A 134307-nucleotide genomic window follows, 5' to 3' on the forward strand; every position below is an offset into this window, starting at 1 on the left:
CTTGATAGCTAAATTATTTAAACTACAGTGCATTGGGAGAGTTTGGGGTGTTATTAATAAAGAGACTGATCCCACCCCAAGAAACATACTTGTTTTGTGCTTATATGATGGCTAATGAATGACACATGCTTACTATCTCCACTTACAATGGTACAGGCCTGCTACATGGTCTTAGCCACTAATTAGCACCCTTGACATAGACACAATCCACAGAGTAAAGAGAATGACAAAGTAGCCATTGGCTGATGAACCCCACAGAGGTAGGAGTGAACTAGATCTGCATTCTGCACCCACGAGCAACACAGCTTCCCCTGGGTCCTATAAGGTAATTCCAAGACTGTTTCCTTCCTTCGTGAGGTCCTGAGCTCTTACAAAATAGAGTAACAGATGAAGAGACTTGGGTTTCTATCATGCTTTATTATATTCTTTCAAGAAGACACTGTAATGTCTTTCAGAAAAATGGACACACTTCAGAAATGCATCTATTAAGAATTAAAACATGGATAGCCAGGGCTACACAGAGAAATTTTGTCCAAAATACAAAACCAAACAAAACCACTTTGGGACTGACTATGTAGCTTAATGATAGGCTGCTTGCCTAGCATGTGCAAGATAGGTTCAAATTCCAGGAATACACATACATACACACCCAGAAAAAAGCTCATTAGCACTTGGGTTCCTTTTTAGCACGAGGACAGAGAGTTATTTTACTTTTAACTACCTAAGTGTGTTACGAGCAGTTTTCCCGCCAGCCTGGTCCCACAGCCGCATCAGCCCCAAATCACACACATAGACACTGTATTAGATATAAAGCTGTTGGCTAGCTCTGTCTTAAATATTAACCCATTTCTATTAATATAAGTGTTTCCACATGGTCTTATCTTACTGGAGAGAGGGTCCAGACCTCTTCCCTCAAGTCTCTACATCTTGAATCTTCCCTACTACATCTCCTATAATCCTCCTTGTCTCCTAATCCCGCCTATCTTTCCTTCCTATTTGCCAACTGTGCTTTAAGCATTAACCAAGAGAAACACATTTACAGAATGACATCTCCCATCACGAAATGCTTTACTCCAGAAGCATTTTTTAATTAAAAAAAAAAAAAAACAAACACCAAACAGGGTTTCATGTATTCTAACCATTTGCTTCAGAAATTTTAAAACAGAATATAGACAAATAAATAAGTTATACTATGTTAATGATCTGAGTATAAGCAATATCAAGAACTAGAAATTACCAGGAGGGGGGGAAACAGAAAAGAGCTTGGCAGTGGTGGCACATGCCTTTAATCCCAGCACTCAGGAAGCAGAGGCAGGTGGATCTCTGTATGAGGCCAGCCTGGTCTACAGTTCCAGAACAGCCAAGGCTACACAGAGACACCCTGTCTAAAAAAAAAAAAAACAAAAAACCAAAAACATCAACAACAACAAAAAGAAATTGACTTAATTTTTGCAGCACTGGGGAATCAAACCCAAGGCGTTGTCCATGTTAGACAAACAGTCTACCACTGAGCTACATCTTCATCCCCAAAATGATTAATTTCAGATCTTTAATGTAAATATACTTGGGCTCAATTTATATTATCTAGTTTCACAATATATATTTCCCACTGGGAAAAACAAAAGCATCTGAGGAAACAGCAAAAGAGTCCTTTCTGCCTGTCCTTATACTATTTTATCCTTTACTGGCCCTCTGTATCTGAAAACATCTAATAACACCTCATTAAATCTATACCACAAATATAGTTGATTCCACCCACAGTGGATGAATGCTTTCTAGTCTATTTCTCAAGGCAATAATATGGATTGCAAGTCATACAAATATACTGGGGGATAAACAACAATAGATGCAGACATCTAATTAATAAAGAGCATGTGCAGAACAGGAAAATTCGAAATCCACCTGGGTTAGAGGTAAAGGGTGAATGAACTTCTCTTGCTGAGGCTCAGGTTTCTCTTGATGGGTCTTTAGCGGTCCACTTGAATTCAAGTGAAGAAACATCTTTTCTCTTCCTTAACCAAACATGCCCAGATACAGTTGTTTCTCTTTCCTATGATAGCTGCTGAGTTCTGACTGTGTCAACTGGAGATACCGCCGGACATTGGCATCTTCAAAGAAAATGCAGAAGGCAATTACAAACAGATCATAATGTCCCAATGGGCCAGAGAGCACCTTTACATTCCCAGTTACTTTAGTTCTCTCCAAAATCTGAATGTATCACAATTATTCCATGCAATAAGAAGTTATTACTTAATATGTCACTGTGAATTACTTTGGGGGAGGCAGGGTTCCAGATAGGGCTTCTTGGCTGTCCTGAAACTCACTCTGTAGACGAGGCTGGCCTTGAACTCAGAGATCTGCCTGCCTCTGTCTCCTGAGTGCTGTGATCAAAGGTGTACCCCCACTACTGCCATGCTTATTTTGTTTTTTTGTTTTTTGCTTTGGAGAGTCTTGTATCATAGGCTGGCTTTGAATTTGATTTGTACCTGAGCACCTGATTCACCCAGCTTAAAACTATGAGTTAAACAAACAACATCTCTATAGGTTAGAGCTGGGTTTTGTTTGTACCTAGCCTCAAATTCATGGTCCTCCTGTCTCCACCTCCCTAGTGCTAGGATTATAGGCATGCTTTATTCAGTGATGGGGATCCAGGCAAGATACATCCCCAGTCTTTTTAAAATTGTTTGTTTTGATTTTTTCCACACAGGGTTTCTCTGTGTAGGCCTGGCTGTCCTGGAACTCTCTATAGACAAAGCTGGCTTCAAACTCAACAGGGATCCGGGCCTACCTGTGAGAGTGCCGGGACTAAAGGTGTGTGTCACCTCCAATCCACTGTTTTTTATTTCTATGTAGTCTGCTGTATTGCCCAGACTGGTCTTGCACTTGCAGTCTAAGCAACCCTCCTACCTCAGCCTTTCATAATAGTTGGGACTAGAGTTAGGAGCATTTCATCTGTATATCTGAAGTCAAAAAACAAAAACAAATGGCTCATATACCTTCATTAGCTCATAGTGGCATTTACATTCATTTAAATTAGTGAAATTTTTTGTTGTTTTGTTTTTTTAAGACAGTTTCCTCTATGTAACAGCCCTGGCTGTCCTGGAACTGGATTTGTAGACCTTGGTGGCTTCGAACTCAGAGTGCTGGTATTAAAGGAGTGTGCCATCACAGCCTGTTGAAAAATTTTATTGCACAATTATGTTTGGAGTTCCTCTGCAACTATCCTGCAATAGTTGCTTCAAGAATGAAAAAAGGGCTGGGGGTGGCACACACCTTTAATCCCAGCACTTGGGAGGCTGAGGCAGGTGGATCTCTGTGAGTTTGAAACCAGCCAGGTATACAAGAGCTAGTTCCAGCACAGGCTCCAAAGCTACACAGAGAAAACCTGTGTCTCAAAACACCAACCCCCAACACCCCCCACCCCCTGCCAAAATTAATAATAAATAAATAAATGAGAGAAAAGGATGAAACATAGGAAGCTAGATACAGCGGCCTTTAATCCCAGCACTTGGAGGCAAAGGCAGGCAGATCTCTGTGTTCAAGGCCAACCTGGTCTACAGAGTGAGTTCCAGGACAGCCAGAACCATGTAGAGCGACCCTGTCAAAAATAAAGAGAAAAAAAAAAAAAAAAAAAAAAAAAAAAAAAAAAAAAAAGACAGGCAGGGAGGCAGAGGTAGTGAGTTCAAAGCCAGCTTGGTCTACAGAGCAAGTTTCAGGACACCTAAATTTACATAGATAAACCCTGTTTTGAAAAATAAAAACAATAAGTAAACAAATAAATAAAAGAATAAGAGGGAGACACAATATTCAGTGCTAAACCAAACAACACAGAAACGAATCAGCCATCTGCTACATAGTTTCTTTTCTGTCCTGAAAACCCAGTGCCAAATCTGAAATTCTCCCAGTCAGTGGCTTCTTTTTCTAGGTCACACCTGGAGTTAGTTGAGCTAAAAAATTATAGCTAAAGCAAAGGCCAGCTCCTATTTGGAGAGCAGGCTGAACAACCATGATGGAGTTCATTTACTGGGATCCACTAACATACTCTTTACATGGTTCCTAAGCTGGGTATGTGGCACATACCCATAAACATCAACACTTGGGAAATAGAGGGGAGGGGACCAGAAGTTAAGGCCAGCCAGTTCTAGAAACTGAGTTTGAGATGAACCTGAGCTACACGAGACACTGTCTCCAAAAATCTAAAGAAAGCAAGGCAGGTGAATTACAAGTTCAATGGCAGCTTGGGCAATAGATAGAACTCCAAGCTGGCCAGTGCTATATAGTGTAATTCTGCCCATAAAACCCCAAAATAAATAACTTAATTAATTTAATAAGGACATGGGTATGTTGCAGAATGTCTATGCAAAGATGTGTTGCATTTTGTTTAACATTGTAATGATATGTTACATTTGCTTATGTTGCAGATTATTTATGTATTTATTGTTTTATTTTGTTTTGTTTTTCCAGACAGGGTTTCTCTGTATTGCTTTGGAGCCTGTCCTGGAACCACTTCTATAGACTAGGCTGGCCTCGAATTCACAGAGATTTACTTGCCTCTGCCTCCCAAGTGCTGGAACTAAAGGTATACGCCACCAACACTTGGCATAGAATATTTATTTAACTATGTAAAGATGTGTTGCATTTGTTTGTATTGCAGAGTATTTGTTTAACTATATAAAGATATACTGCTGTTTTACCTTGCCTGCTTAAGGCATCTGATTGGTCTAATAAAATGTAGAACTGTCAATAGTGAGGGAGGAAGTATATGCAGACTGTCTGGGGAAGAAGAGATGCCAGGGGCCCGCCAGCCAGACATGAGGAAGCAGGAAAATAGCACAAAAGCCCCAAGGCAAAATGTCAATGAATAGAAGCAGGTTAAGTTAAAAGAGCCAGTGGGACAGGTCTAAGCTAAGCTAATTCATAATTAACAATAAATCTCTATGTCCTTATTTGGGAGATGGTTGGTGGTCCAATGAAAATTCCAATTACATGAGCACAGCACCTAGTAGATAAAATGTTGAGTATGTTTCCTAGCAGTAAAACAAAAAAGCAGGGAGGGTGACTTTTTATATATACAGAATAAACCAGCTGGGATTTTGCTGGGATGTCACAGGGTTAGAACATCTTCAGGGCAGGCACAGGCTCTGAGTTTGATCTACAGCACAGCAATATAACAGAAACAGGCATAGATATGCCACTGACTTACAGAGCTGGTACAGGGAGTATGAATACCTATGCCTGTTTGAGCATAAATACTCCCAAGGATACAAACAGAACTAATAGTTGCTTTCTGGAGTATTATGGATGAGGTGGTAAACTCCTATCCATTTATTCCTCAGGGAGGTTGGCACTAGGGATGCAGACACAGGCCACCCTGGGTTACGAAGGAGAATCCTGTCTCAAAAGAACAAAACTACAGACCAGCAAAATGTTCCAGTAGGTAAAGATACTTGCTATCCAGCCAGGCAGGCAAGCAGAGGGAGTCTATTCCCAGAACCCACATGGTGGGATGAGAGGCTTCTACAGGCTGTCCTCTGGACTCTATATGGGCTGTGGCCTGCAAATATCCCAACCCCACCACACACACCATAAGTAAACAAAAACAAAGCCCTCAAAAAATGCCACAGGAGTGGAAAACTCGTTCATGTGCATAGTTTTGTGTATATCTTTTTTCCCCCCTCTAAAGACAGGGTTTCTCTTAACAGTCTGGCTGTCCTGGAACTCACCTTGTGAGCCTTGAGCTCACAGAGATCCACCTGCCTCTGCCTCCTGATTGCCAGAATTAAAGGTGGGAGGGTAGCCACCACCACCCAGCTCACTTTCTTAAATATATGAAAGGTCTGCTTTTTAAAATAATATTTTATTAAATCTTTGAGAATTTTACAATGCATTTTAGCCATATTTACCTCCTCTCCAACTCCCCTCATATTCACCCTATTCTTTCCACCCTCCCCTCTCTTCATACCCAGATTTAAATTTTTTCACCTTCTCCCAACCAACCCCATCTAATCTAATTTGTGTTGCTCAGCTACCATTCAGAACATGGCCTGCGCTAGAGTGTAGGTGACCACCTACCAGGGGGTCACATCATTAAAGAATACTGAATCTCCCTCTCCTAACAGCTATCAAATGCCAATAGCTCCTTAACCAGGAGTTTCTTTTCACTCTGTAGACCAGACTCACAGAGATCCACCTGTCTCTGCCCCCTGAGTACTGAAATTAAAGGCGTGCGCCACCATTACCCGGCTTAAAGTATCTATTTTTTTAAAAGTTAAAAATGGGTTGAAGTTAAAAATGGCTCAGCTGTTAAGAACACTTGCTACTCTTGCAGAGGACATGGCTTCAGTTCTGCACCCACACCGGGCCTTGCTACAGGCTGTAATTCTAATTTCAGAGTATCTAATGGCTGCCTCTTTAGACCCAAAGGCACCAGGCAGATGTGTGGTGTACAAGTTCTATCGGAACATAGTCCAAGAACAGGGATTTCTGAGTGCTTGTGAGGAAACTCCAACAAGAAAACAAGGGTCTTGTGATCTCAATTTCTTCTAAAACATGGAATTGTTTTTGGAATGTGCTTTCTTGCCCCTCACAGGTATGAGTTTACTTCAGTTAATTCATTATAGCCGGCTCTTGTTACTTCTTCATATGCCTCTATAGAAAAACATGTTTTTGATTCTTCCTGTGAATGAGTACTTTACTCATGTGATTCTTCTTATCCCTCAGAGTATAAATTGTCTGATGTTATGAATAAAGTTGGCTGTTGGATGAGACCAGTCTACCTCATTTGTAGGCCCCACTCTCCCAGGTTCAAACCATCAAGAGGTAAGCCATATACATGTAAATCACTGGTATATTAAAAACAAAAAGGTCTTCAAAAAAGTAAACTGAAGGTGGGTGGCGGTGGCGCATGCCTTTAATCCCAGCACTTGGGAGGCAAAGACAGGTGGATCTCTGTGAGTTCGAAACCAGCCTGGTCTACAGTAGCTAGTTCTAGGACAGGCTCCAAAGTTACACAGAGAAACCCTGTCTTGAAAGACCAAAGGGGAGGGGGGGAGAGTAAACTGAAAACACTAACTCAACTAAAACTTCCTTTCCATGGGAACCACTTCAATGGGACAGGTTTTTTTTTTATTTGTTCTTCAAGACAGTTTCTCTGTGTAGCCCTGGCTATCCTGGAACTTGCTCTGTAGATTAGGCTGGCCTTGAACTCATAGAGATCCACTTGCCTCTGCCACCTGAGCTCAGAGATTAAAGGTGTGCTCAAACCACTGCCCAGCATGAAAACAGTTTTGTTTTCAGATAGGATCTCATGTAGCTCCCCCCCCCATCATCTTCAGACACTATGTAACTAAAGATAACCTTGAACTCTGACCCTCCTGCTTCTACCTCCCACATGCTGAGATTATAAGCATGTGCACCATTACATATGCTTTTATGCAATGCTAGGGATTGAAGCCAGAGCTTTGTGAGTATTTTTCTGTTGATTTGTAATAGCTGTAAATATTAACAGGCATAGGGCATATAATTCAATACATGATATATATAGTGTGTAATGTCACCACAGCAATTATTGCTGTCAATCCTTCAAGCCTGATCATTTCTTTATATTAACAACAGAACAATTTTATATATGCTCACCATCTTAATGCACCTCTTACTCACCTTTAGGTTGCCTACTGACAGCAGCTAGCAGGTAGTGCCGAGCCTGGTCATAGTCCTGCAGATGGAAGAAGGCAACTCCAGCCCGATACAAGGCCTTGGCATTATCAGGTTGTCGTTCTAGGACTTTCTGACTGTATTCCCTCACTCGTTCGTAGTTCACTGGCTCCATCTGGAGGAGACAGGCTAATGGATCAAGTTAAAGGGAGAGAGAAGGAGGGCTTATAGGCGATTACACTGGCCAGCTCAAGGCATTCCCCAATATTCATTTATTCAATTAATGCTGAAGTGTCTCCCATATTCATACCCTCATCTAGAAACCAGAGATATAAAACTTTTGATTGACAAGCTGTATGAGTGGGTAAACGCTCTTGCCACCAAACGTAAAGACTTGTGTTTGATTCCTGGGAAGGAAAGAACTGACTCCCTTAAGTGTTCCTCTGACATTCTCAACATGTGTACAATGTCATGCTTGAGCACACATAATACACAAAGTTTATTTATTTCATTGTGTGGTGTGTGTGTGTGTGTATCATATGCATGCAGGTGCCCAAGGTGGTCATAAGAGGCATCAGATGCCCTGGAACTAGAGTTACAGCTGATATGAGCTGCCATATGGGTCCTGAACCAAACCTAAGTCCTCTACAAGAGCAGTAAGCACTTCTAACTGGGAAGCCATCTCTTCAGTTTCCATACTTTAAATTTTTTATTCAAAACTCTCAAGCATGGCATGGTAATGCAGCTCTATAATCCCAACATTTGGAAGGCAGAGGCAGGAGAGGGAAGAGGAACCCAAGGTCATCCCCAGTGTGGTGGTTTGACTACAAGTGGCATTTACAGGCCATATATGTGAATGCTTAGTCACCAGAGAGTGGCACTATTTGAGAAGGATTAAGACGGTGTGGCCTTGTGGGAGGAAGTATGTCACTGAGGGTGAACGTTGAGGTTTCAAAAACTCATGCCCACTTCTCACTTTTCCTGCAGCCCGTGGATCGGGATATAGCCCTCAGCTAGCGCTTCAATGCCATGCAGGCCACCATGCTCCCTGCTATGATGATAATGGACTAAGCCTCTGACTGTAAGTAAGCCTCCAATTAGATGCTCTCCTTTCTAAAAATGACCTTGTCACAATGGGCTGTGGTGGCACATGCCTTTAATCTCAGTACTCAGGAGGAAGAAAACAGGTGGATCTCTGTTAGAGGCTAGCCTGGTCTACAAAGCAAGTTCCAGGACAGCCAGGGCTGTTACACAGAGAAACCCCGTTCTTGAACAAAAAAAAAAAAAAAAAAATTACAAGAATTACCTTGGTCATGATATTACCTTGGTCATGATGTCTTTTCACAGCAATAGAACAGTGACTAACACTTGACTAGGTAGGGAATTCAAGGCCAGTCTAGGTTACTATACGAGACTGTCTCTCACAGTCTCCCCTACCTTCTTCCTCCCCTCTCTTTGGTGCTGGGGAGCAAATAAAAGTCACTGTACCTTTTCTGCCCAGTGCTCTGCCCTCACTCCTTGGTCTCATCATAGTTCTTATGCTGCAGCATTATGTGAGGAAGGAACAAGCTATGTTGAATATATTCTATCTTTTCAGCCATAGTACAAAATTAGTGTTAGTCTCCAATTAATGGATGGGGGGGGGGGGGGAATCCAGGCTCAGATAATAAGCAAAACTTCCCCAGGATTTCAGAGCTTGTAACGGAAGGAACATGAAATCTGAACCAAGTCCTGTCATTTGAATTTTTTGTTTCTCACTGTTCTGACATGCATTGGGGTGAGGTGGATCTCATATAGCTTCAGCTGGCTCTGAATTCATTACATACTGAAAGGTGATGATCTTCTTGTTTCTACATACCCACCCAGTAGAATTATAGGCATGCATCAACACACCCAGGGTTTGTTTTGTTTTGAGGCAGTGGGTGGTTTGAAGACGCCTCCACAGTCGTCTATTTCAATGCTTAGGGAGTGTCACTATTTCAAAGGATTAGGAGGTATGGCCTGCTGTGGGACAATGCTTTTGTACACTGTAAAGATTTGTCACTCATATGGGTTTAATAAAATGCTGAGTGGCCAGTAGCCAGGCAGGACGTATAGGTGGGGTGACCAGACCAGGAGAATTCTGGGAAGAGGGAGAGCAGACACATAGTCACCAGCCAGAACCAGAGAAAGCAAGATAAGAATGCCTTACTGAGAAAAGGCACCAAACCATGTGGCTAAGCATAAATAAGAATTATGGCTTAGTTTACATTGCAAGAGCTGGTTATTAAGAAGCCTGAGCATCAGGCCAAACAGTTTATAATCAACAAAAGCCTCTGTGTGTTTATTTGGGACTAATTGGCTATAGGACTGGGTAGAACAGAAACTTCCATCTACAGTGGCCTTGTTGGAGGGAGTGTGTTACTGGGGGTGGGGTTGAGGATTCCAAAGCCCAAATTAGGCCCACTGGCTCCCTCTCTTCCTTCTGCCTTCGGATCCAAAAGTAGAACTCTCAGCTACTTCCCAGCACCCGTCTGCCTGTACGTCACCATGCACCCTATCACGATGAAACTATAAGACAGCCCCCAATAAAATGCTTTCCTTGGTAAGAGTTGTGGTGGTCATGGTGTCTCTTCACAGCAATAGAACACTAAAACAGTCAAGTTCTCACTTTGTAGCTCAGGCAGTTCTGAAACAGTCTGTAGCCCAGGATGGCCTCAAACTATAGTTGCTTCTCCTGCCTCAGGCTTCCAAGTACTGTGATTACAGTTGTGTCACCATGGCAACCTCATTTCCAAAGACATATTAATTCATTATTCTCTTGACTGACTAATGGAACCCAGAATAATCTTGGTTAGGAAGCAATGTTCAAGACAGTGTTCTGCCTTAAAGAAGAGCTCAGTAGACTGATTGACTGCCTGGCACACTTGAGACTCTTGAATTCAATCCCCAGCACCATCAAAAATAAAAGTAAAGGAAGTGGAGTGATGGCTCGGTAGTTAAGAGTACATATTACTCTTGCAGAGAACCCAAGTTTGGTTTTAAGCACTCACACTGGATGGATCACAGCCACCTGTAACTACAGGCCCAGGGAATTTGATGCCTCCTTCTGAACATTAAAGGCATCTGCCTTGACATATGTACAGACCCATATATACACATACACAAAGACACATAATTGAAAGTAAAATAAATAGCCTAGTGTGGTGGTGCACGCTTTTAGTCCCAGCACTCAGGAGGCAAAGGCAGGCAGATCTCTAAATTTGACGCCAGCTTGGTCTACAGAGTGAGTTCTAGGATAGCCAGGGCTACAGAGAAACCAAGTCTTGAAACCCCACCCCCAATATAAATAAATATTTTTTAAGTAAAAAAAGGGAAAGCTATATCCTATTTCACAGCTATTGGAATTAAATATGTTAAAATTAAATCATGCTCAGGTGGCCAAGATTCAGGTACAATGGATAACAATAACAAGCTTGGACTATGCTTGCATCCCTGATACAATACCAGCACACCAAGCAGGCTTTACATGAGGTATTCTGCACAGGTCAATTAATCCAGCATTTTAGCTTCGATATTTTAACTGATAATTATTTACCTAGCACTAATTATTCTCAAATATTAGACTAAGGAGTAAAAAGAACAAGGAAGGCATTTTGGTGATTATTTAAAAATATATATATAGATACATAATATATATATATACATATACAAATATATATATTCTTATGTGTATGAGTATTTTGCCTCTATTTATGTGTGTGAATCATCTGTGTGCCTGGTGCCCAAGAGGTAAGAAGGGGGTGCTGTATTCCTTGGGACTGAGTTACAGATGGTTGTAAATTACTATGTGGGTACTGGGAATGAAACTCTGATCCTCTGCTGCAGTAGCCATTGTTCCTAACTACTGCGTCATCTATTCTAAATAATCCCCCTCTCTCTGTTTGATGGGTGATGTGCTGAAAGATTTCAAGAAAAATACCTTTCAGTAATGCTGGTGTTTGGTTGAGGTACGAGACCCAGCCAACAACACACAAAACAGAAGATTTTTTTTGGGGGGGGAGGGGTTTGAGACAGGGCTTTTCTGTGTAACAGCCCTGTCTGTCCTGGAACTCGATCAGTAGACCAGGCTAGCCTGGAACTCAGAGATCCAACCGCCTCTCAGCCTCCCAAGTGCTGGGATTAAAGGTGTGTACCACCACCGTCAGGAGGAAACTCCTTTTATAGACTTAGAAGTCAGATCTTTGAGCTTAGAGAAGGATCTGAGTTTAACAGCTTAGTAAATGATACAGATATAAGCACTAAATCCTATTGTCATACTCTACCTTGGGGCCCCAGCTATGAGGTAGGATTTTAGCAGCTCAGGGAAAGTACTCTAGGATATAAGGCTTGACTGATCTCCACTGGGGTGGCAACTGAGATCAAGCAATGATTAAATAATGCCAGGGTGTGCCTAAGTGGGAGGAATATACAAACAAACAAAACTTTAAATAGCCTTTGAAGAAAACCAAACTGCTTGAGAATGAAGTTAAACTGTTGCTTGATTACTGAAGGCTTCTCTAAGAAAGTAAATTTTATTTATTTTTAATTTTCGAGACAAGGTTTCTCTGTATAGCCCCAGTGGTACTGGATTCACTCTGTAGACCAGGCTGGCCTTGAACTCACAAAGATCCGCCTGCCTCTGACTCCTAAGTACTGAGATTAAAGGCATGTGCCATCCATTACACCCAACTGGAGGTCTACCTAAGCCACAGAGTGCTTGCAGCTGGCTTGCCAGTAGGATAGAACATTCTAACTCAGAGTCTTTAAGGTGGAAATGTGCTGAGAGAGATGAGTATTTGGAGGAGTCAGAACATGTTAGGTGCTCCAGGCAATATCAGAGTGGATTTCCTCTTAAATGTGCCAAGCAGACAGAGAGTTTGGGTAGGGACATTATTTGACTTCTTTATCTGTAGAAGTGAGATTATGAAGTATCTATCAAAATTAAAGCTTGTAAAGATGAGGAAGGTTGTAAATAAACTGTCAAATACATCATGGGTATTTAATAAATGAGCCCTGTCAATTCAGTTAAAAAATTGTTTTTTTGAGATTAGGGAGATAAGGTCTTACTATATAGCCCTATGCTGGCCTCAACTCCTGATTCTCCCTCCTGAAGAATGGCTGAGAGTGTACACAGGTGTCACCACACAGTTTCTCAAAGCGTCTTTATGAGGCATCTGTGAAGCATTCCCAGAGCTTCTAGACAGTGCTAAGAAGCAGTGCCTCTCTTTGCTCCAGCCAGGAAGTAAAAACATTTATTATAACCACCCATCTCCGAAACTCCAGTGTCTTTGATTTTGGCCAATTCCTTAGTACATTTTCATTTTCTGTTTTAATAGAGCACAGTGTCTTGCAATAAGAATGTATGCTCTAGGAATTAAGACTGTCTGGGTATAATTTTAAATCCACTTGTTGCTAGATTCCTTAGACTAGTTTCCTTAGACTAATCTGGGAAAACTGTGTGACACTTAACATAGATCAATGTGTATTGACCTAAGCAGCACCTGTCACTACATGTCATAATTGTCACATCTATGAATCCTATGTAACCACACTTTCTCAAATGGAACATTCCAGGACTCTACCTATTTCCATTTTCCAATTTATCCTTACTTGTTTGAGGCAGTGTCTTACCATACATTCCAGGCTAGCCTGGAACTCAGACTCAAAATGTTTAGTGCTGATATTGTAGGTTAGTGGCACAGCTTTTGAAGCCACTCTTCTACTTGGACTTACCCAGTGCTGGAATTACAGGTGTAAAGCACCAAGCCATCTCACTTAATCTTCTTTGTAGTACTTACTGTCTGGTATACTGTGTTATTTCCTTTGTTTCATGAATATAGGGTTGTTATCTGTAGTGTTATATTGCTAATCCTCAGCACTTAATAACTGTCAATCAGAGTTAAGTTAAAACAGCTGCTGTGAGGGGATGGGCTATGCATGCCTTTAGTTCCAGCACTCTGTAGGCAGAGGCAGGCATATTTGAGGCTATCTAAGCTGGCCAGGGCTATACAGACTTTGTTACAAAATAAACAAAACTATCATAATTACTATTATTTCAGTCTAAAAGTATTGCTGGATACACTGGAAAAAATACCGTTACTTTTTATCATAACTAATGAGTATTGTAATTTCAAAAATTCTTAATGCTGATATTGTAGGTTAGTGACACAGCTTTTGGTTAGCATGTACAAGGTCCTCCCTGAGTTGCACAGTTCCACTCCAACACCATATGTATGTGTACATGCAATATGTGTGTGTAGGTATATACATATTTAAGTTTATACATATAAATTTAAAGAGTATTCTATAACATATATACGTATATATATCGTATATATCATATATACGATATATATATGTATATATATATATATATGAGTATATGCTTGTTTGTTTATTTGAGACAGGGTCTTTCTATGAAGCTCTGGCTATTCTAGTTCTTGCTATGTAGACCAGGCTGGCCTCAAACTCATAGAGATCACAAAAATATTTTAAAATAAGCAGCCAGATGCAGTGGCTGGCACTTATAATATCAGCACTTGGTAGCCAGAGGCATTAAGACCGCCAGGAGTTTGGAGCCAGCTTGGTCTACAAAGTTACTTTCAGGCCAGATTGGGCCACATACTGCATCTGAAGAAAAGAAAAATGTTAAAAAGCAACCAGCACGAAATAAAAAGCTCCTGATAATATATATAGCCTCAGTTTGCACTGTTAAAATGTCTTTACTATACTGTAAATTGAGTTAATTAGTTCAAAGTTTGATTTGTCTATCACAGAGAATAATAAAAGTTCTCTTATCAATTAGGTTAATTCTAGCAGAAATGTGAAATGTTCTATCTTCATACAAAGTCATCTGGAAATGGACCCTACTAGTTATCCAATGTCCTTGATTTCTAAAAAAAAAAAAAAAAAATTATACAGTCAAGCACAAGTGATCTACACTATTTAGAGCCAGTAACTTGTTTCCCAAATGTTAAATTTCCTTTAGACAAAGGCACAAGGCACTTTTTTTCTACAAAAGACAAAATGTTCTAAAGTTAGCAACATTCCTCCAGATAAATCCACTGCTAGTTCCGCCCTAGATCCACTAGATCAAAGTTTCGGGTATTAGTGCCAAGGAAGTAGTACTTTTACAAACTCCAAGTGAGGTTTGAAAAATCCTGCCTGCTTAAGAGTTCTCTTCAGATTGGAAACAGATTTCAGTTCATTGCCGAATATCAGATGACAGCAAAGATCGTATTTTTCTTCTAGTGTTCACAGGGACCGATAGTGCTGTCTTTTCTGTTTGTTTCGCCTTATTTATTGAGACAGGGTTTCTCTGTGTAGCCCTGGCTGTCCTGTAACTCACTTAGACCAGGCTGGTCACGAACTCACAAGTTCCACCTGCCTCTGCCTTCGGAGTGCTGTGACTGAAGGCGTGCGCCACCTCTGCCTCGCTCTACCCACCCTCCAGCCGCCGCTCTTACCCGCTAGGTTGTTGTAGCAGTCTGTCTGGGTGGTGTGCAGTATGTTTTCTTGCTCTGGCGTGAGAGCTGGGCCCTCGGGTCCTAGATTGGGTATCGGAGAAGGCAGACTTGGATCCAGACCCCGCAGCTGAAGAAGAGCTCGATGGTACCGACTCACAGCTTCACGGTACTTCCCTTCCCGGTAGCGCTGGTTCCCTTCCTCCTTGAATAGCTGAGCCTCCTGCAAGCGCTTCTCCATGACTGTTAGAATTGCTAAATGAAAGATCAAAAAAGGCCGTGGTGTTGAGATAAAAAAAAATTATTGGTCTGGAAAGTCTACGTTGTAAGCAAAAAAAAAAAAAAAAAACACTCTCCTTTAAGACGATTTGAGCTTTGATGTTTTTACTACAGTCCTATCTATCCTGTTTTCGATTTCCAGAAGTTCCGCAACAAAAGAAATAATGTGGATGGAGGTAGTGAAGCCATAGACCAAATTATTTCCAAAAGAAGAGATCCTGGCGTGTGTATAGTCACTAGGAAGATTTAAAGGCCCAACTAAACGTCCCAAATGTTGACCGTCCGCAAAATTCGTTTCCTTTTCTCTGAGACACACCCCCTGACCTGGAAGAAGATGGAGAGTAGGCGGGAACAACTGAAACAAGTCAAAAAGGCTTCGCTCCTTCCCAAGCTCTTTATTTGTCCTTATTCAACAAGCATTTGTCAATGTCTCTGCTGTTAATTAAGGGACAGAAGTGAATGAGGCCTGAGCCTCCAGCCTGAAGGCGAGACAGAAAATGATGTATGCACTGGCAAGCACAACAACCACACGACCGCAGTGGCCCAAGCCCGGAAGTTTCCTCCCGGGATTCAGTTTAAGAGCCGGAGCACTGAGAGGAAAAGACCCGGCTGGCCAGCAGTTTAGCATCTAATGGGGCGCGCGCATTGCGTCACACCACCCAATCAAAAACGAGTCCAGAAAAGTAATCCCGCAGAAATAACCCCGCCTTCCCAGCGGACCAACCCGGAAAAAAAAAATTCCCGGCCCCTTCTCCAATAGGAAAAAAAGCCGCACGACATCAGATGACCAATCAGAACAACAGCCTGCGATTCAAGATGGCCAATGAGAGAGGCTAAAGGCGGGGCTGGATCCTCTGTTGCTGGGTAGAAGTTAAACAGAAAAAGGCCCGGGCATTGCTCGTTCTTGCTGAAAAAAACCTTTGCCTACGAGCTACGAAAACAATTGCTCTGCACCAGCCAGAACCCCGGCTTGTCTTCGTTTATTACTTTTAGAAGATGTAGTGAAAGGATAATTGAAGAGAGGACATCAAAATAAACCTAGTATGCCTCGGCAACTGGGAGCGAGCAGGAAGTAAGAGTATTGACAGGGTGGGCGGGGCTCTGGTGCGATTGCGCAGAGCCTGCAACTGAAGTACGGAAAGAAGGGCGGACACACGCTTCCGTGCTACGAGGCACTTGAGCTGCAGCCAGCCTTGCCGGCGCAGGTCTCCTTGCGGCTGCGCAGTTGTGACGCCTCCGCTGATTGGTCCGGATCTCTGAGGGAGGGAGGGAGAAGTAAGGAAACTCCGTCGTCCTCGGCCGCGGTCGAGAGCCGAGTTTCAATCAGGCTGCTTGTCGCTGCCTTGTTTTGGGCTCAGTGAGCCGAAAGGGGCAGGGCAGAAGGAAGGCGATACAAACACGCCGCCGGAACAGCGCGGCTTCTGCCGCTGCCTTCGTGCGCCTTACTAGCGCGAGTTCAGTGCTGGCGCGGGAGGCGGAGGCGGGCGGCGGCGGCGCCTGCGCGGTCGGGCTCGGTCGACAGTTCGCAGGGGAGGAGGCGGCGGGAGGCGGAGGAGGCGGCGGCGGCGATGGAGGTGAAGCGGCTGAAAGTGACCGAGCTGCGGTCGGAGCTGCAGCGGCGGGGCCTGGATTCGCGCGGCCTCAAGATGGATCTGGCGCAGCGGCTTCAGGAGGCGCTAGATGCTGAGATGCTGGAGGACGAGGCCGGCGTTGGCGGGGCCGGGCCCGGCGGGGCCTGCAAGGCGGAGCCTCGGCCTGTGGCCGCGTCGGGCGGAGGCCCGGGCGGGGACGACGAAGAGGAGGACGAAGAGGAGGAGGAGGACGAGGAGGCGCTGCTTGAGGACGAAGACGAGGAGCCACCTCCTGTTCAGGCCTTGGGCCAGGCCGCGCAGCCACCTCCGGAACCCCCAGAGGCGTCAGCCATGGAGGCCGAGCCCGAATCTTCCGACACACCGGCGGAGGCCACGGCCGGGTCAGGTGGGGTAAACGGTGGTGAAGAGCATGACACCAGCAAGGGGGAGGAAGACGGGCCGGAGGAACGAAGCGGGGATGAGACGCCGGGATCCGAGGCACCGGGTGACAAGGCCACAGACGAACAAGGTGAGGAACTTGAAGCAGAGCCAGGCTCCAACCTGCCTGGTGCGTGTCTGATCCAGTACCCCACCCTGCACCGCGCGATATGATTCCTTGTTTTCACTTACCTGAAAGTGCACGTTTTCCGTGCCTGTTTGATGGGATTCCCCAGGAAACGCGGGTTTTCATCCACTGCTCATCGTTTTGAGGGTTTGGGTGCCTTGTGGCTCTACTGTTTGCAGGAGGGAGGTTCCTGCCTAACGTGGTTCACGTTAGGCAGGATGGAATGGAAGTGTATGGTATCGCGTGTGTGTGTGTGTGTGTCTGTCTGTCTGTCTATACTTTCCAGTTACCTGTGGATCAATCTTCTGGTGCTCCCTCTTTAGCTAGATACTTATAGCAGAAAATATACTGAAACATTGGCGATCTGTAGGTACCAGTTAGAGGCTTAGGACTTCAACCTACCTGACAGTTAATTTCTTACAGTGAAAACGTTAAGCAATAAACAGTTTGTGATCTGTTGCTCTATCAAACTCCGGTTAGAGCTTAAACCGTAAAGAGACTGGATAGCTAACCTTGCGCCTTACTACTTGAGCAGTAGTACAGTGTCTAGTGTGAACCTGTTGTTGGGTTTAGTAACTTTTAGTAGCATGTTATTTGCTTGAATGTGACTTTTTGCTTTGTCCTTATTGTCTTTATATCTTCTCCTTCCGAATCAGTAAAAGAGCATATATTTAAACTTACTTTACACTGGTGCTTTTAAGACTCAACTTCCTGAGCTGAAATGATTGAGGGGGTTCTAGTTGGTCAGTTGAGTAACCTTGTGGTAGAAAATGTGTAGAGTTAATGACCTTTGTCCTTTCTTTTGAAATGCTTGCCTGGTTAGAGCTAATAATCCATAGTGACTGACTGTTAGAGGGAGGAGAGCTGTTCGAGTCTTACTTCCAAATGGATTGCCCTAAATTTTTTATTTGTTTTTTTGTACCTTTTGTTTTTTTAAGCTGTTAGTGTCATGTAGTTGGAATCTGTTTTACAGTGATTGAATACAAAGTACAGGGTTCGGGGGTTGTTGTGTCTTATGTCCTGGAACAAAATTCTTATTACATAACCTTTGTGTGTATCCTAAATAGCAGATAAAAAGCATTGACAGATAAGAGTACTTTAGAGGAATTGTCAAGACTTTTAAGCCTTAAAACAAAAGCCTAAGGGGGGGGGGAAACGCTATATGTTACTTCTTGTAAAGAATGTTGCTGTCAGGCTTAGGGTCCCACAAATTCAGTTCCAGAACTTGGGAAGCAGAAGCAGGCAGATCTCTGAGTTGAGGCCATCATGGTCTACATTGTGAGTTCTAGGACAGCCAGAGGTATATAGTAAGATCCTGTCTAGAAAACAAAAAACAAAAAATGAATTTTGCTAAATGTCCACCACCACCTTCCTGCCCCAAATTCCATGCAGTGAAGCTGGGGTGTTATTTGTGGTTCACTTGTGACTTACTGATTTGCACTGTTAGCTTTCAGTTCGAATACTGTTAAAAATACAGCTGCCATTGTGTGAATACTGTTAAAAATACAGCTGCCATTGTGTGTGTGGCTGTGCATTTTAATGCAAAAAAGTAGTCTCTTAAAGAAAATGTAAGGTTTCTGTGACATGTAGCTGTTGAGAGGCATTAGAAAATAATCATTAAGTACTTGCCATAAATCCATAAATGATGAGAATTGAAATTCACTGAAGGTTTTTAAACAACATCAGGGATATTTTCCCTTCCTATTAGTGGGGAGATCTGCCATGTTGGCTTGAATGAAATAGATAAATTTAGAATGGAAAAATTGCCCAACTTTTTCTATTTCTTAACTGTATTTAGCTCACAGTGCCCCTCATCTTAACCAATGAAAAGATAATTGGAAATAAAACATGGATATAATAGGAACACTTTCAATCAGACATCCTCAGTTTCCCATATTGGTTAACTCAGATTCTCTTAGTTCTGAGCTTATTCTACCCTCCAGTATAAAAACTGCTGATTTTCTTTCCCTCCCTTTTGTAGGAGATGACCAGGATAGTGAAAAGTCAAAACCAGCAGGCTCAGATGGTGAGCGGCGGGGGGTAAAGAGACAGCGGGATGAGAAGGATGAACATGGCCGAGCTTACTATGAATTCCGAGAGGAGGCTTACCACAGCCGGTGAGGGAAACACTCCCTTGATGGGAATGTCTGCTCTGCTTTTGGTATTCCTGGTGTTGATTGGACAGTCTGGAAGGAGGGGTGGATTGAAAAATGGAATAGGTCTTTGTAGGCATAAGTTTTAGAGTAAATAAGTCTGTGATGGAAACTCCTATTTCCTTTCCTCATTGAATGAAAGATGCTGTCTGCTGGAATTTGATAATTCACTGATACTTTAAAATGGGCAGTGCCGCACAGATAACCTCAAAGAAAGTAGCTTTGGTTATATTGTATTTGCTCTCCTCTCCTTACCTGTAGCTCAAAGTCCCCACCACCTCCAGAAGAGGAAGCAAAAGATGAAGAGGAGGATCAGACACTTGTGAACCTTGACACGTGTATGTATAAAGCAAATGATTTGTTGTTTTGAGAATAGGGCCTTGCTGTATATCTGAGGCCAGCTTCCAACTTGTGATCCTCCTGCCTTAGTCTCTGGAGGGATCTAAAAATGACTTTAGAGAGTAAAACCTAATGGCCTGAGTATTTGGACAGTTTTTATATCCATTCATGATAACTGGGCATAATGGTGTTCTCAGCACTTGACAAGTGTTGAACACTTCATTAAATTAGTCACATCCTTCTTTCTTAACAGATACCTCGGATCTCCATTTCCAAATAAACAAAGACCGATATGGAGGGCAGCCACTTTTCTCAGAAAAATTTCCTACCCTTTGGTCTGGAGCAAGAAGTACTTATGGAGTAACAAAGGGAAAAGTATGCTTTGAGGCCAAGGTAAGGGACTCTTTAAAACCATTTATTAATTTAAACTGCATTGGACTCCAGGCCAGTACTTTATTAGTTCAGAAAAGACACCCTAGTTAACATACTCCTAACTCTGAGCAACAAATTAACCCTTATGACTTTGTTTTGCTGTTTGTTTTATGTGCTGGGGATTGAACTCAGGGCCTTGTACATATTAGGCACTTTATTTCTGAGCTACATCCCCAGGTCTACAACTTTGGTCTTTGGCTCAGGTTTAGTGAAAGTTGTTTTTCTGATATTGAACTGTGATTACCCACCCCCCCCCCAGTTTGTATACAAATCTTATCTTTGTAACTCAGACTTTGTACCTGCATTGGTCAAAGTGCCTGAGACTTCCTTTTCTTACTTGACCAGGTAACACAGAATCTCCCAATGAAAGAAGGCTGTACAGAAGTTTCTCTCCTTAGAGTTGGGTGGTCTGTTGATTTTTCCTGCCCACAGCTTGGTGAGGTTATTTTTTAACTTCTTGCTTGTGTTTAACATATTGCTGACTCTGTGGAAACTTTTCAGATAGATTATTATTGTCTATCCTAGGTGAAGATGAGTTCTCTTATGGTTTTGATGGAAGAGGACTTAAGGCAGAGAATGGGCAGTTTGAGGAATTTGGCCAGACTTTTGGGGAGAATGATGTCATTGGCTGTTTTGCTGTAAGTATTTCTGAAAATTTATGGATTTGTAGCAAGAGGTAGATAGAAGGCTGAGAGGATTCAGTCAGCTATACTTCCTACTGGCTTTTATGCATTTGATGCATTGCTTGGTTATTGAGTTGTGCAGTAGCCCTAGTATTCATTTATTTGCTTATTTCCACATGTATTGGGGAGGTATATCAAAATGCATATGTGAAATTCAGAAGACAGTTTGTCCTTTTACCATTTGCATTCTAGGGACCAAAGTCTTGTCCGTCATGTGCCTTTACCCAGTTACACATCTCACCGTTCTCCAAACTTAAACAAAGAAAAAGGGGAAAAAAGGGAGCTGTAAGACTTCATTTTCCTTAAACCCTGCCAACCTGTAAGTGCTGTTGTGCCTTTGTCCTTGCAGAATTTTGAGACAGAAGAAGTAGAGCTTTCCTTCTCCAGGAATGGAGAAGACCTGGGCGTGGCATTCCGGATCAGCAAGGAATCTCTAGCAGATCGGGCCCTTCTACCCCATGTCCTCTGTAAGAATTGTGTCATAGAGTTAAACTTTGGTCAGAAGGAGGAGCCCTTTTTCCCACCACCAGAAGAGTTTGTGTTCCTCCATGCTGTGCCTATTGAGGACCGTGTGCGGACTGCAGTTCCTCCCAAGACCATAGAGGAGTGTGAGGTAAGCCAAATGCCAGAAGTACAGTGTGTATTAGAATAGGGGAGGATATGTCCTTTCAGGTGTATTCTGAAAATACCATCATACTTGGATAGGGAAAATGTAAGAATTACAAGAATACTTTCTTTTTGTTTGTTTGATTGAACTTGATTATCAAGATAGGGTTTCATTTGTGTATCTCTGTCCTGAAACTCACTCTTTAGATGAGAGTAGCCTCAAACTCAGAGATCTACCTTTCTGCATGCACCACCACTGCTAGGCTAAGAATTTCTAAAGAAAGTTGGATTTTATAAAAATCAATTTTTTTTAAAATCACATTCCTTTTTCTTTTTTACTTGCAGGTGATTCTAATGGTGGGACTTCCTGGATCTGGAAAGACACAGTGGGCACTAAAATATGCAAAAGAAAACCCTGAGAAAAGATACAATGTCCTGGGAGCTGAAACTGTGCTCAGTCAAATGAGGGTCAGTTGCTAAGACTGGGAGATGGGGAGGGATAGTTAGCCAGCTATGGTGTTTGCTCTGGAGATGTTTGGAATCTTTGGTGACCTGTCCTTAGTTGGGGGTGGAAGGTGCCTTTGAAGTGTCTGAGTACAAGGACCCCACACCATAGAAATTTAACTTTCTGTCGTGTGTTAATATATGGTCCACACCTGCTGGATTGTCAAATTTCTGGAAATGTGTATATATATTTAATGTGTATATATATATATGTATATATATATATTTATATGTATATTCAGGTTAAGAATGGAAATGACTACTACAGGAAATTAAAATATGATGAGTTGGTCTTATACTTGTAGCATTTAAAGCAGGTGACTTTTGGGCTCTTGACCTTGCTGTGTAACTCCTTGTTTTCCTCCTGTCTTCTTATACTCATCAGATGAAGGGACCAGAGGAACCAGAGATGGACCCCAAGAGCCGAGACCTCTTAGTTCAGCAAGCCTCCCAGTGCCTTAGTAAGCTGGTCCAGATTGCTTCGCGATCAAAGAGGAACTTCATTCTTGATCAGGTATTCAGACATTCAAGAGAAACCTGGTTTTAAAGGAGATCAAGAGATGAAAGTTTGCATCTTTTTAAAGAGTCAGGCTAAGAGACAAATGTAGGACTGAATAAGAAATAGACTCAGGTCACCTAATGACCATGTGCTCTGAGTTATGTAATGTACTGGAACTTACACTCTAATTGAGAGCATGAGCCCGATGATAGAGGAATAGAAGGAGACTTGGAGTCATTTATTTCATTTGAAATCCTGAATCTATCATGATCTACCTACTTTTACAATTTTAGACAAGTCTTTTACATCTCTAACTTCAGTTTTCCTGATGTGTGAAACAATAATATTTATCAAGTAGGGCCTCAAAAATCAAAGGAGAAGCCAAGTGGTGATATTACATGCCTTTAATGCCAGCACTCAGGATGCAGAGGCAGGCAAATGTCCATGAGTTTCAAAACCAGCCCAATCTACAGAGTTAGTTGCAGGATACCCAGTACAACACAAAGACTCAACCCTGTCTCAAATAAAAGAAATAAATGAAATAAAAAATAAAGGAGACTGAGGTTATTATAGCAGTGGTAGAACAGTTTTTTAGCATGTGCAAAGCCCTAGGCTTGATCCTGACTACTACAAAACAACAGTAATTATAATAGTGGTTATTAAAGGAGGTTGCTTCAACTGTAGAAGATAGAGTTTTCTTTGGTAAGTTGAGTGGTGACTTTTATTCTTAAACATGTTATTACTCCTATTGCTAGTGTAATGTGTACAACTCTGGCCAACGAAGGAAGTTATTGCTGTTCAAGACCTTCTCCAGGAAAGTGGTGGTAGTTGTCCCTAATGAGGAAGATTGGAAGAAGAGGCTGGAGTTAAGGAAAGAAGTGGAGGGAGATGATGTGCCTGAGTCTATAATGCTGGAGATGAAAGGTGGGCTAAAATTACATGGATTAGAGAATCTTGTCCCTGGTTAGTGCAACCACACTGCAACCTCTTAGCACCAAGAGAGACTCTCCACATCTAAAGTATAAATTTAAGAACAATTTAATGGAGGCAAGCACTTGTGAATAAACTAATGGGTAGAGTGGAAGGAGAAACAGGAAACCCCTGACTCATAGATAAAATACAAAATATGTAAATATCTGGGCATGGTAGGTACCACATGCCTTAATTCCAGCACTTGATAAGCTCAGGAACGACAATCACGAATTATAGGGAACCAGCCTGGATTACATAATAGGACCATGTCTTGGGTAGGAAGGAAAAGCAGGGTGGTGTATGCTTATAATCTCAGCACTTAGAAGTTGAAGGTTGGAGGCTAGTCTGAGCTAATGATGCTGTCTCAAGAAATGAAAGAATGAGAAATAAGATGTTTAAATCCAAACAAGATGCTTAGAAGTGATGGAAGGGGTTTGAGTCAAATATCTAAATAAATAAATTATAGTGTTTACTCTTTGTGTCTCATTTCCCTAGTTAGTCATAGGAAAATATCATCATATGAAATAAAACTTCAGGGTCATAAATAACATTTTAAAATTAATATTTATATTCCATAAAAATGGCAAGGATGAAAAAAAATGACAAGGATGAATGTTAGGGTTCAAATTAAAATATAGTAGTTGTAGAAAATTCTCTTTACTATGTTTTGATTTCTGGTATGATAATAGTTTTATGTTTTGTTTTCCTTTTTGCTTATTTTCTTGATTTGGTATTTGCCTAAGTATAGTGTCCTCTCAAGGCGGTGTTAACATGTGTTGATTGGTCTTGCTTCATGCTGGTCCCTTGGATCATATTTTCGTCATGTTTCCTTTCACTTATGCCTTATGCCATCCCACTTACCCTCTCAGCTTCTGGCACTGGAAACTTTCATGCCCCCTGGCTATGGGAATCACTTTCAACATCTATGAGCTGGAGTATCTGAATTTGTACAGAATGAATTATCCCGGCCCATACCAACTTTTCAGGCACTTGGAGGAATTTAATGCAGTTTTATAAAATAGGGATAACTAGATTCATCTGAGAATCATAATTGAAATAAAAGTCACTGGGACACAGTCTATGAACTTGATGTCCAGAAAATAACAGATGTACTAGGCTATCTTGTATAGCTATTAAATGACAGGCCTTGCAGTAGAGATGTATAGATGCTTTTAGTGTGTGCATGCGTGTTTGAGGTGTGCTGGGAATTGAAACCCAGGACCTTGTATATGCCAGGCAGTACCCCTCATCTATATTCTCAGTCCCTGCTTGAAGCTCTGAAAATGCACCAGGCATGGTGGTGCATATTTTTAATCCCAGGAGATCAGAGACAAGTGGCTCCCTAAATTTGAAACCTGACTGATCTAAACAACAAATTACAGACCTGGCAGGTTATATAATTAGACCAACTACTTCTTCTCCTTCTCCTTCTTCTTTCTTCTTTCTTCTTGAGACAATGATTGTGTATCTTGGGCTGTCCTGGAACTCACTCTGTGGACCAGGCTGGCCTCAAACTAACAGAGAGCCACCTTCAGAGTGCTGGGATTAAAGATGTGAGCCACCACCACCTGGCTATTTGATTTCTATGAATGTTTTGCCTACATGTGAATGTGTATATCAGATGTATGCATGGTGCCCTTGGAGGTCAGAAGGGGGCATCAGAGTCCCTGAACTACAGTTAGAGAAGTTGTGAGCGATCATGTGGATGCTGGTCAATGAGTTCAGGTCCTCTGCAAGGGCAGTGAGATGCTTTTAACTATGGAGTCATCTTTCCAGCTCCAAGACCACGTTTTTATCTAAGCAACACCAATACTTTCTCAGTTACGTTTAGCCTGTTCTTTCTGTCCTGATAACTTACTGCTGATTTATTATGTACCACTTGAGAACTTGTAAACCTGTCTTGCATATAGTCTTTTGTCTAGCACTCAGAAGCTAAGGCAAGAAGATTGCTATGAGTTCTAGGTCATCCTGGACTATATATACAGATCCTGCCTTTCAAAAGAAAAAAGCCATGGTTGGTTATGTTTGCCTGTAATCTCGCTTATGAGATTGGAAGTAGAAGGAACAAGGTCATCCTCAACTATATATGGAGTTGCAACCCTTCCTGAACTACATAAGACTATGTCTCAAAAAAGAAGTTAGTTTGATTATCTAAGGGTGCATTACTAAGTTAAGCTTTGAAAAGTGTTAGGCTTGGCTTGCTGTGGTGCTCATACCTATTATTCTATCACTTGGGACCTTTAGGCAGGATCTTGAGTTTGAAGCTGGCACAGACTGCATAGCAAGCTAAAGTCCAGCCTGAGCTTCATAACAAAACTATCTCAAAGGATTAAAAAGGTAAATTAAAATAAGAGAAGCTAAGTGCAGTAGCAACAACTCTTAATTGTAACCCCAGTTTTCAGAGGGCAAGGGGCAGGAAGATTTGGACCAGCCTGGGATACACGAGGGCCTGTATGTAAAAGAAACCAACAAGAGCTAGATGGCTTAGCCTTTAAAGGATGGTGAGCTCTTGATTCTGAGAAGGACCATGTCTCCAAAGGAATAAAGTATGATAGAGAACACTTCACATTCTCCACTAGCCTTCTTACACTAATACATACTCATTTAGACATATACTAGTAACAAAACTGGGCATGTTGGTGCTTGACTTTTATCCCATCAGACAGTTGAATCTCTGAGTTCAAGGCCAGTCTGGTCTACATAGTGAGTTCCAGGACAGCCAGGGCTATGTAGAGATCTCCTGTCTCGATCAATAATAGCAAACTGAGTGTTGACTTGTAACTATAATTCCAGCACTCGAGGCAAGAGGCTAAGGTACCTCAGTATTGCATTATGAAACTGAAGAGGAGGAGGAGCCTAAAGCTATTAGAAAACCAACCTTAATTTATCCAGTTTACCATATAAGAATGACCACCAGATAATCTGATAGACTTCCCCAAGACTATGCAGAAGTTAATTTGGATCCTATGGAAAGGTTAGATTTGGGGAGACCTGGAAGAAGCAGGAAAGCAGTATGAACATTATGTAGATGAGGTAAGCAAGCCTCATGGCAGCACATATATTAATAGAAATAAGTTAAGTTGTAAGAGCTAGCTAAAAACAAGCCTAAGCTATTGGCCGAGCTTTCACAATTAATAAGTCTCCGTGTAGTGATTTAGGAGCTGGATGGTGGGATAGAGAAAGACTTGCACATAGAACTTAAATCTCAAAAAGAGAAATAAACAACCCTTGAATATAGGTCAGTGTGAGAACACCTGATTAGCATTTGCAAAGCCACCAAAAACTAAAAGTATATTTCCTATAAGTAGATTTTCATGCATTCTTAACCTTGTCTACACTTTCTAGGCCCACAAGCTTCTCTCTTATTCTTATAGCCAACTTCTCTCTGCCTGAGAAATGTGACTATATGGATGAGGTGACATACGGGGAGCTGGAAAAAGAGGAAGCCCAGCCCATTGTTACTAAATACAAGGAAGAAGCAAGGAAGTTGCTGCCCCCCTCCGAGAAGCGGACAAACCGTCGGAACAACCGAAACAAGAGAAACCGCCAGAACCGGAGCCGAGGCCAGGGCTATGGTAAGTCCTAGAGACCTGGCTGCCCACAATGAGCAGCTTTCCTAATGAAGCTTTATTTCTTCCTGTGTCCTTTACCCCCTGCTTCTTACATTTTCCCCATGATCCTTCAGCCAGAAGAGACTTACTGTGGGGCAAAAATACATTTCTGTGAAACAGTCTTGTGCCTCATTATATGTGTAGCTTCCATGTGAGCAAGTGGATTCCCTACTTCACTGCAGGCTTAGGATATGTGCAGTGAAAGCTGATTGTCCCCATAAGATTTCTTGGTGCTTTAACAAATCAACCCAATTGCACAGACAAGAGTGAATGCATTCTTCTGTCATTTTAGAGCATTGCAAAGCAAGTTAGCTATTAGTGGAATTCATTTTTCCTCTGAATGTCTAGTTTACCAGCTAAATCCCCAGTATGTATTTATTGCTCTTTTAAAAAGTGTGTGTTTATGTGTGTACAACTGTAAATCAACAGGTGGTTAGACACAGGAATAATAACAATTCCTAGCCTTTAAGTATTGTGTAGATTTTGTTTTCTTTGTGCACATTAAGGGAAGGGTATAGGCTACATGACACCTCAGATCATCCCTTTCTGGCCTGAGAATCCTGTGAATGGCAGTTTTTATTCATGTTTCTAATTCTGCCAAGTATCCTTTTGTCATCTAAAATGTTTTGCAGGGTTGGGGAGCTTCACAAGCAGGGTGGCTTTGTTATCTTGTGTCTATTCTTCTGCCCTCCCCTCTCAGACTCTTAATAAAAGATCTTGGCTGGTGCTTTACTTAACATTGTGCGAGCCTGGCCAGAGCAAGCCTCCTCCTCCCATAGAATTGCCTTTGGCTCCAACTTTTTGATTTCCACTCAGATGTGGAGCCAGGACCCCATGCCAGCTGTCTGAGCGCCCTCTCCATTTCTCTTCCAGTGGGCGGGCAGCGCCGAGGCTACGACAACCGGGCCTACGGGCAGCAGTACTGGGGGCAGTCTGGAAACAGAGGGGTGAGTGCAGCTCTCCTTCTGCTCCTCCCTCTAGGCTGTGAAGCCATTCCTATTTACTTGGGGAGCAGAGGGGTCTGGGCTCTTTTCTTAGGGCTTTAGGGTTTTGCCCACTTAATATATGTTCATCTGGAAGAATTTAACCTGGGGAAAAAAGTTTATCCTGCTTACAGTATCAAGATGAAACATGTCTTACTCAGTAATGGGAAACTGGGTTGTGCTTCTAGAGACCCATATATCACCACCACTCCTTTCTCTCCTTCCTCAGGGCTACCGTAATTTCTATGATCGATACAGGGGTGACTATGACCGATTCTATGGACGAGATTATGAGTACAACAGATACAGAGACTATTACAGACAATACAACCGGGATGTGAGTATTATCTTGGGGTAGATTGAGGGTGAAGGGGGCAGGACCAGCTGGATGAGTGTCTTGCCTCTTCATCCTCAGCCTGCTCTGGCTCTAAGTGATGGGTTTCCCTCTTTTCTAGTGGCAGAATTACTACTACCACCACCAACAGGACAGAGACCGATACTACAGGAACTACTACGGTTACCAAGGGTATCGGTGAAGCCCCTGCTGTTTTCACCTGTCAGCCATGAAGCTGAGTCTCTGGGGGTGCCAGGCACCCCCCAAAACACAACCAAGGAAAACGGGCTGTCGGGGTGGGGCTGAGCTGCTGGGGAGGGGTGGTTGGGGGGAGGGTGTGCAAGCAGGGGTGGGGGAGGGGGAGTGGAAACAACAAAACTGTACATTTTTTTTTAAAGTTTGTGGAAAAGAATATTGTCTTATTCTATAAAACATTTCAAACCTAGTTAGGTTATTTGTAATCAAAAAAAAAAAAAAAAAACACATTTGCACAGAAAGCAGCACTTAGGGCTGCCTGTTCTGTACCCTGCAGCTGGATAGGAAAAGAACGAAAAATGACTCCCTCCAGCATTCTAAGACAACTGGAACGGTAGCCCAGGAAGGGAGAGCATTGTGGAGAGAAGAGGACACCATGGGGGAACTCTGCGTAGTAGGCAGGAGTAGGAACAGAGGTGGTAGGAGTTGGGACAGGGAACACCTGTGACCAGGGCAGTAAAAATAAACGATTGGCTCTTATCAATCACTTGTACCAACTTACCGTTTCTATTTTCTTTACCAACCTTTCCCCTCTTGGGATATCTGGTCTATTAGTCTGGGAGGCCCAGATGTCCCATTATCCACTTTGTTGTGCCTTTGTGTTGTCTGCCTAAGGCACAGAGACTGCTAGTTGGGTGGTTCTATTATATAGGATTCCCAGGCCATGGGGACTGTTGGGTAACTGCATATCAGAATAGTTTGTCCTCATCCATGTTGTACTCAATGAATTCCCATAAAGTCTGGAGGAGAATGGGAACACAGCCCTCAGTCTAAAGATGGCGATTTGCCAGGCCCTAGTCTTGGTATTCTGAGTTGATAGAGACAAGAGATCTCTAGAATCATTTACTAAGATTGCCTGCCTCTTAACTGTGAGGGAAAGAATGATTCTCAGGGTTTCAGCTCACAGAAACGCAGCAAGACAATGTTCACTGTGTCAGGATATGTATATAGGTAAATCCTGTGGTGTAGGCTGTCAGGCCCAGGTGCTGAGAATAGCTACTTATTTTATACAGTGTGGGGACTCTGCCCTGCTGCTGACTTTTTGTTTTTGTTTTGATACACAAGTAGAGAGTTGAGTGGGGGGGGGGGAGGCAGCTCAGTGGGGCTGCAGAAACTTGGGAAGACTGTGAATGTGTGTGTGGGTGCATGCAGGGGAGCACCTTTTCCCAACTTTTTGAAACAGGATTCCTTCTGGGGTGCTTCTTTGTGAGTCCCAAAGAGGCCTCTCATGAAGAGACTTCATTTGAGATCATTTAGTTTGTAACTTTACTGACACCCTCCCAGTTCTTGACAGAACAAGTACAGGTTGCTGGGTTCAAGAATGTGGGCAGGAAATGGCAATGCTTTAATATTGAGCTTCAGTTTAAATCATTATCTTGCTTAGCTAAAACTTAGTCAGCAACAGCATCTACAGCACTTTCTGGTGAGAAAACCTCTGGGCTGTGCTATTAGAACATATTCACTTCCACTTCCTCACCTGAGCAGTCCCTTCTCTTGTTTAAACTTGTGCTAAGATTTGGATCTTCCCTGTTCTGATGTCCTTGCTGTGCAGTGCTTCTCCGGGTGTTGAGACCCTCATTCTGACTCTGGTCTGTTAGGACTCGCCCTTTCCAAAGGCTGTAGCAGGGCCCGGAAGCAGATAGCTTGTTCATATTGTCTTTTCCATGGTACCTGTTCCTCATGGTGCCACAAATGGATGTGTGTGGCAGTGGGTGGAATGAATGATTGCATGTATGTTTTCTTTTGTTTTTGCTTTTTAATGCTTTTTATTTCAGTTCTTTTAGCATATATAAAAACAAAGTGAATTATACATACAGAATTCTAAACATCTTCCTAAAATGGTTTTACCTTTGGCATGTATCTTTTGTAACTCACTGGCATTATTAATGGAATTTGGGAAAGCTTTGTTTATAATGGCAACACCAAAAGATAAAAACTGGAGCCCAAAGAAATCCCCTTAGGACAAGATTATGTTATAATAGAAAACTTAGATTTCAGATGTTCAGTCCTCCAACGAATAACACTTTAGAGTAGTCTGTGACTCGGATTGTGGATGGGAAGGCCCACAGACAGGCATACACTTAACAATGAAGTTTGGGGCAGTGGATTAGAGAGTATACTTGCTATTGATTTGACAATAGAAAAGTCTTTTTTTTTTTTAAAAAAAAAGCTGTTTTTTTAGTTGAATGGAGAGTAAAACTGCCACATCCTTGTTGGATCTGTCCAGGGGTTCTCTTGCATCAAAGTGGATGTCTACATTTTGTTTCTGTCTTGTGTTTTTATTATGAAATGGTATGGTTGGTAGGGATTGTGGTAACAGGAGGGATCCCCCGCTTTGTTTTTCTTAGAAGACTTGTTTAGTGTTTTATCAGATGTCTGTTGAAGTTATAGATGGAAAAGCTTGTTAGAAAAACAAATACCACATGGAGCCTGTAAATGTTTTTGCACAACCTGTAAAGCATTCTTGGAAGTGGCCAGTAAAAAAAGAAAAAAAAAAGGGTTTTACCATTTAAAAAAAAAAAAAAAAAAATGTGACTGTGTCATTGTTTACATCTGTAACTCTTATTACCTGTTCTCATTACACCATCCTGGCAACAAATGTAGGCACAGTAGTTCCAGTTTTAGAATAAATAACCATTTGAATTGAATTTTCCTATCTCCTGTGGCTGCACTGACTTGAGTGATCTTGGAGGTGTTTAATAATGTATTTTTTCAAATGTTGATTTTGAGACCGAATCTCATTGTAGCCCAGGCTGGACTGGAACTCTAGATCATCATGACTTAAACCCCAAAATGCTTCATTTATACGTGTTTGTCACCACACCCAGCTTTACCCATTTTAAATATTGGTGTGTGCACAGGGAATTGATGATGGGGAGGGGTTCACACAAGGTCAGAGGACAACTTTGTGAAGTCTTTATTCTCCCTTTATGTAGATTCAAAGGATCAAACTCAGATTGCCAAACTTACATAAAATTCTTAGCCACCTCACCAGGCCCTTCATGTTTTTTTGCTTGTTTGTTTAAACAACTCTTGTTAATCCTGGAATTCACTTTGTAGACCAGGTTGCCCTGGAACTTACTGAGATCCCCCGTCTCTGCCTCTAGAGCACTGAGATTAATTAGAATTAGTACACAGCTGGGCATGATAGCACTTGTCTTTTATCCTAAGACTAGATAGTCCAAGACAGGAGGATTGCTGTACATTCAAAGCTAGTATATACCAGCTCATCCTGGGCTACAGAGCAATATGCTTTCAAAAAAACCAAGAAGAGCCGGGGTGGTAGTGTGCATGTGTGATCCTGATACTTGGGAGTTGGAGACAGGAAGATTATGAGTAAAGACCCTATCTCAAAAAAATTCAATACTGGTCCACCCCTCAGCCTTTTTTTTTTTTTTTTTTTTTTTTTTTGAAAGAGTGATGTTTATGCATGTTTTGCCTGCACATATGTGTATATTTCATGTGTGTGCCTGGTACATGCAGAACAAGACAGTGTTGAATGCTCTTGAACTAGAGTTAAGGTTAATTTTAAGCCACCATGTGGGTGCTGAGAACTAAACCTGGGTTCTCTGTAAGGACAGCTGCTCGTAACCACTGAACCATCATCTCTTTTAGCCTTAATCCCAATTATTTTTAATGGGTATAGCTCACACCTTTTCTGTAGATAGGGTTGATAGCCCTGTTTTCTATTCAACCACATTTGAACCCATGATTTGAACAAATCAAATTGAGTAGGAAAGTAAGCAGGGTTTTAGGGGGTAAGGAAGGGTGCCAGTTATCTTATCAGGGTTACATCTTGAGCACCTTTGGCTTTTTGTCACATCTTACCTGATTAGATTCTCTTATTACCCTGATATTTGCCCAACACTGATACAGTAAGAAAGGGGTTTTTAGTCTGTAAACCCTGTGTACAATTTAAGCATATACAAATAGAAAACCATTTGTTATGTATTAACCTATCATACTAGGCATTGTGAACATGCAGGTATTTTAACAAGGATCCTTCCTGGAGTTACCACAAGTAACAAGACATAAAGTCCCGAAATACTGAAATCAAACTTGTCCGTACCTGGAGGTCTTTCCCACCACTTTGTTGGATCAAGGGATGAACTCAGGTCATTGGGCCTGCAGTCGGTCACATTTTCCTGTTCAGCCTTTTGGTTGTGACACCATGGAGTCTGCCTGTCACTATCCATACTCACTTTGGTGTCTTTATTCCTCTCCCCTGCCATCTTGGGAAAGGACAAAATTTAGGGAAGATGGGATTTGGGAGTGATGGACTGACTGTCTTGAAAACATACAGGTCATTCTGGGCAGCCCAGTTATATACGTGCACTGGACTAATTAGACTTTCCTCCCAGAAAGATTTGTACTGGAGTTCGGAGATCTTGATCCGAGAATAAAGACAAATGGAACTGTTAATGGTGGTCCAGGTTCGCTGGTTAAACAAAAAGGCTTCCAGCAGATACTCTGGGTTTTCTAAACCTGCTCAGGTGCTCAGGAGATAAGTGTGCTCCCTAGCCAGGATAAAGGTGCACACCACCACACTAGGCTCTACTCTTTCTATTTTGGTGTTGGTTTTGGTTCTTCGAGACAGGGTTTCTCTGTGTGACAGCTCTGGCTGTTCTGGAATTCACTTTTATAGACCAGGCTGACCTAGAACATAGACCTGACAGCTTTTGCCCTCAAATGCTGGGATTAAAGGTGTGTGCCACCATCACCACCTGGCATGTACTCTTTATTAACAGATATTCTTTAGTCATTTTTAGGAGAAAGTAAGAAGCTTCAAGTCAAGAAAACTGAGCCGGGTAGCAGTTCCCACTCGGTGGGAGAGGCAAGACAGATCTCTTGAGTTTGAAGCCAGCCTGGTTGGTACACAGAGCTACACAACAAAAACCCTGTCTCAACCAGAAAAAGAAAATAAAAACTGAAATTCATTGCTTATTTAGCTCCCAGAGAGATCAAGGAACTATGCTTCAAGATGGACTGTGTCAAATATTTGTATTAATACAAATAATCCCTAAATGAAATCTCTACTTGGACAGATGTAAAAAGCAAGATTCTTTTGCAAAATCCTCAATGTGTCTTTTGGGCCCAAATCCTAGTGAACTAGGTCACCCATGACCTATTCTTTAGGGCCCCCGGTGCTTGGCTCCACAGGATATCGAGTTCCAGATTCTGACTTCAAGAGGGTAGGGGCAGCCATTTTATGACCGGGGATCACGTAAGGGACCTTTCCACAGTGGGAACACTGGGGCCCGCCATTTTAAGAGCAGTACCGTACGGCACCTTGACGCTCGCCGCCGTGCGGGTACGCACAGGCAGCCGCCATCTTGGCCAGCGGCTGCGGGCGCTGCCGTCCTGTGCGCTGAGTCGCCTAGTGTCGCCCCTCCGCTCCTCAGGGGACCTCCACCCGGGGCTGCTGTCTATGTGCCCGCGGAAGCCCACCCTTGGGTCTGCATAGTTGTCGCTGCTTTCGTTGCGTGCTTGTGGGAGTGCTCACAGCTTCTGAGCGTTCGCTTTAACAACCTCCCACTGGGGGCGCTCGCGCGCCTCGTACCCCGCGATCTCCAGCCCTAACAATGTCTAACCGGCTGGACTGGCCCTGTTCCCTGGATATGGCAAGTGTATCGACTAAGGATCCTCTTTCCCAAGAACGCTAACACAGGCGCCGTCCACTGAGGCTCTGGATGACTTTATTCTTCAAATGCCTTTACCTTTCCAATAGCTCCAGGTGAGACTGAGAACAAGCACCCGGGCATCCCCCTCTCCATTGCCTGAACGGATCACAGAAGGAATCAGGCAGGATTCTGGCACGTTAGTGGGGTCCCTCTGGATGGAGTAAAAGGTGCTTGCCTCAAAGGGTGAGGAGATGGGGTAGACATGGTTAAGGAGGGCTTGTGCTTGAGCTAATCTCATGACAGGTACGGTAGAAACTGGCTGCTGCAATTTCCTATCTAAGGGCGGGTCTCCGAGGGGGAGGTAGGTTCAGAGGAGAAACAGAACTCTTCAGAGGAGGGCACAGAAGAACTTCTTCTCCCGGAAGGGGTTTTCCGAAGTGGGCACAGGAGTGATGAGGGGATCCTCACAAGCGTGGGCGTCACAGTAAGTCATCAGGTCTGCTGCTGCCTTGGACACCTGGGGCACAGCCAGGAGGGGAAAACATTAGCCACAGTCCCTGGAAGGGACTACAGCTCTCTTTGCCAAATAGGCTGTCTTTTAATTTCTAGTGCCCTTTGAGACAGTTCTTTCCCCTATCCCCACAGTCCTCGGGAACAGCTTTGCTGACAGTGCCCAGTTTCCTCCTCTGACCTCAGGGTAGCAAGAAAAGCGTCTTTTTTTCAGGGGTTTGAAACCCTACAGCTGAGGATGCCTGGAGAGCTAATGAGAACCAGGGTCTCACCCACCTTTATCCGGCACAAGCTGGCCTCAATCTTGAGCTGTTCCACCATCTTGCGAGCTTGGCCAATACTCATAGTGCTGTTCACAGGGGTCTCCCCTTTCATCCTGGAGAAAAGACAGACATCTCCACACTCTCTGCTGAAGCACTCAGCTCTTCAACAACCACACAGCTGGGGCTGTGCCCAGTATTTTGTTCCCATGTTATCTGTTATCTGCACTCTCCAGTGGCCATCCCATGTCTCCTCCGTGGGGAGAATGGAGGAGAGATGAAAATCTCTCCAAATCCCTGGGTCCCACACCAAACCATACAAATGATTTCAGGATTCCCAGTCTTTGGGCCAAGTATGTTCCCAGCCATGAAAGCCTCAGTCAGCACGAACCCCACCCTGATGAAATCAAATCAGCCACCTGTCCCCCTAAGCTAGTGAGAAACAGGCTGCTCTCTACTCACCTGAAGTGACAGGCAGCGGCAGCAGCCTGGAATGTAGGGTCAGTGGGGAAGGGGCACCAAACCTGCCTCAAATAAGTGCCCCACCCTGCAGAGACCTGCAGCTAAAAATATCTGTCGCAATGACGGCTAATGCAGAGAAGGTCACTGGGGATGCGCAGACTGGAGGTCCTTGGAAGAGTGGTCTGTTACTGCAGCTCAAGCACTGCCCAGATGGCTGGTACCTGAAGGATGAAGGATGCTAGAAGGAGCTGCTCAGATTCTGGAGCATACCAACTGCCTGGCCAGTGGGGGAGGTCTGGCTGCTCTCTGCATACCCTGTGCACACCCCACTGTTACTATCTCACTACCTGCCCCTGCTCATTGTAGAAGTCCTTAGTCTGAACTAGAGCCCTCCCCAAAGGACCCGAGGCGGAAGGAAGCAGACTCCCCTCTTAAGTGGGGTGGTCTAGGCCTGTGACAGCCCCTGCAGTAGAGTCTGGACCTAATGTGAGAGACCCTGCTCATTTGAAATTCTGACATCAGCTGGGCTGCTGCCTGCCCCCCCCCAACCCTGACACAGCACTCAGCACCTGAACCCTCCTCATTTCTTTCACAGTGACCCTCCCTTCATTCTGCAGACCCAGGAAAATGTGACGCTCTACAGGTGATCAGTTTCTAGATCACCACTTCCCAGCCACAAGTGACTTGAGAGGGGAGATCCAGGGGCAACAAAGGTAACCATCAGGAAGATATCTAAAGAAATGATACAGCAAAGAAGAGAAGCTGGGGGAAAACAGACATGCAGAGACCAGATCAAAACAGGATCAGATAAAGAGGAGGTAAGGGAGGGACCGGAACTAGTGCAAATATTATGAACGCAGGTGGGATTCTTGGAGTGGGGAGTAGGGTGACAAGCAGTGGAATTGGGGAGATAGGGAATTGAGTCGAAATTTTTCATGTAATTTGAGTAGTCTGCCACTATTCAAAAAGATGCGCACTGGCTTTGCCTCCTAGAGGATATTGTCCAGAAGATTCTGAGGCTGACTTCGTCACATGGGTCACAGAAGGTCGATCATGCAGCATAAAAACTGGAGACTGAAAGGAGCTGAAATGCCCCTACGCTTGACTAGCTCGCAGACAGCAAGCCATCTGCACAGCACACAAGATTCAGGCTCTGGCAGGGTGCAAGGTCCTTTCTCAGGGAGAATGAGTCCCTTCCCCTTCACTCCCCTTGGACGCCTACAGGCCCAAGAAGCTCTAGAATAAAGACAGCACCCATCACCCATTTCACCACCTCCACTCCACCCACCCCGCCTTCACCGGATCCTGTTCTGGGGTGAAAAGGCCTCGAAAGGGACACTGCTGAGTCTCAGCCTGCTCCCTGGAGTATAGTGGGGTCTGGATGGGGAGCGCGTTGTCCCTTTGGTCGTTGAACTGGAGTGTAATGTTCTTCTGGCAGGGACAGCACAAAAAAGAGCAAGGCTTCCCACAGGCCCTGCCCCTGCGCCAGGAACCCGCCCATGCACGAGCCCTTCCCCTGCACTTAACTGGCGACTGACAGAAGGGGCGGGGCTTTCTCGGCAGCCGGAACTCCCTTCTCTAGGTTGCTTGGGCAGCCTGAGGCTGGTGAGTCGGCCTCGCTGGGGTGGCCTCCGCGATCCCACAGCAGTGGCCGCCCTCTCAGTGTCGCTCCGCAGGTGGGCCGCAAGGCGCTGTGCGGGGTAGGAATCACATGTTCGGTGAGCGAGCTCAGGTCCAGGTGAAGGGGAGAAATTCGGGAGGCTGTTCGCCCTTAGGCAAGTCACTTACTTACCTTGCAATGCCTAGTATTGAGGATTCATGTCACCAGTGCTTGGAGAGTTTTAAGGTTCTCGTTCTATATAAGAGTAATGCTATGACTGTATCAAGGAGGTTTTTCCCGGGCTCCGGGGACTGAAGGAAGGGTTCCACTGACAATGGCTGGAAGGAAACTCAGTGGAGGAAGGTGAAGGAGTAATTGGAAGAGAAATGCATGGAAAACAATGACTTTGCTTTGTCCTATCTCCAGTTCCTTAAAACCAGTTTAATGAGTTGTCTTTTTTTTTTCCCCTGGGGAAAAAGAACTCTTTTTTTAATTTATTAATTATGCATACAGTGTTCTGCCTGTAGGCTGGAAGAAGGCACCTGTTCTCATTACAGATGGTTGTGAGCCACCATGTGGTTGCTGGGAATTCAACTCAGGACCTTTGGAAACACAGTCAGTGCTCTTAACCTCTGAGCCATCTCTCCAGCCCAAAAGAACTTTTTTTTCCCCTCCTCTTTCTCCAGGAATCTCCAGCTGCCCTATCCCATGGCCAAGGGTATCGTCCCTGTGGAAGACCAGCCAGGAATTCAAAGCCTGAAGCTGGGGCTAGATCCTCTGCTGTCCCCATCATGGTCAATGACCCACCAGTACCTGCCTTACTGTGGGCCCAGGAAGTGGGCCATGTGTTGGCAGGCCGTGCCCGCAGGCTGCTGCTGCAGTTCGGGGTGCTCTTCTGCACCCTCCTCCTACTGCTTTGGGTGTCTGTGTTCCTCTATGGCTCTTTCTACTACTCCTACATGCCGACGGTCAGCCACCTCAGCCCTGTGCATTTCTACTACAGGTGAGAACACGGCTTCATTGAAGTTGAAAATTACTCAAAGGACTCTGGAGCATCCTCTGTCAAATCCCTTTATTGATAGAGGATGAAATCTTACCCCAGTGTCCTAACAGGACTTCTCACCTCACAAGCCAAGGCTGGAGCAGATCTGGGCTGGCAGGGCCATAGGGTTCTAGATCTACCTGTGATGTGAAATACTGTTTAGAAACCAAGAAAAAGACCTGGTCACATCTGTAATTCTAGCACTCCCCTGGGACGATGAATTGGGAAGATTATCATGAGTTCCACGCCAGCCTGGGCTACAGGTTGAGACCTTGTCTTAAGAGTTTAAAAAAAAGAAAAGACTAGGAAAAGAAAGTTCACTTTTATACTCTAGTAATTAAAGTCTGCTCTGTGTAGGTTGCATAAAACCTTTTAAGCCACTGTAGAATTTCTAGCCAACTCAGCCCCTTGGGCATCTAAGAATTACCCTGGCTTTTTAGCACAAGAGGTATTGGGAAATACCTCCTTTGCCTTTTAGTTTACTGCCACGTATCACCGATGGTCTGCACAGTAACAAGATAACTGCCTCCTAGAGTCCTACTTCACGCATAGCCTTGTAGTTCATTCCCATTTTACTCATGCTGCCAAGTTCTCTGTGAGCCCAACAGTGGCTACAAGACTGGGCACTCAGCAATACAGAAAACAGTTTTAGTGTCACCAATTTAAAATCTTTATTTCCCTGTTCCTACTTCCTACTCATGTGCTTAAACATTTAGGAAACACGATTCTTATACATGTAATTTAAGAAAAGCAGCACTCTCGAGAAACACACCATGCAATAGGGTTCAAACAGAGGGTTTTTTTTTTTTTTTTTTTTTAATTAGTGAAAGGGATCATAGAAGGGGGAAAGGGATGGGGGGAGAACAGCCTCTGGAGACAGGAGCAGCAGGATAGAGGAGAGGGGGACAGAAGATCAAAGAAAGAAGGATGGGAGGTGTGCAGGGGCTTTTTAAAAGGGAACACAGTGACTGCAGCTGACAACATATCCTGTCAGAACCCCAAGGACAAGCCAGTACCAATGCCTGAATACTAACAGTACATATAGGACATACTAGGTATGACCTGTGTACCCATATACCAAGTGCAATTTTGCCTATAATTTATCTTAAAAGATGTATCCATGGATCCTTTTGAAGAAAAAAAAAATGTTTTGTTTTTTTTTTCAAATTAGGCCCCAGACCAGAACTGCTGAATCAGAGTCTCTTGTTAATGGAGCCTGTAGAAACACCGAGTGTCCTTTGGTTCCTGCCTATAGGTTTTGTTCTAATAAGGACATAAACTGAAATAGTGGGAAGAGAATGGAAGCTTTATTTTGATATCTTGAGTTTCTTGGCCACATTTGTTCTCCATTTCTCTGTAATGGAGAATATGGCTGGGGACAGGAGGGAGATCTAGAGTCCAGGTGTGGGCAGGCAGGCAGGCAAAGCAGACTGTGCAACTTCACAAAGTCTCACTCATCCCTTCTCCTCTAGGACAGACTGTGACTCCTCCACTGCTTCTCTCTGCTCTTTCCCTGTCGCCAATGTCTCCCTGGCTAAGAGCGGCCGTGATCGGGTGAGTATGAGAGCCAGGGAAGAACCAGGAAAGCTTTGATGACTTGAGAAAGATGTGGAGAGCAGGAATTGAGCAACAGAGATTTAAGAGAAATGCTCTGAAGCAAGTGGAGCTTGAAAAGAAAAATCTAGAAGTTGATCCCAGTCACTGTAACACATACCTGTGATCCCAGCGCTAGGAGGAAAAGGCAAGATTAATTCCAAATTTGAGACCAGCTGGACCCGCATATATCCTCCCAAAAGAAAAAGGAGGGTGTGGGGTCACAGTTGGTAGAGTACTTGCCTCATATGTGTGAGGCTCTGAATTCAATCTCCAGTATCAAATTAAAACCCAAATACTTGTGTGCAGGAGGCCTTAGGAATGACCCCACCGTGCACTTACCAGTTCAGTCATAGCTCGTGGATAAAGTTTTTATTTTAGGCCCAAGTGAACAAATCAGCTAGTTGGAACAGCATGCATCCCCTCAAGTATTAGAAGCTTACTCATAAGGCCAGGCCAGGTGTGGTGGTCCATGACTTTAATTCTAGCACTTCTGAAGGAAAGGCCAACCTGATAATACACTATGAATTCAATGCTAGTCAGAACTACATAGTGAGACCCTGTTTTTTGTTTTTTAGAAAAGCTACAAGGTTACACATACAAACACATACAAACCTGTCTTGGAAAACCAAAAAATAAAATTAAAAAAAATGAACATTGCGGTTGTTGCTGAACGCCTTTGATCCCAGTACTCTGAGGGAGAAGTAGACGGATCTCTGAATTTGAGGTCAGCCTGGTCTACATAGTGAGTTCCAGGACAGCCAGGATTACACAGAGAAACTCGTTGTCTCAGAAAACAAAAATGTATATAAAATTATGAAATGAGTGGGAAGGTGGTGGTACACACCTTTAATACCAGCACTCCGGAGGCAGAGGCAGGCAATCTTTGTGAGTTTGAGGGCAGCCTGATCTACAGAATGTGTTCCAGGACAGCCTCCAAAACAATACAGAGAAACCCTGTCTTGAAAACTCAAATAAATAAATAAAATATGAGATGGTTAACAAGAATGTGTTATCTGTTATCACAAAGGGTACTATGCCAGAGGACTGGCCAGATGCCAATATGACTGCAACAAACCTAAGACTTGTGACAAGTGTGCATGGAGACAGCCTCTGTACTTGGCAGGCTGTAGATGCTCTGATAAATGATAGAATTCCAAGCTCAAAAAGGACCTTGACTATCAGTGTCAGGTTTTGGAGTTTTATTTGTTGATTGGTTTTTTTGTTTGTTTTGTTTTTTTGTTGTTGGGTTTTTTGTTTGTTTGTTTTGTTTTGTTTTTTTGAGACAGGATTTCTCTGAGTCCTGGCTATCCTCCTACTTGATTTATGGACCAGCTGGCCTTGAACTCACAGAGATCCACCTGTCTCTGCCTTTCGAGTGCTGGGATTAAAGGTGTGCCCCAGAACAATAGGCTCAGTGTCAGTTTTGATTGCATGAGTTTTTTGGGGCTTTTTGGTTTGGTTTGGTTTGGTTTGGTTTTTTGGTTTTTCAAAAACAGGGTTTCTCTGTGTTGCTTTGGAGCCTGTCCTGGAACTCACTCTGTAGACCAGGCTGGCCTCAAACTCACAGAGATCCATCTGCCTCTGCCTCCTAAGTGCTGTGACTAAAGTCCAGCTTTGGATATATTTTTTCAACCACCAGTTTTCTAGTTTTTGTTTTGTTTTGTTTTCTTAAGAGGTTTATCATTATTATTTATTTATTTACTTTGAGATGGAATTTCATTATGTAGCCTTGACTAGCCTAGAACTTGTTATGTAGATCAGGCTGGCCTTGAATTCTTAAAGATCCACCTGCCTCTGACCTCCTGAATTCTGGGATTAAAAAACCATGTGCTGCCATGCTAGGAGTTGTATCGTTTTTAATAAATTCAGTGTTGCACACAGACACAAATAGTTACATTTAATTTTTTTAATTAAATTACTCTGGATAGCAAGATGATCTGCCACTATAGTGATTGTACAAGAGCTGGCTAGGGAGTCAGAGCAGCACTTGCTTAATTAGTGAGGGCAGGCTGGGCCCAGGGGGACAGCTAAAGCGGTACACAGGCCTGAATCACAGATGGCCCAGTTGGCAATGTGACTGTTCACTTTTGTAAAAGAAATGCAACAGGGATATTTTTGGATGAGTGTGGTGCTTGTGCCCAAAATTTGAGCACCAGAGGCTGAGGTAGGAGAAGTTCAATGAATCTGAGGCTATATAGTGAGTGCTACACCAGCCAGAGATACATAACTAGGCCCTGTCTTAAAGCACAAGGTTCCCAGCTGGGCAGTGGTAGCATACCCCTTTATTCCCAGCACTCAGGAGGCAGAAACAGGTGGATCTCTATGAGTCCAAAGCCAGACTGTTCTACAGAGCAGAGTTCCAGGACAGCCAGAGCTACACAGAGAAACCCTGTCTGGAATAAACAAAAAACATGGGTCCCTACCTGACAACTCCCACCCCCAAACCAACAAACAAAATAGAAGTCTGGAAAGCCAGGTGTCCATTGACCAGGAGGAAGCAGCACTAAGTCGGGATGTACTTTTTCTTTTTAGTAAGTAAAACAAGCCAAGTGGCTGCTGCTGCTGCTGGTAGTGGTGGTGCACACCTTTAGTCCCAGCACTTGGTAGGCAGAGGCAGGCAGAACTCTATGAGTTCCAGGACAGCTAAGGTTACACAGAGAAACCTTGTCCATCCACCCCCCCCCAAAAAAAAAACAAGCCAGGCATGGTGGTGCATGCACCACCTTTAATCCCAGCATTGTGAGGCAGAAGCAGTCATATCTCTGAATTTGAGGCCAGTCTGGCGTACAGAGTGAATTCTAGACCAGTCAGAGCTACATAGTGAGACCCTGTCTCAAAACACCACAAGATTTTTTAAAGGAAGATGGGTGTTGTTACCTTTGGGCAGGTGCTGATGTATGGACAGCCATATCGAGTCACCTTAGAGCTTGAACTGCCAGAATCCCCCGTGAATCAAGACTTGGGCATGTTCTTAGTCACTGTTTCATGCTATACCAGAGGCGGCAGAATCATCTCTACTTCTTCACGCTCAGTAAGTGCTTGAAGACAATCCAGGAAGTTATCTCACAATGTGGAATAGTCCTCAGGCATGAGCAGTGCTTCAAGAGAAGACCTTGGCTCTGAGATCAGGCCCCAACCAGCACAAGTGAAGAATCCGATTAACAAGTCAAACATTTGCCAAACGCCTAGAGTAGTCTAAAGAGTTCAGCTGTTCTCAGGACAAGTAGACACCAGAAACATACCAGCTTTGAGACAAGTGGCTTAATTGCTAGAGTTTTATAGCAACTTCCTCTTAGACTAGGAGGAAATACAGGGTTCTTATTAGCAAGTAGCAGACACACATTCAGCACTGGACCCCATTTAAAACCACATTATGAACATCTGCTTTCAAGGGCAGCTTCAGGAGTTATTGGGTCATAGATCCCAAAGTAGACAACAGACTGCAAGGTGGGGAGAGGGAAGGTACGTGAGAGCAGACTGCTTACCTAAGGCATGTGTTTTAGAGAAGGGGACTTGGACGTATTAGAATGGAGAAATGAGGGTAACAGGGGGATGTTACTGAAACAGATGGAATGGTTAGGTGAAGCCTGGGAGTTAGGAGGGGAAGGTAAAGGAACAGGGGGCCCAGAATGAGCTTATTGCAGACATGGACTGCTCAAGCATGGGGTGGACTGGAAAGAAGAGATCACCTGTCCCCAGCCTTCCTTTATGGCCCTGTCAGGTGATGCTGCATTACCGCTCCCAGCTGCTCCAGATGCTTGACACACTGGTATTCTCCAGCCTCCTGCTGTTTGGCTTTGCTGAGCAGAAGCAGCTCCTGGAGGTAGAACTCTACTCGGACTATAGGGAGAATTCGGTAAGTGGGGTGATGGAGTAGGAGACAGCCCTCCAGTTGGCCCAAGATTGTACCTGAGAAGCCCATGGGCAGCCACCTGCAATAGCCACAAAGGCTGGAAACAGTAAGAGCAGCAGGAGCCTAGCCTAACTCTGCCTTCCCGCCCCTCCCCTTGCAGTATGTGCCAACAACTGGAGCAGTTATTGAGATCCACAGCAAGCGCATCCAGATGTACGGAGCTTACCTCCGAATCCATGCCCACTTCTCTGGGCTCAGGTAAGAAGCCATGGAAGGAAACCCTGGCAGCTATCCTTTGACCTGCCCCCAAAATGAAGAGAGTTCCAGGCAGAGAGGACTAGTAACACATCACATCATATTTTGCAAAGGCCACAGGCTCTCCTCCCTAGTTTGACCATGTGTATTGGCTATCAAAAGAGCTTCTTAGCTGGCCAGTGGTGGTGCACACCTTTAATCCCAGCACTTGGGAGGCAGAGGCAGGCGGATCTCTGTGAGTTCAAGGCCAGCCTGGTCTACAAAGTGAGTTGGGACAGCCAGGGTTACACAGAGAAACCGTTTCAGAAAAAAAAGATTATTTTATTTTGTGTGTATGGGTGTTTTACCTGCATGTATGTATGTGTACCACATGTGTGCCTGGTGCCTGAGGAGTTGGGAGCTGCCATGTGGGTGCTAGGAATTGAACCTGGATTCTTTCCAAGAAGAGCAAGTCCTCTCAACCACTGAGCCAGCTCTCCAGCCCCATTTTTAAATCCCCTATGAAATGACACACCCAGTCATTACAGCACCGGGAGACAGAAGGCAAGAACTCTTGCACTACAAAGCAAGACTCCCAACATAAATAATGAAAAGAAAATAAAAGGATCCTATGAGCCAGATGCAGTGCTCTGTGTCTAGTCCCTGCTACTCAGGCAGCATAGTGAGATCCACAAACATCACCACCCACCCACTCACCCTGCCCTAATAAAAAAAAAAAAAAAAAAAAAAAAAAAAACAGGCTCAGCAAGAGTGAAAGAGCCGCGTCACAGTTGAAGCCACTATAATGCTGTGGCCTTGTGATACTGAGGCTACCTAAAGTCCTTGGCCTTGATTAGAACCTGGTGCGGTGTGATCTGGTAACCGGACTGGGCAGTAGGTGCCACAGTAGCAGAGGGCAGCTCCAGCCACACTCACAATTATTTCTGCAGCGATAGAGGCTAGGCCTCTCTAGGAACTGCTACTCCCTCCCTGACCCTGTTTTCCACCTCAGGTACCTGCTGTACAACTTCCCAATGACCTGCGCCTTTGTGGGTGTCGCCAGCAACTTCACATTCCTCAGCGTCATCGTACTCTTCAGCTACTTGCAGTGGGTGTGGGGGGGCATCTGGCCCCAACACCGCTTCTCTCTGCAGGTCTCAGGGGCAGAGACCCCGCTTTTCTTCCTTGGTGGTTCTTGCTGGTGATCAGGGGAATGTTAGCAGTAGGGCATGGTTACTGCCCAGGGAAGGCCGGCTTCACTGCGGTGGTTACTCCTCCACAGGTTAATATCCGACAGAGGGATAGCTCGAGGCAGGGTGCCCAGTGCCGGATCTCTCGCCATCAGCCAGGTAAAGGGATTGCTTGACAATATTTTTGAGAGGTAGTTTGGCTGGGTTAGAGGGACTGGCTGCCTCCAGTCTAGAGTATACACTACTCTGAAAGTGAGAGTGTAAGGAAAGGCTGAAGGAGGTGTAGTTGATACTGCCAGCCAAGCATAGCCGCTGAGCCTAGCTGTCCTCTGTTTGCCGGACCTGAAGGCCGGGAGTCTATGAAGCAGCCAGACATGACAGAAGATGGTGAAAGCCCTGAAGATCCCTCAGGGACAGGTACCGTGCAGTCCCTCTTCCTCCATCCTCCACAGCACTTCCTTCAGTCCTTCAGTGCCTACCTCTCACTCTGGCTCACCTCTGTTCCCCTTTCAGCTGAAGAGGGCCAGCAGTCCGAGGAAGAGAAGCCACCTCGGCAGAGGCAGCGGCAGCCCCTGAATGGAGAGGAGGAGCACGAGCGGGAGGCTAGTGATGGTGAGGGGCACCTTAAAATGGAGCAAGGTGTGGTGGGGTGCCAGCCCATCCCTGTTAACCTGTCTCATTTGCAATTTTGTTTGGCCCTTTCCTGGCTCAGGTTCAGGCTCCTGGGATGATGCAGCTTTGCTAACAGAGGCCAACCTGCCTGCTTCTGCCTCTACTTCTGCCCTTGCCCCCGAGACTCTGGGTAGCCGTGAGCCTTCTCTGGGCACCGTCAGGCAGCGTCCCACATGCTCCAGTTCCTGAACAAAAAGATTCCTCACACTGCAGCACTTTCCCATCTGACCCTTTTCCCCTTGTTGTTCCCTTTAATAAACTATTTTGCCCCAGGTGCTTTTGTGAAGGTCAGAGGTCAGTTCTCTCCTTCCATATGGGCTCTGGGGAATCAAACTTGGGTCATCCAAGATTTTGTTTTGGTTTGTGTGTATGTATGTGAATGAACCTACATAAACCGTATGTCCACCACATGTGTGCAGGGGCCCATGAAGTCAGAAAGGATGTCAGATTCCCTGTAACTGGAGTTACAGACTGTTGTGAGCTACCATGTTGATTCTGGGAGCTAAATCCAGGTCTTCTGCAAGATCAGGTTGCTCTCTTAACCACTAATCCATCATTCCAGCCCTGGGCGTCCATTTCTTATTATTTGTTTTTGGTTTTTAAAACGGGATCTCTCTGTGTAGCCCTGGCTGTTCCCGAATTCCCTCTGTAGACCAGGTTGGCCTCAAACTCACAAAAGGATCTGCCTGTCTCTGCCTCCTGAGTGCCCTGATTAAGGGCATGTACCGCCACTGTCCAGCCTTATTCTTTCTGTGTGTATGTGTGTCTTCTCTGTATGTATGGACATGTATGTTGCTAATTCTCTCAGAGTCCCGAAAAGGGTGTGAGATCCCCTGGGGCTGGAGTTAGAGGTGTCCGTGGGCCTCCTATGAGTGCTAGGAACTGAACTGCCATCTCTAAAAGCAGCAAGCACTGCAAGACTTCTCTTCAGCCCTCAGGGAAGTTTTACTGGGGGGTAGGGGAGGGAGAGGAGAGAGAGAAGAGAAAGAGAGGGAGACAGGAAAAGTCCAGTCTGCCCTTCTGCAGAACAGCAGGAAAGAGAGCAGAAGTGATGGAGTTTCCCTCTTAAAGGGCCAGGGTATGTGCACCTGCCAGGCACAGAGGGGTGGCACACTGTGTCAGACTCCCAAGGGGCAGGGCCTGGATTACAACACTCAGTATGTTCCCTTTTTTAGATATTTTATTTAATTCTGTGCATGGATGGGTATGTGCATATGGGTTCAGGTACCCTTGGAGGCCAGAAGAAGATATTGAATCTCCCTGGAGCTGAAGTCACATGGCTGTGAACCAGGATTCAGGGTTACTATTGCTGTGATGAGCACCATGACCAAAAAGCAAGCTGGGGAGGAAAAGGTTTATTTGGCCTGATCAAAGGAACACAAACAGCAGGAGCTGATGCCGACTGTGGAGGGTGCTGTTAACTGGCTGGCTCCACGTGGCTTGTTCAGCCTGCTTTCTTACAGAACCCAGGACCCCTAGCCTGGTGATGACCCTACTCACAATTGACTAGGCCCTCCCCCATCAATCGCTAATTAAGAAAATGCCTTACAGCTGGATCTTATGGAGGATTTTTCTCAATTGAGATTCCCTCCTTTCAGATAATTAGCGTGTGTGTCAAGTTGCCATAACACCAGCTAGCACAGACACCATGTGAGTGGTAGGATTTGGACCTAGGTCTTCCTGGAAAAGCAGCCAGTACTCTTAGCCACTGAGCCATCTCTCTAGCCCCTGTATTGTTTTCTTTCATGGATAGTCTAAGAGCATTACACACTCCAAGGAGATATATTTAGTTTATGATCTAATGTCCCCAATTATACTCAAAACTTTTCTTTGTACTAAGTGAAGAATTGATGGGCATCCACATCCCAGCTACTGAGACAGAAATGTTGTTTCAGCTTGTGGCACAGAGCCACATTTGTTTTGTTTTTTGAAACAGGGTTTCTCTGTGTAACCTTGGCTGTCCTGGAACTAACTCTATAGACCAGGCTAGCCTTGAACCCACAGAGACCTGCCTGCCTCTGTCTCCCCAGTACTGGAATTAAAGACATGCACCACACCTGGCCTGATTTCTTTCCTTTGCATATCTTTTGAAACAGATTCTTAGAGGCTGGCCTCAAACTTTTAGCAATTCTCCTGCCGCAGCATTCCAAGTACTGAATTACTATTCAGATGTTTTATGGCTTTGGTTTGTTTTCTGAGACAGAGTCTCACTATGTAGCACAGACTATTTTCTAATGATTCTGCCTCAGAGTCCCGAGTGCTGAGAAATCCAGGCTTGAACCACCACACTCAGTGCAGCTGTTTCCATCCATAATCTAGGGAAGAAACCCTATCCTGGCCTGTAATAGGCTTCCTGCTCTATCCATGTGATCCTTTTCTTCCCCAAGGGAGGGGGATAGTGTGGGGCGGGTCTGGAGATACATCATTCTGGCCTTTACACCCCTCCCTTCTCTGTCCATTGGGAGGCAGAAGACAGGAAATGACTGCCATGGCTGTGGTAGGATTTTCACTAAAACAGCATTTTGTAATTCAGGCCCCATACCATCCACAGATGTGCTTCTGTCCGGTATCAGCCAGGTGCCCTCCCTCCTCTGGCAATTCTCTCCCCATTCCTTCACATGACTGCAGCCTGTGGAGTCTCAGTTCCTGGCTGCTTTCCACGCTTCATTCCTGTCTGAACCCAGGCATCCTGGCTTCCAGCTGAAAACACTGCATGTGGCTTCCCCTATCCCTGGCCCCATGACTCAGTCCCTATGAGGGAACCAACCCTCTTCTTGGCACTCAGGGGCTAGGTGGTGACATCAGAGTTGAGGGGTATAAAAGTTCTCAGTCAAAATAGAATTGAAGACACAACCTGAAAGTGGCCTGTGACAGGAACCTTTCCGCCCGATATCCACAGATGTCTGGAGGCAGATTCTCAGTGTCAAGGCCTACTCACTGGTGAGAGGCTGCTGTGGGTCCCGGGAGGAGGGTGGACAGGGAGGAGCCTGGATTGACTGGACAGCATTTGCACAAATGCAGGTAGGAAGTGAGGACTCCCATGCTACCCCCATCCCCTCTCTTCTCTCTCCTGTCTTGTTTTGGTTTGGATTTTTGTGCATCTTACTGAGCGTTGTTTTACGGAAGTCACTTCTCTGGGCAGCAACTGATTCATTGCACCTTTCTTCCTTGAGTTGAATAAATCCGTTTCCTCCTCAGCATTTTTGCCTGTCCATCAGCTGCTTGCTTCTAGCACTTTGCGTGGACCTGCCCAAACATCTGTCTCTCATCTGTGGGACTGGATTTCATTATTTTTATCCCAAACCAAGCACAACCAGGCCTATTGACACACACTATTAATCCTAGTGATTTGAGGGTATAGACAGGAGGACCAGGAGTTGGAAGACAGCTTCAGACCAGCCTCCCCCATCCCCCCCCAAAACAAACCCTGAATTCAGAAGCCAACTGACAAGTAACTGCATGTCTCAGTCCTACCTCTTTCCTTTCCCATCTTAGTCCTATGTCTTAGTCCCAGAGGTCTTGTTCTGGACGGCAGGGCTGACAGCATTTACCCAATCACTCCTTCCCTTCCAGATTCCATGTTGGGCTCTCTTTACCTTCTGTGGCTTGTGGCTATGACCACCTCCTTGGTTTCTAAGGCTCAGATCTTGACCCCCCAAGACTATGAGGAAGAGGACGATGAAGAGGTAACCACACCTTCAGTGGCTGTGCCTTGCGACTATGACCGTTGCCGCCACCTGCAGGTGCCCTGTAAGGAACTGCAGAAGGTTGGGCCAGTGGCCTGTTTGTGCCCAGGGCTCTCCCGGGAAGATCAGCACCCAGACCCTCCGCGGCTGGGAGAAGTCCAAATTGTGGCTGAGGAAGGTTGCGCGGTTGCCCACTGGTGTGCTCCCTTCTCTCCAGTCAGTCACTATTGGCTTCTGCTTTGGGAAAGCAACGGGGCTCCACAAAAGAGTGGCCCCCTCAATGCAACAGTTCGAAGAGCAGAGCTGAAGGGACTGAAGCCTGGGGGTTCTTACGTCCTTTGTGTGGTGGCTGCTAATGAGGCTGGTGAAAGCCATGTTCCTGGAGCAGATGTTGAAGGTCCTGAGAACTGGGCTGACCCTTCCTTTGGGCCTTGTCGAAAGCTTATCATGCCGCCTAGACCGCTCACCCTGGTCTACGCAGCCGTGGGAGTGGGCACAGTTCTGGTTCTGCTGAGCTGTGCCGCCCTGGTTTGGCATTTCTGCCTTCGTGAGCGGTGTGGTTGCCCACGACGTCAAGGTAACGCCCAAGCTTCAGATGCTCTCTAGAGCGTCTAGAAACAACTCTGGTGCATTCCAGCCACATCTGGAGAGCCCAACCCACTCCCAAGAGAAGTGTGGGGCTGCTGCCACCTGGCACCAGCAGCACAGCCAAGTCAGCGCAGAAGCCATGTAACTGGCCTGGAGACTGAGAGTTTGTTTGGTCCCTAACTCCCTGGTCACTATGTCTCCTGAGGTCTAGGAAGGAGTAGCAATCATTCCTTGGGGGTCAAATGTAAATGATTTAAGCTTTATGTGCTTGAGGCGGTAAAATAGCATACATTACATAGGTACTTATAGATAGCTATTTAAGGGCCTGCATGGTGGTCTACAGTTCTAATCCCAGAACTCTGGAAGGAGAGACAGGCAGATCTCTGAGTTTCCAGGGCAGCTTGAACTACATAGAACATTCCAAGTCTACCCAAATTATATACTGAGACTCTGTCTCTAAAATAAAATAAAACAAAAGCAAAAGTAACAACAGGGGGCTAGGGAGAGAGATGGTTCTGTAGTTAAGAGCACTGGCTACTTTTCCAGAGCATCAGAGTTCTATTCCCAGCACTCATATAGCAGCTTACAACCATCTGTAACTCCATTTCCCCGGGGATCCAATGTCTACTTTTGATCTCTGCCAGCAGTGGGTACTCACATATGTATATATACATGTAGGCAAAACACTCATACACCTAAGATAAAAATAAATTTAAAATGTAAACTGTCCACAGCTCATCTTCCTTCCATGGCAAGTAGCAGGCCAGGTTCATCCTGTTTAGGGTTTGCCAATACAAGTTATACTTTTTCAAAAGTGCTCTGCACCTGTGGGTGCCTTCCACATATATTCTGAGAATAAGCTTTCTTTGTGGGGCAGGAGTTGAGGCTGCAGTTATGCCCTTCACCTACCTTTTGTTACTAAGGATGAGCCTGTTCAGAGTTCAACTGTGTCTAGGGAAACTGAGAATTAAGGGTCAGCATGAGCTGGAGGAGATAGAGAGTCTAAGCTGCAGCCTATATAAGTTATTGTTTTTATTAGTTATTAACAGTTTCTACCAATGGCTCCCTCCAAGCGTGTGCAACTCTTTATCCACTGTAATAACATTAAAGGCACTAAAAGCATGTATTTTCAGTTTTCATGATCCTGTTTAATTTCATCACTTCTCAGTCTTTTGACTAAGATCAAGTATATGACTATTTTTCAAAGTAATATATATACTTTCAGTTTGTTTTCGAGACAGGCTGTCACTGTGTAGCCCTTGCTGGCCTAGAATTCCCTCTGTAGACCCAGTGGGCTTGAAACTCACTGAGATCTGTAGTGAGATAGTCCTTCTGTAGCACTGACCACGCCCATTGGGGGTGGAGCCATGGGCGGAAGTGACCTGTGGAAGGAGGTCAGAGGCGGCGAGGAAGGCGCTCTCTTTCTGGCGTGACTCGGACAGGAGAGGATCGGGTTGAATTTCCTGGTGTTCATCTGTCTAGGTTGTAAGTTATTTCTCCCTGAATAAACATCTATTCGGCCTATTTGTTTATCCTGATCCTTATTTACCGCGATAGAGATCCTCCTGCCTCTGCCTCCTGGCTGCTGAGATTAAAGACGTGCGCCACCACACCTGGCTGTTTTGATGTTTGAGTACATCTCATAAAATAAGCTTGGCTGGTCTGCTACCTTCCACATAGTTTACCATGGCTTTGAATTTGTGGTAATCTTCCTGCCTCAACCTTCTGAGTACACATGCCACCATACCCAGCTTTGAAATGTGTTTATTATTTACAGTCTTTAAGCTCTTATAAAGTGTTTGCAGGCCATGGCACACATGTGCTTCCAGGAGTTGTTTCTGTACTCCTGAATTCCTCCCTGGAATGTGAGTTCCAGGGCTCAAACTCAGGTTGTAAACCTTGGCAGCAAGCACCTTTACCCACTGAGCCATCTCACGGGCCCCTGCATTTATTCTTTTATCCCTTGCCCAATTTATTTTTGAAATTATGTAGATGTAGAAAAGTTTGTTACAAATTGCTATACAGTATAAACCTCATTTTTACTATTCTGATAACTTTTTGAGGTGTTGGAGTTGAATCCAGAGTCCTGGAAATTATAGGCACACATTCTTCCACTGAGCTGTCTATATTTCCAAAAAGGCCATGAACTTAATCTCAATATGCACAATGTTTTAGGGCAGTGGCTACGCTGAGCTGAATTTTTTTTAGCTTTAGAACACAGCTGTTATTACCCAAGATCTCAGTAAATGGATATAGGGAACCTAGGAAAAACTTGAAATGCAACCCTGAAGCTAAATGTAGTGGTATGAGCCTTGCTTGAATCTCAGCACTCTGCAAGCAGAGGCAGTAGGATCTCGGTGAGTTCCAGACCAATTTAGGCTGAAGAGGGTTCCTGGCCGGCAGGGGGCGCCAGTGAGGCTCTGTCGCAAGAATGAGTTACTTGCTCAGTTCTTTGGTTTTGTTTTGTTTAGTAGTTCTCGTTAAAAAATATCATTGTTCGAGCTGGACAGTGCTGATGCATGCCTTTAATCCCAGAGCTCAGGAGGCAGAGGCAGGTAGGTCTCTGTGAGTTCAAGATCAGTCTGGTCTACAGAGAAAGTTACAGGACAGTCAGGGCTGTTATACAGAGAAACCCTGTTTTGGAAAGGCAGAGTAAGAGAGCAAGAGACACAGAGAGGGAGAGAGAGTAACTATCATCTTTAATTAGGAAGTGCATACATTCCCAGCTGAGTATGCTGGTGTCACAGTTAATTAAGAAAAACTTTCACTGTTAAGAGTTATGTATGTATGGAAGGAAGGCTGGAGGCTTACTGATGAAATCACTCAATAACAGCTTCTGATATAGTGACAAAATATAGCAGTCAAATAATTTTTTGTCTTTTAAATTATGTATTCATTTAATATGAATTGGTATTTTGCCTGCATGTATGTCTGTGTGCCATGTGGGTGCTTGGTTCCAGAGGAGGCCAGAAAAGGCACTGGATACACTGAGACTACAGTCACAGTAGTCAGGAGCTGCTGTGTGGGCGCTGGGAATTTAACCCAGGTCCTCCGGAAGAGCAGCCAGTGCTCTTAACTACTGAGCCATCTCCCCAGCCCTTCTCCTTTTGGTTTTTTGTTTGTTTTGTTTTGTTTTATTCTTTCGAGACAGGGTTTCTCTGTGGCTTTGGAGGCTGTCCTGGAACTAGCTCTGTAGATCAGGCTGGCCTTGAATTCACAGAGAGAGATTCTCCTGCCTCTGCCTCCCGAGTGCTGGGGTTAAAGGTGTGCGCCACCAACGCCCAGCCTAACCTGTCTCTTTTAATCAACATTTTCCCATGTGGCTCAGTTACCTCTGTTTTGTACCATATGTCTGACTTCTTCAGAGTCTCTGGCAAAATCTGATGGTGTAATAATCCCCTCACACCTAGTTCCCTCCCCCTCTTCCTCTCTGTCCCCAGAAGCTCCTACCTATCCTCCCTCCCTAGCTATCGGCCTTTTCGACCTTTATTACACCAATCACAGCAATATATCATCTTCATGTAGTGTACAAATAGCCCACAGCAGCCTAGCAGGAAGAATCTAGTAGAACCTTGGACCTTGGGAGTCAGGTTATATATGTATCTGAATGGTCCAGACCCAGGAAGCAAATTCCAAAAGAAACTGTGCCAGAGTGATTCAGCCCATTGGCCCAAATCAACCCATCTTGTTACTCCTGGAATACAAGCATTCTAGGGTAGTAAGTCCTCCAAACTCCAATTTCCCCAGGATTTCTTACAGTAACCTAGAAGATAAAGGTCCAGGAGACAGTAGACCCCATATTATGATGGTATTGGAACTAATCAAACAGGTTTTACTTCCAACTCTAACGGCTGTAAATGGGACCAACCTAAGCTCACCACGTAAGAAACCTCCAAGGGAAGGGTGCTTGCTTAATGTCCCAAAGGTAGTTCCCCTATGCAGATTCCCATAGTCACACATAGCAGATTAACTCCAGAAATGGTGGCTGAACTCATTTGCGGGCCCCTGAGATTACATGGCTTGCTGGCTTCCTCTGAACTACTTGCACTGAAGGAGACCACATGTCCTTGCATCCTCATGTTTGTCATACCCAGTGTTTGTCTGTGATGGAGAAGAGGACAGGGTCCCTTTAAATCTAGATTCTATGCTTCCCAGTGAATGTGAAGCCATCCCTACTCTACACCCTCTGTTGGTAGGGGTGGGTATCCTGGATTCAGTTCAGTCCTAATATAGGGGATAAAAACCTTAGGGAACTCATCATGGCATGGTGGTATTGTTGGCTTTTTTTTATTACTCTTTACTCTTTGGGGGCTCATCACCCAGGTCCCAAATCATTGTTTACTCTTTGGGGGGCTCACTACCCAAGTCCCAAATCATGACATGGATGCTCATTTCTTATAAATGCCCGACATTATCTGGTCTCGTTGTTAGCCAACTTTTAACTTAAATTATCTCATCTACCTTTTGCCTCTGGGTTTTTGCCTTTCTCTTACTTCTGTATCTTACTTTCATTCTTACTCCCTGATTAGCTGTGTGGCTAGGTGGCTGGCCCCTTCTTTTTTTGATCCTTGCTCTCCCCTCCCAGATTTTTCCCATTTATTCTCTGGTTTGCCAGCCCCACCCATTCTTTCCCCTGCCTTGCTATTAGCTGTTCACCTCTTTATTCGACCAATTAGGTGTTTTAGGCAGACAAAGTAACACAGTTTCACAGAGTTAACCAAATGCAACATAAAGGAATGTAACACATCTTTGCATTATTAAACAAATGTTCCACAGCATACACAAATATAACACATCTTAAAATAATATTCCACAGCATGGTGGTACAAGCCTTTAATCACAGCACTTTGATACACTCCTGCCTATGTCAGCTCGCAAAGTGTTGGGATTACAGGTATTAACCACCACGCTTGGCTAATAGCAATTTTTTTCTTTTGTAATGAGTAAGTTCCTTTTTTCCTTCCTTCTTTCCTTCCTTCCTTCCTTCCTTTCCTCTCAATGTTTAGCCCTAACTGGCCTGGAACTTATATAGATCAGGTTGGCCTCCAACTCTTGGACATCTGTTTGGCTCAATTACACTCCTGAACACAAGTGCTTATTAGGAGGTAGAATAATAATCACAGTTATTGATATTGATAACATGCAAACTAGAAATCTAGAGATTTTCATGATATTAATTTATATTTAATCATCAGAAGCTCTGACATAGTTACTATTGTTAGCTACAGGAAACAGACAGAGAGATAACTTGTCTAAGGTCACAAATGTAGTAAGTAGAATTAGGGCTTGTGTATTCACTATACCGCTGTGTTATGTTGCTTTTCTTCTGGCAGAGTGAAGACCATCAGCTTTAAAGAGGGGTAGAATAGGGACTGAAGAGATGGCTCAGTGGTTAAGAGCATATGTCCTCTTGCAGAGGACATGGGTTCAATCCCAGGCACCCACATAGGGCCTCACAACCACCTGAAACTCCAGTTCCATGGGATCTGATGTCCGCTTCTGACCGCTAAGGGCACCAAGCATGCGCACACTGCATCTTAGTACATGCAGGCAAAACACATAAAATAAAATGCCTACATCTAATTAAGATAAAGCCCACTTTACGTTTTTTTTTTTTTTTTTTTTAAAGATAGACAGATTAAAGCTTATACAAGACAGGGTTCTCTGGAGGAACCAAAATGAATATACATATATATATGCATACATATATATCTTAATTTGGCTGGGGGGTATTAGATTGGCTTACAGGATTCAGTCAGGTAATCCAGCAATGGGAAGCAGTAGTTGCTCAACACATGAAGCTGAATGTCATGACAATACCAACCTGGCAATATAGGCCTGGAGGATTCCTGGAGAGCTATATATTGGAATGTCGAACAGTAGGTTCTATTATCATTGAGGGAATATTGCAACAATAGAATAGATGGATTTTGTTTTTTGTTTTCGTTTTTTTGTTTGTTTTCCAGACAGGGTTTCTCTGTGTTGCTTTGGAGACTGTCCTGGAACTACCTCTGTAGACCAGGCTAGCCTCGAACTCACAGAGATCTACCTGCCTCTGCCTCCTCTCGAGTACTGGGATTAAAGGTGTGTGATACCACCTCCCAGACAGAATAGATGAAATTTACAAGAAAATTCTACAAAATTGTCTACAAATTATTGTGTGCAAAGCTAGAACCTGTCTGTAGGGGCTGGTGAGATAGCTTAGTGGTACAGAAGACCCTAGTTCAGTTCCTAGCATCTACATGGTGGTTCACAATCATCAAAAACTCCAGTTTAAGGCAAACCTGTGGTGGTGCATTCCTTTAATCTCAGCACTCTGGAGGCAGAGCCCAGCATGGTCTACAGAGCTAGTTTCAGGACCGCTAGGTCTGTTACAGAGAGAAACCCTGTCTGGAAAAAACAAAAAAGAATCAAAACCTCCAGTTTGAGAGGATCTATTGCCCTACTGTGATCTCCCTGGGCACCAGGCACATATGTGAAACACATGCATACATACATATAGGAAAAGCACTCTGCCCAAGACCTTCCTTGGTGAGGGTGTGTTCAGGTCTCAAAGAGGATGTGAGAGTCAGCAAAGGGGAGGAACAGATGGACACAATCTGAGGGTGAATCACGATGGCTGCCAGCCGCGTTTAATTGAAAAAAGACTAAACAATTTATAAACTACACTAGTATGTAGGATTAAACTGGAGACAAGGGAGAATGTGCGCTGGGGTGTGGCTTAAGATCAGGAGTTGAGGAATCTAATGAGAGGGCCAGGGAGCCAGACCAGAACCATGACAGGTTTCGAATGGCCCCTGCCAAGGACCTGACCTTAGTTTTCATTTACTGAAGGTGGCTGCAGCTGAGCAAACAGCTTTTGGGGGAAAACCACAAGTCAGGGGCAACCAATCAACAGATGCCCCCATAGTCTTCTGCTAGCTCAGCAGATCGCCACAGCCTTCTGATAACTAAAGGTAGCTTTCCCTACCCCTGCTGCTGGAAAGTACCTAACCACCAGTCAGTCCCCAGATCAGTCTCTCCTCCCTGAAATTCCCCCTAAACAGGTTTAAAAGGGTGTCTTCGAGCCTCTTGGATCATTGTGCTACCTCAACATGTTTGAATATTAATAAAATGCTCTTGCTGATTGCATATGTGGCTGGTGGTATACATTTTTTAAAAATGATTTTTCAAGACAAAGTTTTTCTCTATAACAGCCCTGGATGTCCTGGAACTCACTTTGTAAACCAGGCTGGCTTTGAACTCACAGAGACTTGACTGTCTCTGCCTACCGAGTACAGCCTGGCAGGCTGGTGGTCTTTTATTGGAGTCTTAGGACCCTAATGTCTAGCATTGACCTTGACAATAGGCACCAGCCATATGCTAATAAAGGCCACTCAGTTCCTCTTGCTAGCAGGAACTTTCCTCAAGCCCCAGGGAATGGAGACCCTTATCCACAAGTCTGATCTTGGGAAAAGGACTTCTGGGGATCTGTACTACAGTTTCTTAGTTTTACTATATAGGCTTGTTCTCCTCCTGATGCTCCCAAAAAGGAAGGTTCCTGATCAGTCTTACTTTTATCCCATTATACCCTACCATTCTGATTTCTCTGTATTTATTTATTTACTTTTGGTTTTATTGAGACAGGGTTTCTCTATGGCTTTGGAGCCTGTCCTGGAACTAGCTCTGTAGACCAGGCCGGCCTCAAACCTACAGAGATCCACCTGCCTCTGCCTCCCAAGTGCTGGGGTTAAAGGCATGCACCACTAATGCCCGGCCTGATTTCTCTGTATTTATTAACTGAACACTTGCCTTTAAATGGCCTCTGGCTCTGGGATCTAAATTGTGGGTATTTAATCCTCGGGGTCAGGTATGTCTAGTAAATCTCCAACTTTCCTATTCTTGATGAATAGGAGGATGAAATGGAACTCCTCGTTCCACAGTGGCAGGGATAAGTAATAGATCCCTAGTTTCTGGGTTCCTCTGCCACTGATGTAGTAAATCAGATCAGGCCGAATCAATAAATTCAGGTTTAATCTGAGCAAAGCATTCCCAGATGGCCCCAGGGAAAGAAAAGAAACCACTAGGGGAAATCCTGAGGAGGAGGCTTTTAAACGCCCTGGGCCCTGGTGTGTGTGTGTGGGGGGGGGGCCTGCAGTGGTGGGCTTTCTCAGGGGTAGGGTCTGGAATGGGAGGAGCAGAGCTGGGTGGAGCTTCCCAACAGCAGGTAATTTTTTTTTTCCAAAGAATTATTTCGTTTAGAGATGCTACCATGGTACACATTTTTTTTTTTTTTTTTTTTTTTTAAAGGAAGCCTGGTAAATCTTTCAAAAACTATGTTTACAGTGTTCTGCTTGCGTGTTTGCCTGCACTACCAGCAGAGGGCACCAGACCTCATTATAAATGGTTGTGAGCCACCATGTGGTTGCTGGCAATTGAACTCAGGACTTCTGGAAGAGCAGCTGCTGCTCTTAATCTTAATCTCTGAGCTATCTATTGAGCCCCATTGTACACATTTTTATCCTTTACCAAAGCCCACACAAAATTTTCCAAAGGGAAAGGCATTAATATTAAGAATCATTACAATGAAATTTAAAAGGTGCTGGAGAAGTGTGGTCTGCAATGTTGAAATACTAGAACTTTGTCAAGCAGCAATGGTCACACCAACACTCATACACATAAAATAGATAAATCTAAAAAAAAAAAAAAATTGGGCCTGGAGAAGAGCTGGGTTTAACTACCAGCAACCACATGGCAGCTCACAACTGTCTGTAATGTAACTCCAGTTCTAGATGACCTGGCATCTCCACATTGGCATACATGCAGGAAAAATACCAATACACATAAAAAAATAAATTAAAAAAAAATGATTGCACCTGTCAAGCCAGGCATGGTGGAGCATGACTTTAATCCTAGCACTTGGGAGGCAGAGGCAAGCAACCTATCTGTGAGTTTGGGGCCAGTGTGATCTATAGAGAGAGAGAACAATGGGAGGGTCAGGGCTACACAGAGAAACATTGTCTTAGAAAACTAAAAAAGGAAGAAAGAAAGAAAGAAAGAAAGAAAGAAAGAAAGAAAGAAAGAAAAAGCACCTGTTAATAAATAAATATAATTTAAAAGTGAAACCCAGTGTAGTGGTCTATGATTTTAAATCTTAATACTTGGGAGGCAGATGGAGGCAGACAGATGGGTTCCAGACCAACATGGCTTATAAAATGTGTTACAGACCAATGAGGACTGCATAGTAAGCCTGTCTCAAAAAAGAAAAAACATGTCTAAAGACACGAGAGATACAGTAAAGTTCCCTAAGGTGAGGGAAAAGGCAGGACATCTCAGGCAGAGAACTGGTACTACATACCCGAAGGGTCAGGACCTGTTTTATACTATGTACAGGTTACCCTAGAATGGTCAGATAAAAAAATCGCAAAGCAACACTAGCATCTATATACTCTCTAGCCAAGTATCATTACCATCACTCTATAGATCCAGCTCTTGAACAAAAACTGTGTGATCCCTTTGGTGGGATTGGAGAGGCACACAGTGGTTAAGAGTGCTGGCTGCTCTCCCAGAAGATCATGGTTCAGTTTCCAGCACCCACAAGTCAGTTCACAGCTGTCTGTGGCTCCAGTTCCAGGAGATCTAATACCTTCACATCAATGCACATAAAATTTAAATAAAAAAAAAAGGTCCCTTTGGCAATAGGATGGAGAATGTCTAGATCCCCTCCAACAATGTGAGTAGGTCCAAGAGTATGCATAATTAATGGCTCCTAACAAACACAGCTAGGCAAGTTCACCACTGAGCTACAAGCCCAGATTTCAGAAGTTGTTTTGGGAAAGGGCATAGAAGGGAGATGGGTTCTTACTATGTGACCCTGGCCATCCTGGGACTCACTCTGTAGACCAAGCTGGCCTGGGACTCAAATCAACCTGCCTCTGCCTCCCAAGTGCTGGGATTAAAGGTGTGCACCACATCCAGCCTTTTTTTTTTTCTTTTATTATGATCATATTTATTGATGTACTATGGAAGTGGAGCGTGCATGCTACCCTTATCTGTGAAGATCAGGTGATAAAAGCACAATGGGAGGAACTGGTTCTTTCCTACCATGTGGGTCAGAGAGATCCAACTTGGGTGTCTGGAGGCAAGCTCTCTTACCAACCAAACCATCTCTCCTGCCTACAGTTTTGTTTTTGAGGTCTCATAGAACCCAGGCAATCCTGGAATCAAGATTTAATTTAGGCTAGCTGGGTAAAGTGTTCCATGCCTTTAATCCCAGCACTCTGCAGAAGCAGACTGATGTCCCAGTTTAAGATCAGTCTCAGAGCCTAGTCTACTTAGCAAGTTCTAGGACAGCTAAGACTACATAGTGAGATTCTTTCTCAAAAAACAAAGACAATGATTATACTTATGGTGATGATAATGAATATTGCCTTGTAATGGTATCTTGTCTAGGCCACCAGAACACTGCTGATCTACATCCCTAGTCCCAGATAAATAACTTCCCAACAACACACATACGGTCATACTCCTCCTAATTTCTTTCTTTCTTTTTCTTTTTCTTTTTTCTTTTCTTTTCTTTTTTTCTTTTTTTTGAGACAGGATTTCATCTGTGTGCACCACCAACATGTGGTTTCTTTTTGTTTTTTTTTAATCTACTTATTTCTATTTTATGTGCATTGGTGTTTTGCCTGCATGTATGTCTATGTAAGGGTGTCAGATCTTGGAGTTAACATACAGTTGTGAGCAGCCATGTGGAATTTTTAGGGAATTGAGCCCTAGTCCCCTGGAAGGACAGTCAGTGCCCTTAACCACTGAGCTATCTTTTCACTGTGCAATTTCTTCTTTTTAATTTACATACTTCACTACCGGGTGTGACACCACACTCTATTTACCCACCACACTCAGGAAGCAGAGGCAGACAGATTTCTGTGAGTCTGAGTCTGGCCTGGTCCTTATAAATTTCAGGACATAGTGAAAGAAAGAATGACAGACAGGAAGGAAGGCAAGAATGAAGGAAAGAGAACAGAAAAAACAAAAAGCCAGGCGGTGGTGGCACAACCTTTTTGTTTGTTTGTTTGTTTTTGGTTTTTCAAGACAGGGTTTCTCTGTATTGCTTTGGAGCCTGTCCTAGCTCTGTAGGCACAACCTTTTAATTCCAGCACTTGGGAGATCAAAGGACTGCCTCTGGATAAAATGGAGACAGACCTCACACATAGGAAAATGGCAGTTTATAAAGGTAAAATGGGAAACCCTGTATTAGAATGAGTTGGTTTGTTTTGACTGGGCATGTTAATTAGGGCAGCCACAAGGAGGCTTCTGATCCCTGGACTTCAATACTTTGATAACTGGACCTTGGTAGTCAGCCTGAGGAGGAGGAAGTAGCCGAATAAAGGAATGGACTTTGGTGACTAGCTTTAGGAATGAAATCTAACGGTTTTTAGCTTGGGCTGGCTAGAGTCCCTTCAGTGTATTTTCTAGAGAGTTCCAGGATAGTCAGGGCTATGCAGGGAAACCCTGTCTCGAAAATCAAAAACAAAACAGCAAACAAAAAAAGAAAATAAAAAACATTTTGATTGATTACATACATTAATTTATTTATTGTTTATCATGAATGCCTGTCTAGGTCTGAGGACAATTAACAGAAATCCTTTTTCTCTTGCCTCCACCATGTGGGTCCTGGGAATCGAACTAGTATAGTTGGCGGCAGTTGCTTTTTCCCGCGGGGGGCACTTCTCAGGCCAGGCCCTCTTTTCGGTGTGTGTGTGCCGCTCTCTGCAGCAAGCCTCTCAAGCGCTTTAGCGCTTCGCCGTGGGTGGGTCTCCCGCCCAGTCCCCTTGGTTTGGCAGATGCCCCCGCCCACCAGGCGGAACTGTTCTGACCCTCCCGGCACCCGTCCACCCGCTCCCACGTGACCCAAACAGACGGAGCACTTCCGCTTCCCTTCAGCCCTCCTCCGTCAGTGTCCCCCACCCCCGCCCCCGGGTCCCCATCCCGGTGAGTTAGCGAGCGCCGGGAGGGCGGCGTCGCGGGCGGAGTCGCCCGGGCTGACCCTCGCCGCCTCCCTTCTCGTCACCGCAGGTCCCCGCGGAAGCGGCGGCGGGCGCCATGGCGGAGCTGACGGCTCTGGAGAGCCTCATCGAGATGGGCTTTCCCAGGGGACGCGCGTAAGGGAGCCTCCCCCCAGCCCGTGGTGGGGGGCCGCGGGCCTGGCCGGCCTGACTGGCACCATGGCTGGTGGGCGCTACTCTCCGTGTTTCTGCCCCCAGGGAGAAGGCTCTGGCCCTCACAGGGAACCAGGGCATCGAGGCTGCGATGGACTGGTGAGCGACCGGCCCCGGTGGCGGAGGTTTGGGGGCCGCTGGGAAGGAAGGGCGACCTCAAGGCTAACCCCCTGCCAACTTTCCCTGCCCAGGCTTATGGAGCACGAAGACGACCCCGATGTGGACGAGCCTCTAGAGACTCCCCTCGGCCATATCCTGGGACGGGAACCCACGTCCTCAGAGCAAGTTGGCCCTGAAGGTCCTGACTGGGAGACATCTTGTGGTTCAAGACGTCTTGTGAGGGCCAGAGGAAACAGAATGATTTTATTACAAATAATAATACTGGTTGCTTGTTTGTAGGATCTGGGTCTGCTGCTGAAGAAAGCAAACCTATTTTGACTGAAGAGGAAAGACAAGAACAGACTAAGAGGTAACTGGCTATTTCGCTTTGTTTGTGTGTTTTGTTTGGAATCAGCCTCTCTGGGCTGGGATTCAGTGCTGGGATTAAAGGCTTTCATCGCTGAGCCCTGCATTGTTTTTTGAGATGGCTCTAACTGTGTACTTCAGGCTGGCCTGGCACCCAGTATTTATCCCAGGCTAAGTTCAAAGCCACATTCTTCTGAGTGCTGGGGTTACCGTCATGGGCCATCATATCTAGCTCAGAGACTTAATTTCCAAAAGGGTCATGGGGCCATCTTCCTTCCTCTCCAATGCAAACAGAAATCTTATCAGAGAACCTGACCTTTCCAGTTTCTGGAAAATAAAACAGGACAAAGAAAAAACAGCCACCAAGAAACGTAAACAGTCTGATGTAGCTCAGCCTGGTCTTAGCCTCCCCTTCAGATTACCCTGAAATCCTGATTCACTTGCACCTGCCTTGAAACGATGGGACTATAGGTGTGCGCCACTATGCCTAACTCTCATTTGCCCTCCCCCCTTTTAACTACAAGACACCAGCATGCCAAGTATGTACTTTACCATTGAGCTAAACTCCTAGCCCCCTGTCCTTTATTTTTATTACTGTTTTGGTTTTGTTTCCTTTCATCTGTCTTGGAACATATGTTCCCTTATTCAGATTTCTCTGTTTAAACTGAACTTCCCACTCCATATCCAACTTCAGCTCTCTCTTCTCTGTAAAACAGAATGTTGGAGCTCGTGGCCCAGAAGCAGCGGGAACGGGAAGAAAGAGAGGAGCGAGAAGCTTTGGAGCGAGAAAAGCAGCGGAGGAGACAAGGGCAGGAGCTGTCAGCTGCACGACAGAAACTGCAGGAAGATGAGATGCGCCGAGCTGCTGAGGAGCGCAGGAGGGAAAAGGCTGAAGAATTAGCTGCCAGGTCTGGATGCTAAGTGTTGTTGGTAGTTGAGAAGGGAATCTTCTTTTTCCTTGTCTGTCTCTGACCTCTTTTCTTCCTGTCTGCATTCCAGACAAAGGGTCCGAGAAAAAATTGAAAGGGACAAAGCAGAGAGAGCCAAGAAGGTGAGTGAAGTCTGTGGGTATAATGGAGTAGGCTCAAGAGAAAGCATGTGCTTACATGATTTGTGTGTTTGAGACAGTTTTACTCTGTAGCCCAGACTGGTCTCAGAGTCCTGGCTGTTTTCTTGCCTCAGCCTTCCAAGTGCTAGGACTGAAAGGTGTGAGCCACTGAACCTGCGTGGGTTTGTTTTGTCTGTGTGCTGGAGGTTGAATCTTTATATATGCCAGACTAGTGTACTACCACTGAGCTAGTGTTTTATTTTGTCTTCCAGTATGGTAGTAGTGTGGGTTCTCGGTCATCCCCACCAGCAACAGATCCAGGTCCTGTTCCTTCTTCTCCCAGCCAGGAGCCCCCTACCAAGCGGGAGTATGACCAGTGTCGAATACAGGTATATTTTCTGGGGACTGTCTTGCTCCTGGAACCCTATAATGCCCAACTCAACCTAAGTTCCATTTGCCAGATCTCTCCCTTCTTTGTACATGACTTTTGAAATCTTATCTCCTCTACTCTTGGGAGTGATCGAATTTCACCTGCCTGTCTTATTTAAATCCATACTTCATTCTTACTCAGCAGTTCCCTTTAATTTATTCATGTTTTTATTAGACTATTACACAGCTGTTTTCATAATACGTCACTTATTCTGGCTTTTAAAAATAATTCCATTTGGTCTTTTCTTGATTGTGAGGTAGCTGGGAGTCCTTTTTCATCACCTATTGAAGCAAAGTGTAAGAGTTGTTCTTCAGGCCTTTAAATAGTATTTGTGCTGGTTCAGACACTCCAAGGAAGCAGGGCCAGCTTTAGTCCTTCCTTTCCTTTCTTCATTACTTCAGTTTGCTTTTATTCTTTTGAGACAGAGTTTCCATACGTAGACTAGGCTGGTCTTAACTCGCTTCAGCCTGAGTGCTGGGTTTACTGGCAAATGCCACCATCTGAGACTTTCTTTTATTTGCGGGACTGAGTCTTGCTATACAGCCCTATGGACCTGGAGTCCACTATGAAGATAAAGCTGACCTCAAACTCCTGGAGGTCCTCCTTCCTATTTCTTCTGTGTGCCATGATTATAGGTATTGCTGTTACCTGGCCTCACCCTATTTATTTACTTATTTATTTATTTATATATATATTTGAGGCAGTTTTTGTGTGTGTGTGTGTGTGTGTAACAGCTTTGGCTGTCCTGGAACTCACTTTATAGGCCACACTGGTCTCCAACTCAGAGAGATCTGCCTGCCTCTGCCTCCTGAGTACTGGGATTAAAGTCATGCACCACCACACCCCACACCCTTAATGCCAGTCTCAAACTTTTTTCTGCTTTCAGCCCTGGAACTTTATGTAAAACAGGCTGGTCTTGAAGTTTCAGAGATTTGTGTGCACCCCTGCCTGCTAAAGGCATGAGCAACCCCATACCTAGTCCTCACTCTTCAGTGTTCATAGTGCTTTTTGCCTTCTAGGTTAGGCTGCCTGATGGGACTTCCCTGACCCAAACGTTCCGAGCCCGGGAACAGTTGGCAGCTGTGAGGCTCTATGTGGAGCTTCACCGTGGGGAGGAACCTGGACAAGACCAGGACCCTGTGCAGTTGCTCAGTGGCTTCCCCAGAAGGGCTTTCTCAGAGGCTGACATGGAGCGGCCTCTGCAGGAACTGGGTATGTTATGTGAGACCAGGAGGCAAAACTTAAAGGAATGGGGGGGGGGGGTAGTAGCGATAGGTAAAGGGGCTTAGTGGACATGTTATATGTCCAGGAACTTGAAGCCTAAACGTTAAGTGTTCTTGTAATTCAAACTTTTTCTTCCGTCTTTAGGACTTGTGCCTTCTGCTGTCCTCATTGTGGCCAAGAAGTGTCCCAGTTGAGGGTCCTCCATCCCACCATCCTTCTCTGACCTCTTCATCTTTGATAAAGCACTGACATTTCCTTCCTAATAAATAGACCCTTTGAGTTCTGTATATGCCTGGCTCCTTCCTGAATGACTGGATAGGGCAATATGAAGAAAAGATAAATAGAGCTTTTTCTCATCTTCAGTTTGCAATACATTTTTCTAGAACTGATTAGCTACTTGGTGTGTGTGTGTACACACGCATTACATGGCATCTTTTGTTCATAAGCATGAACAAGCATAAAGTGGTACATGAGGACTTTGTTTTGACACAGAGACTAATCAGGCTGGGCCTCAAACTCAGAGGTCCCTTGTTTCCCAAGTGCTGGAATTCAAGGTATGTACCTTGATGCTGGGCTGGGGTTTAAAATCCTTACTGGACCTGGCAGTGGTGGCACATTCCTTTAGGGAGGCAGAGGCAGAAGATCTCTTGTGAGTTCTAGGTTAACAAATCACATTCCAGGACAGCCAAGGATATACAGAGAAACCCTGTCTCGAAAAAGAAAACACAAACAAAAAATGTCCATACTGTTATGTGCCTTGACTTCTTGGAGCCCCTTTATTAGTATGATAGGCCAGTAATACCTATTTCCTGTATTGTGAGACACCTACATGCTTTAGAACAGTGTCTGTCTGGCATAGTGCATCCCTGTAAGCACTGCCTATGTATAAAGTAGTGGGTTTGTGGGATGTTTTTGGTTTGGGGTGCTGTGGAATGACCTTACAATCTACCATAGAGGACATCTCCATTTTGGGGTGACTTTGTTTTTTAAACTTGTCCACAAACATTGACAGGAATTGTTTAATGACTTTCAAAGAAAATGGAATATGTGTTGTGCTCTAAGACCAAATCATGGGCTGGAGGGATGGCTCAGTGGTAAAAAGCAGCATTAGCTGCACCCCAGAGGACCTAGGTTCAATTCCCAATACCCACATGGCAGCTTACACCTGTCTATAACACCAGTTCTAGGGGTTTCTGACACCCTCATACAGACATATATTGCAGGTAAAACACCAATGAACATAAAAGAAAACTTAAAAAAAAGACAAAGCATCACTGGGTGTGGTAATCCAGGGCATCTGATGCCCTTTTCTAGCCTCTAGGTACCAGGTATGCTCATGGTGCACATGTACACATACAAACACTCACACAGACACAGAAGTGTTTTGAGGAACTAGAGAGATTGGCTCAGTGATTAAGAGTACTGATTATTCTTGCAAAGGACCTGAGTTCTATTCTACCCTCACCCACAATGATGGCTGTTAATCATTTGTAACTCCAGTACCGAGGGAGCCAACACCTGACTTCCATGGGCATGTGGCACACATATTCATGCAGGCAAAACATTCAAACACATAAATCCTTTTTTTGGGGGAGGGGGCTGGGGTGGTTGGTTCTCTGTGTATCAGTCCTGGCTATCTTGGAACTCTCTTTGTAGACAAGGCTGGCCTTGAACTCAGGGGTATCTGCCTGCCTGTCTCCTGAGTGCTGGGATTAAAGGCTGCATTGGAAGCTGGGCAGTGGTGGCACATACCTTAAATCCCAGCATTCAGGAGACAGGCAGGTGAATCTCCAAGTTAGGGCCAGCCTGGTCTACAGAGTAAGTTCCAGGACAGCCAGACAACACAAAGAAACCCTGTCTCAAAACAGATTGTTTTGAGTACCACATTGTTTTCCATAGTCTATAGTGCTGGGGATTGAGCCCAGGGCTTTATGCATGCTGGGAAATACATAGATCAGCCAGCATATTGCAAGACCATTGTCCAAACTGACATTGGTAGCGGATATATAAACCTGTACACCCATTTGGGAAGCCTAGTTCAATGTAGTTTTGTTGAAAAGGGCCTCTCTGTCCTAGCCCTAGCTATCCTCGAACTCAGAGAGATCTACCTGCCTCCTCTACAGAGCTAGGATTAAAGGTATGTCTCCATGCCCTGCTTGGCTCAAGACTTCCAGAGCTACTTACCTCTTTGCCCTAGTGTCTTTTGTCAAATCCCTGCTGACTTGTTCCTCTTGTTCCTGGGCACAGAGAAGGGGCCACAACTGAGCCTTAAGAATTCTCATGTAGTATAATGGTGGACAGCTTTAATCCTTGCACACAGGAGGCAGAGGCAGGCAGATCTCTGAGTTCCAGAACGGCCAAAATGACACAGAGATCCTGCCTTAAACAGACACAGAGTAAGGTATGAGCTGAACACATTCAGCAGCTGGACAAACATTAGTATTCACCTCTGGGCTTGCACTACATAAACTACTATAAAGTTCTTTGAGAGAAACTCATGTATCCCAAACTGACTTTGGAAATAAAATAATTGGACTCAGAATGAAAGTATACTATTATGTTGAAAACCTTGGTTGTGAAGACCCATTATATATGTATGGGTATGCCTGTGGAGGCACAAATGTAGAGGTCATAAGAAACCAGGAGTTAGTTCTCTCTATTCACCATGTGACAAACTCTGTCTTTAACCAACGTTAAATAATAACTAGAGGAGGCATGGTGCAGTCAAGGGACATTTCAATTTCCTCAAAGGACAGGAGTTCTCTATGGTATTCACTGCAAAGCGGATGTACAAGGACTGCTCTAATTTGAATAATATGGCCTGGAGCTGAGCATAGAGTCTCACTCCTGTAATCACAACACTTGAGAGTGGAATATATATCCAATTCCAGACTAGCCTGAGAAATATGAGAATGTCTCCAAAAAAAAAAAAAAAAAAAAAAAAAGGGTGAAAGCGCTTGGCTAACAAGCCAGACACCATGTGGAAGTAGAGAACTGGTTTTCAGTTTCATTTTTCATTCACACAACATAGACACAAAAAGACTTTAGCAAGTCGTTTACTGCCAGTTGCAGAAGCAAACTTAGATCATGTGACCTGTTTGTTCAGAAATGTCAGAAAACCTATTGGACTTAGAACTCTCCAGAGAGAGTGGCAGACAGTCGGCTGCCCCTGTCTTCTGCACCCATCGTGCCAACACTCAAGCTCTCTAGGCGTTAGATATCCAGCTGTGAGTTTACTTAACGTATGAACTGGATTTATTCCTTTGGTTCCATACATCCGACCATCTCGGCCCTGTCACGCTATGTGCACGTTAAACGCGTTCACCGACCGGAGCTCCCTGTGCCTGGTAGAGTCCTGTGTTACTCTGAATCTGGCGCACGAAGAGCCTCGAAGGTCCCGGCGCCCACCTGCAAGCTCTGGTGTCACGCTGACCTGCTGCCTTTGTTAACTGCTCCCAACCAGTTCTTCCTCCAGGTCACGTTCTCCTCCGTGGCCGCCGCTTTCTTCAGGGTAGCCATCACAAGTTCCTTGGTCCTGACAGCTTCGTCCCTGCGCCGCGAGTCCCGTTCCGGCATCTCCTAAGGACAAGAAGGATGTTTGCAGCCTGGGCCGGAAGACCATGGCCTCTCCCCCCACTCACGCCCACCACGGGGAGCACAGGTGTTTCTACCTGCAGCATTGCCTGCTTCTGTAGTTCTCCTGGGACCACAAGAGCAAATAGAGTGGTGCCCACGCCGGCACCCGTGCCTAGCACTGCAACCGCGACTAATGCTTTACGAAGCGAATCCATGGCCGACTACCAACGAGGCGCCCTCGGAGTCCTCCCGCAGCCTAGACGGGAGCCACGACGTCTCACTGCTCCCTGTGCGGGATAGAGCGACCTAGGGAGGGGGCGGGGCCTAAAAAACCATAGAGCAACTGCTGGGCTAGAGAGGTTCTGGTTCTTAGAAACTTTTAGACGCTTTAAGTCTTGAGAACATAGATTTTTAAAAAAACAACAAAAGCCCTCAAGTGGTGGAGCACGCTTTTAAACCCAGCACTCCGGAGGCAGAGACAGACCAGATCTCTGAGTCTGAGACCAACCTGGTGTAAGACCCTCAGAATGAGGAGTCTTCCAGGTTCGGTCGATACCCCAAGAACCCAATGTCCAGTCCAGTTGCTGCAAAACGCAAGAGGCTTTAATGAACAGGAAACGTTTGCGCAAACGGGCTCCTCCAGCACGCAGGCTAGGGAGAAGTCCTCTCCCCCGGGCACAGGTGTTTTTAAAGGCAACCCCACAAGCTTAGGGAGAGGGTGGGACCCTCTGTCCATTGAGTACATGACCCTTGGAGGCCGGATGGTCTGCTATTAGGGTCAGCCGACCTTAGGGCCTCAGGTGTGCTAATTAATCTTGTCTGGGCAAACCACAGTTACAGCTATCTCTTGACCCTATTTACCACCTGTTGACTCACAGGAAAGGAGGGGCAGTGTGAATTCTTCTCATCTCAGGGCTTTGTGAGAGGAAGCTAGCAAATTCCAAGGAACAGATATTGGTTTCTAAGTTAGTCCATCATTAACATTACTTTTTAGGTCTTTCACTGGTATACAGAGTGAGTTCCAGGACATCCAGGACTACACAGAGAAACCTTGTTTCTAGAAAAAAGAAAACACTAAATCTGTTTCGCTCTGTGCATCCCTAGCCAACTTGGAACTCCCTGTGTAGAAACTCCTTATGTAGAGACCTCTGGCCTCTAACTCACAAGGAAGCCACTACCACCTCACCCAACACAAGATCCTGGAGCTTAATTGAGGAAAGGACCTTGAGCATGTTAAGAAATGCTAGAGCTGGATGAAGTGATGGCTCTGAGGACCTGGGTTCAATGTCCCGCACTCTCACAGTGGCTCACAACTCCAGTTCCACGGGATCTGACACCCTCTACTGGCCATCTTGGGCACCAGACAAGCACTGTGGTGCACAAACCCATGCAGGCAAAAATTTATACACATAAAACAGTGAAGAAAAAAAAAAAAAAAGTTAGATCTAAAGGCCATTGAGTGCATTGCATACTAGCTGTGGGTTTTTCAATTGCCAGTTTTCGCTGGTGGCACAGGCCTTTAATTCCCAGGGTGGGTCTCTGACTGCGTGGCCAGCCTGGTTTACAAAATTAGGTTCAGGATAGCCAGGCCTACAGGAAGAAACCCTGTCAGGAAAAACCAAAAGAGATGATAGGTATGTAGGTAAGTAGGTTGGTAGGTAGGTAGATAGACAGATAGATAGATAAAAATGATTAAAAGTAAAAAAAGTTTTCAACCCCTGGAAGTTTCAGATCGATAAAGGACTGTTCTTAGTTTTTTTAAGTGTACAGTGTAATGACTGACACCTGAAATCTCAGTACTTAAGGAAGGTGAGTCTGGAAGAGACTGAGTTGGGAGCCAGTCAAGGCTTCGTAGGAAGACCTTGTTTCAAAACAAAGTACAAAGAGGTTAGGACAAACAGAAAATGGAAGCCCCCGGGACGATTGTGGTGCACACCTTTAATCCCGGAATTTGGGAGGCAGAGACAGGTAGATCTCTGTAAACTCGAGGATAGCCTGCTGTACAGAGTTCCATGACACCAAGGCTGTTACACAGAGAAACTGTCTTGAAAAAACTAAAATAAAAAACAATTCAAAGCCAAGTGGAGAGAATAGAGAACAGATTTTTTTCTCTCTTTTTTTTTTTTCTTATTTTGCATATGGATCCCAGTTCCTTCTCCCTCCCTCACCAGATTTTTTTTTTCTTAATTTCTCTTAGGTTTTGAGGATTGAAATCAGAGTATCAGGCAAGCTTGGTACCACCATATATATGCTTACTTAGTCCATTCCTTACTTCCTTGTTTTTTGTTTTTGTTTTTCTAAAGAAAGGGCTTCTAGGACTGAAGAGATGGCTCAGTGGTTAAGAACACTGACTGTTCTTCTAGAGGACCCTGGTGGTTCAATTCTCAGTTTCCATATGGCAACTCTCAATTGTAACTACAGTTCCAGGGGATCCAATACCCTCATGCAGACATGAATCTGGATAAAACACAAATCCACATACAGTGGATTTTTTTAAAGGGCTCCCAGGATTTCACTGTGTACTCCTGCTTGGCCTAGAACTTGCTGTGTAGAAAAGGCTAGCCTTGAGGTCTTAAAGTTTTGCCTGTCTGTGCTTCTTAAATGCTAGAATTAAAGGCATGTGCTATCATTTCATACCTGGCTTGTTTTTGAGTCAGGGTTTCTCTGTGAAGTCCTGGCTGTCCTGGAACTCACTCTGTAGACCAGGCTAGCCTTGAACTGAGATCCACTTGCCTCTGCCTCTTGAGTGCTGGGGTTAAAGGAATTCACCACTGCTGCTCAGGGTTCTTGGCAAGTTAGGAGAGATGAATCAGTGTTTAAGAGCACTGACTGTTTTGATTTGATCCCCAGCACCCACATGGTACCTCACAACCTTCTATAACTCCTGTTCCAAGAGAGCCAATGCTGTTTTCTGGCCTCCATGGCAGAAGGCATACCTACAGGCAAAACAGCAATACCTATAAAATACACATTTAAAGTAAATAAATAAAAAGTGTTCCTGGCAAAGGCCACATAAACATTCATTAAATGACATACAAATTAGCCCACTTGAGAAAAACAGTAAATCTACTATCACAGCTCTTTATTTATAGGGCTTTAATCCAGATGCCCTTGTCTCCTACCTTGACTGCCATCCCCAGTGTCCCAGGGAGTAAACAGAATAAAGCTCCTGTCTTTTCTCTTTAGCTTCTCCCCTCCCTTGGAAGGCCCATAATCTCCCAGCACCTAGGCATTCTTTCCCCAGGAGTGATTAAGGGGCCCTCTCCAAAGAAGATTAAAACCTAGTCCATGTGAGACACTGTACAGGGGTACTTGACCTGAAATCCAACTACTCAGCACTCTTAAAAGTCACTGTCATGGCTCTTGTGCCAGGGAGTAGCAAGGATGGACCTTGGTCTGGAGATAGCCCAGAATCTTCATGGCATCCAGAAAGTCCTCATTTGATGAATCCTTTCTTAAATAGCAGAGAAGAGACTGAGACTGGCAGATGTGAAGGTTACCAGGATGCTCGGGTGAGTACTGCTGGTCCTGGGACTGGCTCATTCTCAAAATGGGCCCAACGCCACTGTTGTACTTATATTTATGCAGGTGTCTCAAAAGCCCTGCCTGCCCTCTGTTGTGGTAGAGGCCTCAGAGGGGAGTGAGGAAGACCAGGGGGATAACCAGTGGCCACATGAGGAGTTGTTGCTGCTCACTGAAGGTGAAGAAGAAGAAGCAGAAGCCTTCTTCCAGGGCCAAAATGAAGAGCCAGGTGAGGGTAGTGGCTTATACATTCAGGCCATTGCCATCCAAATATTCTAGACCCACAGTATGTGTCCAGGAATGTTAGAAATAGGAGGTGTGGCCTAAAGTGCATAATAGCATGCATAGGACCCTGGGTTGCATCCCTAGTACACCACCCAGACACACAGACACAGACAAACAGACACACAGACACACACACACACACACACACACACACACCATGGTAAATAGGTGAGAGTTTAGGTAGTTGATATAGATACCATTGATGAACATTAGAGGACAGCTTTGGTGTTTTATGTTTTGTTTTATTTTCAATGAAGTCTCACTCTACAGTTCAAACTGACCTCAAACTGAAGATCTTCCTGTTTCAGCCTCTGAAATTGTGGGGTTACAAACCTGTAACACCATGCCTGGCTTGCTTTTGTTTTCTTGTTCCTTTATTTTGGCAATGAATAATTAACCTAGAGAGGTACTCTACTGCTGAGTGATATCCCCAGTTCTTTTCATTTTTAATTAAGTTATTTGAGATAGTCTCTCTCTCTGCAGCTCAATGCTCACTGTGTAACCCAGGCTGGCCTTGAACTCATGATAATCCTTTTGCTTCAGCCTTCTGAGTACCTGAGATTATTAAAAGCCTGAACCCTAGGCTCTCCACCCAGCATGGTTTGGAGGGCCATTCTGATCTTGCAATGAGTGAAGTCTTTAAAAAAAAAAAAAATTTAGGTGTGGCTGGAGAGATGGCTCAGCAGTTAAGAGCACTGGCTGCTCTTCCAGATGTCCTGAGTTCAATTCCCAGCAACCACATGATGGCTCACAACCATCTGTAATGAGAGTGCTTCTGGCCTGCGGGGATAAATGCAGGCAGAATACTACTTACAATACATAAATAAATAAATCTTTTTAAAAAAATAATCACTAAAAAAAAAGTGAGAAATTATGCTTAGCTGGGTGCCGTGGCTCCTGCCTTTAATTCGCACACTTGGGAGTTTATAGGCCAACTTAGTCTATATAGTGAGAATGTATCTCCAAAAGAATAATAAATAATAAATTTTCTATTTACTTGTAAGCATGAGTATGGGTGCACCTGAACCACAGTGTGTTTATATAGGTCAGAAGACAACTGTGGGAGCTGGTTCTCTCATTCCACCTTTGCAGGTTCTAGAGACTAAACTCAAGTTTCCAGGCTTGGAAGCCAGTTTTCTTTCTTTCTTTCTTTCTTTCTTTCTTTCTTCTTCTTCTTTTTTTTTTTTTTTTTTTTTTTTTCCTTTTGGGTTTTTGAGACATTTCGAGACAGGGCTTTTCTGTATCGCTTTGGAGGCTATCCTGGAACTAGCTCTGTAGACCAGGCTGGCCTCAAACTAACAGAGATCTGCCTGCCTCTGCCTTCTGAGTGCTGGGACTAAAGGCATGCACTACCAATGCCTGGCTGGGCAGCCATTTCCTTATAGGCAGAGCTCCACCCTTTCTACTATTTGCTTGACCGTTTGCTTTCTTTTGTTTGTACTGTTGAGATAGAACCCAGGGCCTTAAAGTATCTTCTAAAAATGTGTGTGTAGCTGGGCAGTGGTGGCACCTATCTTTAGTTTCACCACTGGAAAGTCAAAAGTGGGTAGATCTCTTCCACACAGAGTTCCACAACAGCCAGGAATGTATATTGAGACCAGGCAATGATGGTGCAAGCCTTTAATCCCAGCATTGAGGAGGCAGAGACAGGGGAATCTTAGTGATTTTGAGGCCAGTCTGGTCTATAGAGATAGTTCCAGGACAGCCAGTCTACACTGAGAAACCAGTGTCAAAACAAAACAAAACAAAAAACAACAACAACAAAGTGTGTTGAAGGTGTATTTCAGGGATAAGGCATGCTTGTGTTCCTGCACACTGGTGGAAGGCAGGAGACAACCACATGGGTCTTAAGAGTTTAAACACTGTCAAACTTGGCCTGCTTGGCCTTTTGCTGCTAAGCCGTCTCACCAGGTCCCCAAACCAAGGCCTTTTGCATGTTAGATAATTGATCTATCACTGAGCTGCACCCACAGCCTTAATTTGCACTTTGTTTTGTTCTGCTTTCTGGAGATATGATTCATTAATCTTAACTTGTTTGGCCTGGGTCTTGCTATGTTGTCTAATGGTAAGCTGGACTTTTAATACTTTAAGATACTTACATGGTTCATTACTGATGAGGGGAGATGGTGATATAATTACCCCATATAGAACTATCTAGAGGTAATGAACATTTTAGATGGATGGCTGTATATTGTTATAACATTTCAAGATTTTGTTTGTTTTTTGAGCATTATGTACCAATCACTGAGCTAAGTATTTTTTAAAATTTTATTTTTATTTCATTTGCATTGGTATTTTGTATGCATGTCTCTATAGGGTTGTCATATTTTGGAGTTAAAGACAGGTAACTGCCCTGTGGATCCTGGGAATTGAACTGAGGTCCTTGGGAAGAGCAGCCAGTGCTCTTAAATGCTGAGCCATCTCTCCAGCTCCTGGGCTAAATATTTTTACCTTATGATTTTTCAGAACAACTCAACAGGAGATAACTTCCCTTTGTAAATGAGTAAAGTGGGCTGGAGAGTTGGCTCAGTGGGTGGAGAATGCTTGCTTTGCAATCATGAGAGCTTGAACAGTATTTGTACAGATATCAGCTGTGAATAGCAGTCCACCTGCAATCACAGTGCACTCTAGAGGCTGAGATCTCTGGAGCAAGCTACCTAGCTAGACCAGCTAACAGGCAAGCTCTGGGTTCAGATACCCTGGCAATAAGATCAAAAGAGGAAGGTATCTGATATCCATTTCTGGATTCACCTGTATTCACTCAATACCACTACAGAGAAGGCCTGCCTGGATGTCATAAAAATCAAACTAGCTCTATTAGCCCAGTACAATTAAAAAGGTAGTCAAACTCTTTCATATACAGAAAAATAACAAGAATTGGAGCAGCTCTAAAAGAACTTGCTACTTTTGCAGTCATGTTCCCAACCACATGTAACTACAGTTTTAGGGCATTGGATTTCCTCATGCACGGGGCATGCATATGCTAAACATCAGTACACACTAAAATGGCGAAATACATTGTTCCAGGCCAGCCTTGTCTCAAAATAAACAGAAGACACAGTATATGGAGAGTATCATAGGCTAATTCTTCTCTCAGGTTGGTCTTGGATCCCACAGGACCCCACATCTCCTTTAAGAACATTTAACCCTGGACTTGGCTGGGGGCATGAACAGGAAGCGTATGATTCCTGGATTCCTGACGACGCTGAGGGTCAAGAAACTCCCAACCCCTGTTCTCTTTGGGACCCAACAGGGTCCTGCATCTACAGAACCCGATTTGTGGAATATTCCCATTTCCCACCTTCCAGTACCTTTCGGGGTAAGTATTATAGTTTTCTCCTCGATTTTTCATTGTCGTTTTCAAAGCCTTTTGCCCATCCTAGGCCACAAGACACAATTTAATGCTGTAATTGGATAATGTATCTATCAGGCCCAGGTAGAAGTAGACAGATCATGGGAATTGAGGACCAGACTGGACTACAGAGTTACAGGACAGCAGATTTGTTACAGAGGCAGGATGTTTAGCCATGGCCTCATTGCATAAAGCACAGCAAACAAGTACAACCCTAGGGGAGGCTGGAGACTTCACTGCTCACATCCAATATCGTCAGCGGACAACCTGCTTTCTGCATCAGTTTAAACAGTTGTCCCTGAATTTCCACACTAGGAACCAGAAGGCGTGGTCACCGCCCATTTCATTGCTGATAGAAGTCATTTCAGATTACAGATCCCCATGTGTGCCGGTCTTTAATCCCAGCACTCAAACTCGAGTTTGAGGCCAGCTTGGTCTACAGATAGTTCTAGGACAGGATCCAAAGCTACACAGAGAAACCATGTCTTAACCCTCCCCACCAAAAAAAAAAGAGGTCTTCCTGATCGTACCTTCTATATCTATAAAGGCTTGCGCAGACATCTTAAAAGGCTGACACCCGAGGTTCACACAAGATGCAGAAAATCTTTAGTGAGTTGTCGCGCGGACCCCTAACATGTGTTAAGTTCCGTGACGCGGAAAAAAAGGAGAGCACACAGAGCTCTTAGGATTCAGTGGACTTTATTTGTTCAACAAGAAATGGTTAAGGAAAACATGTTACTTATCACTCCCGGGGCGTCATCCGCAGACCTGGAATGAAAATAAAAACGTTTTAGTGTCACCTAGAGGGGACTGCTGCATCTGGCTACAATTATGCGTGTCGAGCGGTGTCCCGGCGTTTGAGGATAGAACCGGCGAACGGGAGGCCGCAGGCACCGAAGACATGACGCCGAGAGGGCCGGAGCCCTTTCCTTCTGCCTCCGTACATAACGGGGAGCGGGACCGCACGCCCGGTCCCCGCCAAGAAAAGGAGGGTCTACACTACCAGGCCCAGACCCCCAACAACAGCAAAACGCCCAAGGACACCCACGAAGAGACAGACTTACGTGAACACCGCCCTTGGAAAGACTACAAGGAGCGCGGAACCCGGCTATATAGGCCTGGAGCCTGCCCCCGAGCTGCGATTGGTCCGAGGGTGCCAGGGGGCGGAGCCTTTGAGCTGGGCGGAACTTGCAAGCGGAGCGGAAGTGCGGCTCCTTGTGTGAACCTCCAAGTGCAGCTATGGGGCCACCGGGAGGAAAGATCAATCGTCCGCGGACGGTGACTGTGGGGACGGCATCTTTGAGTCTCAGAGCGTTTCCCTCTCCCTAGATAGGATCAGTGGTGTCTGGGGTAGCCCGGTGCAGGGATCCCGGTGGACGGACACGACCTTACTCTGATGCGCGTCTTTTTCTCCCTCAGGAGCTGAAGAAGAAGTTGTTCAAGCGCCGGAGAGTGCTGAGCAGGGATCGGCGACGGAAGCGCCAGGTGGTCGGGGCCGTGATAGACGAAGGGCTGATTACGAGGCACCACCTCAAGAAGCGGGCGTGAGTATGGTACTAGCTCCCTCCGAGTTGTCATTCCTATCGCCTTCCTACCAAACTTTTCTTGTTTTCTCTCACGGTTAAGCAGTTGACAGTTATGTCAGTTCTCAAGCAACCAGCCTCTCACAATACCGTTGCTTACAGGGTTTTTTAGGTTTGGATTCGACTAAGAAATTAAGATTGTCGATTCTTCCACCCTTCAAAGGTTATCTATATTAACGTATATTTTTGAAATAAAAACGCACAAATAAGTGCAAACAATTAGTCTAATTTTCACAAAGGTACACCTAGAATTTTGGATACACATTCTAGTTCTGTGATAACTTCTGTGCCTTAGGTTGGTTGGTTCAGATGAACCTGGACATGTTTGTTCCTATCTGTCTGTTAGGTCCAGTGCACGTGCCAACATCACACTATCCGGGAAGAAGCGCAGGAAACTCCTGCAGCAAATCCGCCTTGCCCAGAGAGAAAAAGCATCCATGGAAGGTATGTCTTGGGTACAGACATTCCACGAAAGGGAGTCTGGATTTTACCTTGGTTCTTATATGCTCCCTCTTTTATTTCCCTTTGTTTAGTGGAAGCCCCCTCCAAGCCAACCAGGACTAGTGAGCCACAGCCCAAACGACAAAAGAAGATAAAAGCCCCCCAGGATGTAGATATGGAGGATCTTGGAGATGAGAGCTAAAGTCCCTCCCTCTTCTATTAGAAGATTCTCAACCTCGGCCAAAAGGATTTGGAAGACTTTGGAGAAAATACTACCATATTTCACTGTCCCAGATACTGCTTCCATAATGAGCCCATTGGACTCACATATTGGGAGGGAAGAGAACACGGAAAAAGACTGTAGAGGGCCCTCTCTAACAGTCAACTCTTGTAATAAAGCCCTAGAGCTTTGACTAACTTGTGTCATTAAGAGCAAGAATGGGAATGGGCCTTCTAAAACATCCTCGAGAGATATTCCAGAAGCAGGTTAGTGTGCTTGAGCAAAGCAACAGGAAACTAGGTAGTGAAGGTCCTGGTGGTGCATGCCTTTAAGCCCAGCACTTTGAAGGGAGGACAGGCAGATCTCTGTTGTAGGCCATCTTGGTCTACATATGAATCCCAGGGCTGCACAGTACAAAAAGAAACTGGGTGGCGTCTTCAGTGGTCCCCTCTTTCTAGATAATAACACAACTTTCCATTTCTGAAAAATGCAGGCTATTGGTATGGTAGGTGGGGAGGTAAGGATCCTGATAGTAGCTCTGATTCTGCACCTGTGTGGCCTGGGATTATAGTAAGGAACAGTTTTTCTTATTTATTGCTGGTAATGGTAGTGGTTCTTGGAGTCAAATCCAGGGCCATATTCATGCTAGGCAACCATTGTGCCATCTACATCCTGAGCGCCTGTATTTATCAGCACTCATGCTATAGGCAGCCAGTTCTGAAGACTTGTGTTTTTGAAGACAGGGTCTTCCTTATATGGCCCAGGCTTGTTTTCTTGTTTTGAACACGTGATCCTTCTGCTTCTGTATCCACAGTGCTGGGATTGTAAGTATGAAACATGCCCAGCCCCTGTTCCTAACTTACTTTTACTACTGCAAACATAGAGGGAGGCTGATGTTAGTGCTTGACACTAAGTCCGACAACCCGAGTTACATCCTTGTTACCCTATCAGTGGAAGGAGAGTCAATTCTTTAAAGTTATCCTCTGGCTTCCATGCTTGCATTGTGGCATGCCCCGCCCCCCCACCCCCCCGTAAATGTAACAACAAAGCAAAACCAAAAATATTTACAAAAAAAAAAAAAAAAAAACTAGACATGGGCTTGCCGCATTCCTCTAGTTTTCCATTCCTTCTCAACAAAATATGAGTAACATGTGTTTGAGACTGTTGCTTGCCTGAATGTGTGTACACCGTGTACACTGCATTCTGGTGTCTGCAAAGATCGAGAGGCTGTCGAGTACACTGGGACTGGAGTTACAAATAGTTGTGAGCCTGCCATGAAGGTGCTTGGAACTGAACTTGGATTTCTGAAAGAGCAAGTGTTCTTAAACACTGAACCATCATTCCAACTCCACAGACAACTTTTTATTTTTTTAAGATTTATTTCATGGCTGGGCGTTGGTGGCACATGCCTTTAATCCCAGTACTCGGGAGGCAGAGGCAGGTAAATCTCTGTGAGTTCGAGGCCAGCCTGGTCTACAGAGTGAGTGCCAGGACAGGCTTGAAAACAATACAGAAAAACCCTGCCTCAAAAAACAAACAAAAAAGATTTATTTATTTTGCCTGCATGGATGTATGTGTACCATGTATGTGCCCAAGGAGGCCAGAGTGGGTATAAAGTCCTCTGGAACTGTAATTACAATAGGGAGTTGCCATGTGGGTGCTGGGAATTAAACCCTAGTCCTTTGTAAGAGCAGTGAGCACCCTTAACCACTGAGCCAACTCTCCACCCCCAAACAACTTTTATTACTCATCTTGGGTGGTGGTGGCATATGCCTTTAATCCCTGTACTGGGGAGGCAGAGGCAGGCCAGCCTGGTCTATAGAGCTGCACACAGAAATCCTGCTCCTGAGGAGGGAGGGCCTAGGCCCTACCTCAAATGACTTGACAGATTTTGATGATCCCTCCCTGTGGAGTGGGGGGATGGATAGGATGAGAGGGGGTGGGGGGCATGGGAGGGAGTGGGAATTGGGATCAATATGTAAAATTAAAAATTATATGAATATAAAATTATACACACACACACACACACACACACATATATATATATATATATATATATATATATATATATACACACACATAAATCCTAGCCCTGAAGAAAATGAATGAATGAATAGATAAATATGTCATGCATCTCCCAACTACCTGTAACTCCAACTTCAGAGCATGCACCATCACCACAAACCATCTTATTTTTATTACTTTTAAATTATATGTATATAGCCAGGTGATGGTGGTGAACACCTTTAGTCCCAGCACTCAGGAAGCAGAGACAAGGAGGACCTCTGTGAGTTCAAGGCCAGCTTGGGGTACAGAGCGAGTTCAGGACAGGCTCCTGAACTCCTGAGACAGAAAAACCCTGTCTCAAAAAACCAAAATAATAATAAAAATGGTTCTATATAAGTTCCAAACCTAGCTTGATGAATCAATGTACTTGTTTTTTGTCCTAACTAATGGGTGTCCCTCTCTTCACTCCACCAGACAGGGTTTCTGTAGCCCTGGCTGTCCTGGAACTGTCTATTTAGACCAGGCTGGCCTTGAACTCACAGAGATCTGCCTGCCTCTGCCTCCCCAATGTTAGGATTAAAGGTGTGTGCCACCACCTTCATGCTGTATTTACTGTTTTTGCCTGTGTAACAGGAGTGAGACTCTTGGGCAGTTGCTTCATTAAAAAGCTGCACCCTGGCCCCAGTGGCAATTTAAGAAAGCAGCACCATTCCCTGGTAACTCTAGTCAACTTTTACCTGTACATCCTAGCACTTCTCAAGAGTACATGTTACTGGGACTGCTAGGGTTGGGGGTGTAGTGGGAATGGTGACTCAGCTCTCAGGTGAGTGGCTGATGATCAGGACATCTATAGGGAATATGGATAGGGTCTCCTATGGGCAGCTGTTCTGATTCATGATGGCAATTATATCAGTTCCACCACAATGTACTTATTTGGCAGGTGAGAAAACAAGATCTAGGAAAACTTTTGTTTTCCAAGACAGGGTTTCTCTGTAGCTTTGGAGCCAGTCCTGGTACTGTCTCTGTGGGCCAGCCTGGCCTCGGAACTCACAGAGACCTGCCTGCCTCTGGTTCCTGAGTGCTGGGATTAAAAGTGTGTACCACCACCACCTGTCTAGAAAAACTTAAAAAAAATTTTTTCCCATATGTACAGGTGTTTTGACTACATGTATGTATATGTGCACTACTTTTGTGCCTGATGATTCAGAGGCCAGAAGAGGGCAACCTGTAAAGGGCAGCTTCCTTGAGTTGTATAGGACAAACGCAGATTTGTCCTACAAAATGAGATTTATTACCCCAGAGGGGCAAGCAGTAGGTGAGGCTGCCTCTGGATTGGGCAAAGGCAGACAGCAAGCAGCAGCAAGTATTTTTTGCTGAGGTGAGTTTTTAAGGAGAAAATGGGGAGTCTGTGTTAGGGTGAATTAGTGATTTCTGACTGGACATGTTAGCCAAATAATGAATTTTGATGGGTGCTTTGTTTCAGAGATGAGTCAGTGGCCAAATAAGGGACTAGGCCTGAGGGCTATCTTAAGGAGTGTGATCTAATTCCCTGGAACTATAGTTGGAAATGGCTGTGAGCCACCATGTGGACCTAGGTCCTCTGGAAGAGCTGTCACAAAGCTGTCTCTCTAGCCTTTTAAAACTGACTATTGTTATTCAGAGGGGTTTCTGTATCCAACATTATATGAAAAACTTTAGGGGCTGGAGAAATGGCTCAGCAGTTAAGAGCATTGACTGCTCTTCCAGAGGACCTTGGATTCACAGCACCCACATGGCAGCTAAGAATTGTCTGTAACTCCAACATCTGACACCCTCACAAGACATACATGTATGCAAAACACCAATGCACTTAAGAAAGGAAGGATGGAAGGTAGGAAGGAAGGGACTTCAGAGATGGCTCATTGGTTAAGAGCACTGGCTGCTCTTCCAGAGGATCCAGGTTCATCACCCCATGGCAGTTTACAACTGTCTGTATCTTCACTTTCAGGGGATTTAACACCTTCACACCAATGCACATAAAGTTAAATAGATTAAAAAAAAAAAAAAAAAAAGAATTTTAGGCTGGGTACGGTAGCACCTATCCTTAGTCCCAGCACTCAGAAGGCAGGTAGATCTGAGTTTGAGGTAGGCCTGGTCTACAAAGTGAATTCCCTGACAGCCAAGGTCACACAGAGAAACCCTGTCTTGAAAAACAAAATACAAAAGAAACAAAAGGGTGGAGGGCGGGGTGTTGGTGTCGCTCGCCTTTAATCCTAGCACGCAGGAGGCAGAGGCAGATTGATCTCTGTGAGTTTGAGGCCAGCCTGGTCTACAGAGCTAGTTCCAGGACAGGCCCCAAAGCAATACAGAGAACCCATGCCTCGAAAAATAAAAACAAACAAACAGAACAAAAAACAACTTTTCATAAGTCATTTCAAGTGACTTATACTGTGTAAGGCAGCTGGCCACTTGTTCAGGGTTATATTGCCAACAATGGCATAGTCATCCAAATGGACTCCTTTAGATGGTAAAATCTTTAAGGGCAAGAAGACCTATAATAAGCCAGGGTAGTGGTAAGCATCTAGTCTCAGATACTCTGGAGGCTGAGGAAGAAAGAGTACCTGAGCAAATTACAGAACAGACTGGGTAGTGTTGCTCTAAAACACAAGGCAAAGCTAGGTGTGGTGGAATACCTTTAATAAGCACTTGGGAGAAAGAGGCAGGAGGATCTGGAGACACTCTCTACAAACAAACAACAAACCGAAAAGAGAAACACGCTATATTATTAAATTATTTAGAAAAAAATCTGAGAGACTGTCCTATCATGTAGCCCTGGCTGTCCTAGGTCTTGATTTGTAGACCAGGTTGTTATCCAGCGCCAGGATTACAAGGGTTGAATCGGAACTGTTTACTAAATGTTGCTGAGTTGCACATTTGTGCTATTGCTGTTAGGAAAAATAATTAGGTCGCACTGTGAATGAAAGGTCCCTGGTTCTTTTCATGTGTCGATGAGGACCTTCAGGGGTAGGGATGGGGTGGGAGAGAAGGTTGCGAGGCTGTGACCGATGTGACGCGGAACCAAAGAACTAGGGCTTCGGACTTGGCCGGACTGATTTTCCTGACAGGCGGGGTCGCTGGTTTCTGTCGCGTTTCCAGTCAGCGCGCATGCGTCGCCTGTGCTTCGCCGCTCCCGCCTCAGGCTCCGGGTAGGGCTCCGGGATGTCCGCGTTGTGCGACCCTCCCGGGGCCCCAGGGCCACCCGGGCCTGCCCCCGCCACCCACGGTCCCGCGCCTCTCAGGTAGTCAGAGCCCCTGGTATTCCCCCCCCCTCATCGCGCGACCCCGCGCCGATGCCCAGCCTTCTCCACAGAAAGCCGGATCCTACCTTGAGAACTCGCGTCAGGGTTCTCAGAGATTCTGGTCGCGTCCTCCCGGAACTCAGGGACCGCTTCACTAAAAACACTGGGCTGCAGTGCCGGCCCTGCCTTGCCCTGCCCTTGGTTCTGCCTTCCCCGAGACCCCGATGGCTTCGTATGCCGGCCTTGCTCTGCCAGCACTTGGGGACATCAAGACTCTTGAGAACCCAGCCTCCCTGCCCTTTTTGCCCCGAGGCGGCTCAGACTACATGGAGAGTATCTTGGGAACCAAGTCTCAAATATTTGTGCTAGCCTTTCCTTTGCACACGTCCCTCATTTTGAGGTGTCTTTTAGTTTTTGAACCAGAGCTATCAGGTCAGGGAATGCTGTTGTCTTTGACAGAAAATACAGTAGGAGGAAAGGGGTTTTGCTTCCTCCCTCAGCATAGCTTTCTGAACCTCTAAGACAGAGCTTATGTATGTGGGGAGGGAAAGGATTGAAAAGCTTGTTCATCTGTACCCTGTGACCCCTCCCCCTTGATTCTTGGCACATTGAATGAAGGTGGTTAACTTAGTCAGCGGTTAGGACTCTCTTCTTTCATTTTTTTTTGAGACAGGGTCTCTCCATGGAGAGATCTACTTGTCCTGGAACTCATTTTGTAGACTAGGTTGGACTTGAACTCACAGAGATCTGTGTTGGAATTAAAGGCCTGTACCACCAAGTCTGGCCTAATTCTTGTACAATATGAGAAGGCACACAATTGGGAGGGAGAGCTTTTAGTAAAGGGCTTACAGTTTTCTAGCCATTAAGGGATTTCAGGGTGCTTGTGCTTTGCAGGTGGCTGGAAGATGTTAAAACAGGTATAGAACTCTAGAATATATTTATCTAATTCATCAAATCTTCACTGAGTGTCTTCCATATAGCAGCACTTAGATAGAACAGAATTCTGTGAGCTTTTTTTCCTTGTTTTATTATTTATTTACTTTTGAGGCAAGGTCTCACTTTGTAGCCCTGGCTGTCCTGGAACTTACTATGTACACCAGGCTGGCCTTGAACTCACTTAGATCCACCTGCCTCTGCCTCTCAAGTCCTAGGATTAAAGGCACTCACAAGAGCATAGAAGTGGTTCCTGCCCTTTTGGAGCATTCGACGATTTCTTCCATTTTTTTATCTGTAAAATGGGATCATAGTAGTCTAACCATATTGGTAAAGTACTTTAGAGTGGAACTGGGGATGTAGCTCTAGCCTAGAATGCCTAAAGTCCTGGGTTTGATACCTAGCATTGAAACAGAAGGAAGATACCTGGACATTTGAAGGGTAATATGCTATTGATATGATTGTTGCTGCTGAAAGAAAAATAGTATTTATAGAATGACCAAGGTGAACCAGGAGTGGGTATGCTTCTGAACCTTTATAGATTCTTATGAGTGACATTTTGCCCTGTTATACATAAAACAAAGCTCTTGGAAGGAATGTGATTTTCCTAACATCTCTCAATGTTCTGAGTCGATTCTTTTGCTTCCTTATAGTGCCCAGGAGCTGTCCCAAGAAATCAAGGCTTTTCTGACGGGTGTAGACCCCATTCTGGGCCACCAGCTCTCAGCTCGGGAACATGCTCGATGTGGTCTTCTCCTGCTCCGTTCTTTGCCACCTGCTCGGGCTGCTGTCCTGGACCACTTGAGAGGTGTTTTTGATGAGAGTGTCCGGGCCCACCTAGCTGCCCTAGAGGAAAGTCCTGTGGCTGGTCCACCTCACCTCCGTCCACCTCCACCCTCCCATGTCCCTGCTGGTGGACCTGGCTTAGAGGATGTGGTGCATGAAGTACAGCAGGTGCTATGTGAGTTTATCCGGGCCAACCCAAAGGCCTGGGCACCTGTGATTAGTGCATGGTCCATTGATCTTATGGGACAACTGAGCAGTACATATTCAGGTCAGCATCAGCGTGTTCCCCACGCCACTGGCTCTCTCAATGAACTGTTGCAGCTGTGGATGGGCTGTAGAGCCACCCGCACATTGATGGACATCTATGTGCAGTGCCTCTCAGCTCTCATTGGTAGCTGCCCAGATGCATGTGTGGATGCCTTGCTGGACACTTCTGTCCAGCATTCTCCACACTTTGACTGGGTTGTGGCCCATATTGGCTCTTCTTTTCCTGGCACCATCATCTCCCGAGTCCTCTCCTGTGGCCTTAAGGACTTCTGTGTCCATAGTGGGGCTGGAGGAGCTGGTGCTTGTGGTGGGAGCTCTTCTCAAACCCAGTCTACAGACCCCTTCCCTGGATCTCCTGTCATCCCTGGGGAAAAACGGGTGCCCAAGATTGCCTCAGTTGTAGGCATCCTAGGGCATCTGGCCTCTCGCCATGGAGACAGCATCAGACGGGAACTTCTGCGCATGTTTCATGATAGCTTGTCAGGGGGTACGGGGAGCCGCAATGGGGAACCCTCCCTTCAGGCCACAGTTCCTTTCCTACTGCAGCTGGCAGTCATGTCACCAGCTTTGCTAGGCACAGTCTCTGGAGAACTTGTAGACTGCCTCAAGCCCCCAGCAGTGCTAAGCCAACTGCAGCAACACCTACAGGGTTTCCCCAGAGAGGAGTTGGACAACATGCTAAACCTGGCTGTACATCTGGTGAGCCAGGCCTCTGGGGCTGGTGCTTACCGCCTGCTGCAGTTCTTAGTGGATACAGCTATGCCTGCTTCAGTCATTACTACCCAAGGCCTGGCTGTGCCAGATACCGTAAGAGAGGCCTGTGATCGGCTAATCCAGCTGCTATTGCTACATCTACAAAAACTGGTGCATCATCGGGGAGGGTCTCCTGGAGAAGGGGTTCTGGGCCCACCCCCACCTCCTCGTCCAGTGCCCTTTCTTGATGCATTAAGAAACCATGTTGGAGAGCTGTGTGGAGAGACATTACGGCTGGAACGGAAGCGCTTCCTGTGGCAGCACCAGCTTCTGGGCTTACTGTCTGTCTATACTCGACCTAGCTGTGGACCTGAGGCATTGGGCCATCTATTGAGCAGAGCTCGAAGCCCTGAAGAGTTGAGTTTGGCAACCCAGCTATATGCAGGGCTAGTGGTTAGTCTCTCTGGCCTTCTTCCCCTGGCCTTCCGAAGCTGCCTGGCTCGAGTGCATGCAGGGACTTTGCAGCCTCCCTTCACAGCCCGGTTTCTGCGCAATTTGGCCTTGCTAGTGGGGTGGGAACAGCAGGGTGGTGAGGGCCCTTCAGTCTTAGGGGCCAGGTTTGGGGAGTCAGCCTCAGCTCATCTGTCTGATCTGGCACCTCTTCTGCTACATCCAGAGGAGGAAGTAGCTGAAGCTGCTGCCTCCCTCCTGGCAATATGCCCTTTTCCTTCAGAGTCGCTGTCCCCTTCCCAACTTTTGGGATTAGTGAGAGCTGGGGTACACCGCTTCTTTGCTTCTCTAAGGCTGCATGGTCCTCCTGGTGTGGCCTCAGCATCCCAGCTTCTTACCCGCCTTTCTCAGACTTCCCCAGCTGGGCTCAAGGCTGTCCTGCAGCTGCTGGTTGAAGGAGCCTTACATCGGGGCAACACAGAACTGTTTGGAGGGGAAATGGATGGGGACAATGAGACTCTCTCAGCTGTCTCAACCCCTTTGGCATCTGCCTCTTTGTTGGACATTAACCGGAGGCATACTGCAGCTGTGCCAGGTCCTGGAGGGATCTGGTCAGTTTTCCATGCTGGAGTCATCGGCCGTGGCTTAAAGCCACCTAAGCTTGTTCAATCTCGAAACCATCAGGAAGTGATCTATAACACCCAGAGCCTCCTTAGCCTTCTAGTGCACTGCTGCAGTGCACTTGGGGGCAGTGAATGTGAGGGTTGCTGGGGGGCTCCCACCCTGAGCCCAGAGGCAGCCAAAGCAGTTGCAGTGACCTTAGTGGAGAGCGTGTGTCCTGATGCAGCTGGTGCTGAACTGGCCTGGCCCCCAGAGGATCATGCACGGGCCACTGTGGAGCGGGATCTTCGCATTGGTCGGCGCTTCCGGGAACAACCCCTTCTGTTCGAGCTTTTGAAGCTGGTAGCAGCCGCGCCCCCAGCACTGTGCTACTGCTCTGTGCTGCTGCGGGGTTTGCTGGCTGCCCTCTTGAGCCATTGGGAAGCCTCTCGACACCCTGATACAGCCCACTCCCCCTGGCACCTGGAGGCATCCTGCACCCTGGTGGCTGTCATGGCTGAGGGAAGCCTCTTGCCACCAGCCCTGGGTAATATGCACGAGGTATTTAGCCAACTGGCACCTTTTGAAGTGCGTCTGTTGCTGCTTAGTGTCTGGGGTTTTCTCCGGGAGCATGGGCCCTTGCCCCAGAAGTTCATCTTCCAGTCTGAGCGTGGCCGCTTCATCCGGGACTTTTCCAGGGAGGGTGGAGGTGAAGGAGGATCCCATTTGGCTGTGCTGCACAGTGTCCTTCATCGCAACATCGATCGCCTGGGGCTCTTCTCTGGCCGTTTTCAGGCACCTTCACCGTCCACTCTGCTTCGGCAGGGGACTTGACCTTTTTTCTGCTTCAGAAACTGAGGGAGGTTGAATAGTGAAAGAAGAGACTAAGGTGCTACACAAGGGTGGAGGCCTCTAAGTCCGTACATAATGGGCGGTGTCACTTTTTTCAAACCCCACCATTTTTTCTAAATAAAATTTGCCGAGTTGAGACCAACAGTACAGTGTTTCTATATGACTCGGAAAGCTAAGAACGCAGAGGCGGGGACGCCAAGCCACGCCCCATCCATAATTTAGAACCCGCTGGGCCAATGGCATAGACGTCCGGCCGCGCTTTGGCCGGGCCAATCGGAAGGCCGGAAGAGGCGGGGACTAGGGTACGTGGCTCAACGTGCTTAGGGGCGGGTAGGTTCGGGTCAAGGAGCAAACCCGGTACAAGATGGCGGCGGTAGCGGCAGTGTCGGCGCGTAGGAGGCGGTGAGGAGCCCGGAATCCGGGGGCGCTCCCGGACGCCCTTAGATCCCCCGAGCCCCATTTGCTCTTTTCTCTATGCCTTCCGGTCACCCTGCTACTCCTGGCCTCGCAGGGGCTCTTTGTCCCCGTGGTGGCGGCCTCAGGCTTGAGCCTCCAGCGGCGGATTCGCAAATCGCTGCGGCCCTTGTCTGTGGTGCTACTGGATCTCGCCGGGTGGCTTAGAAAGGCTGAAGCTGCGGGGCGATGGTGGCACATGCCTTTGATCCCACTCGGGAGGCTGAGGCAGAGACAGGTGGATCTCTGTGAGTTGGAGGCCAGCCTGGTATACAGAGAAAGTTCCAGGACAACCAGGGCTACACAGAGAAACCCTGTCTCGGAAATACCAAAAGAAAAAGAAAAAAAGTCTGAAGCTGGGTGTTCTCTTCCGCCTTGACCTCTCCCAGCCGCCCCCTCTCCTTTGGCGACTCGCAATGGTCAATTCTTCCACCTCCTTCCTGAGCTGCTCAGGGCCGTCGAGGCAGGTAGAGGGACGAAGTGCATCCCGGCCTGTGATAAAGCAGCCTGTTGCCACACTGCTCCCCTTTTAGGCTGGAAGCATAGCGGTGGCCAGGTCGTCCTGTATTACCTTCTTACCCTCCTCACCAGCCCTGACCAGTTTCGTTAATGCTCGTTTGGTGGGCATGGCTGGGGCAGGAATACGTTCACAGTCTGCATGGATAATGTTGCTCAAACACAACATGTAATGGAATGGTTTGGTCTGCGCTCTGGAGTTTTTCTAGAACCGAAAATAAGGTTGGAAACACATCAGCGTGGCAAAGCACGGTACACCTAACGGATGTAATGGGTTGGGAAGAGGCAATGTAAAAAGGGTGAATCAGTCATAAACTTAGTTCTCCAATAAACAGGTGGACTTACCCTAAGCTCATTCCTGACTTCTAGCTTGTGAACACCTCTTGTTTGGGGCTGCTTAAGGCATCCCTGAATTCATAGAGCCAACAAGTCATAGCTGGAAATATTCTTTAGAAATCATATCCTTATGGACATCTTCCCAAACCTATTTTATTGAGTTGAAGATAGGGTTCTAGGGAGTACTTGATTGCTAAACTGCTCACTACTGCTATTTGGGGCTGGTGGACAGACACAGGCAGGGACAGTCTCCCAGTTTCCTGGAGCAGCCACTCCTCAGGACCAGGGCTGTATATGTGCCTTGTGGTTAGGATTTCTGTGGCATTTCTTCTGCTTGTTTTACTGAGTGCTTGCTCCTGCTCGGCCTACTTCACCATTTCCTAGTGTTTCCTCACTTCTGGATGGCTTTTTTCACTACTGGTGGCTGCCAGCCAGCCTTCCATTTTTTTTTTTTTTTCTTCTAGAGAGCTTTCTTTGTTAACTGATCCTTTTCAGAATTTTATTTTGGTGACTTTGGGGATCAACCAGGGCTTGGTAATTTTCTTCCAGGTAGATATGGAAGCTGGACAACTGAGTATGATAGGCCCTGTGTTGGTTTCATTGCCTAGAAGAACCACGTCTTCACTGCTGCCCTGCCCCTACCTCTTTTATGCATTTATTTTCTGAGACAGGGTATTGTCATCTACCCTTGGCTGGTCTGTAGCTGTCTTAGTAGACCGGGCTGGCTTTATATTCAGAAGAGATTTGCCTGCCTCTGCCTCCCAAGTACTGAGATTAAAGATGTGCAGCACTATGCTTTGCTTCAACCCCCTTTTAAAAATAAGTTTTTTTTTTTAATTTATTTTGCCTGTGTGTGTGCTTGTGCATATGTATGTGCATTTATTCTACACATGTATGTAAATGTAATGAGTTGGTTCTCTCCACCATGTGGGTCCTGGATAATTAAGCTTAAGTCATTACACTTGCCAGCAAGTCCCCTTATCTGCTAAGCCATCTTGTGAGTTTCCTCTACCCTCCCCATGGAATAATTCTAAGTGTGTTCCTGTATTGCTTACATCATAGTCACTGACAGAATTTGTTTAAAAGGCTGATATTAGAGGCTAGGGATGTACCTGGATGTTTGTTGCCATGAGTGAGATCCTGGGTTCAGTCTTTAACACTGACCAAAGGTAAATAAATCTCTGGTCCAGGGTTTGGTAGTATTTGTCTAATAAACATAGCAAATGTTTTTTGTCTTATTTTCAAGACAGGGTTTTACATAGTCCAGTCTAGCCTTCAGATTTACTATGTAGCTAAGGGTGACTTTGAACTCCTATCTTTCTGCTTCTGCCACCCAAATATTGGGATTACAGGTCTATACCACCATACTTAGCTAGTTATTTTTGTTTTTTCTTTCTTTTTTCAGGGGAAGGGTTTCTCTGTGTAGCCCTGGCAATCCTGCAACTTACTCTGTAGACCAGACTGGTCTTGAACTCAGAGATCTTCCTACTTCTGCCTTTCAAGTATTGGAATTAAAGGTGTGCACCACTACTGCCTGACTTACATATTAATAGACACTAAAATCTGAGAGTTCTTATGTAGGATTCATTTAGTTGTTGAATATATTGTTCAAGCTAACTTAAAATTTATTACTGTTTTTTTGTGTGTATGAGGGTTTTTTTTTTGGGGGGGGGGCTGTGTGCATGTCTATGCCCCAGTGTGTGTGTCTGATGCCACAAGAGAGTATTGGATTCCACGAAATAAATTACCAAAGGTTATGAGCTGCCATGTGGGTGGTCATTTAGAATAGCAGCCAGTGCTCTTAACATTGAGCTGTCTCTCTAGCCCTCTAGCCTCTCTAGCTGTCTCTCTAGTCTCTCTAGCTGGTTTATTTAAATGAAGCTATTGTCTTTCCATTTGACAGCACCCTGTGGGAGAGGCAACCTTGATAGGAGGCTTTTCAGGGTAGTGGGTCTGATCTGTTTGCCAGCGGTTAGTGTGCTGTCTTGTAGGAACCATGGCCTTAGAGTCATGTGAGACTGAGCTTAAGCCCATTTTCACCCCTCATTAGCTGTTCAAAGATCATAGATGATGCACCCATATGAAACAAACAAACAAACCAAACCTAACACAGACTAAGAAAAACAGTGAAAGAAAATGCATGTAAAGAAGTGGCCTCTCCCTCTCCCTCTAACCTCTCCCTCTCCCTCTCCCTCTCCCTCTCCCTCTCCCTCTCCCTCCCCCTCCCCCTCTCCCTCTCCCTCCCCCTCTCCCTCTCCCTCCCTGGTTTGGTTTTTCGAGACAGGGTTTCTCTGTATTGCTTTAGAACCTGTCCTGGAACTCACTTTGTAGACCAAGCTGGCTTTGAACTCACAGAGATCTGCCTGTCTCTGCCGAACAAGTGCTGATACTAAAGGCATGTGCCACCACTGCCTAGCTAAAGTAGTTTTGAACCCTAGTTACTCTATTAGAGTTAGAAGGTATTTATTTGTGTATGATTTTTTTTTTTTTTTTTCCATCTTTTGCTTCTTTTTGAGACAGGGCTTCTTTGTGTAGCAGCCTTGCCTGTCCTGGAACTTGCTTTGTAGACTAGGTCTGCCTTTCTCTGCCTCCGAGTACTGGGATTAAAGTTGTATGCCACCATTGCCCATCAGATTATGATTTTTGAGATAGGTTCTCACTCTGGTGATCAGATTAGTCTCCTTTGCACAAATGATTTCTAACCCTGCCCTAGCCTCCCAGGGAGTTGTGGGCTATGAACATACACCATGCCATAGGGAGCTTAAATAGACCCTGTTTTAGGTCAGTTTATTCTCTGAAGGTGATACTAAGGTATCGATTTAAAAGTTCCAGTCATTTGAAAGCTAGGGATTTATCAGTTAGGTAGGCCCTTTGGGTTCATTAGGGCTCAGCAGTTTTCAGCTGTTAATCTTTTTAGCCTTAGGTAGTGATGGTTATTTGTTTTGAAGATGTAGAGTTGTACATCAAAGGGGCTGGATGCCTAGTGTCCCAGGGGAGCTAGGACTTTAGGAATTGTGACCAGCAGACAGGGTATAGCTCTTGATGTTTTAGCTCTGCCTCTATCTGATGCTTTCCCCTGAAAGATAGAGTTTGTTTTGTTGCTCTGATGTACACACATGGTATGACCATTTCCTCTGGGATTGATTGTTACTGCTTCTTCCTTCTGAGAGGCTGATGTAACTGCAGTCAGTCCTGGAGCCTTTGAAGGCCACAGATGCTTTGTCTACTTGCTTTGCCTTTTGAAGGGATAGTGTGAATGACCCATCCCTTCAGGGCTATTTTTTCTTCCCTCCCTCCCTCCCTCTCCCTCCTTCCATCCATCCCTCCCTCCCTCCCCCTCCTTTCATCCATCCCTCTCTCCCTCCCTCCCTCCCTTCCTCCCATCCCCATCTCCCTCCTCCCCTCCTCCCTTTCTCTATCTTATCTTTTTTTTCCTCACTTTTTTTCTTTCTTCCAAGACAGGGTTTCTCTGTATATCCCTGACTGTCCTGGAACTTGCTCAGGCTGCCTCAAACTCATAGATTCACTTGCCTCTGCCTTTTGAGTCCTGGAGTTAAAGGCATGTGCCACCATTGCCTGGTGACTTTTCTTTTTCTTTAAAAATTTTTTTTTCTGAGACAGTTTTTCTAGTCCTGGCTGGCCTGGGATTTGCTATGTAGACCATGCTGACCTTGAACTCAGAAATCTACACTCCTCTGCCTTCTGAGGGCTAGTATTAAAGACATGTGCCACTAAGCTGGACTCAGGACTGATTTCGTCCTTTGTCTACTTTTGCTTTTTCCCGTTTAATGTGATTTCCTTTGGTGAGCTATCTTTTAAGGTGATGGTTAACTGGTCTCCCCTTGTCCTTTTTTCCCATAGGTCTTGGTTAAGTTTGATACTGGCATGCTTAGGGGTCTGTCTGGGGATTACCCTTGCTGTGGATAGAAGCAACTTTAAGACCTGTGATGAGAGTTCCTTTTGCAAGTACGTTTTTGGAAGAGGTGAATGAAAAGTGGGTATGTGGGAACGGTGTGTGTCAGGTGGGTAGTATAAGGAAGGAATGGTAAGTAGAGGCACCTAAGGACAATGAGATGCCCTCTAATCTCAATTTCTAACTGTTGCACTTGGCAGACGGCAGAGAAGCATTCGGCCAGGACTCTCTCCTTACCGTGCCTTACTGGACACACTTCAGCTTGGTCCTGATGCTCTCACAGTCCATCTGATGCATGAAGTCACCAAGGTCAGGCAAAACAAGAAAGGCTGGTAGGGATGGGGAAATGGGTGGTAACTTGGGAAGAGTAACTTGTAATCAATGTCTTGTACTTTTGAATTTTTTTCTGTGTATTAGTGTTTTGCCGTCATGTATGTCTGTGTCCAATGTGTGTACAGTCCCCATGGAGGCTGTAAGAGTATGTTGGATCTACTGGGACTGGAGTAGTTGACCATTGCAAGCCTGCATGTGGGCATTGAGATCAAACCCAGGTCCTTTGCAAAAGCATCTAGATCTCTTAACAAATGAGCCATAATTTTGGCCCCAAGACTTGATCTTGAAGAAATCTGATTTCAGATTTTTCAGGGCCAAGGCTTCATAAACGTATTCCATTTACAAGAAATTTTTATAGTGGAGAGAGGAAGGAGAGAGAGGGAGGGAGAGTGGAAGGGAGGAAGGAATGTTGTGTTTAGACAATATGTGTGCACAAGCCAGATATTAAGTAAACCATACATTTATTTTACAACAGTTATTTGGCACCCTCCCTCCTTCTCTCCCTCCCTCCCTCCCTCCCTCCCTTCCTTCCCTTTTTTTCCTGTATGTGTATGGGTGTTTCCAGACTGGATTTCAGGTTTTTTTTTTTTATGTAGCCATGGCTGACCTGGAACTCACTCTGTAGACCAGGCTGGCCTTAAACTCACAGAGATCTGCCTGCCTCTGCCTCCTGAGTGCTGGGATTAAAGGTGTGTTCCACCACTGCCCAGCAGTTTTACAGTTTGTTAAAGATGAAGCAAAGTTGTATTCTAATGAGGTGATTTGCTTGTTTGTCTTTATATGAAGGCTTCAGTCTTGTGTGATATACATAGTACTGAGGTATTCTGAGTAACTTCAGGGCCTTTCAGAGCTGAGAATTCCACTTCATAAAAATAATACCTAGCAGGCGGTGGTGGTGCACACCTTTAATCCCAGCACTCGGGAGGCAGAGGCAGGCAGATCTTTGTGAGTTCGAGATCAGCCTGGTCTACTAGAGCTAGTTCCAGGACAGCCTCCAAAGCCACAGAGAAACCCTGTCTCAAATAAAACAAACAAACAAAAAAAACAAAACAAAATACTACCTAGTACAAAATGGCAGGTGTATGGCTAGAGACATACTTCAGAAATCATTAGAAATTGTCCTAATCCCAAGCCAAAATTCATTACTTTTTTATTTTTCCAAGACAGGGTTTTATTATATAGCCCTGGCTGTCCTGGACATTACCTTTTCTTTTTATGATTTATTTGTTTTATGTATGTGAGTGCTCTATCAACTTTATATGTTAGAAGAGGGCATCAGATCCTATTATTGATGGTTTTGAGCCAGCATATGGTTGCTGAATTGAACTCAGGACCTTTGGAGGAACAGCCAGTGCTCTTAACCACTGAGCCATCTCTCCAGCCCCAGACATCACATTTTTTATGATGCTAAAATCTCAAGCCAGCAAATCATATAGTGTTTGTTAATTCGTTTGTTTGTTTGTTTGTTCGTTCCTTCCTTCCTTCCTTCCTTCCTTCCTTCCTTCCTTCCTTCATTCATTCATTCTGGGTCTCATATAGCTCTAACTGGCCTTGGATTTAGGGAGATCTTGCCGCTTCTACCTCCCAAGTGTTAGAATTAAAGGACTTTGCCACTGTACTTGGTAACTTTTAAAATGTAAGCTGTCTTATTTTTTATAAGAGCAGAAAGCTTTGTATGTATAATAAAAATACCACAAATAACACACAATATCTCAAATGTGAGCCAAAGTGTTGTATGCAGTGTTCATTGATGTAGTGTGCCATGATGGCATGAAAAGTGCAAAGTGCATGTTGTGTGTTGAAAACCGAGGCTTCCATGAAGTGAGGTGATGGAATGTAGGTAACCACAGGTAGGAAAAAAAAAAGGTTCATTATGAGTTTGATTGTTTTTATTTATTTAGTTTTTTTTTTTTTTTTTTTTTGAGACTGAGTTTCTCTGTATAACAGTCCTGGATGTCCTGGAACTCAGTCTGTAGACCAAGCTGGCCTTGAACACAGATATTTACCTGCCTCTGCCTCTACCTCCTGAGTGTTGGGCATGTGCCACCATTGCCTGGCTGATTTTGTTTATTTTTGAGACTTATCTGGTAGTTCAGGCTAGCTTCCTACTGGCTTTGTAGCAAAAAATGACCTTGAATTTCTGATCTTCCTGATTTCATTTCCTGACTGGAATTAGAGGAGTCTGCACCATAGCAGGTTTTATACTGTGCTAACCTTTAGCTAGGCAAATACACTACCAGCTCATCTGTATTCCTACTCCATGTTTGATTCTGAATTAATTTTTTCCAGTACTTATTGAGATAGCAGTTATTTTTGTTATTTTTTTTATGATCTTCACATTCAGTTATACAGTGTCATAAGGGTTGCAACCATAGTATAAGAAACTATAGCTGAGTGTGGTGGCACATGGCTGTAATCTCAACACTTGGGTGACAGAGGTAGGAGGATCAGGAGATAAAGGACAACACCAGTCAGTTGCATAGTAAGCCGAAAACCAGCATGAGTTAAATGAGGTCCTGCTTCAAAACATCAAAAGCTAGCAGGCATGGTGGTGCACACTTAATCCCAAGAGGCAGAGGCATGAATTCCAGGACAGCTGGGTTACATAGTGAGATCTGTTCTCAAAAACAAGTAACAAGAACTGGAGTGAGGGCTGAGCAGTTTAAAGCACCTGTTGCTTTTTCTGTTTGTTTGTGTTTTGAGCCCAGGTTTCTCTATGTATCCCTCCCTGACTGACCTGGAACTCTGTAGACCAGACTGGTCTTAAACTCAAAGATCCTTCTGACTCTGCCTCTCAAGTGCTAGGATTAAAAATGTGTGCCACTACACTTGGGTTTCACCTGCTCCTCTTAAAAAGGACCCAGATTTGAACTTCAGCACCCACATGGTGGCTCACAAAATATCTACAACTCCAGTTCCAGGCACCATTGCCTTCTTCTCACCTATGGACACCAGGCAGGCACATGGTGTACATACATTCAGGCAAAACAGTCTTACACATAAAAGTAAAGAAACCTAAAATGTGCATTTTAGTTTCAAATCAGAGCAGTAGGCAAAAATCTGAGAAGAGACATTTCAGAGAGAGAGGGCTCGTTCAGAGGGTTTTTGTGGTGTGGTCTGTTTTGTTTATCCAGATTCAGGTTTCTATTTCTGCAGGTGTTGCTTGTGCTGGAGCTCCAGGGCCTTCAGAAGAATATGACTCGGATCAGGATTGATGAGCTAGAGCCCAGGAGGCCCCGATACCGAGTGCAAGATATTTTGGTGACTGATCCTCCCACATCTCGGTAAATTTTTCCTGAGAAGGATATATGCCTGGGTATCCTTTGCCTTCCTGATGAGCCTTTGGTAACTTTCTTTCCTCAGAGAAATAGTTGATTGCGCCTCACACTCTCCAGTCTTTCTAGCTTCTCTTCCTTCTGTTTCAGTTCATTTTACCCAGCAATCAGGTAGCGTTTTGTTTTCCAGTCAGACCTAGGTGTTAAAAGTAAGCAAGCAATCCACAGATCACACATCTTTGTTGTTTGCCAGGTTTCCTTCCCCTCTTTTTTTTCAATGTTTAGAATGCAATTGCTCAAACATTTTATATTTATTCATATGTTTAGATTCCAGGTCTCTTCTGCATCTGCCCCCCCTCCCCCACACACACAGGATCTCATTCTATAACTCAGGTTTGCCTGAAATGCAGTATGTAGATTGCACTTGCCTTCAGACTCCCTTACTTAGTCCTACTAGTGGCTTCAGTCTCTCGAGGACTGGTATTTTAAGACACAAGCTACCACACAATAACCTGCTCTTTCCCAGTTTATTAATGACACGGAACATCCTTGTATGTTGTTTGGTTTTCTTTTATGTGACTGTGTGTACAGGTGGATGTATATATGGGGGTATGTGGCCAGAAAACAACCTCTGGAACAATATTTATCTCTCATTGGCCTGGAACTTATAAATTAGGTTAGGCTGGCTGGCTAGCAATCCCCAGGCATCCACCTGTCTCTGCTTCTCTAGTATTGGCATTTATATGTGGATTCTGGGGGATTATACTCTGTTCTTCTTGGTTGTGAGGCAAGCACTTTGCCAACGGAGCTTCATTCCCTGCTTATGTGTTGTCTTTGGGTTTACTATTCTGTGAGATAATAAGTAACAGCTTACCCCAGTTCATCTCTTTTGTGTTTTATCCTTACTGGCTTAGAGAATTTGTTAATCTTAAGTTTTTACCATTTATATGTTGTCGGTACCTTTTTCCAGGTTGTAACCTTTTAATTTACTGAAGTTGTCATTAGAGAAAAAAGAAAATGGGCTGGAGAGATGGCTCAGAGGTTAAGAGCACTGACTGCTCTTTCAGAGGTCCTGAGTTCAGTTCCCATCTATAATGAGATTTGGTGCCGCCTTCTGGCTTGGAGGATTACATGGAGGCAGAATTGTTGTATACATAATAAATAAATAAATCTTTGAGGGGAGAAAAGCAGCTTGAGATTAAGGATGTAACTCAATTATATAGTACTTTGTTAGTCTCTGTGCTTAAATTATTGTAGAAAAGCAAATGAAAATACTTAGGCTGGGGAGCTTTTAGCTCTTTGGTAGGACACTTGTTTAACATGTGCAAGGCCGAACATATCAGTGTTCATTACAACAGTTGTACATACACTTTGTAATTTGGAGTCTGTTTTAGATTCATAGTAAAGTTGAAGGGATGACTTTCTATGTATCCTACACACAGTTTGTGGGCTTGCTACCATTACTGTAATTTATCTTCCTGAGTGAATTGGCAGCATTGTACTGTTAACCACAGTCCATGTTTATTTAGATTTCTTTAGGTTTTGCCTAGTAAACTATTTCTGCTCTCAAACCAAGATGCCATACAGCATTCAGTTGTCATATCTATAGATTTCTCTGGATTGAGACAATTTTTCAGATTTTGAATGTTCTTGATGGCCCTGAATGTACCTTTTGATGGATACAACTTTTAGTGTTAATATTGTCAGGCTAATGTGTCTGTCGGTTTTCTACCTTGGGTATTAGCATGTACTATTTTGTTGGGCTGTGGATGTGGGTCAGTGGTAGAATATTTGTGTGGTATGCCAGAGGCCCTCGGTTCAATTTCTAGCATTATAGAAAAAACAACTTTCTCATCCAGGCATGGTGGTTGCATCTATAATCCTGACTACTTGAGAGGCTGAGGTAGGAGAATCTCTTTAACACAGATATTAGAGGCTGGCTTAGGCTATAAAGTGAAACCTTTCTTTTTTTTCTTTCTTTTTTTTTTTTTTTTGAAACCTTTCTTTTAAACTAAAAGACATAAACATGAATCAAAAACGAAAAGAAAAAATTTGTTTACCTTGTAAAGAAAGATGTTCTTTTTTTTGTGGGGGGCAGGTTCTTAGTGTGTAGGTCTAGCTGTCCTAGAATTTATTGCATAGATCAGGCTGGCTTCAAACTCAGAGTTTGACTATAATTAATTAAATAAGGTAATTAATTCTGCTGAATTTAAGGGTGTGCACCAGTGTTTCTGACAAGAATGCATATGTCTGTATGGGATGTCATAATGGAGTCCCTAGCTACAGTTAATAGATGCTGCTGGGTTTTTTTTTTTTTTTTTTTTCTTTTTTTCTGAGACAGGGTTTCTCTGTAGCTTTGGAGCCTGTCCTGGAACTCGTACTGTAGCGCAGGCTGGTCTTGAACTCACTGAGATCCTCCTGCCTCTGCCTCCCGAGTGCTGGGACTACAGGTGTGCGCCCTGACCATCGCCCCTGTTGTCTCTTCAGCCTTTACATTTTCTTTGAGCGAGGATCTTACTGTGCTCTGGCTTGCATGGAACATGCTACAGACCATGGTGGCTTTAGACTTGAGACAGTCCTGTCTCTGCCTCCCAAGTGCTGGGTTACAGATGTGTGCCACCATATCCTGTCTCAGGACTTATTTATTTTGGGGCCAGTAGGATAGCTCAGTAGGGAACGGCACTGTTGGCCAAGCCTAAGGATTTAAGTTGAATCTCTTCCACTCAACATGAGAAAAGGAGAGAACAGCCTCCCAAACGTCTTACTCCTCTGACCTCTACATGTTCACTGTGGTACATGTTACCTTGACCCCACAAAATAAATAAAACATACCAAAAAAAGAGAGCTTTTATTATTTTTTGGTGTATACCTGCAAGTGTGTGTGGATGGTGTGCATTGTACCATGTACGTAAAGGTCAGAGGACAATGTGGAGGACTGATTCTCTTCCACAGTGTAGGTCTTTGGAACTTGAACTCAGGTCATCAGGCTTTATCTGCTGGGTCATCTTGCCAATCCCCAAACATGTTCAAAGAGAAAAAGGCTCTAATAAGTTTGTTTTTTCTCCTGAACCTGACACCTATAGCAGGTCTCTTAGCCCTTTTCTTAGTCATACATCCCCTTTGACCTTTTCCAGGCTTTCAGTCTCTGGTCACGATGACAACAGTGTTGAGCTAACAGTGGCTGAGGGACCCTACAAAATCATTTTGACAGCTCGGCCGTTCCGCCTTGACCTGCTAGAGGATCGAAGCCTTCTGCTCAGTGTCAATGCCCGAGGACTAATGGCTTTTGAGCACCAGAGGGCACCCAGGGTCCCGTGAGTACAGGGTGGGGACTTCAGGGAATTTATTGTGGTAGTCCCAGGAATGTTACAGGATTTGGTATTGTATTCTTGGGAAGGGACTGGGAGCAGAACAGCCAGATAGGGGCAGGAGGGTGGGAGACCCCATCCATTGGAGAGGGTAAAAAGCAGACCTGGGTTGCAGTTTCCTGTTTCTTGTACACATCAGGAGGCAGTTATTTTTGTCCCTGAGCTGTGCACGGGCACCTCCTCTGGGAGGTCTGCCTGGATCTGCTCTTTCCTGTCCCTTCTCATGTCATCACATTGCCCTAGTTTATTTTCTTCCTATTTATTATTTATTTATTTATGGTTTCTTTTTCCCCCATCTCCAGAAGTTTGTCTACTGAAACTCACTTTTATGTTTCTGTTTTTGTGTTGGTTTTGTGCCTCCTTCCCCTTTCCCTACTCATCTCCTGCCCCAGTTTCTCGGATAAAGTTAGTCTCACGCTCGGTAGCATGTGGGATAAGATCAAGAGCCTTTTCTCTAGGTAAATCCATGGCCACTGGTACTGTATCTGTTCCTCTTCCCTTCCCTGCCCCTCACTCTGGCCCTCTGGGGAAGTTGCCCCAGACCTTTCCACTCCCTCCCCTTTGCCATCTGTTCTTTCCATACTCTTGGCATTTGGGTCCTTGTTTGGTGTTTCCCCTGGCTGGGAATTCTCTGGGAGGAAGATGAGTGCTGGAAGTCCTTAAGGAATGTAGGAAACTTACTGCTTTGCCAAGGGGTAGAGGGGTTTTCTGTTTTACTGGGGTTCCTTGTTCTAACTTGGAATACATTTGAGATCTTGAAGAGAACTGTTTCCCAGCTGCTCTTGAAAAGCATTCTTTTTTTGTTGTTGTTCATTTTTTTTTGTTGTTGTTGTTGTTTATTTATTTGAGATAGGGTCTCTCTGTGTATCCCTGGCTGTCCTGGAACTCACTCTGTAGACCAGGCTGGCCTCGAACTTAGAGATCCACTTGCCTCTATCTCCTGAGTGCTGGGTGGGCTACCTTGAAAAACATTCTTTGGTAACATCTTTTGGAGTCCCAGAGTGTATCTGGAGAGGCTTTTTATGGTCTGACCAATTTGCCTTTGTGTAAAGCCTGATCAGGAAAGGTCAGGTTTTTCTCTATGAAGGCATCAGAGCCAGGATTGGCATTTAGAATCTAGGCTACTCGACCACCCTTCCTGTCTCTTCTAGATACAACAGAGGCTGCTGATTTGGGCTTGTGTATAAAAGGCACTTCCTGCTAGCATTTACTCCTCATTTTCTTGTCAGTTCTTCCCCCTGTCCTGCCCATTGGGGTCCCTTCCTGAGCTTTAACATTCAGTCCCTTCCTCCAGTGCTTTCATTCCTTTGGACCCTTGGCTCTCTATTCCCTCACCCCTCCTTCCATCAGCCCCTCATCCCTGCCCGCTCTGGATTGGAGCAGACAGCTCTCCTACCTTCCAGGCAAGAATCAAAAGACCCAGCTGAAGGCAATGGAGCCCAGCCTGAGGCCACACCTGGGGATGGTGACAAGGCAAGTTGAGTGGTGGGTGGTTGGAATGGGGTTCAGGACTGCCTGGGAAGCTGCTGAGTAAAGGCCCACAGGAAAATTGAGCCTGAAGGATGAGGCGTGCAGAACATGAGAGTGGGAAGAGATAACTGCTGCATGATCGGGTACCAGTCTTTTCATTTTCTTTTTTTTTTTTTTTTCTTTTAAAAAACAGCCAGAGGAGGCCCAGGAGAAGACTGAGAGAGATGAGCCAGGAGCCTGGGAGGAGACATTCAAAACTCATACTGACAGCAAGCCCTATGGTGAGGGTCTGGGAAAGGCCTGGGTAGTGGCACGGGACATTTTGCCAAGCAGAAATTCTGTAAACCAGCCTTTGCTTTTCTCTTAGGACCCACGTCTATAGGTTTGGACTTCTCTCTGCCAGGAATGGAACATGTGTATGGGATTCCCGAGCATGCAGACAGCCTGAGACTGAAGGTCACTGAGTGAGTCCAGTAGTAACACTGGGGTGGTTGAAGAAGGAGGCATCCAGGGCTTGGGGACTTGCTCATTCAGTTGCATATTCTACATAAGCATTACTCCCTTCTTGGGTTACCTTCTGGATTATAAGGTTCTTTGAAAGAACAAGTCTGTTCTTTTCTCAACTATGTCTGTGGGGTGGCATTTGCATATTATCACATTCTGGCCAGTCATTAGCCTAAGTCTGTCTGTCTGTCTGCCACCAGGGGTGGTGAGCCGTACCGTCTGTTCAATTTGGATGTGTTCCAGTATGAACTTTACAACCCTATGGCGCTATATGGGTCTGTGCCTGTGCTCTTGGCACACAATCCTCATCGAGACTTGGGCATCTTTTGGCTTAATGCTGCTGAGACATGGGTTGATGTATCCTCCAACACTGCTGGAAAGGTAAGAGCATAGCGTGGGGAGAGATGTGGTAAAAGTCTGCCAGGTTTTAAGACAGGGATGCTAGAATGTGAGTGTAAAAATGTTAGTGGCACAGCTTATTTGGGAGATGGTCCTTAGTCATTGCCAGATAATACTCATGTTAATCAAAGTCGTTGCCCTCTCTGGCCTGAGAAGATTACACTGTCCATTCTGTAGGGACACTGTGGGTATAGGGGTTATATTATTTACTGAGATTAAAAAGATCCCCAATTTCAGGGAAGACGGGTATCAGTAGATTACATGGCAAGGGCTTCAGGAGAGGTAAATGGCAATACCAAGGCAGTCAATGGTGGAGGGGACGGAGCTGCTTTAGAGAGTGGTCCATGAAAGCCTCTTGGAGGGGATGATCCTTTACTCTCAGACCACACAGTAAGGTGTTAGGAGCCAGCTCTGTGAACACTCAGGAGAAAATTGCTGCTTTTGTATCAAGTTGGCAATCAAAAGCTGATTTCCATTTGTCTCCACCATAGACCCTGTTTGGGAAAATGCTGGATTACCTGCAGGGATCTGGGGAGACTCCACAGACAGATATTCGTTGGATGTCAGAGAGTGGCATTATTGATGTTTTCCTGATGCTTGGGCCTTCAGTTTTTGATGTCTTCAGGCAGTATGCTAGTCTTACAGGTAGGTGATGTTTCCACTCTGCCAGCCAATAGCCTCATTTTTCTCTTCTTGAGAAGTTAAGTTAGTGCTATTTCAGAAATTCTCACTCATCCTGGGTTTCTCCCCTGCCTTCATTTTAGTCCCTCTACTTTATAATCAGGATTAATCTGATCCCCTTTGTGACTGTGTCCTTTTCTTCTTCCCTTGTTTGTGTGTGTGCATGCATGCATGCCATGTGTATTTGAGAGCTCTCTCAGAGGCCAGAAGAAAGCACCTGGAGCTGAAGTTACAGGTGTTTGTGAGCTGCTTGCCATTGTTGCTGTGAGCCTAAATTTGAGTCCTCTGGAAGAATGGCAAGTGCTCTTAACCTTCAAGCCATTTCTTTAGCTTGTAACCATCTTTTGATGAACTTGCAGGGACCCAGGCATTGCCTCCTCTCTTCTCCCTTGGCTACCACCAGAGCCGCTGGAACTACCGGGATGAGGCTGATGTTTTAGAAGTAGATCAGGGTTTTGATGATCACAACATGCCCTGTGATGTCATATGGTTGGACATTGAGCATGCTGATGGCAAGCGGTACTTCACTTGGGACCCCACCCGCTTTCCTCAGCCTCTTAAAATGCTTGAACACTTGGCTTCCAAGAGAAGGAAGGTAAGCATGGCCTGCAGCTGTGTTTGGTCTTTTCATAGTAAGGTAGAGACATGGTAGTCCCAACCATTTCCATTTTTCTTCTTTGCGCTTAGCTGGTGGCCATTGTAGACCCTCACATCAAGGTAGACTCTAGCTACCGGGTTCATGAAGAACTGCGAAACCTTGGGCTGTATGTTAAAACTCGGGATGGCTCTGATTATGAGGGCTGGTGCTGGCCAGGTAAGAAGGCGAAGAATTGAAGGGGAGAGACTATGGGAAAGCCAAGGAAGTAGGATTATTTTGTTATGTTTTGCTTTTGCCTCTGGATACTTACAGCTGCTGTTTTTGTGTTTCAGGCTCAGCTGGTTACCCTGACTTCACTAATCCAAGGATGAGGGCCTGGTGGGCTAACATGTTCAGCTTTGACAATTATGAGGTAAGAAAGACTGTCCCCGTACCTTCTGTCTTTCCTCCCTTCCTTCGTGAGTAAGCCTTTTTGTTCGGTACAATACCATTGCTTTTGTTGGGCCTATACTTTTCATGGGGACTTGAAGATCTTGGAAGTTTCTGAAAAATACATGGTTCTGGATTTCTAGATGCTTTCTGTCTGACAGTGTTTGTCTTCTTCCTTTCCTCTTTTGTGTACATACTTGGTACCTGTGTTCTCAGGGTTCAGCTCCCAACCTTTTTGTCTGGAATGACATGAATGAACCGTCTGTATTCAATGGTCCTGAGGTCACCATGCTGAAGGATGCTGTGCATTATGGCGGCTGGGAGAACCGGGATATCCATAACATCTATGGCTTATATGTGGTAAGGGACTGAGAGAGGAAAGTTGGTAGACAAAGGGGGAACAGTGCTTAAACATGAGGCTGTCTAGTTTTCACCAGGTGACAGGTGACATTTGTTCATTCTCTTTCTTGTCTTTCTACCCAGCACATGGCAACTGCTGATGGGCTAATACAGCGCTCTGGTGGCATAGAACGTCCATTTGTCCTGAGTAGGGCTTTCTTCGCAGGCTCCCAGCGCTTTGGTAAGACTTGGAGAAGAGTTGTGGCAGCTGTGCAAATGTTTGAAACCCCAGCACTTTAGTTGTAGGGCTACCTGGACGGACTAGATGGTCTAGGCCACTTGGAGTTAACTATGACTCTGTCTCAAGGGAAAAATAAGCAAAAAATAAAGCTGTAACACAAAAAGTATGAAGGCCAGATCAGAGGAGCCATGTCTCTGGAGAACTGCATAGTACATTCTCCAGCTTGTTAGGAGTAGGTTTTTCCCCCACCAGTCTGGACCCACCGCGGTGCCAACCCCAAATAACACACCGAGAGACTCTGCATTTGATATAAAGCTGTTGGCCAGGTACTAGTTTCTTATCAGCTAGCTGTGTCTTAATTATTAACCCATTTCTATTAATCTAAGTATTTTCATGTGGTCTCATCTTACTGGAGAGAGGGGGCCGGCGGTTCTTCTCTCTCCAGTCTCTCCATGCTGACTCCTCCTTACTACTTCCTTGAATACTCCTTGTCTCCTAGTCCCGCCTATCTTGCTTTCCTATTGGCCAACAGTGCTTTATTCATTAACAAATAAGAGAAATATCTTTACAGAATGACATCTCCCATCACCAGCTGTGTACTTGAGGATCCAGAGAGTGAATGGGATGTCTAGTCCTCATTTAAGAGTTCTGACAGGATTGGAGGGAGAGCACCCCCTAGTTTATGCAAAGCCTTTGCTCAGTTCCTAGAACCAAAAAAAGTAAAGGAGTAATGTTTAACTTTAATATCATGCAAATGTAGCAGGTCAGAGGACACCTGTCTAAAGGCTGAGCCCTTGCTCTTTGTCAAGCTGCTTCCCTCCTGGCTGTTTCCTCAGGAGCTTTGTGGACAGGGGACAACACTGCAGAATGGGAACATTTGAAGATTTCTATTCCTATGTGTCTCAGCATGGCGCTGGTGGGACTTTCCTTCTGTGGTGGTAAGAGGAGAAATTGGTTTTTTTATTGGGATAAAGTCACAGGACCAGGGCATGAGCAAAGACTAGAATATTTATATGGATGACTGCCAGTACCTCTTACTTGCCCATTTGCAACCTGCTCCTTCTCCTTTCCCAGCGGATGTGGGTGGCTTCTTTAAGAACCCAGAACCAGAGCTGCTTGTGCGCTGGTACCAAATGGGTGCCTACCAGCCATTCTTTCGGGCTCATGCCCACTTGGATACTGGGCGGCGAGAACCATGGCTGTTACCGTCTCAATATCGAGATGTAATCCGAGATGCCTTGTTTCAGCGATACTCCTTGCTCCCCTTCTGGTATACCCTCTTCTATCAAGCTCACCAGGAAGGGATTCCTGTTATGAGGTAAATTATTCAGTGGGTTGTGTGGACTCAGGCAAAGTGGCTGAGAGATAGCGAGGTCTGGTTTGTGTGTCTGTGCCTCTTTCTCTTTCCCGGACCTTGTTTGTGAGATCTGATTTGAATATGAAATATGGAAGGGAGATCTGAGGATGTAATTCAGTGGTAGAGTATTTGCCTGGTACGCACAAGGCCATGGGTTCAGTCAGTCCCCATTGCCACCAAAAGAAAAAGAAACAGGCTAATGAAATGGTTCAGTGGGTAAAAGCACTTGCCATCAAATATAGGGAACTGAGTTTCATCACAGACATGTGACCCTCCGTCCCATCAAAAATTGTAATAAAAAAAAAGAAAAAGGGCTGGAGAGATGGCTGAGGTTAAGAGCACTAGCTGTTCTTCCAGAGGTCCCGAGTTCAATTCCCGGCAACCTCATGATGGTTTATAACCTTCCACAATGAGATCTGATGCCCTTTTCTGCCCTACAGGCATATGTACAGGTAGAACACTAAATATATAGTAAAATAAACAAATCTTTAAGAAAAAAGAATAGAAAAGCCTGGACTTGTGGTATAAGAGGCTAAGGTAGGAGGAACGAGAGTTCACCAGCTTGTGCTGCATAGCAAGGCCCTGTCTTATTAAAGAGAATCAAGGGAAGACTAAGGGGAGTAAGTGAATTATGGTACATCTGAAGAAAACTGTCAGTAGTGATGTTATTTGACAGAAGTTAGTAAAATGAGGTAGTAGGATTAAGGTGGTCACAAAAGGCCTTCTTGAGGAAATAGCCATCCATGTAAAGACGAGCCTCTGCAATGGCAGAGGCAGATGTTTGTCTTCTCAAGGAAGAACATCTTACAGAAAGGACACTGCAGGTGCCAAAATTCTGAAGTAAAACAAGTCAGAAAAAAATAAAGTAATTCAGTGGGCTTGGGAAGGAACCAGCAGACAAGAGGGACATTGTGAATGGAAGATTCTAGAGGGCCTCGCCAGTTAGGTGTCACTGACGTGTCTCAGGAGGCCACTAAAAGGCGGAGAAGAGAGGCACTTGGGAAGTGAGAGAAGTAAAATGGCCAGACAACGTGGAGTGGTATGGCAGGAGCCGTCAATTGGCTGAAGGCCCCTGGGCTTCTCTGCCCAGTGTGATTCTTCTCTTGATTGTTTGTTTGAGACGGGGTATGTGTGTATATATAACACAGTCTTGGCTGACCTAGAACTTGCTCTGTAGACCAGGCTGAGATCTGCCTGCCTCTCCCTGCAAGTACCACCACTACCCAGTCTCCCCCACTAGTTATTTATTTATTTTCTTCAAGGCAGGGAAGACAGGGTTTCCCTGTAGCTTTGGAGACTGCCCTGGAACTCTCTGTAGACCAGGCTTGCCGAGAACTCAGACATCCTCCTACCTCTGCCTCCCTACCAAGTGCTGGGGTTAAAGGTGTGTGCCACCACCGCCCAGCTACCAGAGTGGTTCTTATTGCTAGTTCTTGGAGGAGTGTCTTTGACCTCTGTCTGAGAAGATAATATCTTCCTTTCCTGTCTTGCTTCTTTCCTAGGCCCCTCTGGGTACACTATCCTCAGGATGTGACTACCTTCAGTATAGAGGATCAGTTCCTGCTTGGTGAGAAATGGGAGGACTTTTGGTAGTGGGTTGGGTTTAAGAAGAATTTGTGACTGGGTGGAGGTGGTGGTACATGCCTTTAACCCTACCTAGCCCTTTGGAGGCAGAGGCAGACAGATTTCTGAGTTTGAGATACAGGACAGCCAAGGCTACACAGAAACCCTATCTTGAATCCCCCTCCCTCTAAAAAAGAAGAATTTGTGTATGTGTATGTGTGAAGGTCTAAGAAAGTAACTGTGGAGTAACTGTGGCTGGACTTAGAAAGATGCTTTAATGTTCCTAGACTGGCAGCTCATGACCTCAGTTCCATGTTAATTCTTGTGTGTTTTAGGGGATGCACTCCTGATTCACCCTGTATCTGATGCTGGGGCCCATGGTGTGCAGGTCTATCTGCCTGGCCAAGGAGAGGTCAGTTATAGAATGTTGTAGGCAAAGAAGCAAACAGGATGAAACCCCTGTGCATTAAGTGATCTAGTATCTTGTCATCCACAGGTGTGGTATGACATTCAAAGCTATCAGAAGCATCACAGTCCCCAGACCCTGTACCTGCCGGTAACTTTGAACAGTGTGAGTATGCCTGTTTAGCTGCTCTCCCCTGTTTGTTTGTATATTTCCAGAAGGGGAGAAAATGTGTTTGCTTGTATATTTCCAGAAGGGGAGAAAATGTGTAATTTGAGGTCCAAGTAACCTTGGAGGCCTAAAAGAGAGAGCAAGAGCAGAATATGCTGAAAGGCCTAAAGGAGTAGTGCTTCACTCCAGTACTTTTGCTTTAGATCCCTGTGTTCCAACGTGGTGGGACAATTGTACCTCGATGGATGCGCATGCGGCGTTCTTCAGACTGTATGAAAGATGATCCTCTCACTCTCTTTGTTGCTCTCAGTGCCCAGGTGAGTCTCCAGGGGGTCAACTACTTCAGCAATCTGTCTGTGCTCTAGAACTCAGTCCCCTGGGATGTGTCCTTCACTCCCTCTTTGGCTTAAGTTCTCACCTCTCTTTCTGCTCAGGGTACAGCCCAAGGAGAGCTCTTTCTAGATGATGGACACTCGTTTAACTATCAGACTCGCCATGAGTTCCTGCTTCGTCAGTTCACGTTCTCTGGCAATACACTTGTCTCTAGGTATGGGTACCCTCCACATGAGTGTGGGCTTCAGGGATGCTGAGGTTCATTCTGCTTTTCTGATCTTTTTACTTTGCTTTGAATAATCTTCCTGACAACTTCTCCAATTGGCATTTGCTTTTATTGTCTCCAGTTCAGCAGACCCCAAAGGCCACCTTGAGACACCTGTCTGGATCGAGCGAGTAGTCATAATGGGGGCTGGAAAACCAGCAGCTGTAGTGCTTCAGACCAAAGGTTAGTGATAGGTCGGCCTTGGGATGGGGAAAGAGAAGCAAAAGCAGTGTTGACAGAATCGGAGCCTTCAATGGGGAAGTAGCCTATTGCTGACTGTGGTGCTTGTCTTTCTTCCATAGGGTCCCCTGAAAGTCGCCTGTCCTTCCAACATGACCCTGAGACCTCTGTGTTGATAGTGCGCAAACCTGGCATCAATGTGGCATCTGACTGGAGTATTCATCTTCAATAACCCAAGGAACTTGTTCTGAGTTGGGAGGAGGGTGTGGTGGTCTTGAGTTACCTTTCCTTTTGCCTTGGAGTTTGGCCCTACTTAAGAGTTCACCTTTCTGATCCCAAGACTCAGATTCAGCCAACATCTGGACAGGATAACAGGGCTGTCCTAGGGCTCTGAATTCGTCTTGTGACCTAGTCTTTCCTCTTGTGTGTTTCCAAGCCCTTCCTCTCATTCCCAGTATCCTGTTGCTGTAACTGGAGCACACTCATTTGTGAAGTCCCACGGGGCCTTGACTTTCTCTTTCCCTTCCTCAGGGCCCCTGGCTTTTCCTCAGACCCTTTCTATTTCTGCCTCTTATGTTGATGCCAGTTCTTGGAAGAAGACAGAGGCAGTGACTTTTAGGGTTCCTTTTTATCTTCCTTGTTCTCTTGTTTTCCAACTGCATACCTTTTTCATTCCTTCTGCCCTGGATCTGCCCTCCCAAACCTCATCTTTCTCCGTTTCACTGACACACTGGGATCATCCCTTACCTGTTGAGGGACAAATGGATCAAGATTCAGGTTGCTGGAGAATATCCTCTTCCTTTTCATCTCAATCTTTTCTTCCCTGTTTCTTTCCAGAGCTGCTGCGTTTCTCCCATCCCTTGAGGGAGAAACTTCCACACAGTTAAGAGGGGGTGGTCATTAAATTTCTTTTGCCCCGTCTGGTCCCTTTGGGACACTCAAGATAGAGAAATGAGTTGTGGTTTCACTGAATCACGGTCACCTGTATTTATTGCTGGGAAGAAGGCTGAGGGTGGGGGGAGATGATCATGTGTATCCACAGATGGCTTCAAGCCCTGGGAAGGGGTGGGGGTTGAGGGAGGACTCAGGAACCAGGAGAAATATTTGTGGGAATTTTTTTTTTACTTCCTCTAGGTTCCCAACTGTGACAGGTTTTGATAAAAAGAGAAACAATAAAAAGATAAACCATAAATAACAATTAGGTGTCTGAATTATAGTTGTAAACTGAAATACTCAGAGGATAGTGGCCTTCCATTTTAATCTTCATAAACTGTTTCATTCTAGCAAAATGAGCAAGCATGAGGCTTCCTTAGCTTGGTAGATGCCAGTACTTTAGACAAGAGTCTTAAGAAGTAGATCAGTCAGAAATTGCTTTGCCTCACAATTCACAGGCCCATTGTGAAAAAAGCTGAGTGTGGTGGCATAGCACCATTTGTAATCCCAGTGCTGGCTGGGGAGGTGGAGGCAGTTGGATCCTTCAGGCTAAGGCCAGCTTGCCTAGCCTACTTGGTAAGTTCTAGCCCAATGAGAGGCCTGGTTTAAAAAAAGAAAGGATGGTACCTGAAGAACGTGTAAAGTTAGTTAACCTCTGGCCTACACATATCACACATACCAGTTGTCATTTTTTTGTACTTTGTTTTTTCCTGTCTGTGTAGCCTTGGATGTCCTAGAAGTAGCACTATAGACCAGGTTGGCCTTGAACTCACAGAAATTAGCCTGCTTTTGCCTCTTGAGTGCTGGGATCAAAGGCATGCGCCACCACCACCTGGCCTCAGTTGTCATGCTTTATTTTTTATTTTAATTTTTTGGGGGTTTTCGAGACAGGGTTTCTCTGTATTGTTTTGGAACCTGTCTTGGAACTAACTCTGTAGACCAGGCTGGCCTGCCTCTGCCTCCTGAGTGCTGGATTAAAGGTGTGTGCCACCAAGACCCGTCCAGTTGTCTTGTTTTAAAGTGGGCTTAATAAGTGGTGATCAAAGCTAATGGGGTCTCTTAGATAGAAATCAATACAGGATCAAATGCTCTCATCAAAAGCTATTTTGCTAATAGCACTTTTTTTTTTTTTTTTTTTTTTTTTTTGATTTTTTGAGGTGGTTTTTCTGAGTAACAGTCTTAACTGTCCTGGAACTCATTCTGGATTAGATGTGGCTGGCCTCAAACTCCAGATCTGCTTGCCTCTGCCTCCCAAGGGCTGGGATTAAAGGTGTGTGCTACCACTGCCTCGCTGCTAATGCCACCTTTAAAATTTACTGTTTATTTGGCTTTTCAAGGCAGGGTTTCTCTGTAATATTTCCTTCTGGCTGGCCTCAAACTCATAGAGATCTGTCTGCTTCTGCTTCCCAAGTGCTGGGATTAAAGATGTGTGCCACCATGTTCAACCCAAGACAGGATTTTGATGTGTACCCTATTGACTTTGAGCACCTGGTCCTTTATCCCATAGTCTTCCCAATGCAGGGATTACAGATGCACATTACTACACTAAGCTTTTAAAAACTGGTTTGCATGGCTGGGAATTGGTAGCATTTACAATGTCCTCCTATTGTTAGTTGAATTTGCTAGGAAGGAGCTTCTACTCAACTGTTCTGGAGACTGGTGGAAAGATTGCCTGAGTGAGGAATTAGAGGCCATCCTAGACAATAGACCCTTTCAGATGGGGAAAAACTGGCTTGTGGCAGTTCAAGTCCTAAGGCTACTATGCATGTTGGAGGCTATTCTGGGTGGGCCACCAGTTCACAAAACCAAAAAAAGACACTAGACTTTTAAAAGCTCGGGCCTAGCTTAGGCTTGCTCCTAACTAGTCCTTATAACTCAAGTTAACCCATATTTTCAACCTGCATTCTTTTATGTGGCTTGGTTACCTTTTCTCCTGTTTTCTCTGACTAGCTGGTGACTCTGTCTTCCTTCCAGAGCAGACTATAGCTAAATGAAAGGATGAAAGGCTTATGAATGTTTTCATCATCATGTACCATTGAGGAAGTGTTTACCCATATGAACATTAATTTTCCTTTTGTGTTTTCTTTACATATTGAAATAGTGTAACAAATTAGTTTGTGTATGAGGCTGGGGTCTAGGTAGCCTACGCTGACCCTGAATTCTTCACCTTAATAAGTAATGGGAGAGTTTGCATCCACTTGCCATGGTGTCCTGGGGCTGCAGACGTGCATCACTCCCATAGGTTTATGTTGGTGATATAAACCAATGCATACCAGACAAGCACTCTACAGATTGAGGGACTTCCCCCACTAAATATGTAAATTAAGTGTAAGTAACTGACAATGTATAAACTTGGTATCCTTTTACCTCAGAAAACAGATTTACATTACCATTCATAATAGTAGCAAAATTATGGTTATGAAGTAGCAAGGAAACTAGTTTTATGGTTGGGGAATCACCACAACATGAGGAGCTATATTAAATGGTCATAACATTAGGGAGATTGAGAACCACTGGAATAGACCCAGCTAAACTGGACTGACACCTGGCAGACCATAGATTCCATTCATTGGTTAAACAAGTATTGAACGACAGTTTCTTCGAAAAGCCAGCGCTGGGTGCCCGAGGCTGAAGGGTGAATGGGTGTCACATGGGAAGGGGCGGGACTTGTTCTCAGTTCCAAGCTCCACATCGAGCTAGGTCCCACGTGTTCCCACCAGAGTTCTGACTGCCACCGTGAACGCTTGACGCAGCGGACGTGGCGTCATCTTCCTGGTTGGTCTACCAGTAGGAGGGACCGGAAGTTACCTTGGGGAGGGGCGCCACTGGCCGGAAGTGGTCCCTAGTGGTGCTCGGAGATTCAGGTTCTCTAGAACTACAGGGGAGTGCGGGGAAGGCGGGGCTCGGGGCGGGGCGGGGCCCGCGGGAGGGCGGAGGGACGGGTGGACCTGTCCCCGCCGGTCCCCGGCGGACCCCGCCTGCCCCGGCGGCGGCCATGAAGCTGAAGCTGAAGAACGTGTTTCTTGCCTACTTCCTGGTGTCGATCGCCGGCCTCCTCTACGCTCTGGTGCAGCTCGGTGAGCGGGGCGGGGCGGGATGCGGGGGCCGGCCCTAGGCGCAGGGGATGAGCCTAGCAGACGGCTGCTTCCCGCTCGGCCCTCTGGACAGCTCTCGGTGGCCCCATGTCTAGAACTCTCCGTGGTCTGCATCTCCACGGATGGCAGCCAGGCCGCGAATGACGCCGCCGCCGCCCCTGCCGGGCAGGCAACCCATTTCTCACCTCTCCCCTCTCTGCTGCCTCAGACCCGTTCACTGACAGAATTTTGAGAATCCTATGTTCCTTCTCCCCTCAAGCTCTTGACCTGCGGTGCTTTCCCCCCAAAAGCTATCTATTTCTTATCCTTTAGGTTTTAGGCTAGATGTCACCGTAGAGAGCACTTATAACCACCTTAGCTCAAGTAGCCCTTCTTAGTCCTGATCCTTTTTATTTTTCCCCCGAGACAGTTTTTCTCTGTGAATTATTCCTGGCTTCCCTGGAACTCACTCTGTAGACTAGGCTGGCCTCGAACTCACAGAGATCCGACTGCCTGTGTGAGTTTGTGAGCGGTTCAGACTTTTCTATTTCTTAGTCTAGAAGATAAAATTAGGATTATAGGTAGAAAGAGTAGAAGGACTGACAGATAATCATACCAATATCCAGGTTAAATTCGTAGCAGGGCTGAGGGTGTAGTTCAGTGTAATAAAGCACCAGCAAGTTTGAGGCCCTGGGTCGGAGCTTCGACAAAGGAAACAAAAAGTGACAGATGGACGTGATTAACAATGAAGAGTGAAGAGTTGAACCGGACAGTGGTGGACCCAGCAGTGAGTTCCAGAAGAGCCAAGGCTACACAAGAGAAACCTTGTCTCAACAACAGAGTTGGATATGGTGACCCACCATTTGGAAAACAGGACAGTGGGTTACCGTGTGAGTCCAGCTTGGGGCTATATAGCAGGGCTTCTCTGTGAAACAGTCCTGGCTATCCTGGAACTCGCTCTGTAGACCAGGCTGGCCTGGAACTCAGATATCCGCCTCCCTCTGCCTCCAAGTGTTGGGATTAAAGGCCTGCACCACCATAGCCCAACAGCAAGATCCTATCTTAAAACAACAATAAAAGATAAAGAGGTCCTGCTAGTGAATTCCCTGTCACTACCCCCTCCCCCCAAAAAAGGGAAGACCTAAATTGGTTAGGGGTTAAAAAGATTTTGGCTCTGAGTTGTTGAACTACTTACTGTCTTGTGGTTGTCTGCCCCAATTCCCATTCCCTGTTGATGCTTCTTGGGACCAGGCCAGCCATGTGACTGCCTCCCTCCACTTCGAGCCGCAGCTGAGCAGCTTCGACAGAAGGACCTGAGGATTTCCCAGTTGCAGGCTGATCTCCGTCGCCCACCCCCTGTCCCAGCCCAGCCCCCTGAGCCCGAGGCTCTGCCCACTATCTATGTCATTACCCCCACCTATGCCAGGTACGGCTCTGGTGCACTCAAGAGGTCTGCATTTACCAAGAAGATGCATTAATGGTCAATTTGGGGAGGCACTGAATTAGGGGGCGATCCTTAAACAAGAGTTTGCAAAATGTTATGATGAACGATCTGCCTTTACTCAGATTTGTAGGAAAATTATTTTTCCAGGAGAATGCACAAAGGGATAACAGGAAGTAGATTACTGAGTTACTGGTAAACTTTTTTTTTTTTTTTTTTTTTTTTTTTTTAATATTCCCTGAGGCAGTATTTCTCTGTGTAGCTATTCTGGAATTAGCTCTGTAGACCAGGCTGGCCTTTAACTCAGAGATTGGCCTGACTCTGCCTCCCAGAGTGCTGGGTTTAAGGCTCTGAGTTACTGCTGAAACTTTAAGATAGGACAATAAAGTTGGGAAGGAAATTCAAGCTTGACAGTGAATTAACTCCTCTTAAGAATTTCTTGGTTAGAAAGTTCTAACACTTTGATTAGTGTGGTAGTTGATATCTGTAATTCCAGCATTTGGAGACTGGTCACTACTGTTTTGCACCCATCCTGAATAATACAATAGACTCTGTCTCAGAACAAATAAGCTCACAAATAAAAAACACCCAACAACAAAAGCAAACCCCGGAATAAATTAAAAAAGCAGGGGTAAACAAGTCCAAGGGGACAATATTGCTTAGCATTTACTAGGCCCTGACAGTGATCTCAAGCAGGGTGTTGTAGAAAGGGGCAGGTAGTCTGACAGCTTTTAGAAATGTTTTGCCAGGCAGTGGTGCCATGAACCTTTAATCTCAGCACTCGGGAGGCAGAGGCAGGTCGATCTCTGAATTTGAGGCCAGCATGGTCTACAGCGTGAGTTCCAGGACAAATAGACAGCTAGTGCTACACAGAGAAACCTTCCCTGTCTCAAAAAACCAAAAACCAGGGACTGTGCTAGATGATTGTCTTTTAAGTCAAAATCTTGTTTTAATACTGAGAAAACCAATTTAGGGGTGTAGTTTGGGACCTGCAGCCACGAAGTCTGTTACCGTGTTACCATGACTTCCTGGACTCAGATGCCTGATCCACCTAGTCAGACAACTGTAAACACCATCCCTCACATCCACTTACACAAATCACTTACTCCCTCATCATCAAACCAATGGTGAGGAAATCCAGAAGACAAAGCACCTACTCCTAGTGCTTTCTTTAAAATAATTTAATTTTGAGATAGGATCTCACACTGGCTAGGCTGGCCTATAGCTTACTATGTAGACCAGCATGGTCTACACTCACAGAGATTTGCTTGCTTCTGCCTCCTGAATGCAAGGACTAAAGGCATGTGCCACCATGGCCAGCCCATCTTGTTTTTCTAAAATATATCTTTGTCTGGGAAGTACAACTTGGCTGAGTGCTTGCTTAACATGTGCAAGGCCTTGGGTTCCATCCTTAATGTTGGAATAAATAAATAATATTGTTGTTCAGAATTCAAATGTAGCAAGAAAAATTGTTGAGTTTGAGGCTAGCCTGGGCTATAGTGTGAGGCTGCTCAAAAAGCAAAAATATGTATAAAACTTACAAAATATTCATCTAATTTTATTTTATTATTATTTTGTTACTGGTGATTGAACCTCATACTGGCTAGGCAAATATGTTACCACTGAGCTACATTTCCAGCTTTTATCTAGCTTACATTTTTTTTTTTTTTTTTTTGAGACAGGGTCTCTCTATGTAGTCCTGGCTGTCCTGGAACTTGATATGTAGATCATGGAAGCCTCAAAGTCCAAAGAGTTAAACTTGCCTTTACCTCCCAAGTACTGGGATTAAAAGTATGCATCACTATGCCCATTTTTTTTTTTTTTTTTTTTTTTGATTTTTCATGACAAGGTTTCTCTGTGTAGCCTTGGCTGTTCTGGAACTCTCTCTGTAGACCAGGCTAGCCTCAACTCACAGATCTGCCTCTGCCTCCAAAATGCTGGGATTAAAAGTGTTTGCTATCATCGCCTAGCTGTGCTCATCTTCTTTATCCAGTTTTATTCCTGAGTAAACTTGATGTTCAGATTAAGCCATTTCCCAAATTATGTTACTTGATAAAACTGAATATTTAAGGTATGGTATCCCAGCACTGGGAGACAGAGATAGGAACAGGAATTCAAAAGCATCTTCACTAGGATGTGGTGTTTGAGGCCAGCCAAACAATGTGAGACCCTGTATTGAAAACCAGAACAAACTACAAAATATTCAAACCGAGATCTATTTGATTCCAAGTCATGTGCCCTGTATTCTTGCCCCAGCTTGAGTCCTCAGGTTGAAGTGATGGCCAGGTCTGGAAACGCAGGCAGGTCAGCATCTGTATGAAGTTGATACTCAAGAGGGAGGCAACTGGGCAGTCTCTTGATTCTTTTTTGAATCCCTGATGCCCTGAGTTCTGTCTTTAAAAACATGCATACATCCAAATCTTGGGCACTGGTGGAGGAAAAGTCAGGGAGATGCTAACAGTGGCCAGGAGCAGCTGTTGTCCTAAGTACTGTGGGCCAAGGTTGCCTGGCCCCTTCCTTCCTGCATCTCTACCCCTGCAGGCTGGTACAGAAAGCAGAGCTGATTCGGCTGTCCCAGACCCTGAGCCTGGTGCCCCGCCTACACTGGCTGCTGGTGGAGGACGCTGAGAGCCCTACCCCGCTGGTCTCGGGGCTGCTGGCTGCCTCTGGTCTCCTCTTCACACACTTGGCTGTCCTAACCCCTAAGGCTCAGCGGCTTAGGGAAGGCGAGCCAGGATGGGTTCGGCCCCGAGGAGTAGAACAGCGCAACAAGGCCCTGGACTGGCTCCGAGGCAGAGGGGGTGCTGTTGGCGGGGAGAAAGACCCACCACCACCAGGAACCCAGGGAGTGGTGTATTTTGCTGATGATGACAACACCTACAGCCGGGAGCTCTTTAAGGAGGTGAGCCCTGGATAAAGATGGGGAAAGCGACCAGGTGGCAGCAGCTTCCTTCTTTATCTTGCTTACCGGTGTTGATATAGGCTGCTGGATAAAGACGGGGAGCAGTAGGGGAGAGGTGACAGAGAACAAAGTGGTTCTTTCCCCTGGGCCACCACTCTGTTTCTTTTCTCATCTCCATTAGATGCGTTGGACTCGTGGTGTCTCAGTGTGGCCTGTGGGGCTGGTGGGCGGCCTGCGATTTGAGGGTCCTCGGGTACAGGATGGCCGGGTTGTGGGTTTCCACACAGCATGGGAACCCAACAGGCCCTTTCCCCTGGATATGGCGGGATTTGCTGTTGCCCTGCCCTTGCTGTTGGGTAAGCCCAATGCCCAGTTTGATGCTACTGCACCCCGGGGCCACCTGGAGAGTAGTCTTCTGAGCCATCTTGTGGATCCCAAGGACCTAGAACCACGGGCTGCCAACTGTACTCAGGTAAGAAGATGGAGAAACCGGCCCTAGGATGAGCAGTTAATGGGAGGAGTGGGAATGGGTGTTTGAACCAGAGGAATCCCTCTAGATCTCTGATCAGCTTTGATTCTATTCTGTTGAAAAGACTACTGAGAGTCAGGGCAAGGCTCCTGCCACTTCATCTTACAGACTTCTGTGAACCCTTGTGTATATCAGAGGGTCAAGGAACAAAGCCCCATTTTAGAGGCAGTAAAGTTCCCCACCCCCATACTTCAAACATTGTATACCAGCTCTGAATGTAGAAGGGGGCTGGTGGAGTCCATTCCAGATCACAGACCCCAGGGCTCTGGGCATGGCTGGCTCTGACCCTGAACCTTCCTTCACAGGTACTAGTATGGCACACACGGACAGAGAAACCTAAGATGAAGCAGGAGGAGCAGCTGCAGCGGCAGGGCCAGGGCTCAGACCCAGCCATTGAGGTGTGATGGCAGCCTCACCCTGACTTCTACCTTATTTTAGGCACATACCTTGTGGGACTGGGCTCCCAGCCAATCCAGGATGTGGTTTTTAAAAAAGACCTGACCCCTCAGAACCAGAGGCAGCCCCTCCAACCACAGGGTGTGGCCCAGCTGCTTCCCTCCCTTCCCCCAGCCTGCCATGTGGCACTGCCCACAGGCTGGGGACAAGCAGCTGTTGTATCGAGCCAGGTCAGCCCCATGTGGGGTGGAGCAGGACAGATGGACTTAGGAGGGAGGGTGGCTGAAGGAACTGGGTAACTTATTGGGGACAAGCATGCACTGGGGGGCTAGAGGAGCTGGGCTGGACCCTCCCCACCTGAGCATGCGGATTCCTTCCTACCTCTAGAATAAAGAATCTCAACCTGGAGGGCTTCGTGTTTCCCTTCACTTGGCAAACCTTCTTGCTGGTCTCTAATCCCAAGAGATACAGGCAACCTGTTCCTACAGGCTGGTTCCTCCTCTGCACAGACACATCAGTCCTTCAGGCCCCATCCCCTAGACAAGAGAGAGCAGTGGCTTCCATCCAAAAACTTTATTTTAGAATCTGTACACTAGAAACAGTCTCTGGTCCTTTGGGTGTCACTTTTCTGTCACTAATTTATTCTCATCTTGGTGGTTTTGGCTGCAGAGGCTGGGCTTCAGGACACCTGGACTCTTCGTTCCAGTCTATCTCTGACTGCTCTAACTCTTGTAACCCTCCAGGACTTCTCCTTCCCTGAGCCTGAGTAAAGAATTACAAATTTTCCATATTTGCCCCCCCCCCACTTCAGGTTACTAGGCCTCAGGTAGAACCTCCTTGGGAGGTTCCTCTTCTGGTGGGGCCTCTTCAGGTGCTGGCTTGTGGGCAGTCCCTCCCTGTAGCCATGCAGCTTTCAGTATATCTCTCAGCCCACCAGGAAAAAGATAGCCCTGGGCCTCTTCTTCCCCATCAATGACTCCTCCAAGCCCCTCAAGGGCTGTCTGCAAATACCGCAAGCCAAGGAGCACTAGAGCCTGTGGGGAAGCAAGTGGAAAGAGCGATGGTCAGTGCATTGAGACCACAGGGCTGGAAGTGGGAGGAGGTGGGGCCCTCGGCAGACTGACCTGCAGCAAGAAGGTGACAGCCAGCATGCTTCCCAGTGTGCCTGACAAACCCTGCAGGTGCCCCAGCAGCACCTCATGACACCCTTGGGCCCAGAGGTTTAGGTTGGGCTGCCGAGGATCGAAGAGCGGATGGGCATAGGGATCTGAGAGTCGGCTTTGCAGGCAAGGCCGGGGTGAGTGGGGGTTGCAACAGGAGAAGGGAACTCCATCAATTAGGTATAAACCTTCCACATTGCTCTGGATCCGGCTGCAAGGGCATAGGCAATATAGTTAGATGGCTGCAGACAGAGGCCTAAATGAGCAGCTGAGGGCAGGGACAGTTGGGAAAAAAATACTGTAAAACATCTACTGAGTACTTTACTATCCAAGCATGCTTAATTAATTTATCTCCATAACTTTGTAAGATAGGAGCCTATCTACAAGATAAAGACAGGTATAGTTATCATTTTACAGGCGAAGAATGGGCCCAGAGTGGTTTGGCAACGTGCCCTGGACAGCATAGCTGATAAATAGAAGAGTTGTAATCGATTCTCTCAGCCATATGTTCTATTGCATGTCTGGGTGAGAATTTCAAGACAAAGGAGGCAATCTAGGGAGGAAAAGGAAAAGAGAAGCAAACCAATCACTCACTCAACCACATCTTGGTCACTGGGGTCCAGGTAACGATTGCTGACCCATTGGACACCAAACCAATCCTTGTAGCCATGACGTCCGCAGCAGCGGTACCTCAACTGCAACTCATCCATCAGTCGTTTGGCCTGACAGTGTCCAGGCACCTCTGTGTCCTTGTAGTGAATCAAGGCAGCCTCCAGGCCTTCCTCCAGTCCCTGGTGCAGACTTACAGGCAAAACCAGGGTTAGCCCCAGGGCAAGGACCAGCAATCCCCCGCCTGCTGTAGTGCCAGCTGCTAGCAGCGGACTCAGGACCCCTCGCCAGGGAGGGTATCGAGCTGCATCCAGACTCGCCCGGCTGGCTCCTGCGCCCCCTAGTCCAGTGCCTAGAGCCACTGCTCCTGCTGCCAGGGCAGTCTGGGGCAGGGCAGGGAATGGACAAGAGGGAGCCAGGAAGGTGCCAAGGTGCCACAGCTGTGCCAGGAGGTGCCCGCTACAGAGGAGGGTGAGGCCACCGGCTAGTGCCAGCAGCCAGGAGAGGAGCCAGAGCCCCTGCGCCAGACGGATGCGGGGTTGGAGGGGCAGCACCACGGGCAGCACCGGCGCCATCTCCCATCTCTGCCCAAAGAAGTGAAGAGCCGTCGGGGGTAGGGGTTGACTGGGGCGTGCAGGATGCTGAGTCAGCCCAGCTTGGCTTCAGCGCCACTAATGCCATCCTGACCCCAATACCCTGGGCATCCTCCCTCTCCAGCCTTAATAACCCTCTGCTAGCCCCAATTCAGGATGCCTTAGTCTTGCCCTTTAGGAAAGGCCCCGCCCCCAGGCAGAAGGCCCGTTTCGTGACCCCGCCCTGGCCTTTCGCGGAAGTGAGAGTTTAGAACGCCCGGCTCTGGGTTTAGAGACCCAGACCTCAGGCTCTGCGTTCCCTCCCAAGTCCTCTGGGAGCCTCGGGCCCGGAAGCCAGGCTAGAGCCTAGCGGGGTGAGGGGTCAGCCGGGTGTCCCCGCCCCGGACCAGAGCCTGGGGGGGAGACCGGACAGGGAAGGGTTACCTGGCGGCCCGCCCCCGCTCCGGCCCGCCCCCCTCCCGCGCTTGCTGGCGACTGCGGGTCCCGCGCCTGTTTGTGCTGTGGCGCTGGGGCTCGGGTCGGCCCTGTCACCGCACCCCGGGGAGTTTACCCCGGGAGAGTAGCAGGCCCAGGTTCCACAGCGCCCCCTCCAACCCTGTCTCCGCGCCCGATAGCGCCCCCCGGGGGTGGCACTGCATCCTCGGCGCGCTCACCGGGGGTGCTTCCTTCCCCTCTCCCCAGCCATGGCCCCCGCGGCTTAGACGCCTCCGCCGCCGCCGCTCGGAGGAACGCGGGGGCCGGATGGACGGGGCTGCAGGGCCCGGTGAGTATGGGGCGGGGCGGGCGGCGTGGCCCGGATTCCGGGAGCGCCAGCCCGACGGGCGCTGCCAGTGCTGGACGGCTGTCTAGTGGCGTGCCCGCGTGCTCTCGCAAACCAGGGGCTCTGAGCATCCTCCTCAGTTCTTCAGGTTGTCCGACTCAAGTTCCTAAGAATCTCCTACTGTCACTTCGAACTTACTTAAAGTCATTCTACTCCTTGGTTCTCTTTTAAGTTTCCCTGACCAGTGTCACTTTGGGCCTCTTCCCGATGAATTCGGGCTTTTCTTATTTCTTACTCCCATAGGTACATTGGGATGTATACTGTAACTGCTCTCGGCTGATACTTTGTACCGTCACCAGATCTTGTTCCTTGCAACCTGGCCCCTCAGTTTGACTTTACTGCCCTGTCCACTTTCTAGCTTGACTGCTTTTGCATTTGGTAGAGACTTGCGCCTGTTTGCTGGTGGGATAGAGGGCTGTAGTTCCTTATCAGTTTTGCGCTTGCAGCTCTCTCCCTGTCTGCCTCCCACGTACCTCGGCAGTATTCCATACCACCCCGACTCTGTGGTACTCTCTGTCTTTGCGGAGGCTGGGGTAGCAGCAGGAAGGGAGTTTTGCCAGGCTTACTGCATGCCCTGCTAGGAGGAGGCCCTTGATCTTCAACCATGCATCTTTCGCCTCCGGATAAGCCTCCAAGCTTTCTGTTGCTTGCAAGAGGTCGTCCCGTTGGACAATTGGATTGTAAAGTTGGACAGGAGGCCAGAACCCCCTTATTCTTCCACTTTTCTGAGTGCCCTTGCTCCTTCTTCAGGTGAGGGCCCTGTTCATGAGACACTGCAGACCTTGAGCCAGAGGCTTCGGGTGCAGGAAGAAGAGATGGAGCTGGTAAAGGCAGCCCTGGCAGAAGCGCTTCGCCTGCTGCGGCTGCATGGCCCCTCCAGCTCCCTGCAGAGCTCTGGCTTACCAGCAAGGGACAGGTATGCATGTCAGCACACTCATTTTTCCTTCCTGGGAACTTTGAGGCAAAACTTGATTTGCTGTCTCCCTAGCAGCGTCACAGCACCCCCAGGACTGCCGCCTCCATGCAGCCCTTCCTTGGTGAGCCGAGGCACCCAGACGGAGGAAAAATTGGAGATGGAGTCATCCTCTGGACCACCTGGCCTGAGCAATGGGCCTCCAGCTCTTCTGGGGGGTAGTGAAGAGCCCAGTGGAACCCAGTCTGAGGGAGGATGCAGCAGCAGCAGCGGGGGCTCCCCTGGCCCCCCAGGGGTCCTTAGGCCTGTGCAGCTCCTTCAGCGCTCTGACACGTAGGTGTCCTGTGATGGAAGCAGAAGGGGTGGCAAGTCTGGGAAGCAGGACTGTTGGGCTTGATTTCACTTTTTCATTCCGCCCCACCAGGCCACGAAGAAATTCCTCCTCCTCTTCATCCCCCTCAGAGCGGCCGAGGCAGAAACTCTCTAGGAAGGCAGCTTCCTCAGCCAACCTGCTGTTGCGGTCAGGGAGCACAGAGAGGTGGGTGAGCCTTCTCTTCCTGCTGCAGTGTGCTGTACCCCATGCTCAGTTTCTTGACTTTCTCCATTCCTGGGTGGGGTGAGTGACCTCATGAGCCAACAGGAAGAAAGAAACAAAGCATTCCTTAGGACTCCTGCAGTGTTCTGGGCGTTGTGCTAAACTTTCCTCTGTGTCATTTAGGCCCTGTAGCATCTTTGGTGAGTAGGTTGTCTCTTGTGCTCTCTATTGGCCAGGTGAAGCAGGCCCAGAGAGGGCAATCAGTTGCCTGAGGTCACACAGTCAAGCTCTGAAGCCAGTTTTTCCTGACTCTAGTTCTGCTAACTTTTCTTATCACAAAATCCCTTTCAAAATTCAAGGCCCTCAAAGCTTCCCCGACATTTTATTTATTTAGTTGAAACAGGTTCTCACACTGTGAACTGTGTCTACCCAGCCTGTGTTGCCCAGCCTGGCTTAAAAGGCATTAGGTAGTCCTCCTTTCTTGGCCTCTGGAGTGCTGGGAAGAGAGACCTGGTTGCTCTGGTGAGTTTTCACAGATGGCTGTTCTCAGAGCATCAGCTGATCCCTCTCTCCCTGCAAAGTCCTGCTCTGACACTTCTGTACCACAAGGGAACATCCCAGAGCCAGGAAGTGTTGTCTTAGTGGACCTGAAGGTCCACACTAGCCGTATCCTTTCTTGGCATCTCTTTCATTCTTTGAAGAGATATTGTCAGCTTATCATCCAGGGACAGAGACTCTGGAATTCACTCATCACTTTCCTTTGGGATATTTTTGCCTACCTCCTAGGTTCCTGAAAGACAGGACTGGTGTACACTCTGGTTTCACTTTGACCCCAGTTTACAAATATGGGAATAAAAAGGTCGGTAGAGACCTAGGACAAAGGGCACAGGCTATATGTTTCATGGTCTTGTTCTCTCGTCTTTACATTATCTTCTTTCTTCTTCCCTTTTCTCCCCCATCTCTTTCCTTCTCCACTCCTCCTTTCTTCCTTTCTTCCTTTGGAACTAAAACTCCCCATCTCTCTAGAGCCCCACACCAGCAGGCTGAGTGGGATGAACCCCCTGTCAGTGTCTTGCCCTGTCCATCTCAGGTATTGGGACTTGATTCTAGCCTTTACACTTTTACCTCTTCCTAATAGCCGTGGGAGCAAAGACCCCCTCTCCAGCCCTGGGGGTCCTGGATCTCGGAGGAGCAATTATAATTTGGGTATGTACAGAGAGGCTGAGGGAGGAAGTTGGATGATGGAATTAGGGTTTGGGCTATAGCCCTAGGAGCGCCTTTGGGGTTGCGTCAGGTATGGAGGGTATGCTGCTTTGGACTTCTGGAGGAAGGCTTACTTCTCTGGTTGTCCCTGTAGAAGGCATTTCAGTGAAGATGTTCCTTCGTGGCCGCCCCATCACCATGTATATTCCATCTGGCATCCGAAGTCTCGAGGAGCTGCCCAGCGGCCCACCCCCGGAGACCCTCAGCCTTGACTGGGTGTATCCTGTCCCCTTCAGTTCCATGGGAACCACCCCTTCCCACTATAGATCCCCATTCTTTCTTTACAGTTTCTTTCTGTGTCTGTGGGGACGTGGATGGTAATGCCAAGTAGGAGCTTTGCTGTTTCCAAGCTTCACTCTTGCCTCCTGCCTTTGGTCTGGCCCTTTCCTTGACCACGGTCCCCAACACAGTTATGGGTACAGGGGCCGTGACTCTCGTTCTAATCTGTTTGTGCTGCGCTCTGGGGAGGTGGTCTACTTTATTGCCTGTGTAGTGGTGCTGTACCGGCCCGGGGGCGGCCCAGGGGGTCCTGGAGGTGGCGGCCAGAGACATTACCGGGGTCACACAGACTGCGTTCGATGGTGAGGGTCTTGGGGTTTGGGGCTGGTGGGCTTGACAGGAAGAGGGTCTGGCTGGGGGTGGAAGGGCAGAAAAGACAGTTGCCTTGCTGCTTCTTAAGCAAGGACAAAGTGCCTTGAGTGGTCTGGAGAGACCCCCTTTCCCAGAGTTCTCCTCCCTCTACTTAGCCTTGCTGTTCACCCTGATGGTGTTCGTGTAGCCTCAGGACAGACAGCTGGAGTAGACAAGGATGGTAAGGTAAGGCCAAGTCAGAATATGAGGCAGCCAGGATGGACTTAAAGACAAGTTTTTCTTCATAGCTCTGATCTCTTCTCTTCCACTAGCCCTTACAGCCTGTGGTTCACATCTGGGACTCAGAGACACTCCTAAAGCTGCAGGAGATTGGACTGGGGGCCTTTGAACGTGGTGTGGGGGCCTTGGCTTTTTCAGCAGTGGTGAGCTGGGCAGAAAGCTTCTAGACCCCTATTTTTTTGTTGTTGTTGTTTTGTTTATTTTTTTATATTTATTTATTTATTTATTTATTTTGAGGTAGGGTCTCATGTGCCTTAGGCTGGCTTCTAATTCAATATGTGGGGTGAGGGTGTCTTTGAACTCTTGATCCTTCTGCCCCTAGCCTCTACCCACCAAGTGTTATAGGCATATGCTACATGTCTTGTTAGATCCTTCTTCTTGCTTAGGACAGTTTCATTCTACCAGGAAGCCTGGGGGAAGTTCTGGTATCCTGGGCTTATCAGAGTACTCCAGCCAGTTCTCCTGAGAAAGAGACAACTGTCGACTTCTTTTGCCCCCCCCCCCCCCAGCCTGTGATAGAACCTCTGTCTAAGGTTGGGAATGCCCAGACCTCTCAAGCTCATGGTGTTGTGTCCCCATTCTCAGGACCAGGGTGCTTTTCTTTGTGTGGTGGATGATTCCAATGAGCACATGCTGTCCGTTTGGGATTGCAGCCGGGGAGTGAAGCTAGCTGAGATCAAGGTGAGGAGCCTAGGTGGCTTGATGGTTTCCGAATCTGGGGTAGGGTGGGAATGGTGCAATGCAGACGGTTCCAGACTTGTTTACACATATACTTCCTTTCTGACTAGGGCAAAATGCTCAGTCCTCTAAGCTTTTGTTTCTTAATCCATGATTTGGGAACCACAGAAGTTCTAATGGGAAATATAGGTTTTAGGGGATCAGTTTTTATTTTTTTCTTTGCAGTGTTGAGGGTCAAACCAGTCTTGATTATTCCAGGCAAGCATTCTACCAATGCCCTACACCTCCAGCCTTCTAGAAGAGCCTCGAAGGAAGAATTACCTGTGGCCTTAGGGCTTTTGTAGACCAGCTGTGCTGTCAGGATGAGATTGAGTTAAACAGTAGACTTTGGTGCTGGCACAAGTCTGTGATGTTAGCCACACTGAAGGCAACAGGAGGAAGAAGTCTTGGGATAGAGCCCAACAGTAGAGTATTTACTTAGTATACACAATCAATCAATCTTAATTCTGCAATATAAATAAAAAGTCAAGAGCTGGATGTAGTAGTTCATGCCTGGAATCCCAGCACTTGAAAAGCTGAAGTAGGATCACTGAGAGTTCTAGGCCAAGCTGGCCTATAGTGTAAGAAGTTGTCTCAACAAACAGCAAATCAAGGGGAAAAAAAGCCATTCAAAGTTCATCCTCAGCTGTCAACATTGGCAGTTCCAGGACAACTAGAGGTACATGAGACTCTGTCACAAGAAAAGAACAAACAAAAAAAATGTAGGGCAGGCATGGTGGTACACATCTTTAATCCCAATACTAGGGAGGCAGAAGTAGGCAGGTCTCTGAGTTTGAGGCCAGCCTGGTCTACAAAGTGAGTTCCAAGACAGCCAAGGCTACACTAAGAAAAAGAAAACAAAACAAAACAAACAAACAAACAAAAGCATCAAAGACAGTGAGGGTACTCAGGGCTTAGGGTGGCTGAATCAAGTGTCTTCCTTTCTTCAGAGTACAAATGACTCAGTCCTGGCTGTCGGCTTCAGCCCTCGTGACAGCAGCTGTATTGTCACCAGTGGAAAATCTCATGTTCACTTTTGGAACTGGAGTGGTGGAGTAGGGGTTCCTGGGAATGGGACCCTCACCCGGAAACAGGGTGTTTTTGGGGTGAGGTGTGGACGGGTGAGGTGGTGGGGAGGGAGGTGGTACTAAGTACTGTAGACTGTTCTAACATGCCCCAGCGCCCCAACTGTCCTGTCACATCTGGTCTTTGTCTTCCACTTTGACCTCTGATCTCTGTCCCCTCCAGAAATACAAGAAACCCAAGTTTATCCCCTGCTTTGTGTTCCTCCCTGATGGGGACATTCTCACTGGAGACTCCGAGGGGAACATTCTCACTTGGGGGCGGAGTGTCTCTGATTCCAAGACCCCAGGCAGGGGTGGGACCAAAGGTATGTGGTTGGGGATAGCATCTAGGATGTTTGTATCTTAGAAATTCTGTGGGAACAGAGCAGAGTTTCCAACATTTTTATCATGACAACTGATGAACTCTCTGGGCGGTTAGTCTAGAAGGGTGGGGAGCCATATGGCAAAGGAGAGAAGGCCAGGGACTTGGGTTTGTCAGATCTCAGATTCCAAGTTCAGTTTTGCCACTATTACTAGGAGCTGAATTGGCAGTCACTAAGCTTAGAGTCTTCAGTAGCTGGGAGTTATCCTATGTTGTGATGGTCTAAGCTGCCCCTTTCCCTGTTTCCCTAAACTCTAAGAGCATCACTTACCCGGGGCTTTACCAACAGAGACCTACACAATCGTGGCCCAGGCCCATGCTCATGAAGGGTCCATCTTTGCCCTGTGTCTCCGACGGGATGGGACAGTGCTTAGTGGTGGTGGGCGGGACCGACGGCTGGTACAGTGGGGGCCTGGGTTGGTGGCCCTCCAGGAGGCTGAGGTGAGAGATGGACTGGGATTGAGGAAGGGAGGGGGAGGGAGTGGTCAGTGGGCTTTTGACATTCTGTTACTGTTCTGTAGATTCCAGAACACTTTGGAGCTGTGAGGGCCATTGCTGAAGGGCTTGGTTCTGAGCTTCTGGTGGGAACCACGAAGAATGCATTACTGAGGGGAGATCTGGCTCAGGGCTTCTCTCCAGTTATTCAGGTTGGGGAGCCAAAAGCCATGGGGAGAAGTAGGGAAGGGAGTTGTGAAGAGCAGTGGTGACAAACTGTGTTCTGGTGCAGGGCCACACTGATGAGCTGTGGGGACTGTGTACACATCCCTCCCAGAACCGCTTCCTCACCTGTGGCCATGACCGGCAGCTCTGCCTGTGGGATGGGGAAGGCCATGCACTGGCCTGGAGCATGGACTTAAAGGTAGAGTCAGCTGTCTTTGGTCCACTATGAGACACCTGTTCTTTCTCTGTAACATTGCCCTTCTGGAACGACCAGTAGTATTATGCTTATGGGCTGCTCAAATAGGAATTCTGTACAGACTGGTAAAAGTGATGCCTTGTGCTACCTGGGCATTGCTGTTGCCTCAGGCCTCATCTTGGTTCACCAGCTAAGTAGCTCATCTGTAGCACAGCTGAGTGGTTTCCATGTCTTTCCTGTGCTAGAGTCCGAGAGAACTGTGTACCCCAGGTCCTCATGGCCCCTCTTTTCTGGTTGCCTTGGGAAGTTACTAAGATGAGAAGGTGTCCATCTAACTTCCCTTACTAAAAAGCCATCTTCTTTTATTAAGCTTTATTTTTAGTTAGCATTTATATACTTAGTGTGACCCAGTCCCTTTTCTCTCCCAACTCCCAGCCCATCCTCTGCATCCTCCTGTCTCTAATATTTCCCCTTAGACTTTTATGTGTGTTCTACTCTATGCTCTCCATCCCTGTCCCTTGAAGCCTCTCCCTTTGTCTCATGGGCCCCTTAGAAAGGTATTTTCCTGAATTTACCTTCTCTTTTCCCAGGAGACGGGTCTGTGTGCTGACTTCCATCCAAGTGGGGCGGTTGTGGTTGTAGGACTGAACACAGGGAGGTGAGAGAACCCCAGGTCTCCTCTGTAGAAAAGCAGGGGGTTCTGGGAAGGGACAAGAGGTGACCAAGGCTAACTTAAATGTTGGACCACACCTTTTTGTGTTTGGGTGCTTCTCTGTAGCCTAGATCTCCCTTCGGTCCTGCTGTCACCAAGCCTTCCTCAGCTCTCTTCTCAGTCTGGAGCAGAAGGGGTGTCAGACCAGGATGGGGAAGTGTGGGCTGGGAGGGGTGGGGGTGGGTGGGCAAGCAAGGAAGTGGCAGGCTTACTGATTCCACAAAGTTTTTGTGGTAGGTCTCGTCTGTGGTTCCTGACTTCTTTTCCAGAAGGCATCAGAAACCCTCCCTTAGCTTCAGTTTGCCCTTAGCCTCTTCCCACTCCCCAGCCTCAGAGTGCAATGGTGGCCTCTCCCCAGACATCACAGCCTTTCTGAGGTTCTCCATCTCCCTGCCCAGGGCCTCCCGGGAGTGGGCTCTCACTTCTCTCCCTTCTCCCCTTTCAGGTGGTTGGTTTTAGACACAGAGACCAGAGAGATTGTGTCTGATGTCACTGATGGCAACGAACAGCTCTCAGTTGTCCGGTACAGCCCAGGTGGGAGCCACCCCCACCCTGGACTTAGATCCAGTTCTGGCTCTTCTGTGTCTGAATAACTCTCTTTGTAGATGGGTTGTACCTGGCTATTGGTTCCCATGACAACATGATCTACATCTATAGCGTTTCCAGTTGTGGAACTAAGTCCAGCCGCTATGGCAGATGTATGGTAAGGATGCTAGGGTAGAAGATGGGGTTTGTTAATTGTACACAGACACAGGGGACTGATGCATTAAGGGATGGTTGGGGTTGGGAAATGGTAGCTGTCTTGTCCAATTCTTGACTCTTGTTCCCCAGGGACACTCCAGTTTTATCACTCACCTTGACTGGTCCAAGGATGGGAATTTCATCATGTCCAATTCTGGGGACTATGAGATTCTTTACTGTGAGTGGCAGGGTGATTGGGATAATTGATATTTTTTGTTTTTGGTTTGTTTGTGTTTTGTTTTATACCAGGCTGGCCCTAGAATTCTCTATGTGGCCCATGCTGCCTTTACTTTTGTTATCTTCCTAGTTATGTCTCCTAAGTGATTATAGATGTGGGTGCTGATAGGAAGCTTTAAGTCAGGAGGGATGATGGTGTTACAGGTTCATCAAGCAGAGGGGCTGATGTGGAGGTGGAGTGGAGTTGGAATTGCATACATAGGCGAGATCCTGTGACTAGGTATAATACCATGTCTTCTTTCCACAAGAACTCCAGGGAGTTGAAAAATGGGCCAGGTATGGCATTGCATTCCTTTAATCCCTGAACTTGGGAGGTAGAGGCAGGCAGATGGATCTCTATGAGTTCAAGGTCAGCCTGGCCTACATAGTGAGTTCCAGGTAAGCCAAGGCGATTTAGCAAGACCCTGTCTCAAAAAACAAAACAAAAAGCCCAGCAGTGGGGACATACACCTTTAATCCCATTTAGCAGGCAGATCTCTAAGTTTGAGGCCAGCCTGGTCTACAGTGTAAGTTCCAGGACAGCTACAAAGAGAAACCCTAACTCAAAAAACCAAAAATCAACCCCCCCCCCAACTCTCACCAAAACAAAGGGAAAGGGATGATGCAGTAAGAAAAGGTCATCTTAGTATAGTTTCTCTGGCAAGTGTGTAGGGGCTAACTTATTTAGGAAGGAAAAACTGTTAGAACTTTATCCAGAGGTTGAGGCAGGAGGGGAAGTTCCAGGCATGATTAGGCTAGGCTCTATTTCTCTTTAAGGCAGGGTTTCCTCAATATTGTCCTGGTTATCCTGGAGCTTTCTTTGTAGACCAGGGTGTCCTCAAACTCAGAGATGTATTTGTCTCCTGAGTGCTGGGGTTAAAGGCACACATCACCATGCTGGGTGGGTTTATATCTTTCTCTCTCTTTTTTTCCTTTCTTTTCTTTTTTTTTTTTTTTTTTTTTTTTTTGTGACAGGGTTTCTTTGTGTAGCCTTGGCCCTTGGCTATCCTAGAACTAGCTTTGTAGACCAGGATGGCCTTAAACTCACAGAGCCTCTGTCTCCAGAGTGCTGGAATTAAAGGTGTGCAACACCATGCCTGCCTGGGTTTAGACTATCTTAAAGTCAAATGAAATTAAACTTCAATGAGAACTCAGGAAGCATATAGCAAGGTTCATAATGGATCAGGTCACCTTCCCAGCTGAGCTTGTTGGGGCAATTTCTACCTAGGGGACGTGGCTGGAGGCTGCAAACTTCTAAGGAATCGCTATGAGAGCAGAGACCGGGAGTGGGCTACCTACACCTGTGTGCTGGGCTTCCACGTCTATGGTAAGCAGTGAAGCCAGCTCGCAGAGCCCTTTAGTAGGGCTGGGAAAACAAGGTGGATCCCATTTAGGGATCAGAATGCTGGGTGTGTGTCATGTGTCACAGGGTGGGTATCAGAGGGGCAAATCCAGGTCAAGAGGTCCTTTTGGGAATGGGAAGGATTGTCTGGAGGCAGCCTGGAAACCCTGAACACTGCAGCTCTAGGTTGTGGAAAGTGGCCTGGCTGAGGCTACCTGTTGTGTTAGGTGTGTGGCCCGATGGCTCTGATGGGACAGACATCAACTCCCTTTGCCGCTCCCACAATGAACGTGTGGTGGCTGTAGCGGATGACTTCTGCAAAGTACACCTTTTTCAGTATCCGTGCGCTCGAGCTAAGGTGAGGCCTTAGAGGATTATTGGGCCCAGGAGGGTAGGCATGGGACCCTGTCACTGCTGCAACTGTACATTTTTTTCTGGTCCAGGCGCCAAGTCGTATGTACTCAGGCCACGGCAGTCACGTGACTAGCGTCCGGTTCACGCATGACGACTCATACCTCGTCTCCCTAGGTGGCAAGGATGCCAGCATCTTTCAGTGGCGAGTGTTGGGCGCTGGGGGCTCTGGGCCCTCTCCTGTCACTCCTTCTAGAACTCCCTCTCTGTCACCCGCCTCCTCCCTGGACGTGTGATCAATGCTGGATGGTTTTGTCCCTCTGGCACTGTGGCTTTGTCCCGCTCTGGCCAAAACCCCTAGGACCAAGGACAGCCCTTTTCCTGGGCTGGCCTTTTCTTTGATTTCAGTACATTCCCAATTGCGTATTTTCCTGGAGGGGCGAAGCGCCCCATTGCACACACGATAACGACTAGCTGGCTGAGCCAGGCAACCCCAGCTCCGACTCCCTTTGCCTGGTGAGGGGCAATAAAAAGAAAGTCAGTCACCGCTTGCTGCTTTTGTGGAGTGCGGCGGGTGCCTCAGGGGCCCAATGGGGTTGGGATGAAAAAAAAAAAGTGCAGGGCGGGAAGGGGAAAAAGGGAGCTCAGACCAAATATGCAAATAACAGGCAAAGCAGCTTGCAAATAATCTCAAGAAGCGCGAGGGTGCGCGCGCGCCTTTCGAGGCCACTGTCGGAGCTACAGAGACCTTCAGTGTAAAGAGTTAAATCCGGCTCTCCGCCGCCCTCAGGGGCGGGGTCGAGCTGCAACGGAAATAACCGAGCGCGGGGCCGCGGCTGAGCGAAAGGAGCCGAGTTCCTTCCGGAAGTGGCCGATCTGCGGGGTCTTGCTCTCCGACCTGAGCCGAGCGCTGGGCCTTGTTCTCCGTATCGACCGAAGGTGTTCCGGAAGGAGGCGAACCCGGACGCGGGCAGGGCAAACCTTCCCAGCGGCTGGCACCACACGACGTCTGCTGCGACTCTGTGAAGACGCTAGGAACCGGAATCTGACTCCGGTCAGGCAGGAACCGAGCTCGTTCCGGAAGAAGCCGAGCAGACCGGCGCCGGCCTCGGTGTCCCGGGTGTGAGGCTATAGCACCGTCGTCGTCGTGCGAGCAGTGATGAACCGCGACGGCTGAGCGAGCAGTGGTGCCGGCTGCGCGGGCCCCATCGACACTTCCGCGAAGCGTCAGCCCCACGCTGGGGGCATCGTCTGGAGCTAAGCTTTACCCCCGCGAGCCTCCCGGACCTCTTTGTGCGGCCGGAGGCGGCGGCGGGAACGGCCATGGCGGCTAACATGTACCGGGTGGGAGGTGAGTACACCGGGCGGAAGAGGTTGGGGCCGGGACCAGGGAGACTCGGTGTTCGCAGACGCGGGGGAGCCACATCTGGGGTCGTACGGGCCACAGCGCCGACCGGAACCGGAACCGAGACCTATGGTTCCGCGGCGGCGACGCTATCGGGAGCCGAGTCTCCCGCAGTGGCTTGCCTACAACCGGAACGTTGCTGTGAGCCTGCGACTGGATCCCGGGGCGGGAAGTAGGCTTGGCTTGGAAGGGGCCTGGGTGACTGCGGGGCCAGCTGCGGGGGAGCCTGCGGCTCAGGGGTTTTCTTTTCTTTGGCGGCTTTTTCGTTCACGAAGGTGAGGCCTGAAGTGGAGTGGACAGTTTACTTAATTGTCCTACACGGGTGCAACTTCAATGCAGAGTTGTGTGGACTCCAGGGAAATCCTTGTTCTCATCTTTCCCCTCCCCTCACTTTTTGGTTTTTCGACCTTCCCTCCCTTCTCTCTTCCTCCCTGCCTCCCTTTCTCGTTTTTCGAAACAGGGTTTCTCTGTAGCTCTGGCAGTCCTGTAACTCACTGTGTAGACTAGGCTGGCGTCGAACTTACAGATTGGCCTGCTTCTGCCTGCTAAGTGCTGGGATCAAAGGGGTGCGCAACCACGCCCGGACCGTCTAACTTTTGAGTGAGGATCTGACTTTAGAGCTAAGAGTTGCAAGGGCAGGGAGTAAAAATTAGCTTTTGTTTGTTTTCTGAGAGGTCTCTAGCCCCGGCTGTCTTGGAACTCAGGAAATAGACCAGGTTGGCATCGAACTCAGATTCACCTGCCTCTGCCTCTCTCTGCTGGGATTAAAGGCGTGAGCAACCACTGCCTGACTGATTCTTTTCTTTCTTTCTTCTTCTTCTTTTTTTTTTAATTTTCGGTTTATACTTATTTTCCTTTGTTTTCTCGAGACAGGATTTCTCTGTCTATCCTTGAGTGTCCTGGAACT

The 134307-nt window shown here is 46.1% G+C and overlaps 14 protein-coding genes, 1 long non-coding RNA gene and 1 other non-coding gene across 25 annotated transcripts in view; 10 read left to right on the forward strand and 6 right to left on the reverse strand.

Annotated features, from left to right (window-relative positions):
- Nucleotides 1–397: 397 nt before the first annotated feature.
- Ttc9c (tetratricopeptide repeat domain 9C) lies at nucleotides 398–15444 on the reverse strand. Its single transcript, XM_051193886.1, has 3 exons — nucleotides 15141–15444; nucleotides 7660–7842; nucleotides 398–2108 (listed from the first exon to the last, which is right to left on the reverse strand). The coding sequence occupies exons 1-3, from the start codon at nucleotides 15376–15378 to the stop codon at nucleotides 2014–2016; spliced, it is 516 nt and encodes a 171-aa protein (XP_051049843.1). The 5' UTR covers nucleotides 15379–15444; the 3' UTR covers nucleotides 398–2013.
- A 1327-nt stretch (nucleotides 15445–16771) lies between these two features.
- Hnrnpul2 (heterogeneous nuclear ribonucleoprotein U like 2) lies at nucleotides 16772–29421 on the forward strand. Of its 2 annotated transcripts, XM_051193887.1 has the most exons (14): nucleotides 16775–17516; nucleotides 19534–19669; nucleotides 19967–20043; nucleotides 20298–20437; nucleotides 20822–20912; nucleotides 21002–21114; nucleotides 21509–21772; nucleotides 22111–22233; nucleotides 22655–22783; nucleotides 23524–23692; nucleotides 27115–27315; nucleotides 28225–28298; nucleotides 28564–28671; nucleotides 28790–29421. In XM_051193887.1, exons 1-14 carry the CDS (start codon nucleotides 16985–16987, stop codon nucleotides 28868–28870), a joined length of 2238 nt encoding a protein of 745 aa, XP_051049844.1. In that variant the 5' UTR covers nucleotides 16775–16984; the 3' UTR covers nucleotides 28871–29421. The 2 variants fall into 2 exon arrangements, with proteins under 2 accessions (XP_051049845.1, XP_051049844.1); XM_051193888.1 differs by lacking the exons at nucleotides 28225–28298; nucleotides 28790–29421 and having other exon boundaries at nucleotides 16772–17516; nucleotides 28564–28634.
- Nucleotides 29422–34303: 4882 nt separating this feature from the next.
- Bscl2 (BSCL2 lipid droplet biogenesis associated, seipin) lies at nucleotides 34304–46254 on the forward strand. 4 transcript variants are annotated; one of them, XM_051193890.1, is made up of 12 exons: nucleotides 34304–34657; nucleotides 36394–36594; nucleotides 38063–38379; nucleotides 39891–39972; nucleotides 42902–43045; nucleotides 43736–43870; nucleotides 44028–44120; nucleotides 45109–45255; nucleotides 45384–45450; nucleotides 45640–45708; nucleotides 45805–45903; nucleotides 46004–46254. In XM_051193890.1, the coding sequence occupies exons 2-12, from the start codon at nucleotides 36517–36519 to the stop codon at nucleotides 46150–46152; spliced, it is 1380 nt and encodes a 459-aa protein (XP_051049847.1). In that variant the 5' UTR covers nucleotides 34304–34657; nucleotides 36394–36516; the 3' UTR covers nucleotides 46153–46254. The 4 variants fall into 4 exon arrangements, with proteins under 4 accessions (XP_051049847.1, XP_051049846.1, XP_051049849.1 ...); XM_051193889.1 differs by having other exon boundaries at nucleotides 34305–34657; nucleotides 36372–36594; XM_051193891.1 differs by lacking the exons at nucleotides 34304–34657; nucleotides 36394–36594 and adding an exon at nucleotides 37284–37381.
- Nucleotides 34603–35890, reverse strand: Gng3 (G protein subunit gamma 3). The gene is made up of 3 exons (XM_051193893.1): nucleotides 35777–35890; nucleotides 35331–35430; nucleotides 34603–35061 (listed from the first exon to the last, which is right to left on the reverse strand). Exons 2-3 carry the CDS (start codon nucleotides 35427–35429, stop codon nucleotides 34933–34935), a joined length of 228 nt encoding a protein of 75 aa, XP_051049850.1. The 5' UTR covers nucleotide 35430; nucleotides 35777–35890; the 3' UTR covers nucleotides 34603–34932.
- A 3282-nt stretch (nucleotides 46255–49536) lies between the features above and the next one.
- Nucleotides 49537–50371, forward strand: Lrrn4cl (LRRN4 C-terminal like). The gene has a single exon (XM_051192095.1). The coding sequence runs from the start codon at nucleotides 49542–49544 to the stop codon at nucleotides 50253–50255; it is 714 nt and encodes a 237-aa protein (XP_051048052.1). The 5' UTR covers nucleotides 49537–49541; the 3' UTR covers nucleotides 50256–50371.
- Nucleotides 50372–62094: 11723 nt separating this feature from the next.
- On the forward strand, nucleotides 62095–65891 carry Ubxn1 (UBX domain protein 1). The gene is made up of 10 exons (XM_051193894.1): nucleotides 62095–62210; nucleotides 62295–62380; nucleotides 62483–62536; nucleotides 62629–62735; nucleotides 62837–62906; nucleotides 63619–63810; nucleotides 63902–63953; nucleotides 64223–64339; nucleotides 65400–65592; nucleotides 65749–65891. The coding sequence occupies exons 2-10, from the start codon at nucleotides 62322–62324 to the stop codon at nucleotides 65796–65798; spliced, it is 894 nt and encodes a 297-aa protein (XP_051049851.1). The 5' UTR covers nucleotides 62095–62210; nucleotides 62295–62321; the 3' UTR covers nucleotides 65799–65891.
- A 2694-nt stretch (nucleotides 65892–68585) lies between these two features.
- Nucleotides 68586–69439, reverse strand: LOC127228819 (ubiquinol-cytochrome-c reductase complex assembly factor 3). Its single transcript, XM_051193895.1, has 2 exons — nucleotides 69276–69439; nucleotides 68586–69183 (listed from the first exon to the last, which is right to left on the reverse strand). The coding sequence occupies exons 1-2, from the start codon at nucleotides 69393–69395 to the stop codon at nucleotides 69028–69030; spliced, it is 276 nt and encodes a 91-aa protein (XP_051049852.1). The 5' UTR covers nucleotides 69396–69439; the 3' UTR covers nucleotides 68586–69027.
- A 7743-nt stretch (nucleotides 69440–77182) lies between these two features.
- On the reverse strand, nucleotides 77183–77331 carry LOC127228962 (small nucleolar RNA SNORA57). Its single transcript, XR_007835061.1, has one exon. It is a non-coding gene; the product is annotated as a small nucleolar RNA SNORA57 (small nucleolar RNA).
- A 209-nt stretch (nucleotides 77332–77540) lies between these two features.
- CUNH11orf98 (chromosome unknown C11orf98 homolog) lies at nucleotides 77541–78776 on the forward strand. The gene is made up of 4 exons (XM_051193896.1): nucleotides 77541–77617; nucleotides 77759–77883; nucleotides 78269–78366; nucleotides 78456–78776. Exons 1-4 carry the CDS (start codon nucleotides 77579–77581, stop codon nucleotides 78563–78565), a joined length of 372 nt encoding a protein of 123 aa, XP_051049853.1. The 5' UTR covers nucleotides 77541–77578; the 3' UTR covers nucleotides 78566–78776.
- A 4954-nt stretch (nucleotides 78777–83730) lies between these two features.
- Nucleotides 83731–88593, forward strand: Ints5 (integrator complex subunit 5). Its single transcript, XM_051193897.1, has 2 exons — nucleotides 83731–83868; nucleotides 85455–88593. The coding sequence occupies exons 1-2, from the start codon at nucleotides 83789–83791 to the stop codon at nucleotides 88429–88431; spliced, it is 3057 nt and encodes a 1018-aa protein (XP_051049854.1). The 5' UTR covers nucleotides 83731–83788; the 3' UTR covers nucleotides 88432–88593.
- Nucleotides 88594–88728: 135 nt separating this feature from the next.
- On the forward strand, nucleotides 88729–110774 carry Ganab (glucosidase II alpha subunit). Of its 3 annotated transcripts, none has more exons than XM_051193898.1 (25): nucleotides 88729–88851; nucleotides 93616–93720; nucleotides 93868–93976; nucleotides 97157–97284; nucleotides 100410–100589; nucleotides 101036–101101; nucleotides 102047–102120; nucleotides 102311–102394; nucleotides 102481–102577; nucleotides 102818–102998; nucleotides 103508–103661; nucleotides 104057–104292; nucleotides 104385–104511; nucleotides 104628–104707; nucleotides 104941–105084; nucleotides 105208–105304; nucleotides 106141–106242; nucleotides 106379–106622; nucleotides 108164–108228; nucleotides 108560–108636; nucleotides 108721–108795; nucleotides 109002–109115; nucleotides 109233–109345; nucleotides 109479–109579; nucleotides 109699–110774. In XM_051193898.1, exons 1-25 carry the CDS (start codon nucleotides 88814–88816, stop codon nucleotides 109806–109808), a joined length of 2901 nt encoding a protein of 966 aa, XP_051049855.1. In that variant the 5' UTR covers nucleotides 88729–88813; the 3' UTR covers nucleotides 109809–110774. The 3 variants fall into 3 exon arrangements, with proteins under 3 accessions (XP_051049855.1, XP_051049856.1, XP_051049857.1); XM_051193900.1 differs by lacking the exon at nucleotides 88729–88851 and adding an exon at nucleotides 91175–91271; XM_051193899.1 differs by lacking the exon at nucleotides 101036–101101 and having other exon boundaries at nucleotides 88730–88851.
- A 2585-nt stretch (nucleotides 110775–113359) lies between these two features.
- Nucleotides 113360–119259, forward strand: B3gat3 (beta-1,3-glucuronyltransferase 3). The gene is made up of 5 exons (XM_051193901.1): nucleotides 113360–113586; nucleotides 114835–115009; nucleotides 117566–117926; nucleotides 118108–118398; nucleotides 118761–119259. The coding sequence occupies exons 1-5, from the start codon at nucleotides 113505–113507 to the stop codon at nucleotides 118857–118859; spliced, it is 1008 nt and encodes a 335-aa protein (XP_051049858.1). The 5' UTR covers nucleotides 113360–113504; the 3' UTR covers nucleotides 118860–119259.
- Nucleotides 119260–119409: 150 nt separating this feature from the next.
- Nucleotides 119410–121606, reverse strand: Rom1 (retinal outer segment membrane protein 1). Its single transcript, XM_051193911.1, has 3 exons — nucleotides 120606–121606; nucleotides 119976–120222; nucleotides 119410–119885 (listed from the first exon to the last, which is right to left on the reverse strand). The coding sequence occupies exons 1-3, from the start codon at nucleotides 121193–121195 to the stop codon at nucleotides 119667–119669; spliced, it is 1056 nt and encodes a 351-aa protein (XP_051049868.1). The 5' UTR covers nucleotides 121196–121606; the 3' UTR covers nucleotides 119410–119666.
- A 23-nt stretch (nucleotides 121607–121629) lies between these two features.
- Nucleotides 121630–132540, forward strand: Eml3 (EMAP like 3). 4 transcript variants are annotated; one of them, XM_051193904.1, is made up of 22 exons: nucleotides 121630–121976; nucleotides 122784–122949; nucleotides 123022–123279; nucleotides 123371–123484; nucleotides 124620–124687; nucleotides 124839–124962; nucleotides 125155–125325; nucleotides 125491–125560; nucleotides 125647–125757; nucleotides 126200–126295; nucleotides 127282–127437; nucleotides 127580–127721; nucleotides 128067–128218; nucleotides 128299–128424; nucleotides 128505–128636; nucleotides 129224–129291; nucleotides 129791–129879; nucleotides 129951–130048; nucleotides 130177–130264; nucleotides 131531–131629; nucleotides 131872–132002; nucleotides 132088–132540. In XM_051193904.1, exons 1-22 carry the CDS (start codon nucleotides 121955–121957, stop codon nucleotides 132289–132291), a joined length of 2685 nt encoding a protein of 894 aa, XP_051049861.1. In that variant the 5' UTR covers nucleotides 121630–121954; the 3' UTR covers nucleotides 132292–132540. The 4 variants fall into 4 exon arrangements, with proteins under 4 accessions (XP_051049861.1, XP_051049863.1, XP_051049859.1 ...); XM_051193906.1 differs by having other exon boundaries at nucleotides 123025–123279; XM_051193902.1 differs by lacking the exon at nucleotides 121630–121976 and adding an exon at nucleotides 121983–122121.
- On the reverse strand, nucleotides 126735–132009 carry LOC127228830 (uncharacterized). Its single transcript, XR_007835056.1, has 3 exons — nucleotides 131860–132009; nucleotides 129209–129311; nucleotides 126735–127022 (listed from the first exon to the last, which is right to left on the reverse strand). It is a non-coding gene; the product is annotated as an uncharacterized LOC127228830 (long non-coding RNA).
- Nucleotides 132541–132652: 112 nt separating the features above from the next.
- The window catches only part of Mta2 (metastasis associated 1 family member 2), a 9360-nt gene continuing 7705 nt past the window's right edge, over nucleotides 132653–134307 (forward strand). Inside the window, exon 1 of the mRNA XM_051193909.1 lies at nucleotides 132653–133346. Coding sequence (XP_051049866.1) covers nucleotides 133319–133346 — 28 coding nt within the window. The 5' untranslated portion in view covers nucleotides 132653–133318. The remainder of the gene's footprint in view (nucleotides 133347–134307) is intronic.

Source organism: Phodopus roborovskii, unplaced genomic scaffold (genome assembly GCF_943737965.1).
Source record: "Phodopus roborovskii unplaced genomic scaffold, PHOROB, whole genome shotgun sequence".
Classification (NCBI taxonomy): Eukaryota; Metazoa; Chordata; class Mammalia; order Rodentia; family Cricetidae; genus Phodopus; species Phodopus roborovskii.

Excerpts from the sequence above, each read along its gene's own strand:
- Ubxn1 (XM_051193894.1), top strand. The coding sequence starts at position 62,322 with ATGGCGGAGCTGACGGCTCTGGAGAGCCTCATCGAGATGGGCTTTCCC. Across the intron at positions 62,537-62,628 it reads ATCGAGGCTGCGATGGACTG|GCTTATGGAGCACGAAGACG; the intron begins GTGAGCGACCGG and ends TTCCCTGCCCAG. Across the intron at positions 65,593-65,748 it reads GCGGCCTCTGCAGGAACTGG|GACTTGTGCCTTCTGCTGTC; the intron begins GTATGTTATGTG and ends TTCCGTCTTTAG.
- LOC127228819 (XM_051193895.1), bottom strand. The coding sequence starts at position 69,395 with ATGGATTCGCTTCGTAAAGCATTAGTCGCGGTTGCAGTGCTAGGCACG. Across the intron at positions 69,184-69,275 it reads AGAAGCAGGCAATGCTGCAG|GAGATGCCGGAACGGGACTC; the intron begins GTAGAAACACCT and ends TCTTGTCCTTAG.
- Bscl2 (XM_051193890.1), top strand. The coding sequence starts at position 36,517 with ATGATACAGCAAAGAAGAGAAGCTGGGGGAAAACAGACATGCAGAGAC. Across the intron at positions 43,871-44,027 it reads CGGACTATAGGGAGAATTCG|TATGTGCCAACAACTGGAGC; the intron begins GTAAGTGGGGTG and ends CTCCCCTTGCAG. Across the intron at positions 45,256-45,383 it reads AACACCGCTTCTCTCTGCAG|GTTAATATCCGACAGAGGGA; the intron begins GTCTCAGGGGCA and ends ACTCCTCCACAG.
- Lrrn4cl (XM_051192095.1), top strand. The coding sequence starts at position 49,542 with ATGTTGGGCTCTCTTTACCTTCTGTGGCTTGTGGCTATGACCACCTCC.
- Ttc9c (XM_051193886.1), bottom strand. The coding sequence starts at position 15,378 with ATGGAGAAGCGCTTGCAGGAGGCTCAGCTATTCAAGGAGGAAGGGAAC. Across the intron at positions 7,843-15,140 it reads CTGCTACAACAACCTAGCGG|CCTGTCTCCTCCAGATGGAG; the intron begins GTAAGAGCGGCG and ends TTGATCCATTAG. Across the intron at positions 2,109-7,659 it reads TGTCAGTAGGCAACCTAAAG|ATGCCAATGTCCGGCGGTAT; the intron begins GTGAGTAAGAGG and ends TTTTCTTTGAAG.
- Rom1 (XM_051193911.1), bottom strand. The coding sequence starts at position 121,195 with ATGGCGCCGGTGCTGCCCGTGGTGCTGCCCCTCCAACCCCGCATCCGT. Across the intron at positions 120,223-120,605 it reads AGTGACCAAGATGTGGTTGA|CCGGATCCAGAGCAATGTGG; the intron begins GTGAGTGATTGG and ends ATGCCCTTGCAG. Across the intron at positions 119,886-119,975 it reads CTGTCACCTTCTTGCTGCAG|GCTCTAGTGCTCCTTGGCTT; the intron begins GTCAGTCTGCCG and ends GCTTCCCCACAG.
- Hnrnpul2 (XM_051193887.1), top strand. The coding sequence starts at position 16,985 with ATGGAGGTGAAGCGGCTGAAAGTGACCGAGCTGCGGTCGGAGCTGCAG. Across the intron at positions 21,115-21,508 it reads ATGTCATTGGCTGTTTTGCT|AATTTTGAGACAGAAGAAGT; the intron begins GTAAGTATTTCT and ends TTGTCCTTGCAG. Across the intron at positions 28,672-28,789 it reads ACAGACAATACAACCGGGAT|TGGCAGAATTACTACTACCA; the intron begins GTGAGTATTATC and ends CCTCTTTTCTAG.
- CUNH11orf98 (XM_051193896.1), top strand. The coding sequence starts at position 77,579 with ATGGGGCCACCGGGAGGAAAGATCAATCGTCCGCGGACG. Across the intron at positions 77,884-78,268 it reads CACCACCTCAAGAAGCGGGC|GTCCAGTGCACGTGCCAACA; the intron begins GTGAGTATGGTA and ends TCTGTCTGTTAG. Across the intron at positions 78,367-78,455 it reads AGAAAAAGCATCCATGGAAG|TGGAAGCCCCCTCCAAGCCA; the intron begins GTATGTCTTGGG and ends CCCTTTGTTTAG.
- B3gat3 (XM_051193901.1), top strand. The coding sequence starts at position 113,505 with ATGAAGCTGAAGCTGAAGAACGTGTTTCTTGCCTACTTCCTGGTGTCG. Across the intron at positions 115,010-117,565 it reads ATTACCCCCACCTATGCCAG|GCTGGTACAGAAAGCAGAGC; the intron begins GTACGGCTCTGG and ends CTACCCCTGCAG. Across the intron at positions 118,399-118,760 it reads GGGCTGCCAACTGTACTCAG|GTACTAGTATGGCACACACG; the intron begins GTAAGAAGATGG and ends CTTCCTTCACAG.
- Ints5 (XM_051193897.1), top strand. The coding sequence starts at position 83,789 with ATGTCCGCGTTGTGCGACCCTCCCGGGGCCCCAGGGCCACCCGGGCCT. Across the intron at positions 83,869-85,454 it reads CACGGTCCCGCGCCTCTCAG|TGCCCAGGAGCTGTCCCAAG; the intron begins GTAGTCAGAGCC and ends GCTTCCTTATAG.
- Eml3 (XM_051193902.1), top strand. The coding sequence starts at position 121,983 with ATGGGGCGGGGCGGGCGGCGTGGCCCGGATTCCGGGAGCGCCAGCCCG. Across the intron at positions 127,722-128,066 it reads AGGCAGGGGTGGGACCAAAG|AGACCTACACAATCGTGGCC; the intron begins GTATGTGGTTGG and ends CTTTACCAACAG. Across the intron at positions 129,880-129,950 it reads AGTTGTCCGGTACAGCCCAG|ATGGGTTGTACCTGGCTATT; the intron begins GTGGGAGCCACC and ends CTCTCTTTGTAG.
- Gng3 (XM_051193893.1), bottom strand. The coding sequence starts at position 35,429 with ATGAAAGGGGAGACCCCTGTGAACAGCACTATGAGTATTGGCCAAGCT. Across the intron at positions 35,062-35,330 it reads CCAGCTTGTGCCGGATAAAG|GTGTCCAAGGCAGCAGCAGA; the intron begins GTGGGTGAGACC and ends GCTGTGCCCCAG.
- Ganab (XM_051193898.1), top strand. The coding sequence starts at position 88,814 with ATGGCGGCGGTAGCGGCAGTGTCGGCGCGTAGGAGGCG. Across the intron at positions 93,977-97,156 it reads TGATGCATGAAGTCACCAAG|GTGTTGCTTGTGCTGGAGCT; the intron begins GTCAGGCAAAAC and ends CTATTTCTGCAG. Across the intron at positions 109,116-109,232 it reads TTGTTGCTCTCAGTGCCCAG|GGTACAGCCCAAGGAGAGCT; the intron begins GTGAGTCTCCAG and ends CTTTCTGCTCAG.